General features: G+C 39.4%; 3 protein-coding genes across 11 annotated transcripts; all 3 read left to right on the top strand.

Annotated features, from left to right (window-relative positions):
• The first annotated feature begins 5,835 nt into the window (after nucleotides 1-5,835).
• Nucleotides 5,836-31,157, top strand: btbd16 (BTB (POZ) domain containing 16). The gene is made up of 16 exons (XM_042336860.1): nucleotides 5,836-5,919; nucleotides 6,122-6,278; nucleotides 7,754-7,904; nucleotides 8,465-8,544; nucleotides 9,053-9,208; nucleotides 9,517-9,714; nucleotides 9,997-10,111; nucleotides 10,540-10,609; nucleotides 11,757-11,887; nucleotides 12,482-12,601; nucleotides 16,961-17,052; nucleotides 26,056-26,138; nucleotides 26,966-27,043; nucleotides 27,488-27,589; nucleotides 30,323-30,511; nucleotides 31,022-31,157. The coding sequence occupies exons 1-16, from the start codon at nucleotides 5,836-5,838 to the stop codon at nucleotides 31,088-31,090; spliced, it is 1,875 nt and encodes a 624-aa protein (XP_042192794.1). The 3' UTR covers nucleotides 31,091-31,157.
• A 7,143-nt stretch (nucleotides 31,158-38,300) lies between these two features.
• plekha1b (pleckstrin homology domain containing, family A (phosphoinositide binding specific) member 1b) lies at nucleotides 38,301-70,702 on the top strand. Of its 9 annotated transcripts, none has more exons than XM_042336777.1 (13): nucleotides 38,301-38,468; nucleotides 49,672-49,832; nucleotides 50,668-50,724; nucleotides 51,666-51,711; nucleotides 52,845-52,942; nucleotides 56,570-56,704; nucleotides 57,706-57,843; nucleotides 58,653-58,721; nucleotides 61,805-61,869; nucleotides 63,218-63,281; nucleotides 64,570-64,659; nucleotides 65,852-65,892; nucleotides 69,238-69,527. In XM_042336777.1, exons 2-13 carry the CDS (start codon nucleotides 49,692-49,694, stop codon nucleotides 69,461-69,463), a joined length of 1,170 nt encoding a protein of 389 aa, XP_042192711.1. In that variant the 5' UTR covers nucleotides 38,301-38,468; nucleotides 49,672-49,691; the 3' UTR covers nucleotides 69,464-69,527. The 9 variants fall into 9 exon arrangements, with proteins under 9 accessions (XP_042192711.1, XP_042192710.1, XP_042192716.1 ...); XM_042336776.1 differs by having other exon boundaries at nucleotides 65,852-65,922; XM_042336782.1 differs by having other exon boundaries at nucleotides 69,163-69,301.
• A 10,799-nt stretch (nucleotides 70,703-81,501) lies between these two features.
• Nucleotides 81,502-103,569, top strand: htra1b (HtrA serine peptidase 1b). The gene is made up of 9 exons (XM_042336881.1): nucleotides 81,502-82,106; nucleotides 87,672-87,771; nucleotides 89,226-89,430; nucleotides 97,992-98,186; nucleotides 98,297-98,329; nucleotides 98,823-98,937; nucleotides 100,427-100,484; nucleotides 101,435-101,530; nucleotides 102,807-103,569. The coding sequence occupies exons 1-9, from the start codon at nucleotides 81,557-81,559 to the stop codon at nucleotides 102,973-102,975; spliced, it is 1,521 nt and encodes a 506-aa protein (XP_042192815.1). The 5' UTR covers nucleotides 81,502-81,556; the 3' UTR covers nucleotides 102,976-103,569.
• The last annotated feature ends 23,880 nt before the right edge of the window (nucleotides 103,570-127,449 follow it).

Below are 127,449 nucleotides of genomic sequence, written 5' to 3'. Positions count from 1 at the left end.
CCATCAACATGTTGAAGATGCTCCTAAGTTTGCTACTTTTTTGCTCATTGTTAATGAACGGTAAGTGTTTTTTTTTCTATTTAATTTTTCTATTAAATTGAAAGCAACACATTTTGAAAGTCACAAATTTGTGGAAGGCTGTTTATTCGGGGAAAAATAAATTGCAAATGCTACTCACTAAAATAAATGTCTCATGCGAGTTATTTATTTGTGCCTCTTGTATTAAAATTATTGCCAAATGTTATGATTATAATAGGGATAAGAACCATTAAACATTGGTGAAGATTGTTGATTTACATGAATTGGAGTGTAAACGGGGAGAGGAGAGTTCAGTTGAGATTTGTAGATTAAAATGCTTGAGGACCTTGTGTTATCTCATACCCTGGATATGTTACTGTCATGTAATCTTCTTACAGCATATACATATAGTGTCTTATTTCTGTGCCTTTTTTGTCACAGAAATAAGCCATAATATTTACGAACAATTTTAGATGTACATTTTTTTCCGAAACTGTACATCTACAAATTAAAAGAATTCAAGCAATTGAGCAATTTAAAAGCAACAGAGGTAAATGCGGTGTTATATATTCTACAGAAAGTTTTTTTGCCAACAGGTAGAAAGCTGTAAATTAGAAGGGAAGAACGAGTATCTCAATTGGACTGTTAATTTTTATGTTGAGATTTTGTTAATCCTGTGCGGGAATTAAATTGCGTGTTGCAACACATCTAGCCGCAAAATCATGGTTAAAAAGTGAGATGTTTGTCCTGGGAATTATTGCTGTGCTCTTCTTAATAGGTGATGCTCTACGCTGTTACACTTGTGTTGGTTCTGGTGATGAAGATTGCAACAAACAAGGAGTTCACAAATGTCCGAATTATTCGGATGCTTGTGCCATCATGAAAGGACAGTCAAGTAAGCCATCAATGGAAGCAATACGCGCACATAAAACGGTTCTGAGTTGGAATTCTTTTGACACTGACACTTTTTCTGTTACCCTTACAAAAATACAGTCACTACACTTAACAGCATATCTTGATGTCCTTGATATGAAAGGTGCTAAATCAAATACAAGGATTAATATTACTATGAAAAATCATTGTAATGTCAGTAGTATGGTTGTCCCAACTGACATTAATTGGACTTAATAATTTTCATGTATACTTTGCTAATCAACCCCTGGGGATGTAAATCTTATTCAAAAGCTGTTGAAATATGCCCAGCAACAGCGCCAACCACAGAGTTAGGAGGATAGCATGTTGGTTTTCAGAAAATAATAATAATCCTTGCATTTGATGTAGCACCTTATCACGTCTTCGATACGTCTCAAAGCGCTTCACAATATACTGTAAAGTGAATTGACTGTATATTTTGGGGGCGAAATGCAGCAGCCAATTGCACACAGCAGTGTCCCACAAACAGTCGTGGATTGAAGTGACCAAATTTTTTTTGAAGGAATTATTACCCTCGGAAAAGCGATCCACCAATCGACTAACAACCGGATTGCTACTTACTGCTAGGTAAACCGAGGTGTGTAGAGTAAGGAAACTTGGCCAATATTTTGCCCTGCCTGGGAATCGAACCCAGGTCACTCGCTTGCGAGGCGAGTGCTCTAACCACTGAGCTACAGGACTCCTGTAAAGTAAAAGGCAGTGTCTTTAATAGCCAATGGATACATAAAATGTAATTAATCAGAGTTTAGGAAAGATTTATGGTTACTCTTATTAGATAAATTATATTGAAATATTAATCCACACCTTAAATGTATATATTAAATACTTACCCTCCTGATCCCTTCTAAAACAACCATAGCTTGAGCTTCGAGATCTTATCCTATGGAAAGGGCACTATATAAAATAAATGTAAGTTGTTGTTGTGTGGTTCAGTACAGTTGTATGTAGATTTACGTATATTTCAGTAAATGCTGAACAGCAGCTGTCATTTTGAAACATACTGAGCAAATTTATATCCAATTATGAAAACTATGAGATTTTTTTTCTCATGCATATGGGATTTCTCTCTTTTGCACCTGTAAAAAAAAAGTGCTTTTATAATTTGCATTTGAAACTCCAATGGGTTAAAAAGAAATGCTCGGGCGAGGAACTAAACTGTTTTAAGGCACTTGCTTGTGGTTGAACTCAGTACCAGTATCATTATTCCCTCCTTCACTAGTTTTCTGTGTATATTCTGTAACTTACCAAGTTGCACAATTGCTGATTTTAAAGATGATATATTATGGCTGAGTGTTTGGTAGTGGTGGGGTGGGTGGGGAGTGGGAGAGTTGTAGGAACACTGGTAAGATCGTTGTCAGTTCTGCGTTACTCTCCATCTTTAGGTGGTGTTATAAAATCATGCTCGTACAAGTCGTTCTGTGACAGAGCACACAAGGATAGGTCGAAGGCCCCTGGGGTGAGCGTCCGCTGCTGTTTCTCCAACGAGTGCAATGAGAAGAGCGGGGGGTCGAGGAACATGATGGTGCCCCACCATCTCCTGGTGCTGGGGACAGTCCTGTTGGGCCGCCTGCTGCTCTTTCCTGCCATCTGAGATCCTACAGCAACACAGTCGGAAATCCCGGTTGGAGCTGCACCCAACTCCACTGTGTAGTCATATCTCTCTCTTTTTTGGAACACACACTTGCTGGATTGTGTTAGCCTGGGTGAGGTCCCGAACCTGGATGAAGACCATCTTGTCTTGTTATGCAAACTGTATCATTAGTGTTTACAGTTGGAATCTCAAAACCCACAAATATACGGTCAATTCACTTTGAGGTCTATTCTGTGAAGCGCTTTGAGATGTCGAGAAGACGTGAAAAGCGCAATATCAAATGCAAGGATTATTAATAATATTATAGTTGTGTTTCAGTCTTCTTAACACGTTATTGCAAAGGATGTTATTTACATTAATATTCCACCGTGTTTCCTTTGCGAGCGAATGCCGCCTTGCAACATTACTTATTTCACACTCACACACACACACATATATATATATATGCATAATGCAGTGTAATGCTATTAATTTAATACCCTTGCTGCTGTTTAATTGAATGTCTGGTGTAAAGACGTTGATGTCACTCATGTTTTTGAACACAAGATGCAAGGGTATAGGAGGCTTGAAATTCCAGACACAAGCTGAGACTGGGTGGAATTTCAAGCCTCAGGGTGTAAAGCGCCATATCAAATGCAAAGATTATTATTATTATTATTATTTAAGGAATAAAATCACGAGTCCCAGAATGGGGAGGCGGTGGTGGAGGTGGAGGTGGGGTGGGGGCCGGGGTATGGGGTGGGGGGTGGGGGGGAAGGGTAAAGAAACCGAAAGGCATTTTGTAACCGCGATGGGAGTTTTCTAAGTTGTTCACACTGACTTCTCTGCAGTGTGTAGCAGTAAGCGCCAGGAAATAACGTACGCAGAGTGTGGAGGACTTGGGTTTCGCTGAGATTGGCTGCAAAAACATCCAGTGCCAGTGTCCACAAAGCTGATTAAAAAAACAAGAAGCACGTTCTGTTTTAATTTTTTGGGGGGATGGGGGGGGGGGGTGGGATGTGGGGTGGGGGTGGGATTTTGGGGGTTGGGGGGGGGGTTGGGTGGGGGTGTGGGTGTGTGGAGGTGGGTGGGATGTGGGGTGGGGGTGGGGTGGGATTTTGGGGGGTGGGGGGTGGGGTGTGGGGGGTGTGGGTGTGTGGAGGTGGGTGGGGTGTGGGGTTTGGGGGGTGGGGTGTGGGGGGGGTGGAGTGTGGGGGGGTGGGGGGGTGGGGGTGGGGGGGGTGGAGGGGGTGTGGAGGGGGTGGAGGGGTGTGGAGGGGGTGGAGGGGTGTGGAGGGGGTGGGGGTGGAGGGGTGTGGAGGGGGTGTGGGGGTGGAGTGGGGGGGTGGGGTCGGGGTCAGGGTCGGGGGTCAGGGACAGGGACAGGGTCGGGGGTCAGGGTCGGGGGTCAGGGACAGGGGTCAGGGGTCAGGGGTCAGGGGTCGGGGCCGGTGCTCTCCCTCAGGTGTGAACGTGGCGCCCTTGGGTTGCCCTGGAGACCGCGTCCCTCGTCTCCATGGTGACGGCTGTGACCCGCAGCAGCTCCAGGAGTGTTGGATCAGCTGCTGACAGGGAGGGAGGGGGAGGGGGAGGGGAGAGCGGTGCTGGTGGGGGGGGGTGGGGGTGGGGGTTGGGGGGGAGTTGGCTGACTCCCTGCGCTCAGAGGAGAGAGAGATTTCCTTTCCCCCCCACACACACACACACACCCACACACACACCCACACACACACCCACACACACACCCACAAAAAAAAAAGCCCGAGAGCATAACATTTCTCTGGGACACCAGGAGGTAAAGAGGGAGAGAGAGAGAGGGAAAGAGAAGGAGAGAGAGAGAGAGAGAGAAAGAGAGGGAGAGAGAGAGAGAGAGAGAGAAAGAGAGGAGAGAGAGAGGGAGAGAGAGAGAGAGAGAGAAGAGAGGGAGAGAGAGAGAGGGAGAGAGAGAGAGGAGAGAGGGAGAGAAAGAGAGAGAGAGGGAGAGAGAGAGAAAGGCAGTGACATGGCCCGGATTGTGGACAGCGCCTTCCCCGATGCTTGTGCGAGACTTGAGGAGCCTCCAGAGGCGGAGTTGGGTTACCGTCCAAACCCCATTCCTGCCAATCGCAAGACGACCAACAAACGGGCAAAGTAGGTCAATCCGCTGCCTTACACCGTGGAGTCTTTGCGGCGAAAGGGGGTCGGTCTAGTTAATAATAATAATAATAATATCATAACTGTGATACATCATAATAGTAATTTGTCGCTAACAACCTTTGCGAGAGACGTAGATCGTTATTTGGGGAGGACGCATTTTCGGGGCTATGGGGAGAGAGCGCGGGGGGGAGTGGGATTGATTTGGGTAGCTCTTTTCAAAGAGTCTTCTCTGCTGTATAATCCTATGATTCTGTGATAATAATGAGCTACAGCCGACATAACAAATGCAGGATGAAACGATGTGTTGGTATTTATACTCCCCATGAACCCCCACCCCTCCTCATCCCCTCTTCCGTATCGTTCTGTTCCCTCAATTATGCATCAAGTTTTCCTTTGACGTATGTTCACCTCTCCGACCTACTATCCCCCTACCCACCTACCCGTACCCTCCGTTCCTCTGACGCCGGTCTGCTCCACATCCCCCGAACCAACCGCCCTACCATCGGTGGTCGGGCCTTCAGCCTCTCAGCCCCGAGGCTCTGGAACTCTATCCCCAGTGCCTTCGCCGCTTCCTCCCTTTCCTCCTTCAAGGCCGGTCTCAAGACCTTTCTCTTCAGCCGTGCCTTCAGCTCCCCTCTCGACTCTCTACCCCTCCTCGCTCCCTCCCTTCCCTCCCCTCACCCTGACCATTTCCCCCCACTGCTCGGGTCCCGACCCAACTGTCCAGCACCTTGGGACGTCCTCCCGACGTGAAAAGCGCTCTATAAATGGAATCTTGTTGTTGTTGTTGTTGTTGTCGATGCTTTCAAGATGAAAAGACCTTGAAGAAATCAGACTTTGAACAAACATGTTTTAAAATTATAAGATACAAATTGCAGATGAATGTGTTTGCTGTTGCAGGACCTTGATGGCACCCAGTTATGTAGCCTTATCAGATATTCCACAAGGAAACCCGTTCCAATGTGAAGAGCAGGTATGTATTCATGTGACTTGTGAAGCATATTGGTTTATATTTAAATGTATGGAACAGGCTCCCTAGGGAGAGAGTGGAAGCAGAAAGTTTCGATTCTTTCCAGAACAAATTAGAATTGATTTCTGTTAGAAACAATATCTTGGGATTCAGTAAATAGTTTGGAACACGACAAGTTAAGCGACTGCCAGGATGGTAGAAGGCAAACTGGATGGACCTTGTTCTTCTTTCGACTAGCAAGTTCTTATCTGGTCAGTTTAAAATAGAAAGGCTTTGGGATCCCAGAAAAATAACAGTGAGGTTTGTTAGTATCATTTAGTGTAGTCATTTTCGCTTGAATAAACCTTTCGGCTTCCACCTTCCCCAAGCTCAGGTGTCCAGCCAGCAGAGGTTGTGGGACATCCTCCTTTTGTGAAAGCTGTTGTATAAATGCAAGGATTGTTATATGAATGTGAAAATGGTGAATTTTATTTATTGTACTTTTCCCTGTTGTCCAGAGTGTGAATGTTGATAGAAAATCAACACGCAATCAAGCAGGCATCACAAATCGCTGGCGCATACCAGCACCTCTGGGGTCTGATATGATGGGGCGAACCCAGGCTATTAAAGCTATCCAAGTTTGCTTCAATGAGTCATTGCAAAGAATATTGACAGGTAATAATGGGATGGGATCCTTTTAGTCTGAAACATTTTACTGTATTCAAGAAAAAGTTGTGAAATCATTGATAGATTCATTAAAGCTGATTAAAAGTGAATGTGGTGCTGAAACATTTAGTGGAGTCCTGTAGCTCAGTGGTTAGAGCACTCGCTTTGCAAGCGAGAGACCTGAGTTCAATTCCAGGCAGAGGGTGAAACCTTGGGCAAGTTTCCTTACTCCACACAGAGCCTAATAATAATCCTCCAAAACCAAAAACAATAATAAATTGGTCAGTTTCAATCCACGCTTGTTTGTGGGACGCTGCTGTGCGCAATTGACTGCCGCGTTCGCCCACAAATATACAGTCAATTCACTTTACAGTGTGTTTTGTGAAGCGCTTTGGGACGTCCTCTCGACGTGAAAAGCGCTATATCAAATGCAAGGATTATTATTATTATTATTTAATAATCTCACGTATTCTCTATATGGTTAAGTTTTTGTTTGTTTTTCTACTGTCATTTATGTGACACATAATATACATTTATAGGTCGATTAATCTCGGATGCACATTTATAGATGTCTCATTAGAGTACATCATTTCACTAGAAGTAATTTGCAGTCTTGTCATATTCTGCATTCAGATCATGATCTGCCACTTATTAAAGGAATATCATTAATTAAAAAGAGCCATGGTTCTGTCCTAAACCAACAATAGTTACAACGTATATTTATTTAGTGCATTTCATATTGAAAGATTAACAAGAGCAACATCAAGGAGTGCTTAGAACTAACAAACCACTTGATGTTTATGTCCAGAATCATGTTGTGGACTGCTGTGGCTTTATAATAATAATAATAATATTTGCATTTGATATAGTGCCTTATCACGTCTTCGAGACGTCTCAATGCGCTTCATAAGTGAATTAACTGTATATTTTGTGGGCGAAAAGCAGCAGCCAATTGCGCACAGCAGTGTCCCACAATCAGATGTGGATAAAAAGTGACCAATTTATTTATTATTATTTTTTTTGAAGGAATTATTACCCCCGAAAAGCTATCCGCCAATCGACTAACAACCAGGTTCCTATTTACTGCTGGGTAAACAGAGGGGGTGTGGAGTAAGAAAACTTGCCCAATATTTTGCCTTGCTGGGAATCGAACCCAGGTCTCTCGCTTGTGAGGCGAGTGCGCTAACCACTGAACTACAGGACGCCACAGTCTATAATACACTATATGCAAACAATAAGCCCTCTGCGATGTGTGAAGGGCGCTGTCGAAGTTCGTTGCTGTTGTTGCAAAGTGTAATGTCAAATAGAAGTACATTAACATGGAAAGTATCTGGAATACGTTGGGCATCAAACAATGTTATCCAGTCGCAGGAGAGAGTATGTCAGGCGGAGACATTCTCTGTCAAACGTGCAGAAGTTAATCGATTAATACGTGCTGTACAACATTGTGACCAATGCAATTAAGCATTTTTTTTTATTTGTAGCTGATGTCCCAATTTCCAGCTGGTACAAATACAGTGATAGGTGTGCTTCTCCATCTCATATTCCCACCTGTATGCCCTATCTTCCAAAGTGCTATCCTACGTCTAAATCTAAATCTGACAGTACTCTTGAACCAATCTTCTCTAGAAAGAGGTAAGAACACAGCAAGTTGGAGGTTTTTTTTTCTAATTCATAAAATTGTTCTCCTGCAAAGCAACATACAAAAGTGTAGAGGTCAAAAAGCAATGAACCAATAGTTAAGTACCTGCATTTTTTTGAAAAAAAGAGATTAAAGATATCAAAATCTGGCTTCACAAGCTTCAGCGACATTAGAACTGCATGTAATTTGATAAATTGTAATTTCACGAATGTATTCAGTTCATATATCTAAACAAAATATGAATATTCAGTCTTTAAAATGTGGTAATTATGTATATTGAGGGTATGTTGCATAAATGCTTTTGGTGATTGAAGAGAACTGATGTAGGTTATTTTGGAGGTATTTTTGTGGATAAGAGGAAGTGGAGAATTCTAGTGTTATACTTAAGTGTTGTCTAAAAGACTCATGATATTCAAAATTTTTCTCCATTTGAGTATGATGCATGGACTGCAAAAATAAGTTTTCTGTGTCAGGTTTCAGTGTGAATGTCTTTGTTGCAGGGCAATTAGTAAGAGCCTTCATCAACTTTGAATAACTTCTGTTTCTTTGTTAGTTTTAATGTGTCTGAATCCTTTATAAGAAAGGACCTCATATATTGCTATTCAAGTAAGGTGACAGAAGACAAGAATCCAGGTTAGTGTCTGTATGTTGTACTGCAAAGATAGACGTTGTCACCTATAATCATAATAAAAGTGTATTTAGGAATGACAACCATATATATATTCTCATTTGTGTAAAATAGTAGAAAATACTACTAAATTGGGATTGGATAATGTTCAGGGTTCTAATAGTATAGAAAACCAAGATTATGGCATTGGTCACTTAATTTAAACAAAAAGTGACACATTGTTAAGGAAAGGAAAAATTGCAGTTGTCCATGGAAACATTTGTTGTTCTGAGTCATTCGGGAAAGGCTGAATAATTTCAGGGTCAACTAGCATTCTACTTGGCCTTTTTAGTAATGATAAATAAATAACATCCACCTTTGGAAAAATCTAAATCCACCACTGATGTCCAGGAAATGAACTTCACATTATGTCATACCACTATTTATGTCACTTAAATCGAAATTGCAGGCAGTGAGTTCATTGCTGGCGTAATAAATGTTTCTTTCAGCATAATTCTGCGGTTCTTTCAACAGATGTCGTCTTACAATGTCTAGACTCCTTCTGGGAGCTACACAGTCAATATTTGTTAAAATCAAAACTGCTGCTAGAACTACTAACTACTGCCGATGAGTCGAAAAATAAAATTTGCAGGAACATTGCCAAAAATACAACAGACATTCATCAAAAAGGTAGGTCAATGAAGACAATCCTTTAATCATTCATTAGGTAGATCAGTCAGTATAAGAACATAAAAACATAACCAATGTTAGATGAAAAAAGACTAAGGTCCATCTAGTTCATACCCTCCACCTTCCTGGCGCATATGCCGCGAACTATCTATGTACTATATCCCATAATGTTATTTCCTAAAAGAAAACTATCTAATCTGTGTTTGAAGGAATCAACAGTGTGTTCACGTATCTTCTCAATATGATTACCTTTCATTTTTTATAGGTCTAATTTAGCTGCTGCTATACTTTTTTTTGTTTATGTACAGGGAGTTTATTTTATTGCAATTCAGAAGATAAAAGTTGTCCACTCCAAACCCGCAAGTCCCAAACTTCTGTTCACTGCAACCAAAGGACACAATCTGCCCAGTGGGTCCTCAAGCCACAGTCAAATATTTCATTGAAACAGCTGAAGAATATGGTGAACATAAAGCTTGATATTGAAGATCAGCATATTACTAAAGAAGGTAATCATTAAGCATTATGGTATTTTGCTGAGAGACATTACTCTCTCAGTTTAACTAATCTATTTGGAGCTGGTAGAGGCTTACTATTGTTATAATAATTATATTAATTCATATAATTAATCATTATTAATTATACTTGCCAAACCTTGTACAACGATCCATGCTGCACACAATGCACCTGTTGAGCGGAGACCATATTTCCCAAGAATGTGACTGAAATACTGTTATGTTTGTATACTGAACCTGTGTTATGTTCTAGCATTTTATATTTTGTTGGTATAGCATTTGCTGTTGCTTTGGGAAACTTGTACAATGCTGAACTAGAAGTGGATGTGAAATATGCTGTGAGTGTCCTGACTGCTGCTTCAATTCTGAAATTTCCAACTCTGTTTCAAAAGTAAGTACATATCAGTTGCACGGAAAACTTTGAACAATGTCTAATTTCCTGGCTCATCTTGCAAAATCTGTCACAGTCGAGGATTTCTCAAGGGAGCGAGAGCTTCTTAATTGATAAAGTCTGAGAAACGGACAGTGACATCAAATTGCAGTTTGAGAATCTCACAATGGAAGCTAATGAGCTGATATTCGCTCAACAGAAGCCACAACACCAAGCAATGCATTTAGTTTGTGGGTATTTAGTTTTGTGAATTCCCTCTCCCCACTGTGAAAAAAAACAAATTATTTCCCCATGGTTGTATCAAGGGAGCTACATTTCACAAGTGAATAGTAATGTAAAGTTTTTTTCTTTTAACAATTATCATGATATAGTTTGATACTATCGGATGGATCAACTTTTTATGAAAGAAATATGTTTTATTCTGGCAGGTGTGTCTCCGTCATGATGAATAACATAAATTCCACCACTGTATGCCATTTTCTTACAGCTGCCCTCAAGGTAAGGGACTGAAAGTACCTTTGAACCTCCTTGAAGTCTCCAGAAATATGTTATAACTTTGCTCTCCACATTGCTTCAATGTAGAATATTTATGCGATGCATCTTAAGTCTTAAGCCAAAAAACATTTTAAGGGCTTAGACTAGGGATATTTATGTTAAAACAAAAGAACTCAGATCTGATTAGAGAATTAAGGGCCTGTTTTCAGGATGATGTTGAGGTTCTTTCACACTACATATTTAATGCACAACATCGAATGTTACCAGAAGGAAGTTCCTGGAGTAATGTAATTTGCATCCGTGCATTATAAACATAGCAGGCAAATTTTGCCTTCAAATTGAAGGTCATGCAGAAATGTGGACAATTCTTCACTTCAGTCTTAATTTGAAAGCCTTTTTTATTAAAAACTGAAAAGTTTCGAAATTAGGACTGAGGTAAAGAACTTTTCACAATCCTGCCAATCTTAAATTTGAAGAACAAAATGTTCGTGTACAGGCTAAGAGTGAGTGGAATTTCGAGCCCTTGGGAACTTTGAACCAAAATTGATAGAAAGTGAATGAAGCGATGCTGATTTTTTGTTGAACTCAAACATTGTTTGGTAGATTGCACAATCACCATGATCAAAATCAAGTGATTTTTTTTTTTACCGGCTCGGCTGAAAGTGAGGTAGAGCCTGAAGTATGAAATATGAAGTCCACTGAATTATTGACAGCAAATTGCAGTGATTAACTTTGTGGAGTCCTGTAGCTCAGTGGTTAGAGCACTCGCTTTGCAAGTGAGAGACCTGAGTTCAATTCCAGGCAGAGGGCGAAACCTTGGGCAAGTTTCCTTATTCCACACAGAGCCTAATAATAATCCCTCCAAAACCAAAAACAATAATAAATTGGTCATTTTCAATCTACAACTGTTTGTGGGACATTGCTGTGCGCAATTGGCTGCCGCGTTCGCCCACAAATATACAGTCAATTCACTTTACAGTGTGTTCTGTGAAGCGCTTTGGGACGTCCTCCAGACGTGAAAAGCGCTATATCAAATGCAAGGATTATTATTATTATTAGTGAGTGCGCATTTCTGTCAGAGCACTGGGTGGAGCTCTTGCTTTATGAGTTCCCTTGAAGTCAGCTCTCATTTCTTCTCTCTCTGATTCAGTACAACCTGGACCTTCTAATGCACGACTGTGAGAGGTGGCTGGAGTTAAACCTTACTGTGCATCTCAGATATGAGGCCAATTTCCGTGACCTACAATTGGATTTCCTGCATAAAATATTGCTATCGCCCAGGTCAGCAATCCACTTGGCGTCATAAGAACAATTCAGTTACGTGAAATAATACCATAGCTCTAATAATATGTCCACAAATACTATCTATCTCCTCAGAATGCATAATCAACATTGTCTAACGGTATGATAGTAACCTATACTCTTCCGAAGCAGTCTAATGCTAAAGCTATGGATCGCTCATTCACATTGCCTCAGAAGGGCTGGTTGAGCATGTCTTGTGTGTTCTCAGATTGTCTCCGATCCTCAGTTATATTGAAGCATAAAACAAGGACAACTGACATCTGTGCAGCGCCTTTCACTTCTGGAGCCCAATCTGCTGGGTGGGTAGGGTGGTGGAGCGCCTTTCACGTCGGGAGGACGTCCCAAGGTGCTGGCGTGTACAGCATTTCAGACCCGAGCTGGGGTCAGGGGGGAGAAGGGTGACTGAAAGCATGATCAAAAATNAAAATATGAATTTTAAAGCACAGAGAGAGACAAAGAATGTCATAAGCTAGTTCCCTTTTGTAACATTTAGGATTAAGATAATTCCGATCTCCTTTATTTGGTTGGATTGTATTTGTTGGAATTTGACATTGGTTTGTTCTGCTGTTGTAGATTGTTCACTTTTAGTGAATACCATGTCCTACAAACTGTCCTCTGCTGGATTTTCCTTCAGATGAACCCCAAGGTACGGATAATGCCATCATACAACGGCATCTTAACGTATTTTATCAGGTGATTACTTTACTGCTTTACTTGTTATGCAATAACTACGGAGTGCTATTTTCTAACTGCGTCCAAACTATTTGTGGGTAGTTTACAAGGATTGAATTTGGGATATAGCAGCTGACCAGTCAGATAGGAAATGAGGACAGCATCATATGATTTGGGGGTTTATTTTTCCTACCAGTCTCGTGAAATCTTCTGAGATTCCCAGAGGAAATTGAAAATGATCTGGTGTTTTTGCAAATATTTACTGGAGGTCAAGGCAGGGAACAGAAACCGCAGACATCATACTGCTAAACAGTAAACATTTTTTTGGAAATAAAATGCTGTTCAGTTTATTCCTAAATTATACAGTGGAGTTAGACATTCTAGATTCAAGAAAATATTGCCAGGTTATCTACAAAAAATATACAGCATGGAAACAGGCCAATTGGCCCAACCAGTCATTGCCAGGGTTTATTCTCCACACAAGTCTTCACCCATTCCTTACTCCCTCCCATACCTTTCTATTCCCCTCTCCCTCATGTGAAGGTCCAGCTATAGTATTTGTGTTGTATGAAGTATAATAAGCAGCTCTTTCTCTACGATATCAGTCAATAATTCCTCCCTCGGCTTCAATAATATATCAGGCGTGGTATATTCATTATTGTAGTTCACAATGATAGTGACCTGAGACAACCTTGTAATTGTAGGAAGTTGAGGCAGAGCTGTTGAGAAACAGAAGTTTGTCCTTTCACATCATGGAAATAAGTATTGCTGAATTTTCATGACAGAGTGCATTAATGTTTTATTGGTAACTCCCAGGCTTGAGGCTTAATTAAAGTTGAGCAAGAAACAAAATACATCAAATGAAGCAACATGAGAGACTTCAAAATTAAAGTTACTATTTACGGGGGAGCGGGAACACTTAATGAAGGGAGAGATTACGTAAAAACGCTTGTTTGCATTTGTAAACATGTTCAATTCTATTCCACCCCATTCTCCTGAATCTCCATGAAAAGGTGGAATGTATTAAACTTTCAGTTTAGTTTGCTGATAAGTTTCTGTATGTCTCAGACACCCACCCGGCTGATCCAAATAAAACCTGGTGGTAGTGATTCTTCTCACTAGGTTCCTGTTAATCATGCAAGACTTGTGATTAATCATGCAAGGATTGCGATTAGTTTAGAATCTTTGTGCCAAATTATGCACAATTGATATACTGCACAGTTTTTAAACGAGATGTTTTGCAGCAGTTTTATCCTTCTTGGTATTTCCTTGATGCAGAGAAATAGTAATTAATACTCTCGGTTAATGAAAGAAAAATTAATGGTTTCACTGGACCTCAGAGATTTAAGAAATGGAAGCAAAAAATGTTATCTTACAAGTGAAACACTATCTGTTTTCCTTTGTATGGGAAAACTAACTTCAAAGAAATAGTTTAGTTCTTGATTTAGAGATTAATTTTGTATGAAATATGGAAAGTCCCCAAGCATTCTATGGACAAATGCTGTTGATTGCATCAATTCTTTTTTTAAAGAAACATTTAATGCAGATTATACCAGATTGTTGCTTATACAGCTGTAACCACTTGATTTAAAAATAGCCTTATGCTAACAGTACTGGAATATCTGAGGGAGGGGTGGGGTGGGGTGGGGTGCAGGAAGAGGGGATCATGTACCCTTTTTTCTTTCATCTGTAAACAAAAGCCTCATATGTTTGATTGCTGCTAAAAATGTTTGTGTACATGAAAAAATGACCAGGATAAATAATAGTCCTGGCATTTGATATTATTATATAGTGTCTTACCACGACATTGAGAAGTCTTAAATTGCTCCACAGGATGTACTGCAAGGTGGATTGACTGTGTATTTTGTGGGTGAAACACGGCAGCCAGTAGTTTCCCACAAACAGCCATGGAGCGAGTGACACATTTTATTTGGGGGTTTGTTGGCCAGGACGCTGAAGAACTCCCTTCTCTTTTCAAATAGTGCCATGGGATCATTAACGTTCGCCTGAACGGGCAGATGGGACCTCGGTTTAGTGTCTCATCTGAAGAACGGTACCTCTGACAACCAAACACACCCCCAGCATTGCATTGGAGTGTCATCTTGACTTAGACAATGTGATTTCAAGTCCCAATGTGGGATTTGAGCCGATAACTTTCTGACTCAGGGGTGAGAATGCTACCACTGAGCCAGGCTGAGTGGAGGAAGCTCTGAACCTCAAGTTTGAAGAGTGTTCATAAATAAATGGCGTGTTTTCTTCCTGTGAAGATTTCCTGAAAAGGACTTTATGGAAGCATAATGGGATTTAAGAGCAGAGCTCAGAAAACCCATAGTTGTACAACTTCTGGCGTTTTGTTCTTCCAGTTCCTTCTCTGCTCTGCTGACGTGTAAAATTTGTCACTGCATTATTCTTTTAGCCTTCACCAGAATAGTAAAGAATCATATGGTTAAGAATGGGGACTAGTTTGCGTTGATTGCAAACATTAAATTGTGAGATTTGCAAAGTGGTAAATCTTGAATCTTAAACCATGAAAGTTTGAGGCCAACTCCTTCCTGCTTCTGTCCTGCACTAAATCGCCACATAAATCAGTCGTTCATTTCATGGCTGTTTGAGGGATATATCGGGTACAATAACTGCTCTGTTTGTCTATAAAAGCAGTCACTGCATTTGACGGGAATTACTTGTGAAACGCTTTTTAAAATGTTTTGACCTGATAAGCTGCTCTAATCGTGCAAGTTCTTATTGACCTGGGTACATCTTGCCCACAAAATACACAGTCAATTCACTTTACTGTATATTCTGTGAAGCGGTTTGAGACGTTTTGCAGACGTGATGAGGCGCTATATGTACCAAATGTAAGGATTATTATTACATTTCAAATCTTGAAATAGTTTGAGAATGTGCGTAAGCTTTGAATTTCCATGTAACTGAAAGTATAACTTTGTATTTCCGAGTAACATAAATCTCAGTGACTTCATCATATCATTTGGACAATCTCAACGTCAAGTCAGAAGCCAAGAATTTTGTCTGCATCAGCTTTTAAGAAAAGTGTGTGCTTTGTTCCAGTAAACCATGTAACACCTCTGTAAAATTCCATGGTACTGCATATCCTGATAACAATTTACCCCAAATTGGTGTAAACTGCAATCTTTCTCCTGCTTGACTTGACGCACATTATTTTGACAAGGTCTGTCTATGTATTAAGGATGAATGTTTGGCTTCTTAACTTTGAATGATCGTAACCCAAACTTTTGGTGATCTAACCAATTAAGAGAATCTCATTTTGCCATTAAGCCAGCAGACTGTTTGTTCCTGTGGTGCACTTAATAAATACTTAATAAATACTGTATGTGTATATTTGCACTCACATATACAATATGCATCTGGTGGCAACAGGTCCACAGACTGCTTTAATGTGCAAAAACTGCAATGTGACCCGGGTCAAGCATTTCATTAGTGAGTTTAATTGTTTTGCCAACAACTTTGGCAATTAGTTTGTCATGTTGAAAATAGGAGTGGGAAATTGGTAACCCTGATAGCAGATCAATATGTTGCACCATGCAGCAGTGTTGTTATTCTTGTGGCAGAATTTGTGACATCCAGAAACTTGTACTGCAAGCATAAATGTTGAACCATTTTCTGATAAACAAAGGGTAGAAAATTCATACGGTGAGTATTAATTTCTCTGTAAATTGCACAGTGCTGCAATACTAAATAACGCCACGGGGTGGGGGGGGGATGAATTCCTTGTATTATTGCTAATTCACTGCAGCATTAATAGCAGCACAAAACCACCTTCTACGCACCCAAGATACTTATTTGAAGGGAGAAATTCCACCTGAAGCTAAATTTAATCTGCAGCATTTTAGAGTCCCCAGAATATTGGTAAATTGTTGAATTCAATCTGGGAAGCGCTCCCGTTAATTTTTTTTATAAAAAAAAGTTGTGCTCACACCTTGGACCAACCAATGTTTTCAGTAAAATCTTCCACATATATGGGCTCTCTTCAACAGCTGGGTTCATCAGTAAATTCACACAAGATGACTGTCTCAAAGTGGTTCACAGAGATCATCGGGAGCAGGGGAATTTGAATTTAAGGATCTGAACCAAAGTCATGGTTAAGAAGTTGGGTTTGAAAGAAAACATTCTTTTAATAAACAAAATGTACATGATCACATTTTGAGAAGGGTTTATGACTGGCTGGCTCAAATATCGTACATCCCTACCCTCAAATTGTGTATGAAACATTGAAAATCCTTTATGAACACCTCCCCCTCCATCTCCCCTGGTGTCAAATTAAAAGTCAAATTAAAATTCTCTTGTGTGGTGAAAGGAAAAGCTAACCGTACGTTTTTACGTGACTCTTTTCCTTCCCTACAGTTTGCCGAAGACAAGTGTCTTCTTGGAAAAGGAAATTGGAGAAAGGTTCCTAGCGCTGTTTAAAGCTCTCCGCCTGCACGGGATAACAGAGAGTAAGTACTGTATGTTCGTTGAGCTGCTGATCTTTAAATGTCAAACAGTGCTGTTACATTCATTACTGTGGAATGTGGCTTGTCATTTCAAACCTAGCCCAGACTTTAGAAGAGCTGATAGAATCGCATGGCGAGAATATCAAAAATATCTTGCTTATTCAAACATACTGATTTTTATTATCATATGTGATTGTTGCCTCTGCCATTTGGTTTTGGAGCCTTGACTCACCCACTCTTCTCTTCAACAAATGCTTAATTATATCTGTGAGGCCCAGTGAATAGAGGCATAGTAATTTACCGGTCTGGCCATACTATATACATTAATCTGCGTGCCAATGGAAACTTATGATTCAAAACTGCATGACACTGACTGCCCCTAAACCTAAAAATAATTTTGTTCAGAAATGATAGATACTCAGTAAAAGTTTTTGCGCAACAAAGGTAAACGTAATGAGATAAATAGGCAAACATTTCGCCCACAAAATACATACACTCAATTCACTTTACAGTATATTCTGTGAAGCGCTTTGAGACGTCTCAAAGGCACGATAAGGCGCTATATCAAATACGAGAATTATTGTTATATCGTTGCCTTGCTTTTTGGCAATGCTGTGAGGTCTATCTTGCAGTTTAAATTTGGAAATTTGCCACGTATTGATTAAGAATGAAACCACTGAAAAATTCAGTGCTGAAGCCAGAGGGATAGGAAAAGAAGTGACTGCACTGTGGCAGAGCCTAGAGGTTTCAGTACTCCATTTGCTGTTTCTGATGATGGAGTGCAGACATAAATAGGACGCAGGCTTAATTTAATTGGTGTCGTGTTAAGCAGCATTCAAGCACCTGCATTAACAACTCACTGCTTCAGGTTTGCCTGGGTTAGAATGTTAGTCAAGGTTGGGATTTTAATCTGGGTCTTCAATTTATACTGTACTTTTACCATCAATTGATGCGATTTTCACATTCAAACCAACCCCCAAATGTGGGTTATAAATTCATTATTAAGGGGGGGGGGGGTTCTGTCTTGAATCGATGCCATAAGCCGCAGTATGAATAATAATAATAATAATCCCTCAAGAAAAAATAATAAAATAATTTAGTCACTCAATCCACGACTGTTTGTGGGACACTGCTGTGCGCAATTGGTTGCTGTGTTTCGCCCACAAATACAACAACAACAACAACAACAACAAGATTCCATTTATAGAGCGCCTTTCACGTCAGGAGGACGTCCCAAGGCGCTGCACAGTTGGGTCATGACCCGAGCAGGGGGGAAATGGTCAGGGTGAGGGGAGGGAAGGGAGGGAGCGAGGAGGGGGAAATGGTCAGGGTGAGGGAAGGGAAGGGAGGGAGCGAGGAGGGGGAAGAGAGTCGAGAGGGGAGCTGAAGGCACGGTCAAAGAGAAAGGTTTTGAGACCGGCCTTGAAGGAGGAAAGGGAGGAAGCAAGGCGAAGGCACTGGGGGATGGAGTTCCAGAGCCTGGGGGCTGAGAGGCTGAAGGCCCGACCACCGATGGTAGGGCGGTTGGGGCGGGGGACGTGGAGCAGACCGGAGCCAGAGGAACGGAGGGTACGGGCAGGTAGGTAGGGGGATAGTAGGTTGGAGAGGTAGGAGGGAGCGAGGCCGTGAATGGCCTTGTAGGTGAGGATGAGGATCTTGAAATCAACCCTCTGGGGGATGGGGAGCCAGTGGAGGCGAGCGAGGGTGGGAGTGATGTGGTCCCGAAGTCTGGTGCGGGACAGTACACGAGCTGCAGAGTTCTGAATGACCTGCAGTGTGGAGGGAGGTGGCGGGAAGGCCGGCGAGGAGAGAGTTCCCATAGTCCAGCCTTGAGGTGACAAAGGCGTGGACCAGGGTTTCAGCAGCGTGAGGGGTGAGGTAGTGCCGTAGTCTGGCGATGTTCCGAAGGTGATAATAATAATAATAATAATAATAATCCTTGCATTTGATATAGCGCTTTTCACGTCAGGAGGACGTCCCAAAGCGCTTCACAGAACACACTGTAAAGTGAATTGACTGTATATTTGTGGGCAAACGCGGCAGCCAATTGCGCACAGCAATGTCCCACAAACAGTCGTAGATTGAAAATGACCAATTTATTATTGTTTTTGGTTTTGGAGGGATTATTATTAGGCTCCGTGTGGAGTAAGGAAACTTGCCCAAGGTTTCGCCCTCTGCCTGGGATTGAACTCAGGTCTCTCACTTGCAAAGCGAGTGCTCTAACCACTGAGCTACAGGACTCCCTGTGATGGAAGGCGGTGCCAGTTGTAGTGCGGATGTGAGGGAGAAAGGACAGCTCAGGGTCGAACAAAACGCCGAGGTTCCTGACTGGCTTTGAGAGGTGGAGAGTGCGGCCTTGGATGCTGATGCTGTCAGCGCCTGAGGTGCGGAGGCGCTGACGTGAGCCAATCAGGAGGGCCTCGGTTTTTCGCACGTTGAGCTGAAGAAAGTTGTCTCTCGTCCAGGACTCGATGTCGGACAGGCAGCTGTCAGGACATCGGTGGTCGTGGAGTTGAGAGTAGAGGAGGAAAGGTAGAGTTGGGTGTCATCCGCATACATGTGGAAGTTAACTCCATGTCTGCGGATGATGTCACCGAGGGGAGCATATAGAGGGTGAAGAGGAGGGGACCAAGGACAGAGCCCTGAGGGACACCACATGAGACAGTACGGGGGGTGGAGGAGAAGCCATTCGTTGAGACAAAGTGAAGACGGTGAGAAAGGTACGACCTAAACCATTCAAGGACAGTGCCTTGAAGGTTTAGGTGGGAGGATACACAGTCAATTCACTTTACAGTATATGTTGTGAAGCGCTCTGAGATGTCTCGAAGACGCGATAAGACGCTATATCAAATGCAATGATTATTATTTTTATTGTAAATCCGGTCACGTGTAAATGGTCTTGCTTGGGGCTTGTGCTTCATTCACAGTGCAAGTCTAAGTCAACACGCCTGTTTTTTTCAAGGTTACATAAGCCTCTGAGCATTTTAAGCTGCATTTGAATGTGCAATGTAAATCGAGTGAGTCAGCATGAATCTTGTTGGAGCCAAATTCTGAGACCACCGTGAAGAGGTGGTTTGATAAATACAGCAGTGGATCTATACTGGTTCCATTGCTCCAAAGCTTCCACAACAGTTCATTCACCCTCAATGGACCAAGTTTTGATCTTATTAATCGAATAATACCAAAAGGCGATGTAGGATGGGGTGCGACGAATAAATCACTAGCTTCCCACTCTCAACTGGTGGAAACTAAGTTGCTTTGCTTCCAGCAACATCAATTAGCATTTATATAGCGCCCTTCACACCGGACAGCGTCTCGGAACACAGCACTGTTAATGAACCATCGATGACCTGGATCGTGCCCCTCTTTCATCTTCTTTTCCATTTCAGCACCTGTCATGCCATTCATCAGCCATTAATTACCGGAAAATTAATATTTAATCCGAACGTAAATGAAATGATATGATCAGTGTTTAGAAAAGCATTTTACAGGATTTCCGGATATTGTTGGCTGTTGCTATTGGCCTTTGCGTAGATGTCAGAACACAGCGACAGCATGACCTGCAACAAGTTTGGTTAAATAATCTGCACAAATCCTCCGGAGAAGCAAAACAAATTAAAAATTCATTGGAACTCCTTCAATCTGGAGAAAATCATTGCATTGTACTCCCATAAGGGAGCAGGTCACTGTTGAATAGAATCCACTAATTCCTCTGTCAGTGTAAGGCTAAATTAATTCTTTCTCAATAACTATAATAATTCCTATAGACCTTTTTAGGGTGTTGCCTTGTCTCCACTTGAGCATTTTCATTAGATTTTTAGATTATTTCCTGCCTTTCCTGCTTCTTCAACTCCACTGATAGTCAGTCATTCACCCAGACAAGTGTGTAATGACTGAGTCACTTCCATAGTGATTCACTGTTTTTCATGTGCTTCTCATTTAGATTTTCACATTTATTTTTCAAAAATACGTACAGTATCAGCATTTTCCACCAGATGTTTGGATCTGTATCAAATAAATACTTAGTGTATAAAAAATAGTATTCAGAACTTTTTAGCCATTGTATTCTGTCTTTTTTTACATCAGAGAAGTAACATCACACAGTCCAGGCTGACACTGCAATGTGGTGCAAGGGGTTGGAGATGTCACTGTTGGAGGGGCCATCCATTCTGTATCCCTATTTAGATGGATGTGAAAGATCCTATGGCACTTCTCAAAAAGAGAAGGGAATTTCTCCTGGGATTCTGGCCAATAATCCCCTAAATAAAATTGGTCGTTTGCTTCATGGCTGTTTGCGGGACATTGCTGTGAGCAAAAATTGGCTACTGCGTTCACCTACAGAATGCATCGATATTTCCCTCATATTGATTCTCCTTAAATTACTGAGAGAATATAACATACAACTACAACTTGCACTTGTCTAGCACCCTTCACTGGTAACATCTCAGAACAATTGTAATATAATTGAAAAGCAACTTAGAATTCAAACTTTCCGTTTGCAAGAATGACGATTTTCTTTACTGTTGTCTCTTGAAGTCCTGCACTATTTCCTGTTATTAATCCTGTTAATCCAGGAATCCTGTTATTCCTGTCAGTGCTATGGGACGTTCTCCTGACGTGAAAGGCGCTATACAATTGTAATTTTGTTGTTGTTGTTAAACCCCCTAATTTTGTGAAACTCGAACTGGCCGGTGACGCCAGGTTGTTGAACACACAAAACCAGATTGGAAAAACAGATATTGTTTTTCATCCAGTGTTCAATTATTTACACATGTTCAGTGTAAAAGCGTAATTTTGTAAATTTTTGCTGGCGGTGGAATAAAAACAGGGATTATGGTTTGAATATTTGGAGTTTGAGGCAGCACTAGATGCGGAACTTGGTAAATATAGTGTCAGCACCACACATGCTAACAATCCATCACCATGTGATAGATGAAGGAAGGCAGTGGAGTTGTGCAAAACCACAAATGAATCATTATTGGTAAAAAGAAGAATCACATCCTCTTTTCAAAGTAAACAACTACAATTATGCCCAAGTTTATAGGAGAACGGTAATGTGAATATTGACATGTTGTCGAAACTAGTACTAAGGTGTTCTAAGATATCAAGAAGGTAAAGCTCACTGAAATCCATTGATGACTTTATCGGGGAAAATCTGCTGCATTCTGTACGATAGCGCTCTGGAAAGCTACCCTTGTGAAGAACACTATATAAATGCAAGTTGTGATTGTTGTGATGGGAGAAAAGGCTGTTGCTGAAAAACGAAACTGCAATTGAATTTTGTTCCCTTTTGAAGCTGTAGTGGGTTAAACATACTTTCAGTGGATGAAATATGAGGCATACTTAGTGACCCAGATGATGCATGACCCTGGCCTTTTAAATAATAATAATACATTTTAAGTGCCCAAATCATTCATCGCACAACATCAAGAGGAATATCATGTTTGTAAACAAATATGTGTGTTAAGTGCTGCCCACAGCACGCAAACTGCTCTGGTCAAGGTCACTAATGACATCCTGACCATGTGTGACCAGAGCTCCCTCTGCCTCCTCGTCCTCCTCGATCTCTCCGCCGCTTTTGTCACCGTGGACCATGCAATCCTCCTCCACCGCCTCTCGTCCCACCTCAACCTCCAAGGATCTGTCCTTGACTGATTCAGGTCCTACCTTTCACACCGCCTCCACTTCGTCTCAGCAAACGGTTTCCCCTCCAGCCCCCGCACCGTCTCAGGCGGTGTTCTTCAGGGCTCTGTCCTCGGTCTCCTCCTCTTCACCCTCTACATGCGCCCCCTTGGTGACATCATCCACAGACATGGGGTAAATTTCCACATATATGCGGATGACACCCAACTCTACCTCTCTCCCTCCACCCTGAACTCCAGGACTACTGGCGTCCTGACCAAATGCCTGTCCGACATCAAGTTCTGGACAAGGGACAACTTTTTTCCAGCTGAACGTCAGCAAGACCGAGGCCCTCCTGATTGACTTGCGTTAGCGTCTCCTCACCTCGGGCATTGGCAGCATCAGCATCCATGGCTGCACGCTCAACCTCACTAAGCCAGTCAGGAACCTGGGTATCTTGTTTGACTCTGAACTGTCCTTTCTCCCCCACATCCGCGCCATGACCACCTACTCCGCAACATTGCCAGACTGCCTCATCCCTCAGCCTGCCGAAACCCTCACCCACGCATTCGTCACATCAAGGCTTGACTATAGAAACGCCCTCCTCATCGGCCTTCCCAACTCTTCCCTTCACAAGCTGCAGATCATCCAAAACTCACGCACCAGACTCCGTGACCCCATCACTCCCACCCTCGGCCGACTCCATTGGCGCCCCATCCCTCAGAGAATCGAATTCAAGCTCCTTGTCCTCACTTTCAAGGCCATCCATGGCCTTGCCCCCTCCTACCTCTCTGACCTGCTGACTCCCTACCAACCTGCCCGCTCCCTCCGTTCAGCGGGCTCCAGTCTGTTCCATGTCTCCTGCCCGACCCGCCCTACCATCAGTGGCCGGGCTTTCAGCCTCTCTGCCCCCACACTCTGGAACTCCATCCCACAGTCCCTTCGCCTCACTACCTCCTTGCCTCCTTCAAGGCCGGTCTCATGACCCTCCTCTTCGATCGTGCCTTCGGTCGCCCTCCCACCTCTCTGCCTTCCCTCACCCCTACCACACCCCTCCCCCATGCTCGGGTCCTCACCCCTGACTGTCCAGCACCTTTGGACGTCCTCCAGACGTGAAAGGCGCTCTATAAGTGTAATTGTATGGTTGTTGTAAATTAGGGGTTAAACCATTAAATTACAGCCGTTATATTTGACCTAAATTTTCTTCTGTGGTTTCATGATCAAACTGCCTCTTACTGATGGTTGTTGAGCAGGCTGTGCGTACGGATCTATTCACAATGAGAGTCAGTTGCAGAGTGACTGATATTGGGAAAACAATCATATCTCGTCTGCAAGGTGGTATAAGCATAGAAGTTGGGTCTCATCTTCACTTTCACTTCATGGTCGCAAAACTGTGCCGAGCCGAGAGTTCATTAGTCTTCAGTGCTTTGGGATGTCCTCCCAATGTGAAAGACGCTATATAAATGTAATTTGGAAGGTCAAATGGGTAGCCTAGATGGACCAATGGTCTTACTTGTGTCTGAAACTGATCACTGTTATGTTGGTAGCTAGTTTCAAGTTGGAATTTGCCTCCTCAACAACATCTTCAACAACTTGCACATATACAGTGCTCTCCACACAGGGTAGCGTCTTAGAGCGCTTGAAGAGGAAACAATTCAAGCCTTACTGCCTTACTGTAACAGTAGAAACAAGCACAGTGAAACATGAACATTTATCACTGCCGTTGTAACAAATGTCAGTCAGCAATCACCAAGTGATTTGTGCTATGTATTTGCACAGTTCTCAGCTAAGCCATTAGGAGAAGCAGCATTCTTTGTCCCATCTTTATTTCCGGTGTTTTTATTGTCCAGCTTTTATAAGAATATTCACAATAAAACATAGTTGATCGTTAGCTGAACTATGTTCTGTCTGAATCATTGTGTTTGCTGCTTATATTCTCTCAGTAATCTGTGATTATTTTTCTTTGTAAGTAGATCCTCTAATTTTTCCCTTTCACGTGGGAAAACTCTTCATCTCTGTTTGCCTTTTCCATTCCGAGATCTGCCTGAATTTGGGAACTTTCCATCCACCGTCAAGACAACAATTTGTTTCAGTCTCACACTGAAAAATAAACAAATTAAGAATTGTGAGATTAGAAATATAGTATAATCAAATAAAAAAAACATCTGTTTATTGGTCGTATAAAGTATACATAGACTTAGATATTTTGAACTAAAGCATCCTCTTTAAACAATCCTGCATCGCTTAATCTGTTTATAACCTTCTGCATCTGCTTCCTCATAGAATTCCTTAGCTTTCTTTTAAAGTGCCCAGGAATAATTTCTTCAATTTTTTTGCATACTTCTTTGGCTGAACTTTTTAAAGATACACCTGTGTAATAGATTTACTCTATTTACATCACATTTCAGAGGGTCAAAAACTCTTAACTACAAGTTTAATTTCACAGCTGGATTCCTGTATGTTCTTTTGTGAACTGCAGAAAATTGACTTCAAAATTAAAGCTGCATTTGAAGAATATGCCTGGTTTGGACATTCTTAAAATGTTACTTAAACAAATTCTTCCAATAAATCTAGACCCAAGTGGAATTTCTTTCCCCAGATGTTTAATTTTGCAAATGCGTAATATATATTGGTTCAAGTCTGAAAACTGGTTTGTCTACACAAAGGCATTCTCTTTCCTCACATAATGATAGAATATTATTGTGCTGCAGTGTTTTGTGATTGAGGAGATGGAACAGGATTTTGTTGGCTGTCTCCAACAATCGGATTGAAGTCCAGTTGTGGTTCATTATCCCCTTCCAGGAGAATGTTAAATTAGTATGTGTGTGGAATAAAAATACGTTGAAGGGGCAGAAACAGGCTTGTGTCAATAGATTGTTCTTCAGATAAAAGCACTTGCTTCGTAGCTGCATTTGGGATGTTGCTGTATTGGTATTGTTGCCATGTTTGCCTACACGTACCAAGTCATTACACTTGACTGCAATTACCTTTGAAGTGTTTTCAGATGTGTTGATGTGTAATGCAGCCTAGCAAATAGAAAGATGATTAGTTTAATTATTATTTATTTAAAAAGTCCTTCATATCTCACTACAGTCAGCACCATTTGTGAGTTTTGTTAAGTGCAAACACATCAGCATTTTTAAGTGCAACGTCTGATAATTCCATATTATCTAGCTCTTTCACACATACTAAGGCAACTTTCATATGGCATGCAAAATATTATGAGCTGGCACTAACGTACAAAGGGCATTGAGTGTAAGCAGCATGGAAATTTTTAAATGAGGAAATGATTCAGATTCAGCATCGCTCTTGTGTCTCAGCATTCTGTTGGAACTTGATTGTTGGCATATGCGTGAATACAGACTACTCTTTTCGTTTTCACAGCTAAGCATCTTGAAGAGCTGCAGCAAATCAATTTGTTCCCACAGGCTTGGCTGCTGCAGATACTTACCCACAACTACCATGCAGTGAGTCAATCTCACAGTTTTCAAACTAGACCTGTAATCACTGTCAGGAGTAATTACAGCTTAAGTACGGTCAAGTGACTCTTTTGCACATCGCCATTTTCATGTAACGTATTTGTTTCAGAAATCCTAAGGCTTTATGCTGAAAGAATCAATTTGATTTTGAAGAAGCTATGAAAAAAAATTGCTTTTTAAAAAGAAATCTAAATATTATTTATGTGAATACCTGAAAAAAAGGGGAGATTTGTAATTCCAGTGAGCTGCACAATGTAGATAGAAATCCCAATAAGAGTTTTTTTTTAAATCCCCAAATCCTTTGTGGTAACATGGAAAAACTTTGGAAACATCTTTAAGAACATGAGAAATGCTGGATAAAAATGACCAAGGTCCATCTAGTTTGCCTTCCACCTTCCTGGTGGTCGCATGCACACATGTGTCATGAACTACCTATGCACTATATCCCATAATGTTATTTCCTAAAAGAAAACTATTTAATCTGTGATTGAAGTAATCAACACTTCCTGCTTCAACCGTCTCCCCAGGGAGCCTGTCCCACAGGTTTACTATTCGCTCACTGAAATAGTATTTGCGTAGATTTGTTCTAAATTTACCCGCCTTCAATTGCAGGCCATGTCCTCAGGCTTTACTATTCTGGACAAGTTGAAACAGCCTGTCATGATCTACATTGTCTAGTCCCTTTACCATCTTAAAGACAGTGATCATATCTTTATTGGTTATACGTTCCAGTGCAGAGGCTATAGAATCATTTAAAAATATTGTGAAAGGCCTGGAAGACTGTAAGATTTCAATGCTATTTATCAATGTTACAGCTACAGCATGGGGGGGACATGCCATTCCTGAAAGACTTTTCCACTCAAGCTATCCGATTTGGATTCATCATTACAGAGGTAAAAGCAATAGATATGATAAATAAAGTTAACCAAAACAATGTTTATTCAGAAGAGGCCATCAGTAAACACCTATAATGCTCTCAAGTGGATCACAGGTATAAAGAGAAACATCAGTCACCACCCCAGTGCATTATATGAATTTATTTTTAGATCGAAAATACGGATCATTTTCAAATCGAATAGTTTTGCTTCTGCTGGACTAACTAAAATAGTCTGCTTAATTATGGCACATCAAAGCAAAACATTTTTAAAAATTTATTCTTACTTTAATGCCGGCAAATAACACTTGAAGCACAACTTCTTCTCGGTTTTGAAGGCGAAGCCATAGATATATTGAGGTGCTTCTTGTGTCACAATTCTGATTGTGTCTGTGATGGTATTTGATATAATTTGGATGCCTTTTCATTTCGTATCATCTTATTTTCATGTGTGTGTGAACAGGAGCCACAGTACTACTCAGAAATGATTGCACACTGTGGATTTTATTTTGAACTAAAAGCTGTTCAGGAAAGAAAGAAATCTATCTACAGCTTTTACATACAGGTAAGATAACAGCCACCTTAATTTGAAAAAGATGGGCATTAGGTGATGGGCAGCACTTTTATATAAAATATTTTGAGCAAGATTGTGTTTTATCTTTTTTGCGTTCAATAGCAAGACAGAAACTGTCGGATCAGGCAGATGGCTCTAATTAAAATCAAAACTATTCTTTCCATCAACTACTTAGGCACTAATATAATGATAGAGAAAATATTTGTTTGGATTTATTTGGATAGATATTTGTTAAATCAATTTGAATTATTACTGTCTCTACCTCCATCTCCAGATGTGAGCTGTGGAGTGGGGTAGGGAAAAATTGGAAGTTTTATTTTTGCAATGAAATATGTCTGCATCATGAAATCTGAGGCAAATGCATGTTGCTGTACAGCACATTCCTGTGATGGACCTATTAGTGTCAGAAACAAAATCAATAAGTCAAGTCTTAAACACTTGCAAACCAGCCTGAAGCATAACCTCTGAGGAATTCTGGTGGTAATTCCAATGCTAGTGCTGGTTTAGAGATAATCAGTACAGCTGTAGTTTAATGTATCAAAAGCGAGGGTTCCTGGCTGTATTTCCTTCTTTATTTTCCCTGCATAACTTTATTGGTCTAAAATATTCTTACAAGACAGGGATAATGTAGGTACTAACAGCCTATTTAAGTTGGTCAGTGAGCACAGAGCTGGAGGACATGAATACAAACTTAATACGCTTCAAATGGAACAAGAGGTTTGAAGAAAAGTATCACTTACAATGCGAAGGAACTGTTAGCGTCTGAAAATGAATCGCAGTCAATGGCACTAAAGTGAGACAAAACAGGTCTTGTGTGATAAGGGTGCTAAGAGTAAGGGGAAAAGTATAGGAAAAGGACTATTGAAACAAGATGGTGTACAAAGGACAAAATGACAACTTTAAATACCCATTCAAGGCCAGTGGAAACCGTCAAAATTCCAAATATTGTAATTTCTGTCTAGGAGACGATTCACGTGTTTCTCAAATTGAACCTGGAGCAGATTGCCTCTGTCCATTTTGATGTGTTGAATCGCTTGCATTCATTTTGCTTACTCCGACGGCTTCTCCTCTCACCCTTGCATATGGTATTTCAGTGCTCTAACCTCAGGCCTACGCCTTTCCTCATCTACATGCTGCCTTATGGCAAGAGCATCTGCTGACACGAGGCTAGTTTCCACATGTATCGTTTTGCAAAGCTTAGTGCTGTATCGCCAATTACACATTGTCTCATCCTCCACTATCCTCTCTCTGTCTTACCTTTGCAACTCGTCACAGAAATAAAGCTTTGCCATTTTTTCCCAGCCTGTGCACTCAGCTGGAACACACAGCGAGCACTTAGGAACTGGTTCAATTCATTCTCCTTAATGCATATAATTTCCACTTGAAAGTGGAGGGGGAAATCGTTGCCGTGTATCAAGTGGATGGTAATGTCCCTAATTAATCATTCATGAGTACAAAAGTGGCTGTGTGCAATCATTTTGCTAAAGTGGAAATGCAGATGGGCGACACTGCACAATGCAAGCTAATGCATAAGACAATATCTGCATATACAGGAACCTACGCACAAACAGCACTCCCTATTGCACAACAGGGTAAGAGAAAGCCTGAATATATTCAGTTTTAGCATTTAAGTCTTTACGCATTTTTAACTGTCTTGTGATGCGGGTGTCTGCTTTTGCAACAGCCTGTTGTGGTACAGTTACAGAATTTTGAGATATGTTCTTGATTATCTCTCTAGCAGTGACTCATATCTCTGTCGTGCCCACCCCCATTTCTTTTTGTGGCTAATGATTTATCTCTCTAACTTTAAGCCATGAAATGTTGACAAAGACATTCTTTTGAGAGGCCTCTGTGTTCTCTGGAGTGCTGCCTAATTTAGCTTTCCTGTAATATTTGCTTATTGTTTCCGTGGTTTCATGACTGATGACATGCGAAACGAATGCAAGGTAGTGTGCCTTGAGTTAACATGAGAATGTAAACATTTCATTGCATTTCTCCCATCCTAGAAGAAGAGTTCAATATATTTCCAGTAGTTATGAATTTATAAGGAATGGGCTGTACCCATTGCAGCTTCGCTTGCAACCAAAGGATCCAATATGAAATGTAGATTGACACACAGACAGACACACAGACAATCATTTCATCTTTATTTCATTTCATCTTTATCTGGGGACTCGTGTGGGAGGACTCATTTTGGCCATGCTGTTCTTTGAGTGGGCACCTCATTTTGGTGCGCTGTTGCAGTCCTTTCAGCATTGAAGTGCAGACGCGCTGTTCTTTGTTCTCCAGCTTCATTTAATTGGCCTTCTCTCTTTTGTCTAGCATTTTTGCTTATCCTTGAAAGGTTTGATTTTCGCATCTTTATAATGATGTATATAAATATATAAATATATAATTTATAATCACTGGGATGTCCTCCCGACGTGAAAGGTGCTTTAAAAATGTAATTTTCTTGCCGTAATTTTATATAGCATTTATTGTACAAATTAGTGAATGCTTTAAATGTGTTCTATCTAAATCTGCAATTGCTTTATTCAGTGGAGCGTTTCAAACATCAGCTGGAAATGTTTACGTGTCTATTAACAATTTAAACTAGTTCAAGCATAGGCCAGAAACTAATACACTGCTGCTGAAACAAACATTAACAGCACTAAACCTTCATTAATATAATTTAACAAATTCATTCTGGGTTCACTTATTAAATCAATCCATTGTTGTTTCCAGAGACTAAAACACACAGACTCGAGTTTGCCCTTCAGAATTTGTGAACGCTATGCGTTTAGTTTACGCCAGGAACGTGAAATTCAGTATGCAATTCAAGTACAGTCATTGGTTGATGAACGATGGCAAGTCTTTAATTCTGGGAAACAGACCCAGAAATTTGGCGTTACTAAAAAGACATGCCACAGTCAGGTAAGGTTTAGCAACAACAACAAATTATATTTGTAAAGCGTCTTTCATGTCAGGAGGACGTCCCAAGGCGCTGGACAGTCAGGGATCCGTACCCAGCTGGTGATTGGGATCAGGCGGGGTGGAGGGCGGGGAGGGTTGGGGTAAGAGGGTGACTGAGGGCACGGTCAAAGAGGAAGGTCTTGAGATGGGTCTTCAAGGGAGGGGTTCGAGGAGTAGGGACTGTGGGTTAGAGTTTCAGAGGGTGGGGATTAATTAATTAACACATGAATACACTTTACCCGGCATACAATCGTGGAAATTTAGCCCAAATTAAAAATGATCTGCAGTCCTTCTGTTGGGGAGTGATTGCACTATTAATTGGCCACCAGAGGCCACTATAACTAATGATTTGAGAAGCTATCTATGGGAACAGTAACACAAGTGGTCAAGGCCAAAGTATGAACCGCCTTTGTTTACTGAGGTCAGACATGGAATGCTAATAAGTTAATGATTCTTTTTTTATTCTTTCAGGTCCTGATGATTGCTGGACTCACCATGCCTATTTTTGTGACTTTTGCTCTTCTTTTTCCCGCATCGTGACACAGAGCCAAAGGGAAGGGAACCTTCGAACTGTCTAAAATTTCTGAATTAAAAAAAAAATAACACATCGGGGTAAAAGTGACAATTGTTTGGCTTGAAAATGTCACGTTGCAGCCTTTGAGGGTTTCGTGTCAGTAAAAGTTTACAAAGCAAAACTGCTGTGAACTCTTTTGTCAACATGCCACATGTGCCTGCCTGAGGACTTTATTTGTGGAAGAGAGGAATGTGCAGTTGTTGGTAGAAATCGAGAGAAGTATATTAACGTTTTGAGAAAGGTATTCATACTGGAGAAGAAAGGCTGATTTTCCACCTTTTAGTAATGGTACTAGCAAGATATCATCTGGTCTCTAATTTTCATTATTTAATGCTAGTTCCAAGGAGTTACCAGACGCTTCTTGAGACGGAATTACAGTAATGTAACAGCACCACTGATTCTCAATCTGATTTCGTTATTATGTGTGCTGGCAGCTGATCACAAAAAAAAGGGATTGAAGTCTGTTTAATGATCTTTTTGAAGTCTCTCTAAAAATATTGCAGGAACAACAGGCATTCCTAAATGCTGAGCGTAAGAAATGGCATTCTGTTAACGTTAGCAACAATTTGTTGTGATGGCACCTAGGAATGAAACTTAATAAACTAATTTAGAGCTCTTTAAAAAGAACTTCTGTGAAATTAGCTGTGGGTGAGGAATTGTTGAACAACAAAGGCCAATCGAGACGTCTCAGAGCACTTAGGGTTAGCTTGCTGCATCAGTTCAGACAGGTTTTGGTGGAGGGACTTTGCTAAACTCTCCTCAATATTCAGATGAGGTGCGAAGCATAGTCAGAGATAACAAACCGAGCGAGGGTTGTCTGAGAAATTGAAAGATCTATATGTATTAAAAAAATCAGTAGGCAACAACGAAATTACATTTGTATATATGTCAGGAGGACGTCCCAATAATAGAGACATGCACAAGCACAACATATATCAAATGCAAGGATAAAATAATATTAATATTGATGTATAACAAGACTGACTAGACTGATATGCACATTGGGGAAAAAGTTTAAATTGTAAATGCGGTATGTGCAAAAAGTTCTATGTGCCAAGCAATAACAACAGCGGTGTTAAGCAAATTACAATGAATGTCGTATTTCATGGGAAAATTGGTATTTCGGTCACTTCTTGCTCCCATGTTCAAAGGCAAAGTTGATGCAACTGCTCCGAGACTCCTTCCAGCGTGAAGGGCACTATATAAATGCAAGTTGTTGTCGTTGTTACATGACCAGAGAAGTGCAGAGAATGATGGGTGGTGGATGGTTATGTGTTCTTTGTACTAATAATTCTGTGTGCTGTTCTGCTCTGTTTCCAGAACAAGGAGAACTCAGTGGTGAATCTGTTAAGGAAGCACAGGATATGAGCCACTTAGCGTTGTTAAGGCAGGGGTAGCAATGGCAGGAGTGATAGCTGGCAGCTGATATCGGGTACAAGTTGAATAGATTGAGTCCTGTAACTGAGCTGCAAACACAAGAGAACACAACAATAAACCTATACAACACTAGCATTGCACTATTCAATAGCAGACTTTTGTTTTAATGTACAGTCATTTTTTTTGTGCCATTTCTTAACTGTGCTAAAAAATAAAGGGTCAGATGTGGAAAAGCCAATCAAACAATACTCATTAGGGAGAGAACACAATAGAAAGATGTCAAATAACATGCCTAGAAGTATGTCGGGGCATGTTTGAATATATTTGAATATATTTCTTAATTGCAGAACTCACTGGGCATATGTTTGTCTCCCTTCCTGCTGAGGTCTATCTGTGCTCCAATTGTCTAATTTCAGAATTAAACAAATACAGAATACTACATAGTTTTGCAATGTTATCATTAAGCAAGATAAAATAATAGTACAAAATACAATGGGACCAGGCAATTTGACAGTTAATGTAGGGTGGCGTAATATTAGGTACTCCTAATTCTGCATTCAGTCTTATAAAAAAAACTAGCCCGAGAGATCAGATTTTATAGAATATAGATTTTTGATAGTGTGTTAATAGAATCAGTGTTTGTGTGCATTGAAGTGAAATAATCTTGTGAATATTAATAATCTACCTGTTTGCACATCGAGGTTACTGTGCAGAAATAGCATGCAAATATTTTGTCTTGTATCATTTAATCTTGATAAAGTATCTTGCAAAATAGCAAGCAAAGAAACAGGCTGTAGTGAAACAAGAAGGAGCCTGGATATTCGAGATCAAAACCTAGGTTTGCCTTTGGGTGCAATTCAGATTGATCCTCTATGTCAAATGTCACGAAAAACATTAAGTATTTGTTTTTGGCTGTCTGAAGTCAGTTTCAATTATCTCAGGCCTATTTGACCTTTTGTTGAGGTACTTTTCTTATTTTGACTCGGGGCTGAAGAAGGGCTAAATTTATAAATATCTTTTGCATGAATAAAACAAGAGAACAATAAGGTCTTTTAGAATCGCGCTTAATGAAAGCAATCAGAAATATTTCGATTACAGAGTATTATGGTATTCCCAGAAACAAGAACTTGAGTTGTCAAAAAAGCAAAATGACCCATTGCTACAATAGAGTCCTTATCTTAGTTCATAAGTTTGCAAATACAATGATTCTTGCAGATAGATTGAGGGAAGTGGGGGAGAGGAACAGAGGAACTAGAATTCTCAACTTCTTGTAGCTTCAGTGAAAAAAAGAGCTGATCAAAACTAAAGTATTCATGTGCATGACTTGTCAGAATTTTTTAGAAAAATTACAATGATAGAAGAGAATAATTACCAAGTTTGTTAAAAACCAAAAGCCCATCTAAACCTCAAGCCCAATATTATTTACCTATCGGTAACATTTATTGAAGAGAATTTCCAAGCCTCAAGGAGAATGAGAGGACGATAGAAACGTGAATGGTATGTTCTTCAGTTTCTAACCTGTGTTTTTAACTTTGTCCAATACAAACTGCTGTAATGCTCTCTCTGCTTGAACCAGTGGCTTTGTTTGCTTTGTATAAATGTCTTTCCATAAACAGTCACACCTTTTTGATCTCGTATAATCTTGAAGAATGGGGAAAACCATTCTCTTTCATACACCTACAATGTTCCTTGTGGACACACCTAAAATTCCTCTAAAAGGTTGGTTGGAGTTCCACCCCAATTCTCTGATGAAATCTGGGTGCAATCATTTTACCTGACCTCCATGAAGCAAAATGTAGGATTAAATAGAATTCCCAGGTCGCATAGAGAATCCATTCGGTGGTGAATATTGTAGTTTGTCATACCTCTGGCCAGTTCATAACAAGAAAATTAAGCAACAGATTTTTTTCAACAGATGTTAGAATGAAACAGTTAAAATATTAATGAAGTGAGTTCCCATATTTTGTTGTGATGACACAATTTTAATTGAAAAATTACTGTACATTCTAAGTCACTTTAAACCTTTCAAAATGCGTTATTACAGGGCGATACCATTATAACACCCACAGGTTATAACCTTGCCTTTGTTTATAATCTTAGCATCCTGTGGACTGCAAGTAACTCATGGTAATGAGAAGTGAGGTCCACCCAACTCCAACTTCCCGCACTAATGAGCCGGCCTCCAGAGTGTTGGTGCACAGGGAGTAACATAAGTGCAACCTGACAATCTGGAAGGTGATCATTTTTTCCTTATTTCACTTTATAACTCTGCATTTGAGACTCTGGACCCAGATGACAGCACAATAATGAGTTTACCCTTTAATACCGCCTCCCCTCCATCAAGCTCTACATTTGGATTATCTTCATTATATGATCACAAGAAAATTGACATATTAAATACAAGATTGCTTATTTCAAGGCTTTGATAAATCAGAAATTTCTTTGGTAACTACTGTACTTGCAACTTAAGAAACAAGTATTACAGAACCAAAATAGCTGCAATGCGTTCCTGTCATAAACATGACTCACTGTTTGCCTATTCGCTTTTGCTCTTGTTATTGGGTTAATTATTCTTCACTTCTCTAGCCATTTATTAATAACAAATCTTAATTTATTTCCTGGGACCCTTAGGGAACTACTGTAAAATTATTTTTGCGTTGAAAATTAAAATGACTGAACAGAATTCCATGGCTATTGCAGCTTTAGTGTGGTCTTATTTTCCCGACTGTTAACTTGTGAGTACAAAATTGCATTCAACAATATCTACACAATAACAATGAACATTCAACATTAATGCAGGAATTGAAAAGATCCTGCAAGGCATTTTTAGAGATTGAAAGTTTGGAACCACATGTTGAAGCTTCGAAGAGATATCAAGCTGTTGTGTGATCGCTTTAATTTGCCATTGGTTTAGTTAACTAGAAAGCACTGCATGCATATAATGCTTTGTGCAATAGGAATAATTATATTTTCTGACTTGCATTTTTATAGACTTATTTTGATAGCACGAGCAGTGAACCTAACATGAATGCACATCTAATACATCTAAGACTAAAATAAACAAAAAGTCATTGTTCCACCTGGTGTTCAAAAGAAAATCGGTCTTAATTCCTGAAAGGCTTAAGAAGGCAATTTTCAATTGTCCACTATACATATCAATTAATGAATAGATAAGAGAGATACAGGCAGGATGTTGGAAACCTAAATTAGAATTGAATCTCGAAGTTTAGTCTGACGTCTTCATTTATATAAATGATGATCTGAATTCTGGAATTCTGAAAGTACAATTTATAAGTTTATAGATGATGCAAAAAAAGCTAACACAGAAGTAGTTAGATTGCAAGTAACAATATAGACAGACGAGTAGATTGGGCAGAAAGATGGCAGATGAAATTGAATAGAGAAAAATGTGAGGTTTTACATTATGATAGGAAGAATACAGCAAGCAAGTATAAGTTAAATGGTAACCAGAAAGCATCAATTTAAAATAATTAGCAAAGGAACACAGGGGCAATATTCCCACTTCAGAATTCCATTCGTTTTTGGCCGAGTTGCTCTGTCTGAAAGCTGAGGAGGAGTCTGGTACCAGTACACTGTGTGATGCTTGTATCCCATGAGTTGCTAGAATATTAATGAACCTTATTACTGAAGAATAAAGAGCAGAATACTTTTTATGTCAGCAACATTTTTATAGTCTTTTTATGGTGGATGCTGAGATTTTGTTTTTCCTCTTCAGATTGCGTTTTCTAAATATTTAAATTGGTAATGACGCAAATTACTCTGAGAATGAAAATTGCATGTTCTAGATATGAGAATGCATCCACAAAGTGTAAATCACTCCTTGATATGGAACCAGTCCATAAGGGAATCAATGGTGTTTTTTCCAAAGTGTTCCAGTTCCATTCAGGCGAAAGCAGACTTTTGCAACTTGGCTATTGAGCGATTGAGATGCCCTTTTTAGTCAATGTTCTGTCAAGGCCACTACAAATGGAAGTAAGTCAAGTTGTATCATAGACTACATTCCTTTAGTGAGGTCCAGTGCAAGTTGTGCAAACTGAACATGTATGGAGGGAAATGCCTCGGCTCTCAAAATAGGTCATGTCTTGCTTGCCTGGCATGTGGTAAGGCTTTATCTGGGATGAATATACACAATGAATATACGTAGAAAAATTATGTGGTATTTCCTGCACACATTCTCCAAATATCGAGGCAGGTCCCATTGGAAAAGGCATTCGGAAGCAGCAACAGGTGTTTGCAGTTTTTTTCAGCATTGGTTAACATCCAGGGTCATCTTCAACTCCTTTCAACTGAGTTTTAAATCTGTTTATTAACTATATTTTTCCTTTAGTACTATGCTGAATGCTATACAGTTTAATGAATATGCTACGCGGGTCAAAACAGCTGTTTTCCAGAAAAACCCAACTGCAGTATGTAGGGTTTAAGTTGGGTTACTTGGAATTAAAAATGCTATCATAAGCGAAATGACTCTGAATGCTTTGAAGTGAAGCAAATGGACTTACGACATTAACATAATTGGGAAAATTGCTTCTATATTTCTAACACATTGCGCGTAATAGCATAATAAAGGGAGAAGTTCCAACTGGTTGTGGTTGTTCTTTTCAATATCCCACTAAAATTGAGGTCACACATGAAATGTTCCCGTAGCTTTCAAAAGTAAATGTCATGAGGTAGATTTGATAGAGGAGTACATTTCCTTAACCATCCTCCTAGAAAAAATGCCCCAAAAAACACGCTTAAAAATGGATTAAGTGCTTTTTGTTTTCCTTTTGGTAAGCTCGGTGTCTGTTACATGCGGAAACCCATCCCCGTGCGTAAAGAGTATCCAAGCCAGACTGAGAATTCCACAAATGCATATGCCGCCTACACACGGAAATTCCTGTGTCCGGAGTGGAATGCCCGCGCTCTCCCTGGAGCGACACGCCCCGTTTACCTAACGCTGGAGAGGATTAGGGTGCGGGTTGGCGAGAACCAAGGCTCGACAGCGACGTTGGGTTGGGCGGAGGGTGGGGGTGGCGGTGTCCGCTGGAGTATAACCAGTTAATAACCCTTTCGCAAAACGAATAATAAATAATAAAACGCAGTCACTGCAATCCATCACTGTACGCGGGACGCCGCGGTGCGCGTTTCTCCCACAAGGGTACACAGTCCATTCACTCGACGGTGTATCCCGCCCGTGACGCGCTGGGAGGACGTCTCGAAGGCGCGATAAGGCGCTGGGACGAAATGGGAGGATTATTAAGAGTGACATTATTATCAACAACAACTTGGGTTTATACAACGCCCTCCATTCTGGACAGCGTCTCAGAGCGCTCCACAGTCGCGGATCCCGGGGCCGAGCCCGGGGGGAGGGTGGGGGGGGATTGGGGTTGGGGGGGGAAAGGTGACCAAAGACGCGGTCGAAAAGAAAGGTCTTCAGCAGAGACCTGAAAAATGGGAGGGGAGGAGTGGAGAGGCGGAGGGGGTGAGGAAGGGGAGTCCCAGAGCCTCGGGGCGCAGTGGCTGAGGGTACGGCCGCCCAGGGTGGAGCGGGGGACTCGGGGGGAACGAGGAGGAGGTCAGACCCAGGAGGGGAGGGGGGTAGGGGGTGTGTGTGTGTGTGTGTGTGTGTGGGTGGGGGGGGGGGGCTGCCCTCAGTGCATTGAGCTGAACCCCCACCTCCAACCACACAATGGGCTTGGATGGGGGTGGGGGGGGGGTGTGTGTGTGTGAAACTACAAGTCCCGGCGGCCTCTGCGGGGACCGCTTCCGGCCGGGCGGCGAGAACCGGAAGTTGCCGGGCCGCCCCGAGTCGGAGGTGGGCGGTTAGGGAAATGTCCTCCCGCCGCTGCCGCTGCCGGGGCTGCTGGTGGCTGGAGCTGCGCCGCCGCTGAGCCCGAGCCGGTGTGTGTGTGTGTGTGCGCGCGGGGCGGGGAGGAGGCGGTTTACTTTTCACGGCTGCCTGGTCGGGTAAGTTGTGTGCGTGTGTGTGGGGGGGGAGGTTTATCTCTCTCTCTCTCTTTCTCTCTCTCTCTCTCTCTCTATGTATATATATGTATATGTAAATATCTTTTATTGTTTTTTTTTGACGCAGTTGTTGTCAGGGCCCCGGGAGGGGAGAGGGGGTGTGTGGGGGGGGGTGTGGGGGGGGGGTGTGGGGTGTGGGTGGGGTTCCATTTTTCTTCTGAGGGAAGAATAAGGAGAGAGTTAAAGCCGAACTGACTGACTGACTGACTGACGAGGACTCGGGAGAAGCTCGAGCCTCGACCAGCGCCTGACTAACCCCCCCCCCCCACACACACCCCCTCCCCCACACCCCCCCCCCCCCTCCCCACACACACCCCCTCCCCCACACCCCCTCCCCCCTCAACCCCAAACCACCCCCTCCCCCTCAACCCCAAACCACCCCTCCCCCCTCAACCCCAAACCACCCCTCCCCCCTCAACCCCAAACCACCCCCTCCCCCCCCCCCCCCCCCCCCCCCCCCCTCCCCCAACACCCCTCCCCCCTCCCCCGCAACCCCAAACCACCCCCCCCCCCCTCAACCCCAAACCACCCCCCGCAAACCCAACTCCCCCCCCCCGCCCCCGGCCTTGTGGCCAAGGGAGCAATTCGCCATTGATGACCACCTTTACTTTACTCCCCCCTTCCTCACTCACACCCACACACTCCCTCCCTCTCTCTCTCTCTCTCCCTCCCTCCCCCACCTCTCCTCTCTCTCTCTCTCTCTCTCACTTTCAGGGAAATAATCCACATTAGAGCAATGCGGAAGGAAAGGAGTTCGAGAAGAAAGTCGTCAGAAAGTTTAGGATGAAACGTTTGCCTATTTTTTTTACACACACACACACGGTGTTTAGTGACTTATTAGATATGCCATCCCTTTTATGAAATTTGTTAGGTGCACACTTTTTACAGGATGTTCCGTGAAGCGCTTTAGACGTCTCAACAGCGCGATAAGGCGCTGTATCAAGTACAAGGCTTCTTATTATTTTCGTAATGTTCTCTGGGTTATAATTGTCGCTTCTGTCCTTAAGTGACGTGAGCGATCTCAAGGCAAGGCTTTTTTTTTACACTTCTAATAGTGTTCTGTTTTAGGAATGTTGTCAAATAACTCCCTCTCCCCGCATCCAGTTGAGAAAAGGGGGGGTAATAAAGGTTTCGGACAAACCTTGAAGCTTTAATCAAGGCTCCCAACACCAAACTGCCTTTGGAATTAGATGCACGTTGTTTGGAACTTTAGGGTTTTCGGCTTCGGCTCTTTCCATAGTTTGCAGCTAAAACAAAAATACAAAACCCAACATTTATTTGTACCTGTTTGGTGGCTGCACTATTGTTTTGTTATATTGTGTATTTGGGGGCTATGAACATCCTGATATTTTAACTTTATTGTGAAGAGAATTGATTTGAGAGAACGTCATTAACATAAGGTTAATGTTTGAAATGTCTTGATAGGACATAATTGATAATACTAGAGGGGAAAGGGGAAAAGTGTGCTCTTTCTCTCTAGATTAGTGATTTGCATTTTTGATTTATAGGACATCCTGTAATTGCCAGAATTAATTGCACAGATATCTGTCTCTCCTGAATCCATCTGCCTCACACATGACCAGTTTTATACATTCCAGATGGGACGTTTTGTGGTATACCTTTTGACAGAATATAGTAATTTCCGAATAGATGGCATGAAGAAGTGACCAAAGTAGTCTCATTCTACTGGCCTGTATCCCAAGGTGCTAGTCACGCATCTGACAGTCTTGTTAACAACACTGTTTGTTGTTGTACCAATGTTTGCTGGTCAAATAGCACATTTTGCTTGCTGCTGAAATTCCAGGTTGCTGAAAAGACACCGTAACCCTTGTCTGAGCATGCGCTAATAATTAAGTACAACTTGAGTCATCTGTGTAATTTGCAGAAGAATTTGTAACCAGTTTGCTTTCTTTCCCAGCTGGTATAGGATATTTTGGAGGAGGGAGGCTATGTGTAAATTAGGTAAATTGGGATTATACAGTTGGGAAGACAAAATGATTAAGGGAATGAATGTTTACGGATAGCAAATATGAAGGACGTTAACTTAAATGTGGTGGTAGCTATGGCTTACCAACATAAATCCAGTAAATGAGGTCGGAAGTATGGTAGTATTTTTATTGTGGTTATCATAATTCTGTTATGTTGTGGCTTTGGGTTTCGAGTGGCATCAAAGGAAGGACTTCACATTGAAAAATTGGGACTGAGATGCTTCACCCTGAAGAAAATATTGACACCCCATGGGCATTGAGTCGTTAAAATGGTTCTCTATGACAGAAAGGGCATGAGAATGTATGATTATTATAATAATAATAATCCTTGCATTTGATTTACACTGTTTTAATACTATAATACTTGCTGAAAGCAAAATATATCTCTTTTTCATTTAAATAGAAATGTTCCAAAGGAACTGAACAAAACTTTGGTGTTGTCCAGTGCTGCGTGTAACGGTTGTATAGCTATAGTCCACTTCCCTCGGAAGAGATAATGTACCTTCATGTAGGCCTTTAATTTTAGATAGCTGATAGCTGACAAATATCCCAATTTAAGGCAAAATATTGTTACATTACAAATTAAAACAAACTGTACATTTTATGCACAAGTTTGGCAAGAGAATGCTCTATACATTTGATATAGTTTTGCAATGATGTCTTGCATGGCATTCTCAAGTAAATCGGAACACTTGCATGTCCAACTAACATTGGTGTGTCTGTTAGTTAATACAGTCCAATGCTTTATGCTTGCTTCAATGTAAATAGTTGAGTTTAATGAACTTGATGGTCTTGAAAGTATAGTCAGTCATAACTTAAATCCATTTGTCATGCTTTCTGATTCAGTTATACAGATTAATGCAGAAATAAAACAGATGATTGCTAACATCTGCTTTTTTGTTTTGAGTGTTTGACGTCCAATGAGAGATTGAAAAGTCAAAGCCATACAAGCTGAGACTTGCCCAAACACCACATAGTTCACTGTTGTTTGGCAATGTAATACAGGACTAGCCCATATTCAGTTATTTAATCAGTGGCGTAATATTTGACAACAGAAATAATTGTTTGCGCTTTTGCAAACAAAGCGATACAATAGATTTTGTAATGCTGTTTTATAAACAATGTAATTGCATACATTAAACATTGCTAGAGGATAATCTATTTCAAATGTGTTTCCAATGAATGGTTGTCAAGCTGATGACATAGAATTTGCTATCCTTAAGAATTTCATGGTCATTGCTTCATGGAGCAAAGATAACTTTATCAGAAGTGAAATTTGCATATCAAGCATTCTATGTTTTTAAGGTGGGGATTGAGAAAATACACAATTAGATAAATGTGCAAATATGACTACTCCGTAAAAAGTTGCAATGTGTGAGATTCTTCTCACTTGCCACTAACAGTTACTGTCTTTGAAATAAAACATTGTGGACATGACTATCAAGAATATTCCTGGAATTAATATTTGTAATCCTTTATTTTTAATCCAGTTTGAATAATCAGAATTCTATTGTTCAGCAGTATATGCATGATTTAAATGCTTAAAATTCAGGACTGTACTTATTAGGCCTCATTAGGCACAAGCTTTCAATCTTCATTCACTGCCTTGCAAATTCACAGTTTCCTTGAGTATTCCTTGAGTATATTGAGTGGCTATTATTTATTTGCGAGCCTTGTTAGTGAGTGCTGGCAAACTATTTGATTGCTGGGACATCATAGCCGAGCCTGATTCTATTGGCATTTTTTTTGTGTCCACACATTTGCGCTTCCAGCCAGTAATTGTGAGCAGGAATCTTGGCTGACCTCATTTTGTTCTCTGACCTAGTGCTCTGTGGCCAATCGTTATGCCCTACTTACTCATGTCCTAACTGAGATCAACACAAATTAAGATTGAATTTAGCACCATCCTTGCCTCCATAGTTCAACTGCACTCAAATAAACTTGATAAACCTTTTGGTATTACATATAACTATTTTTATATGTATCTAGTTTTTGAGACAGTAACTTTTGCCTTCCATTTTGGAAGATGAGCAACTTTGTTTTACACTGAAAACAAACTTGGCAAGTCATTGCTATGAACCTGAAAGTTTATTTGGGTCGCTTCATAGAACCACTAGGGATAAATTGCTCGTTCACAAGGTTCTGCATTCCAAGTGCTCTGGCACCTTTGGACCCAATAAATGTTGCTCATTCAGTTTCCAGACTGATTAAATATTCTATTTTCCAATGTGAGGAAACCAAACTTATTTCTCCGAAAAGCTAACCCTGGGGAGGGATGAGAAAAGTCATATAGAATATTATAATTAAATTGTGAAGCAAAGATTCAGTGGTGCCATTAGTAATGATATGTTTTCTTGATGAGTCTCCATATGAGCGTGGACGAGTTGCGTGGAATGATCTGTTTCCATGCATATCATTCTATGTAAATCTTTCCTGGTTAGTACAAATAGACCTGTAGATTTTATTTATTTTGGTGTTGATACTCATTTACATTTTATACAAAGGTCAGCATAATAATTTGTCTACTGTAGAAGGATCAATGTTTTCATTGGGCAAAAACAGTGTGAATTTTAACTTTGTGTATCAAACTTGTGTCTGCCATTTTAGCTCGCTAATTGAAATTCAGGGCTGGGGTGAAATGCTTAGTAGTGAGCTCATGTGTGTTTCAGATACACACATTAAACTCGTGCCTATTGGAGCAAACATAGTTCATTAAACAAGATGAGCATGATGGGACGTGTTGAACTTGAGGAAGTATTGAAATCTACTTAAGTCATCAGCAAGAACTGGCTACTCATAAATGTTTAAGTGCATTTTGCAAATACCGAAACCAGAAGGCCAGAGTTTAGGTAAAAATCGTTTATTTATTTTGAGTATGTTTGAAAGGGCAGACTTAATTTGCTCCGAGCCGGGTTGTATGGTTTCTGTAATTTATAATGTATGAAGATAACCCAGGGAATTATTTCAAATGGTCAAACCGAGTAGGCTAATGATTTCAATCTGAACAAAAGTTTGTAGCTTATTCAATAAATAGTTGACTGATTGACAATCTGGGCTAAGTTAGCTGATTTCAATTGAGGATGTTTGAGGACAGGATCATGTAGGGCTATCTGCAGCTGTATAGCATACTGGCATTCTTCATCAAAGCACGTATATGAATTATCATCTTGACAAGGCGGCAAAGTTGACCTGTGTCCATGGAACCGGTCAGTAGACGTGTCTGAGCGGAATCAGGAAAGAATGGAAGTGGAGAAAATGTAGAGGACAAATTTGGAGAGGGGGGAAAAAAAGGGTGTGCTTTTAAGACTGTGAAATTCAGAAAATAAGCATATTGATTTCACGTCACTGGTAGCAGTAGCAGCGAACAAAGTGCTGTGCATGAATACATTTTTGTGAAACTTTTTTTGTGCATTTCCTACACATGAACTACTTTTCTGCCTCCAGTGGAAGTTTTTTAAAAAAAATCTAAGATGCTTCTTGGCACTTCCAGAGGCAATAGCCCAGCCTGATTCCCTTCACAGCACTCCTCGTATAGCTGCCAAAAGCATTGGAATTATAAATGTCATAAGATTTTGATATGGAGTCCATCTGTGCTCTGGAACTATTTTGCATCAAATTGTTATGACAGCCACTGTTTTTGAATTTAATGCAGTCTGTGAGGAGAATCAGGTTTTTAAAAGTATGTGCACGTTAGAAGTATTTTATTAAATCTCTGCACTTATCAGATTGTATGCTAGTTTGGATTTGGACCCAGATTCTCTGTTTATAATCGCTGCCCTACGACCGTTGTTGACCCACAAATTGGACTTGTGGATAGAAATAACATTTTGTTTTGACAAATGTTCTTCAAGAGGAATGCTTTGTAAATTATCCTCCTGAATTGATCTTGTTTCCATTTGCGAAGATCGCCGTATGTCCCACACACAGCCATGAAGTGAATGATCATTTTTTTGTGGGGAGGAGGGGGTTATTGGCCAGAACACTCGGGAGAAAACTCCCTTCTCCTTTGGAGTAATGTCACGGGAACTTTAAAATTCCACATGAACCGGCAGATCAGAGCTTGGTTTAATGTCTTATCATTAAGATGGCACCTCTAACAATGCAGTTTGTGAATTCAAAGTCTTGGCACGTGACTTGAACCCACAACCTTTTGATTTAGAGGCGAGAGTGCTTCTAATTGACACCTGTTGCCATAGTGATGGTTGATCACGTATCCTGTAAGAAAAAGCTTTTTTTTTGGTCTCATTCTATTCTGCGCTGAAAGAGAGAAGTCATTCACAACTTTGAACATAACTGTCTGTGTATGGTATTCAAAACGGATGTTTGTTCCAATGGCTTTAACTTAGTAACTAACCCAACTCCATCTCATGCAGTTATTCGAATAACTGGTATGCAAATGAGCTTAAACGCTCCGAAGCTGCTCCGTGATGAACGCTATATAAATGTAAGTTGTTGTTGTCTGCAAATTAGATGCATGTAGGACTAAGACATAAGATCTAAATTGCTTAGAACTTCAATACCTGTTTTGTTTTCAACCTCAGTATGGCATCTTTTTGCAAAACCGGTTTCCGAGCATTCACCCCTTCCTTTGCTGTTCGGTGGAACTATTAATTGAACAGTTTGGTTTTCAGGTGCCATTTTCAAAGAAATATTTAGCATTGAAAATGTAACGTAATTTGTTGAAAGAGCAATAGCCTGCCAAAGGATATTTTAATTCTGAATTATTCAAAACGTATTTGATCGTTATCGCGGTGTCGTTATCAAGCCACGGTGTGGAGGCAACTGACATGGGCAAATGGTTCAGTCCCCTTCACTCTGAGCATCACAGGGATTTTGAAATTGGCTTTAGCAACTTTTGAGTTGAGATTAAAATTCAGGCAGTGTTCTTTATGCTTTTAACAGCGCTGCAGTAATAACATATAATGGATACAGCCTGACATCTTTAGCTTGGACATATATATGTAGACTCTTAAAGACCAAATCAAGCAGCTCATTTTATTCCTAGTAAATTTGGATTAAAACTAAAATTAAACTGATTTGGTGGGTTAAGTCTAGGCATTTTTATAGTTATTAAAACGTGATGAATTTTTTAAATCTTCCATTGAGGGTGAAAATCTTGCACGTACGAGGGAGAAGGGAATAGATAGATATTGGGGGATTATCCTTCTATTCCCTCATGTGTTCAAGACTTTCACCCTCATTGCAAGATTTCACCGTGGAGATATTTTATACAACCTTCTACCAGAGCACATCCACGTACGTATGTGTCCGAATGCACAATGGTTTTGTTTCTTCCTTCTTCACTATAGAGCTGCAAGCAATGCAGTAAGGAAGAAAAGATTTCAAAAATTCATCACATTTTAATAACTAACGATGCCTAGACTTAGCCCACCAAGTTTAAAGGGGAGAGGTGGAAGTTATGAACACAGGACTAATTGAAAGAATGACCTGTTCCAATATTCTATGCAGTTCTATGTAATTTTCAACTACATTTGAATTTCCTGTTTGCATTTAAAGCTATGTAACTGTAAAATATGAACTAACCACAATGATGCAAAAGACTGATGAAGATTATTCTTCCTGATGTCAGGACGTACTGATTTTTTTTTACCTTCCTTAGACATTTTAAAAAAAGGCTGTTCCTTAAATGTTTAAAGGGAAAAGAATCCATTACACTTGCTTGTGAACTTAATTTTGTGATTTTTCATTCATACCTGAACTAATTTGTGCACCCCCTGTGATGGTGTGATTTACAAAGGTATTTATTTTGACAAGTGCAAAGGATGATTGTGTAGTTAAGAAAACTGATTAAAAATGAGTCCTTGACCCATGACCATTTCAGCCTTTTAATGTATTCAGAGCATTGTAAAGTATGTACTTTTTTTTCAAAAAAATCTTCAAACTCTCCAATAATTGTAAATAAACCCATTATTTAATACTGTATGTAATGGGCATATTGATATTCCAAGGTTGTATTGGGTGGTTTATTTAAACTGTCTAAAATTTTGATTAAGTTCTGTAGGAAAGGCTTTTAATTAAATTCAAAGCGGTAGGAATCCAGAATAGAACATAGGACCAATTTAAAAATAGGATACTGAGAATGCTCCTGAGAAGTGTTAATGATAGACTTGGGAGTGCAGAGAGGATGTGTTAACTGCAGTTGTACAAGGTCAGTGTATGAAACCTTATTGTTTCTAATATACATAATCAAACAAATTTGCTGAGGAAATACAGAGATGGGAGTAACAGAACCTGAAGATGGATCAAACTGATCGCAAAACTGATTTTGATTGTTTAAACAATTGAGCAATTGTGATGAATTAATATTTTAATGTAAAATATTACACATAAGTTGTTAGTTGATTGAAGGAATGCTTTTTCAGGGGTAATAATCGTTTCAAAAAAATATATTAAAATAAAAATTTGGTCACTCAATCCACGACTGTTTGTGGGACACTGCTGCTGTACAATTGGCTGCCGAGTTACGCACACCAAATACAGTCAATTAATTTTACAATATATTCTGTAAAGGGCTTTGAGATGTCCTGAAGATGTGATAAGGCACTATATCAAACGCTATTATTATTATAACAAGACTGGTATCCAAGGATAGATCTGCAATAGAGCAAGTAGATCTAGAAAACAATCTGGGAATAAAAGTAGCCATTATTGCTTTCGATTCCTGACAATGTGAGAAAGCAATTTCACGAGTACGAGAGAATGTTGATAACGGGTCAGGGGATTAGAATTGAAGTATAGCAACATCTATCATGAAAGAAACTTTGGGAAACATCTTAATCACAGTGATGCAGCTACATATCAGAGTACACCGATTGTGCTCTGGTTCCCTCTGAGAGAACAGCACTCAGCAGTTTTAAGCAGGAAGAAAATATCCTGCTCACAACTGTTGTCGTGATTCAAGTTCAACAGTTTCCATTGGGAAATATGTACACCTGTGCCTAAGAAAGGACATGAGGCATTGTTATTTCAAGCTCCCTTAACTCATGACTTCCCCTTCCCCTGCTATACTTAGCCCTGATATTTCTTCAATGCTTTATTCCAGTGGAGGTGACCTATTTAGATATTGTCTGAATAATCCATTTGTAGATTTAGAAACCAGATGCTGATGTTGAATGTTGATATGTGGTAGGTGGTGTATCTACGACTGTTTGTGGGACATTGCTGTGCGCAATTGGCTGCCGCGTTCGCCCACAAATATACAGTCAATTCACTTTACAGTGTGTTCTGTGAAGCGCTTTGGGACGTCCTCCCGACGTGAAAAGCGCTATATCAAATGCAAGGATTATTATTATTATTATTATTATTCAAAGAATGACAACTGAACTTTGGATTATCCTCTACTTTTCTTATTAATTTCTATATATTTTGTTCGTACTCCCAAAGATTATTTGGAAATTGTTAACATTGCTGCAGGCTCAAAGGTAGCCTTTGAAAGCCCACCATTTTAGTTTTCTGTTCACATTTATTTGAGTCCTTTTGTGCCAGCAGTGTAAAAGGAGAGCTCAGATTAGCATCACTGTGGCACTAAAATTTACATCAAGGGGAGTTGCCAAGCCTTTGTGCTAAGTTTCAACACTGAAATACAATGAAGACCGAGATGCGTCCTCCAGTATGCCTACTGCTTCTTTCAACTGGAACTCAGACTATTATAGTGGATGGCAATAGATGTCTTCTAAATCTGGAGCTTCATGTCACATTCAATGGCCATAATTTGAGGTTTGTTTGACGACCTGAATTAGACTCCATTTGGGGAGCTAAGCCTTAAGCGGTTCTCTTCCTCACCCTCCCACATAAAATTCGGTCTGAGGTCCATTAAGTAGTACAGAAAGAAAAGTGGACTACGTGGGCAGTCAAAGTCTGGACAAGGACTTTAGGATGGTCAAGTGGAGTGTACTCCTCCTTTAGTCTTGGAGAGACCATAATTATCATCTCATGAATATATGTTTTAAATACTTTACCTCTTAAATAGACTGCTGATCTTAAACTTGATAATTTGGGTCTCATCCGGAAACAAAATTCCTCTGTTTTGAAAGATAATTAGTTGTCAGTCTAGTAGGCTCATCTAGTGTGAAAAATGGAATGCAGCAGTCTTTTCGATATTTAATTTTAAATATGCCTTTGTGATAGGCCTCAGATTTAATTTGCTCTTATCTTGTCACGAGACATGAAACCGGCGTTTTATTCTGAGATCTCACATTTAGTATGCAGTGAAACCGTTAAATGATTTTGTGTAATTTAGAAACTGGATTGCAAGGCAAATCCACTCATTTGGATTTTTCTTTTATGCCTATAATTTAGGTAACAAAGCCAAAATTTGTTCCAGTCTCTCTTCCATTGCACCAGGCATGTAATTGCACTTTTTTTAAAACCCTATTTGCATGTCATTCATCAAGTGACCATGATACAAAGCCTACTGATGAGTGACAAGGTAATTTATAATTTCCTTTCTGTACATATGGAGTACTCCCACACAAAGTAGGCTTAGGAATCTACTCATTATTACCAGAAACTATTTGACTCAAATGTATTTGGTATTTCTACAGTGGGATGAAGTAAATGTGGTTTTGATTTAACCCTTATAGTTTAACTGCAGCCTTGCAGACCATGATCTCGCCTTTCTCAATCTAGGAAGAGTTTTCTAGCCCCATTCGTCCTGAACCCTCCACTCTCCCACTGCTAGTTGATTGCTCGCCTCCATTGCTTTGGTCTCGACATTGGTGCCTCTTCTGAAACCTCCAAAATCTCTTAAGATTGCTCTCTCCATGTTTTTAAAACCTCTCTATGACCTTACCTTTGGTCAGCATGTTTAACTCTCCGTTTCCTTGCTTGGGGCTCTACATTTTATGTCATGCATTTTCAAGAGTAAATTGCTATGCTAGCTCTATATTTAATATGTATATGATGTACATATTTATTCTTATTGGTCCATCTTAACAAACATTGTCCATTTAAATGTTAAGTGGTTTGGGCAACATCTACAAAATTAGACACTTCACTCCGCAGACCTAATAATTTGTATTAAGAGGTCATAATATTTACCAAGGCGGGAAACAGTGCTGCTTTGCAGTTTGAAATCCACTTTAAATGACTGTTTTATTTAAGGCCTTCGTTAAAGATCAAATCTCTTTCAATTGCAGTGTAATGTGGAGGATCAGAAATGCCTTATGTGGATCGACAGAATCGTATTTGTGGATTCCTAGACATTGAAGAAATAGAGAACAGTGGAAAATTTCTGCGCCGTTACTTTATTCTGGACACTCGGGCAGATAGTTTGCTGTGGTACATGGACAATCCACAGGTTGGTATATTTATTTCATTATGGTAGTACCATTACGGATAACTATTACAGTTTGATGTTTCGATTATTTTTATGATTGTGATGATTATGCAGTCTATTATGAAAATATTTTAAATTTTAATACTTAAATATTGTTATGTATTTAAATACAGGTAATGTTTTTCTTTAATGCCACAGTGGTTATGCATGATTGCTTATCGGCTCAGGGCAAATTCTTCAATTACTTGAAGATATGTCAAGTGTCTGGCTTGAGATTACCATATTGTGTTGTAGCAGAACCTATTTATATAAACAGAAGTCATCCCTTGTATGTGCACATTGTTGAACTCTAGTTTATTTGTAACCAGGAAGGACATGTTAACCTTACAAATTTGTTCATGCAAAACAAATTTTGGAAAGGCTTGAAGAAATAATTATAAAATATTTGCTGAGTAGTTAAAATGAAGTATTTCCAGATGCAATATGATTACCTTTTTTTAAAAACACTGAAAAAGGCCGTTCTTTCATTTCATCCCCTGAGCATTGCTGCACAAACCCATTATCTGCTGGTTCAGTGTACGTAATTTAATTCTGAAAGCTCTATCATCTCATTCTAAAGTGTCTTGGTCTCCAATTCATACTCATTTGTACATTGCAAACTGCTGATTTAGTAGCTCATTGGTTCTGTGCCAACTGATTGAGGAAAGTGCTTTATACGAGAGTTTAATTCAGTAGTTTGGCACTTGAGATGCAGAAAACCTCATTTTAATGCAAGATGACTGCATTCTCTGACTTGTTCAGTAAGTGGCTGTTTTTACTTAATGTTTACCTTAATGCATCTTTCTCTATCCTCCAGAATCTGCCTTCAGGAGCATCAAATGTTGGGGCTCTTAAACTCACTTACATTTCAAAGGTAATGATCTTTTATAAAATAAGATTTTATTGATATTTGATGGAAATCTTTCCACCCCAAAAAGAATTGCGTATTCGATCAAAGTTGTTCTTTGTGTTATTCCATTTGTCTGTTTCCCAGAAAAAATAAAATATATGAAAAGTTGGTACGTTGTCCAATATCGCACATGTGGTCTACATATATAATAATCCTTGCATTTTAGTATATGTTGATAATATCAACAGCAATAACAAATTGCATTTGTATAGCGCCCTTCACGCAGGGTAGCATTCCAGAGTGCTTATCATCCACAAATAACACCACTACAAGAAGAAATTATCTCCTATAGTTTAACAATAATAATAATCCTTGCATTTAGTATTATTATTCACGTCTCAAAACGCTTCACAGAATATACTGTAAAGTGAATTGCCTGTATATTTGTGGGCGAAACGTACACAGCAGTGTCCCATAAACAATTTTGGATTACGTGACCCAATTTTTTTTTGAGAGTTTATCAATCCACCGAACAGCGATCCACCAATCGACTAACAACCAGGTACCTACTTACTGCTAGGTAAACAGAGGCACATGGAGTAAGGAAACTTGCCCAACGTTTTGCACTACCAGGGATAGAACCCAGGTCTCTCGCTCGCGAGGCGAGTGCTCTAACCACAGAGCTATAGGAATCCAGTTTGGTATAAACTTGCAGAATTTTTATTTGGGTTTATGTGTAGTCCTGGCTCAGTGTCGCTCTGAAATTGAGCAGCTTCTTTAACCATGGTAATTATGCATCAACTTGCTGAAAACGTGATGGCAATATGTTAACCGATTTTTTTTGTAAATTGATTCAAGGTTGTTCTAATGTTAATTGTACCTTACATTATTGTCTTTATCTGTCAAAACATGTCATATAACATGTAAATATTTTTGCTCAAGTGAATTCTATTTGAAATTGTTAGGTCAGTGATGCCACAAAGCAACGACCAAAGGCAGAGTACTGTTTTGGTAAGTGCCTTCTGAAACTGTGTGTCGGGGAAGTATTAGTATCTCAAACTCATTGTGGAAATGTTCCGTTTCCTGTGTCTTTTGCTATATCTGTGGTACGCTGATTATTCCATTTTTTATAGTGATACAAATATGAAACTAGTTTCTCACTACTCTATTGCAACACTGAAGTTGGGTGAAGGCATTGAATTGCACTTTTGAACTTAAATGTTGTTCATTGGCCTTTGACTACCTCAACCTTTAGTGATTTTAAAAGAGTCAACAATAGCGAATAGTTCTATGGGATCTTGAACGTCCAGCTCAACAGGCTGTTGGAACTTCGATTGAATGTCATCCAAAGGATGGCATCTCTGACTATGCTTTGCTGCCCTAGTACTGCACTGAAGTATCATCCTTAACTATGAGCTCAAGTCCTCATGCGAGGCTTGAATCCACAGCTTTTTGAGCCAGAGGGTGAGAATAACAATTGAGCCGAGTATATTATATTGTGACATTCCACTCCAGTGATATCATAGGGAGTGTTAATTCATTCAGTAGATGCTTGCTGTAAATAGCACTCGCTGTGTATCATTGTAACAGAGCAAAAGCAAAGGACAAGAATATTCCATGTTTTGTCCTACTGCTAAATTGAATCCAATAATTGTGAATTGTATTGATGATCTGGAGTAGTGTTTTATTATTTTTGGCCTATTCATGACGTTTAGGGACAACTCAAATTCTCTGCAAATGAAACGGTAGAAGTTACTCATTGAAGGACATAATTCCTCTGAAGAATGAGCACTTAATATTGGGCTGATATTGTAATTAAGTGGTGGACATATTTACATGGGTGTGAGAGAAATAGGTACACTGTGACTATGTGACCAGCTTGATCGATGTCTGCATTGCTCAACTGGGTTTAACAACAACAACAGCAGCAACTTGCATTTAAATGGCGTTCTTCAAGCAGGATAGTGTCTCGTACTTATCAAATACTGTATCATATAAACAAGTGACTGCAAGAGTTTGTCAGGCATTACACTCTTGTGGAACCCACTCATCTTAGACCTTTTAGTTTGTAAAAAAATGTTTTAGATGCAATCCTTTAATAATGAGCCTTGAACAAAGATTTTATTGACTTCTTGCCTCAACAGTTATTAATGCAGGAATGAGAAAACACTTTTTGCAAGCCAATGATCAGCAGGACTTGGTTGAGTGGGTGAATATACTGAACAAAGCTACAAAGATCACAGTAAGTAAAGTTTATTAAAGTCTCATTGTAAATGCAGGCACTAAATCTGGGTCAGATGTAAATAAACATCTGGTCACCAGTAAGACTTTTCACATCAGTAAATTTAATTATGCCCCCATTACTTTTTTCTTTGTTGTGCTGCAACTTTGTAGTTTTTGCTTCTTTTTCTGATTACATTTTGGTTTTTTTTTAAAAAGGAAATCCTTTTTTTCCTTTTAATGGCTTTGTTCACTTGAGTCAGTTTCCTTCATCTAAATTATAAGTTTGGTTTGTGCTTTTACTAAGTCTTTGAAAGCCACATGCATAATAAAAAAACCTGCTACATGTGGGAGACATTCAAGTTGGGTGTTCATATGGATAAACTGAATTTAAACATTACATGCAACTCATGATTCCTATACATAAGGCATATATAATGAACCTTACATTTGAAAATACATCAACAACAAGATTACATTTGTATAGCGCCTTTCACATCGGGAGGACGTCCCAAGGTGCTATGAAATTTGGCTGTTTGCAAAATTACTTTTCAACTAACATTCTCAAAGTCAAATGTTATGTTTCCCTTCGGTTCATGGATCAGTTTTCTAAAAAAAACCTGCAAAAGTTGTCATTTTGTACGGTCTGTTAAAATATAGTATTCTCAAACAAATGCATGGGTAAAGGTTTCCTTTAAATTGGATGCTTTTCACATGGAGGGAAATGTGTGAGTGGGTCGTTTCAGCTGAGACATCTGCTTTATTATTTGTTTTTTGACCTCATGTGTATTAGCCATGGACATGAAAGTTTTAATGTTACCAATGATGTATGTATAAAGACTTATTTTATCCTTTTCGAGTGAAAGAGGGTATCCATAATCCAGATAATATGACAACTAATGAATGGCTGTGTCTCATCCTAACGACATCTAGTCAAATTTAGGCTTATTATAATAATACTTGTCCAAATGTATTTTTTTCATACACTCATGAAATGATCAAGAGATCGCATTATCTTTCCAGTTCCTATTTTTAGGAAATCTGTCTTGTAAAGATGTTGCAAGATCTGGGTGCTGCAAAGAGCTGAAATACTCTTTTGGATTTAAATCTGACGTAAAACACAAAATTTATGGTGGTTACACTGATATTAGAACTATAAATCAAAATTGACACATCCTTTTGTCCTTAAAAATAATGGCTTTATTTTTTTTCGCATAGGGAGAATAGAGGCATACTGTTTCAGCCAAGAAGAAATCTCCTCTAGTACACTGAATTAAAATTCTGTTGAGCAGTATCTTTGTTCCCTTTGTGTGAGTCAAATGATTAGTTTTAAATCCACAGCACTCACACAGCATGATTAGATTTTCAGGCAGCCTCTGTTTTCTTTTAAATAAAATGTTGAAAGTTCATCACCTTAGGTGAAAGAAGATGATCAGCTTCTACAACAAGTTTCATCTTAGGATGGTATTGAGGAGGGTTCTTAAGCGTCCGATTTCTCAGTAAGTTCTGAAGCAGATATAATAGGCAAATCAAGTAAAGCCAAACTCTATAGAAAAAAAACCTACATGTGAAATGGATGGTTTCAGTTGGGTATGGTGTATGGTGCTTCTGTTAACTCGAGAATAATTTTGACCCAGATTCTCAGAAACTTGAAGTATTATAGACACATAATACACATCCCCCCCATCCCTAAGTATTATTTTTTGCTCAGACATCAAAGAGCTTAGTTCTTAATAGCATCTGATGCCCCCTTATTAAAATATAGTGCCTATCTCAGGATTAATAAAAGCAGACATTTTAGTAACGTTTCTAAAGCCTAAATCATTTACTCTTTTGGCATTTAAGTTAATAATGTGGTTTTATGCTGATTTTAGCAGCCCTTTTCTGTTTGTCCAGGGAAAATGCTGTGCTACTATGCCTTACTATCTTTCTGTTTCCTGAGCAGTTTTTTGGCTCCCGTAACAAATTGTTGGCTAAATTACAACAGGATAAAGAAAATGTTAGTTAAAAGCACCAGTCATTGACTTAAAAATCGAGTAGGCTTTGTATTCACTATTGTTTACAGATAGCATCATGCTGCTCATACTTGCCGTGAGCTTATTTTAAAATTAACTGTAGCTTCTAAAAATGTTCTCTTGCATTTCCCTTTCTGTGACACTTATATGTCACTTTTATATTGGTGTTGTCAAGATTGCATAAAACCGTAAATGTAAAACTATTTGCCTGGACAATACATTTAGACTACCTGAACACATTATCGCGATTAAAGATGACTTTCGCTTGAAATTTGCAAGTTTAAATTATGGGTCAGTGGTTTCATATGCCTATTGGGACCAAACATTGGCTCATGCTCAACTCTTTCATGCAGCTGGGTTTAATCATTTTGAGTCTGGACCATGACCTGTGCTGGGAAAAATGTGAGCTTCTCCGTGGAAACTATGCCTCCCATTGGTATTGCCACAGAGAAACAATGATAAAGGAATTTGATGTACAATAATTTAGTGCCTTCTTAACTCGGACAGTTGGGGAAAGAATGTGTGGACAAACATAACTTGACGAAAAGGTATATAAAAAAATGCTTCAAGGAGAAATCAATTAATTTTTTTAAAAAAAAGTGCAAGCTTATTTCCTGTTCTTTTGTGCGATTTTATATGCAAAATTTGGTGCATTAATGGAGTATGATTCACTGTGTGTGTCCTTATTGCTGCTAATGTCAAACATATTGGCCTGGAAATAGCATGGCAGAAGTTGCATTGTTATAAAATTGCTTTGTAAGAATACTTTCTTCTGTAAGAAAAAATTGAAACCAAAAATCTTAATTCAGGTGTATTTGGGAAACTAATGGACAGTGATAATTTTTTTAAGAGGACTGTATTCCCNTTTTTTTTCAACGGAAAAATCTTGCTGAATAGAATTTTCTTCCCAGCCGCAAAGAACATTGTAATTCGTTTAAATATTTTAACCGAGCAATAAGAATCCAGACTTTTCTTATTCTGTACATTAAGAATGTCTTGTCATTTGTAATTTGAAGAATGAAATGAAATATATTAGTGTTTGGTGTATAAAAACTACAAATGAACTGGAAAACTGTCTGATCAGAATTCACTGTAACGGATAATTTCCGGATAATGGGAATTGAGTTTGTTATATGGTACAGTAAATAATTTGGTGGGGGGAAGCTTTTGTTATTTTCTGTCATGAGCACGTGTTCGTGTTAGCAAATCACTTTAACATATAAGATTTTAGTCTAAATTTTGGTTTGCGATTAGTGTTTGTACTGAAGTACTAAATGAAGCTCATTTAAAAATATGATTGAATTAGTAGTTTTGTGTCAGCAGTCTTTTCAAAAACATCCATAAATAGAGCTCACCATTAGTTGCTGTGCTACCAGTTCATTGTTTGCTGCTTCCTGTTGAAGCTTGTGCAAAACTCTCAGTGCATGGGATTAGAGGTTGCATATCCATCCAGAATATTTGAAAATGCCCTGAGAGACACTTATTTATTAAGCAAGGCTTAGTTCTTTAAGGATCTGGATAGCCTTGGTACATAATTCCTAAAATATGCATACATAATATAAAAACTTAGTCATTAAAATGCTTATTACTTATGTAATATGATATACATACCTTAAATATTTGTTTTAAAACAGGTACCCAAACAATCAGACGTTCTGCTGAATACAGATAACCAAAGTTGCCATGCGGAGGGGCAGTGTGCAAGGAAGCCAGGACCATACAAAACTGAAATTATTGGAGGTGTTCCCATTATTACACAGACTTGTCAGGTGAATGTACAAATAATCTGCGGGGAAATGTAAGAGTTAAGTGCTGTGGCGGGTAATTTCCTCCTGTTGATGTGTAATGTTTTTTGAGTCAAAATCGCTTGTTCAAACATCTGGATTTCTGAAAGATGCGAATTTCATTTGAGTAGTCAATATGGCCCAAGGGTGGCAAACAGTAAAATAACCATTTTGAAAACTTCAGTGTGAAGCTCTTAATGGACTTCAGTTAAACAATTACTAAGATTATTATTTGGCACAATAAAGAAAATAACCCAGATGTGGGTTTAATGCTGTCCAGTAAGATTCACAAGTTTGGGTAAAAGTAGAATGGAGTTTTTGCATTGAATTTAAAAACATTTTAAAATTAATTTGACTTCCAATTTTATTACGATTCTTGTAAGTAAGCTTTTATAGGGTTTAAATTGTATGTTGTAATGAAATACATGTAAAAACTGTATGGAACACTTCATTCATTGTTACTGTAAATAATTCCAGTATTACTCAAAATGCTGCAAGTATAATTTTAAGTTCCTAGTAGATTGGTACTGAAACATCATGTAAGAACTTCTCAGAAATTGCCCTGATCATATTAGTAGTTTAATAACAGTGGAAATGTTGCCCATTATCACAGTTTCCATCATAGCTTTACTATGTCACATTATGGTTTCATATTGTGGTATTCAAGGAATATGTATTTTGAAATCAATATTTTGATTTATAAAGTTAATATTTGAAAATAACAAAAGTATTTCCTGATGAGGTGCTGACTAACCTCTGTACTTGTGTTAACATGTCTAGACTGCAATTTATTCAAGCCATTATAGTCCAGAGTGTTGTTGGATTCAGTCGACCAAATTTTGGTAAACTATTAAAGTATAGGTGTTGTGTCTAAACTGGTTGTTTCCAACCAACAATCAAAAGTCTGGAAAGTCTGATATATGTGCATGGCTATATTCGGTTTGATTATTGGGTGTCTGTAATACACGTTGTTTTTCTTTCAACAGGAGGGGCATGAAAATCTGGATGGAAATGAGAAAAGCAACTTGAAACGCTCCCAAAGCCAACTAGCTTATTTTATTGGCAAACCTGCATCTGACCTGGCAGTCATTAAAAGTGGCTACTGCGTTAAACAAGGAGCAGTGGTGAGTAACGGCAGAGTGGAAAATACTGACCCTGTTAAGAATGGCAATCTAATTAAAATCAATTTTACTACCTGCTTAGGAGAAGTACAGAGGGGCTGTCGCATTGGATCATTTTTTTCTCTTTAGGTTCTCGTTGCTCATTTGGCATTTATCTCTTCTTGAACTAATTTAAAGATTGGGGTTCTGACTTTTCCAATACATAGTTAAACTTTTAACTGTTTTTCTTGTTCTTAAGATGAGGGATGTGAATACCAGGATATGTATATTCACAATAATTTTGGGGTACCAAGTGCCAGAATCCAGCAAGCCTAGATCACGTATAGCACAGCCAGATACAAGCAAAGATTTCCATATTCTACATGAAATATGTGCAAGAAAGGACTTAGAAAAGTCCCAATTTATGCTCAGTTGTGATTAGTTTATTTATGAGCATGGATTCATTTCTTTCACTCTGTCTTCACTTTGAGTTGTATTTTAGTTTTACTTTTTGATGTGCTGAGTAATAAGTTGGAATGGCATCGTAAATGCTGCACTATTTTGATGCAGGAATGCATTGACTTTGAAAGACATGTCCATGGTGAACTGTTAACCAATTTGGACAAGTTAGGTTTACTGCAAGCCCAGGTCAGATGTAGATTCAAAGTAACTGAGTACACAATTCACTGATTGTCTTAAAAGAATTGCAAGTGATAATTCAATCTAGCAAGGCTATAACGTCAGACCAATTAATAATAAATTTATAAAATCTAAATGAAGATTTCTGTAATTTCATTCCTTCCACTTTTCAATGTCAACATTTATTTTTGCAGATGAAAAACTGGAAGAGAAGATATTTCATACTGGACGAAAATTCAATAGGTTACTACAAATCTGATCTGGTAAGCCGCTTTGACATTAACTAATTTATGAACTGGCAGGAAATTACTTAATTGTCAAATTTAGCTCCTAGCTAAGAAAATTATTGCATCAGAAAATGCTTGCGTGTTTCATGTAATTTATTGCAGCTTTTGCTTACATTGACCACCTTTGGGTTTCATAAGATAGCTTCTAAAACTATAGGTGTTATGGCAAACATTTCAGCAGTTTGTATAAAGAAAGATTTTCTGAATTCAGTTCTGTTTATAAGCAAAAGACAATTCAAATAATTTGCATACCAGGATTTAAAATATTTACATTTGTTGACCTCTGAAGACAGTTTACATTGTTCTAATATTTGCTCAAAATGTTAACCACAAGCCTTAGTGTTGTACACATTTAAAATGTTCTACCTCTGATGATATTTTAAACCGCTGGGAAGATGTGAATGAGTTTTTAACATTTCAGTCTAGAAAGAAGTCGACTGGGCTAAATTTTAACTCGAGTTTCAGAGACATTGAGACATCCAGTTTTTCCTCCTAAGCCTCTTCTCATACTTTTGTTGACCTTTTAGCTATCTCTTCTGTAAAGTTTACACTTTGTTAAATTATCATTGTCATCATAAATGCATCTTTTGCATTCTGTGTTCAAGGTTTCTCCTTTGAGGTCTGTGTTGCTTCATGCAGATCAACTTGTTCTTGTGAATCTGGCTCTTCCCGTTTGCATGATCTATGCACCTTGTCAAGATACCTTGTACTGCTGACGCATAATCCAGAATTGTACTTACTGTGCCAAGATCATCATGAGCGTGTAATTTGGTGGAAGAATTTTCTTCAAATATGTTCAGCTTTCTTTGATAACATAGATTACAAGCTTCAACAGGTCAAATAAGCAAAACTCCAGTTAGGTGAAGAATCAAGTACAAGTTCGGGCTGTTTTTAAAGGAATAGTCCAGCATATCTGTACTAATTGAATTGGGTGCTTTGAGTCAACAGCTTGAGGGGGAATTGTAGCAGCTTGTTCCCTTAATATGACTAGCATCTCTACTCTAGTTATTTGGGTGCTTACCTTGTTTCTTTAATTTGTGTCACTGAAATAGTGACAGTTGATAGTTAATACAAAAGTGCTGAATGAAAGAAGGCTTAATGAGAGCAGTGCTGGCACTTCCTGCTGCCGCTCAATTCAGAATGGCTTTGGTCATTGTATTGTTGGACTCTGAATTAGAGGTACTGAGCTAGATATTATCCCCGTAACAGAGTTGTTTGCATATCTAGTTTACTCAGAGAGTATGATTCAGGTAGTAAACTCATGCTGGGCCATTCCTTAACGGAGCCCCAACTTGTACTCCATTCTCTACCTGTCCTCAAACTCTGCTGCATTGACATGCTAGAACTTGAGACTTCTAAGGAATCCATTACATTGAATTTCCCAGAACTTAAGGTGGCGAAGTATACGAGGAGCCTTTTCCTCATAACAATCCTAAGTAAAAGAATTGATGTCCTCTTAAGACGTGGGTAATTCAGCATTGCACGTGACTGGACTTGCACAGAAAATGCCTCACCATCCTCACTGGAACCAAATCTGATCAATGCACTTTTCCTGATTCATTTGATCACAAGATTTTTGTAAGCTAAGACTTAAGGGTAATCCTTCTCAATAGTTCATTGATCTTTAGAAGCACAATTTACTTGAGGTGTAGCATACTCAAGTAATCATGGTTTAAACTCATGGCCACTATAATCTGCATATACCTCACACTTATTTACATTCCGTTCTATTGGAGGGAAAGTGATTTTGCAGGTTACTGGAATTTTACTTAGTGGTAATTTGGGACTTTTTTTATGCATTCTACTTAACAATGAGAACAGTGAAAAAGTAAAACGTGTTGCAAAAGCGGGAAAAATCATTTAGGTGACTCCATTCATTGTTTGAATTAATGGCAATTCCTGTTTAATTTATAAAATTTAACTTGGATGTATTTAAAATAGATAGGCAAATAACCAAGTTACCGCTGTGCACAGTCTGATACAATACTGTACAGACATGTTTATTATTAAGTATGAGCTATTTCTTTCCCACTTTGCACAGTGTTCATTGACCTGATGCTTTGAATTAGTTCAGCTTTGTTTGAACTTGTGAAATGTGTTATTGCAGTTGAATGATTCAGAAAAATTGCAAAATGTTCTGTGCACATTCACTCTGCTAAAAATATACAAATGACCAATCACGGCTACAACTTGAAATTTGACGGCTAAAAGATTTATGCATATTTCTGTCTTGATACATGTTCTGCCTTGGCAGCAATAATCTTGAATTTTTATTTTTGAATCTACTGGCACTCCAACTGAATTCTTACTGTTGCTACTCCTACAAATTGGCTACAAATGATTATTATTAATGATTATTTTTTTCAAGAGTTTGGGTTACGTTATCTCACAGGAATGAGCTACTAACTTGACTCCGAAGCTCACTCATTGATCTGTACTGTTTTAGGTTGTTCTGTTATCTTAGAAACTTTGTGAACATCGTAATGAAGTACCTACTTTCCAAAGCGATTTCCACATTGCTTGGAATTAAAATATTCAAACTTACTTCAATCGTATTTTAATTTAAAACGACTCTGAGAAATGCTTTGGAAAATGAAAATAGGCACTGCAACCTCGTGGTTTGCAGATTTTTCAAGACAACAGCAACCTGTGGTGGGGCTTGGAATCAGCAGCCTTGCTGTTTCCCTGATGAAGACACGGGCACTAACTCTTTTAAAAAAAGAGCTACTAATTGTATGATACAATTCGAGAAATCCATCTCACAAATCTTTCTTGCAAGATCATGTAATCTGCTTTGCACAATTTACTGAATCAAGATGCTATCTAACCGCTTCCTGCTTTAAACACTATGAGGTGCACCTATTTTTATGGAACCTCTATTGAGTTATTAAAATAATTGTAGATTTTGATTGAGATGCACAAGTACTTGCTTGACATTACACATATGTAAAAAGCGGTCTTCAGATTTAGTTCAACATTTCTCTGTATGCAGATAATTGCGTAGATGCCTTAGCTGAAAGGTTTTTCTTTTATAAAATATGGAATGTTTTTTTTTGCAGGATAAGGAACCACTTCGCACAATACCACTTAAAGAAGTTAATAAAGTTCAGGAGTGTAAACAAAGGTTAGATTTGATTCTTTGCTTTAGACTAGGAACAAAACCAGTTGTTAACTCCATACCTTCACATGACTTTATTCATCTAAATCGTTTAGTGCTCCATATTCTGCTTGGTAAATTTAGTATTTCTGTCCTTATTCTAGACATAAATAAGATTCATTGTAAGTTTCATTTGGAGTCCTGTAGCTCAGTGGTTAGAGCACTCATCTCTCAATCGAGAGACCCTTAGTTCGATTCCCGGCAGGACAAAATATTCAGCAAGTTTACTTACTGCACATACCTCTCTTTACCGAGCAGTAAATAGGAACCCGGTTGTTAGTCGATTGGCGGATCGCTTTTCCAGAGGTAAAGATTCTTTCAAAAAAATAATAATAAATTGGTCACTGCAGTCCATGATTGTTTGTGGGACACTGCTGTGCGCAATTGGCTGCCGCATTTCGCCCGCTAAATATACAGTCAATTCAGTTCACAGTATATTCTGTGAAGCGTTTTGAGACATCTCGAATACGTGAAATACAAACATTATTATTATAAGTCATTTTGGGGGTGGTGTACCCATATGGAAGCAAAATCTGAATCCTGTTAATCTTGCAGTGGTAAGCGATAACCACTTGTTTGCAGCAAATACTTTGAATTGATTTGTATTCACTGATTTGCTGTTGATGCTGCTGTGTCGCAAAGTTTGTTCATGTAGTTTAATGTCTTCTGTTTCTGAATTTCACCTGATCTGGTTAGGTAACAGGAATGTTGCTTCTCAGGAAAGAAGGGGAATTGATCAGAGATAGCACAAACATAACTCGGGTGTTAGCCTGGTTCAGTTGGTTGCACTCTTGCCTTTGAATCAGAAGATTATGGGTTCAAGCCCCACATCAGGACATTTAGTTCCAGGCTGACATTCCAGTGCAGTGCTGGGGATGTGCTATATTGTTGGAAGTGCCATCTTTTGGCACTATTCGAAAAGAGAAGGGAATTTCTCCTATAGTCCTGGCCAACAACAACAACAAGATTCCATTTATAGAGCGCCTTTCACGTCGGGAGGACGTCCCAAGGCACTGTGAATCAGTGATTCAGATAAAAATTGGCATTCACTGCATAGCTGTTTGTTGTGCAGAAATTGCCGGTTGCCTATAAAATAGTCACTACACCTGAGTCAAATCCGGTGAAGCACTTTGAGACGTTTTCATGACACAATGAGGCAGTATACCAAATGCTAGGATTATTATCTCTCAATAGGCAGTTAAAGTAGGATTTGTAGCTGCTGGGAGCAGGTAATTTTCACTACTTTTTCAGGGAAGAGACATTGTATAAAGGAATCAATCAGAACATTATTTGATCATAATACTTTGCGTTACAGAGATATTCTGCTGAGAGACAACCTGTTTGAAATTGTTACTAATTTTAGGACATTTTATGTGCAGGTAAGCATTTTTTTTTGCACTGGGTAGAATTAAGAGTATTTACGGTTGATTAATGTTTCAAAATCTATTTGAGCTGTTTTATTAAAGTTGGACAGTCATCATTTTGGGGTTTGAAATTACTAAACACATTTGAATTAGCAGACAAAATCCAATGATTTGTTTTGAAGCCCCTATCCTGGGGTTGCAGGTTATTGTGATAATGATTGTGTTGAAGACAACCCAAAGTGGCACATAGCCAAGAGATGCTTATTGCATTTTCATGGTGTTGGAGGAAAAGAGCTAGATACAACCCTACTTCAATCTCTATTTCAGAAAACTGAGCAAACTTCTCAAAACACTAAATTAAAATGCTAATCAGGCAAGTCACTCCATCAATCTGCTCGTCTTGTTGTTCATCACAAAAAGAACATGTCATTTGAATGAATAAACCACAGTTGAAGTGGCCATCTGTAAATTAAAATTTGAATTTCCAAGTTGTATTTGAGCATTTGGTACTTGACACCATAAGGTATCATACAAGTTCACCCTTTTTTTATAATAATAATCCCTTCTAAAATAATAATGATTTGGTTACTCAATCCATGACTATGTGGGACACTGTTGTGCACAATTGGCTGCCACATTTCACCCACAAAATATACAGTCAATTCACTTTACAGTATGTGAAACGTGATAAAGTGCTCGGATTATTGTATTATTTTAGAGGAAGTTATCTTTGTTGTTGTTTGTTTGAGTTTGTTGCTTCCTCGCTACTGGCCTGGAAAGCATTTCTAGCTTTTTTTCTCCCCCCCACTCCCGCCCCTCAACCCCTGCCTATCAAAGGAAAACGTATCCTTGATATTTAATACTTATAATACTTAGATAGGTCCACGATTGAATTGTGGCAGAAATTAAACTTTATTCAAACCAGTTTTCAGTTAACATATCTGTCAAAAGACCATTTTTGCGATATACAGAAACCTTACATGTCTTTCTTGGCCCGAGGTGGGTTGCATCAAGTCTATTCCTATCCCAAGAAGCGGTGGGCGGTGAACGTTTGTGCAGTCGTCAATGACACTTATGCTTGTTGTGTTTCGGTAGTCACCATTACAAAAATCCTTTCTTGCGTCATTGTGTGGGAAGTGCGCACAAAGATCCTACCCCGATTCTATTTAATTTGCTGTGTAAAGACATTTAAGTATTCAAAAAGGATAGCTATACATAATGATTGTGTACTTTTATTGAGTTCTCAGTATAATGTAGGTGTTTTTGATCCATAACGTATCTCTTGTGATTCTTTGTGTTTCAGGCTGATAGCCCTGAAGATATGCACAACTGGATCAAGGCAATATCTGGGGCAATAGTAGCACAGCGAGGCCCTGGCAGATCAGCAGCGTCTGTATGTTCATACATTACAATTTGTACAAAATATTCAAAATATCACTAGTATTAGCAAAGGTCTTCTGTTCGTTTGTTGAGCTGATTCTTTTTATTTCAAGGTGATTTCCCACTCTTTGCCCACTTCCAAAAGTATGGTGCTAGCCTTTTTTATATAGTTGATTAGTTTGTCTTTCATTCTGTTTTCAGAAAGAGTGCATTAGAGCTCAGCAAGGCAAAAGTCAGCAAATCCCCTTTGTTTGATTTGTGCATAATTTATTTTATCTTTGAAATTTTTGGGGAGGGCAAGTTTGCAGGGCTATGGGGAGAGCGCGGGGGAGTGGGATTGATTTGGATAGCCCTTTTCGAAGAACTGGCACAGACATGATAGGGCCAAATGACGACCTCCTGTGCTGTATAATTCTATGATTCTACAAAATCTTAATATTTGTTAGTTTTATTTTAATTTGAAAAAAACAAATTAAAAAGGTCTTGGCTAAGATACTTCAAGCAGAATTTAAATCCAAAACATGTGTAAAATGGCAAATGTTAAGATTTAGATAACTGAATAGAATAAGCCTTCAGATAGTTTATTTTGCATGGGTATATGTAGAAATACTGTATAAAAATTATACAGTACTACAATATTAATTCTCTCCTTGCTGCTACAAAGTACAGTATGTTAAACATGCTTTTCATAAGAATTATACAGTACTACAACATTATAATAATTTATCGGTTCGTTATTATTTCAGTATGCATTCCAAATAATTCATTTGTTTATGTTATTAACTTTTTAATTAAAATGGTTGTAGTTGCTAAAGATTTTTTTTGTGAGTTAGTTTCTTTTGCAGGTTTGTTTTCTGCAGATAAACTCTGCTGTATGTGGATCGCAGTATTTCTTCCTATTAATCCTTCTTTATTCAGGGTAGCTTTCTTGGTTATACTCTCCTCACCAGATCACACAGTCATGTTTCTGGGATTACTAATCAATTTGCAGATTCCAAAACCAATCACATTCAGATATCCCAAGTTTAGAGGATCAAAATTTAGTTACAGAAATGGTGAATTTCAGCATGATGGAACCAGGAATTACAGTATGTTGGTTTAATTGAAAACGTCTTCACAAATCAAACATTTGACTGTGTTTTCTATTCTCTGCTCTCTTATAAATGTAGGATACTCTAATCTGAGCTTTGCACTGTGTTCTTCAGATGCGGCAGGCCAGAAGGCTGTCGAATCCTTGTATACAGAGGTATACATCAAGAACTGGTGAATGCAGCACGTATGTGAGCTCTCATGTAAAGCAAGCTTTATTAAGGAGGATTAGAATCTAGCAGTTGATTGTGCTAGAGNTTTTTTAATACTAAAGCTAGTGTACAATAATGGATTAATCCATTGGTTGAACTGCTGATTTATGATCACCAATTTAAACTAATACATTATTCCTGCTGAATAAAGCAGCATAATATTAACTCTCCTTGCTGCTACAAAGTACAGTGATTAAAACACTTTTCCTATTGATTTGAAATCCATGTAATTCATTTGTACCATAACGTTCTTTCCTAATGTGTGTCACAAGTAGAACAAGGAATAAGCTGCAAATTTGATCATTGAAATTTGATTTTGTGATTCTGTGGCCTAGTAACTGTTGGCTTGTTATAGTGAGGCTGCCTTCATTTTCTCAAGACAGTATTCATCTTCAGGAGGTCTACAGTGATGATGGGGAGATGAAGGCAAATGGAGGGAGATGATTTACTTTACATCCTAAACAAATAGGAAAATTTGCAGTAGATTGAGAGTTGACTATGTGTCAGTATCTTGCATCCTGAACACTAATGGATAGTGTAGGTAAAAAACAAAGTTGGTGATGTATACAAAGGCAAAGTTAAATATTGTTTTACTTTTTAGGGACGCGTAGTTCATGGCACAACGAAGAAAATGATTCATTCCTTAACTTATCATCCTCCATGGTGTTTTTACCATTTTGATTATTTGCATGAGAGTTCATATTTCCTCATTTTTATTTATGGCACAAGCTGACCTTTTAAATTTGTTCAAGCAATGACCGTGTTAATGCTTTGCTAACACTTACAAAAGATTGATTACCGGTTGATATAACCACAATCTCTTCATTTTTCTGCATGTAAGCTCTTTCCTGGAGTGTATGAATGTTTGAAGCATGTCGACATTTAACGTTAAAAATAGCAGTTGCATTGCATGTGCAAACTTGTGTGTGAGTAGACTTGTGTGTGTATGAGTGTGTGTAGGCATTCTATCTTCATGCAAATCTGAACGAGCATAAACTTGGTAACCATTTTTAATTTACTAAAGGTTTGTATTTTATTTACAGGTGTTTAGAAAGCCCACAATAATTTTATAGAGAAGAATGTAATGTTTTGAATGACCTATCAGTAATGTTGTGATTTCAGGTAGCATGATTTAAAATCATCATGTTTTTATACAAGTTGTTTTATATGATCTGATGACTTTTAAGGTACCAAATATTTAAGGTTTGCTTTTGTTTCCATTGCTCATTGATGTCTTGGATATTGTGCTATCTGGATGACTGACTTATTCATATGTTTACTGCAAAACTGTGCCATATACTGTGATCGCTAACATTTAATACCAACTAAACCCATATGTTTTTTTTACGACACAAGTGCTAATGTGAAAGATGTTTATTTACGATACGATCGCCACAATGTAGCAGTCAAATTGTTTTACGCAGTCTTAATGCCCATTATTTTGGTAACTTAAATCTGTCTTGTTGAACTTGCAAGCACATTGTTGCTTTTGTGGTTCAACAAAGTTCACAAAAAAATGGCATATTGCTTTATTTATAAGAAAACATTTTAAGTGTACTTTCCAGTTATGAAATAACCACTTTCAATACTTGCTCTTGCATTTAATGTTAATGCTTGCATATGTTTCAGAACTTTATGGGCGATGGTCCCCCTTTTTTAAAAAAAATGAAATTAAAAATATTTGTAACATGCTATTTGAAATGCATTATAAATACATAATTTTCTGATTTTTGTAAGCCTAGTTTGTGTTACTTGTGTAACGTAGTTTGGTTGTATTGTCCAACTGCAAATACAAAATTATGTTGAGTTTTCTGCACACCAGTTTGGAAATCTGTTACCAAAACAAACTCAGTTCATTACAAAATGCTGCTATCTAAAGATTCTAAGTTTGGTACGCAAAGGTATCCTTGCTATTTTTCTTTGCTTCGTTTTGTAGTAAATAAATAATCAGCGAGTGAGCATAGGGAATAAACCAGCAGTACTGTATATCATTCATGATTTTCCAGTAGCGTGCGACCATTACATTCTCTTTTGGCTTTTATGTTGTGCTGTGTTGCTTTCTGTGCCTTTAGAATTGTCTGCTGACCTCACAAACTATAGCAATTTGTGGTAAAGTAAATTTGAAGTTTTACTGCAAGTCAGTTTTTATATATATTTTTAATGCTTTAACAGCTCTCATTGCTTATAAGGTTGCTTTCCAATAATTTTCTACTTTTTGTTAGTGCTCGTGCTTGTTCATGCCTATGAATTTATAAAATACATGATGCATTGCTGTCGTCCCTGGCAAATAACTTGTACAACGCTTCCCACAAAACAAAGAGGAATGTGTATTATTATTATGTTCTGATAGCTTAGAAATGCCGCCATGAACAATAATTGAGAGGTTTGTTAGAAGTGGAAAACCAAATATTGAATGATTCATCTATGCGTGTCTGTAAGGTGATGTGATGGGGTCATTAAAAAAGAAAAGTTTTTGTATGAAACGGATTTGTTTCTTATACATCTTGTAAATCCTTACTGTGAAACATTAGTGTAAAATGTATGTTTATTCAAGTGGTCAGAATATTTGGTTGAATGGTCTATATTTAAAACTTGATGGATTTCAGCAAGCAATTCTGAAAAATTCTCAAAAGCATAAAGGGTGAGTCTAGAGGGGAAACAACTATATAAAAGTTTATTAAGTGGTGAAACATAACTTCAACCATTGGAGCTGATTTAATTACAAAATTTAAAAGGGAATTAGATAAACATTTGAACAATTAAGATATAAAACAAAATGGAAAAGAGCAGGGATGTCTAAAATGACTCCAGTTGGGGAAGGTAACTTGTCACACGCATAATGGGCTTAATGGCAGCCTTTTGCAATGAACTTTCAGTCTAATTTGAAAGGTTACAGCTGCCAGCTAATTACACAACTTGGGATTAATTTGCAGTTATTGAATTAATTACAGGGCAACTCATTTTTGTGCCCTGGCTGCCTTTGCAATTTTATAAATCGCCTTGATTTTGCTTTTCTTTATAACAATTGGGTTCTCATCAGGCAGATCTACAACCATCCAGCATGTCTCCTGATGTTCAGTATTTCAGGATCAAGTGCCCTCCTTTGCTGCATAATGCTCCCTAAAATGCTTTGCTTCTCGTGCAACAATGTACGCTTATTAATGTCATTGCTGGTGCTTTGCTTTATGTGTTTCTTTCCTGCTTTTGTTTTGCAGAGAGTAAAATCTGATTCTGAAATAGTGACATGCCACTAATGACCTTGTGTGTCTGACCAACACTCCTCTTTACAGGAGCCTTCTGACCCATCCACAGCAGAATGCAGTACTATCTCATCTTCCTCAGCGACAGCAGCCAGCTATAATCCCCTCTTTGCAGCAGCCAGCTTCACTCCAGGCCCAGTCCTCAAACCCCCACGTGACGAGGAGAAGCGAGGACTTCAGGAGCCTTCTACCGTGGCTCAGCCAGGGCAGCACAAGGTCGAGGCTCTCTCTACCAGAAAACCAGCTTCCAAAATGATGCAGGAAGCTACTCCAGTCTCCCAAAGTAAAAATGGCCTGAAGGAGACTTATCCTGCTCCTGTGGATCTAGATGATGCCAGTCTTCCTGTCAGTGACATTTGAGTAAAACTCCCAACTGTCTAATAGTGACGCACATTGCTAGGAAATGATAGGAAGGGGATAGTTCTGTTCTCAGAAACTAAACTTGACTTAAAGATTCACCTCATTTGTCTCCATAGTGATGTGCATCTGCTGAGATCTCTCGGTGGCAGATTCCATGTTATTAGCACTCATGGAGAAATACGGATTGGTTGGTGTTATTTGTATGGCTTTGTTAGGTTTTTAAAAAAAAGAAAAGTTGTGCCTAAAGAACAGTATGTGTACCTTCCTGGTCCAAAGATGCTGCACCTTGTCATTAAATGTATGGATTATTCTTTTGTATATTTAGGTTAATAAATTAGGATTTCCATTGTGAGAATCTTACACCGTGTTTTTCCCAGCCTTGACAGTTCCGGGGTTGTACTGTGTATAATCTTTGACATTTGGCCTGTGTGTTTTATGCACAAAATTACCATAGAGCTTTAAGTGCCTGTCTGTACACTCTGTAAAACAAGTTATTGTGGTTTGTATAGATATTTGATCACATATATTGCAAAACATTACACATTTTATACCTACGTTCGTAAGCTTTTGAGGTGAACCAATGGAGAAAGAAATTGTACTAACTTGTTTAATTCGATAAAATTCAAGTTCAGATTGATAAGGATGTATCTGTTTAATACTTTTGAATAGTTTCCTGTGCAATACTTATTTCAATAATTGCAAATGATGAAAGATATCGAACATTTTTGATACTGTCATTGGGTATTGTATCTTTAGTTTTTTTTAAAGTATGTACATGTATGTATGTGTGGGTATATATATATACTACATGTACAAAGATGTACATACACACTTCCTGATAGGATAAAAGATATGAGTGTTTATTTTACCGGTTGTGCACCTACCAAATATATTTCACTCTAGACTTTGACAATTACCGCTATAGAGCCATTTAACTCAATTGATTTAGGATTCAGAGTCACTGGAATAACTGGAATGCTTTGAAGGGAATCCTAGTTTAAATACAATTGTGAGATTGAGACATTTTTCACTTGCGGTAGAAACATGGTGGTCATTTGTGGAAATGAGTATTGTAATGCACCTATCAATGGTATTTAATCTGCAATTATGGGAATTAAAGGGCATTGACACCTAATTGAATACCTGCATTTTTATCTCTGGTTAAATTCAATTCTGCATAGTTTTTAGCCTGCAGGAAGTACTTATGACTGACTTCCCTCTGAATTTCTGGATCTGAAATTTAATGATAGTATATAATAGTTGGCATTAATTTTAATTATTAACATAAACCTAGTTTTTGTATGGAATTTGGTAACTTTTCTACTTTTATAACTATCTCCCACCAATATTCTTGTTTGTACCAAGTATGGATTATATATCTGGATAGCAACTTATTGGGCCCAGTGGCTTTTGATAATTGACTACCATTTATTTACTCTAGTTTTTAACAAAGTACACAAGTAATTTTTTTTTGTCCAACAGTAGTCTCTGGCTACTTACATGGAAATGCTCAGAATTTTAATGTTTGCAGCTATCTTCGGAAGTTCAGCTGAGCATCATTGAACTAACAGAGTGAAATTTGTTTGAGGGATGCTCTACATATAAGGAAAATGTTTACTGATGTGAGTATGTTCTTACATAACAACTTAATATTTAAGTGTTCGGGGTGGGGGGGGGGGGGGGGGGGGGGGGAGAGAATCTCTTAATCCTCACATACTTTGGTTTCGATGTTGATACCTGGGGTTATCAATGTTACATCTGAACTCATTCCTGTCGAAGAATATAAGTAAAGAACTTTAATATCAACCTTTGACTTATCAATCATTCTCTGCAATTTGTAAATTTTAGAAACGTTTTGTTGTTGGCTATCTTTAGTTTGAGTTGCAGAGTGAATAGTTGAACTATTTTATCTTATTAGTGCTGTTTTATCTTAAATGGAGTTGTCAAAATGTGTGGCCCAATACAGATTTCACAGATGACCACCAATTTGCTGAGAATGAGAACTCTCAAAAAAAATCATTTTCTGAACACACTAAAGTATTTTTCCATTTCTTTTACTGTGAACCTTAATATTCATTTGTGGTTACTTTTCAAGCCACCTGTGATTTACATGTTTTTCACCAAAAGGAACAAACTTTGTAAGATAACTGGATATGTTGTATGCTTTTTTTAAAAAAAAATGTTATCTGGCCCCACTCTTCCAATTATAGGTGGAATTGGATCTTGTATGAATTGCAACGATTATTTCAGAAACCTGTGGGCGATGTCATGAGTAGAACCTATTAATATCGACATTTAGTTTAATATTTTTATTTTTGTAATTGTAAATTTGCTGAGCTTATTGGCACACTTGCTGGTACTGCTTCTGACATTGCATGTGCTACTGCTATCTATCTGTGTACTTGAATGTTCTTTGCAATTGAATGGATTGGGTGAAATTACTGATTGCATTTACACTATTTTAGGGACTATTTTCAACTACTGCTGAATTGAAGGTATCCAATATGTTGAGGTGGCAAAATATGTAGTTCTGATGATGGTTTGGTTTGCTAACAAAGCTTTTATTTATCTTTGCCGAACTTTTTATAATTCTATAAAAATGTTTAAATTATTTTTCAAGGTTACATAATGAATATTCTGAAAGATGGTTGGTCATCTGACAATAAAGGATTATGATGATGACTTAAACACCTTGTGGCTCTTCTGAATCATTTCATATAAGTGAATCGATGAACATAAGCATCTTGTTACCCTGACGTTCACATGAATATGGAAATGTTGCACCTGACTTTAAAGGCTAAAAAGTTTCAATCAAAGTGTCACACTGAAATGAGAAAGACATAGAGTTGCTTATTCTGGATGAAAGATCGAAATGGGACAAAAGGCCTCCACCCTCCTAAGTCATTCCCACACTATTTCTGTCTCGTTCTGTTTCAATTTTAAAACGTTCCCAATCTGTCCGCTCCCTCTGCTCGGCAGGCATGATCCTGTACCTTGTCCCCCACCCTACCCACTCCAGCACCGGGGGTCGGGCTTTCAAACCTTTCTGCCCCACCCTCTGGATCTCCATCCCAGAGCCTCTCTGCCTCACCTTAAAGGCCCATCTCAAGACCTTCCTCTATGACTGTGCCTTCAGTCATCCTCCCACCTCCGCTACCTTTGCCTTCCACCCTCTTGACTCCAACCCCCAACTTGGGGGCAAGGACTTCACTATCCAGCGCCTTGGAACCTTCTCTCAAAGAAAAAAGCGCTATCTAAATGCAATTTATTATTCCTCTTGATTCCCCCCCGCCCCCACACACACTAAATGTGCATTGGGACATCACTAGCTTCTTTTTCAGTAATGGATTTGTAAAGAAGGTCAAGGCTACTGTTGATACGTGATAAATGGCACTTGAGACGTTAAAGTGTTGAAATACATCACTGGTTTTGTATCTGTTGCATTCAGAAAGCAGCACTGACCTCTTGTGTTTGAGCAAGGAATGATTTGCAAAAGTAAGATCACATTCTTGAAGTGCCTTAAACTCACATGTAATATAGTTTTAACAGATTTGAGATTCAGGATTCATCACTATTTTGTTAATCCAATTGATACTTGTGATTTACCACTTTAATTGTATTTTCTTACAACCTTTGACACGGAGAGAAAAGGGAATTGAGGGACGTGGAAGAAGTTTTTCAGGAAGGGCGGAGGCTCATGTGGTGTACAAAACCCCAGAACAGATGAGTTGGGCTGAATTGTGTGTTTCCGTGCTGTAAAGCTTTATATAAAAAGCAGCTGCACATTGTCAGTCCTGCCACATTTTTCACCATTTGTTGCGGTTACCCATGAAAGTGCAGTCAAGTACAGAGTGCAGGTAGGGTTACCACAGTGCTGGGGGGTGGGTGTTGCGTTGTCGGAGGTGCCGTCCTTTGGATGAGATGCTAAACCGAGTTCCCCTCTGCCTGTTCAGATGGATGTTAAAGATCCCAAGGCACTACTCGAAAAGAGAAGGTTATTTCTCCCGGTGTCCTGGCCAACGATACCCCAAATAAAATTGGGTCACTCGCTCCATAGCTGTGCAAATTCTGGCTGCCGTGTTTTGCCCACGAAATACACGGTCTAATCCACCTTACATTCTGTCCTGTGAAATACTTTGAGACGTCTCAACGACGTGATAAGGTGCTGTAATCAAATGCAAGCATTTCTTTTTTATTTCTTTTACGTAGGCTCCAGAAACTAATGTGCGTGACCACTCATTGCACGCATTCACAGTGACACGCAGTGGCACTTACTGTGTATTGCAAAGCGGATGTCATCCTTTCATGGTTGGTAGTCATTTGAAAGTCGTGAGCAAACTATAGGTAACTGCAATCGCAGCAACTACTATTAGATGCAGTGAACTGAGGTGGGTTATTGAGGCATTGTAATTTGCTCTTCAAGGTATTGTTGATGGCAAGTATGCGAGTTAAGCCACATGCACCAATTCTGTGTGGTAATCTCTAAATGATGCTACAGATCAGATACTGCTGCAGAGTTTTGATTTAACTGTTGAAAACCAGGTGCAGAAATTGTTTTTCCAATTATTTAATAATAATCGGTAATGAATGTAATGGATTAAATGAACACGCTAGCTATTTGAGTGCTTGAACTTTGGTATACTTCAACGGAATTTATTTATTTTGCACCTGTTGCCACTTCTTTTGTAGTTTTTCAGTAGTGTTCACGCAAGTGGTGTGATTTACCTCCCATGGTGCCACCGGCACTTTTTTTTATATACAGTCTAACTTTATTAGGATTCCACACATTTGGCATTTATAATAGTGAAACCTCATTCGATGCATATTCCCTGTTGTTTCTGCATTAGCTGGTCTCTCGCCAGACAGGACAAAACTCAACAGCGACATGCGTTTATATAGCGCCATTCACATCGGGAGGATAACTCAAAGCAATTCATGTAGTTGACATGAGCTGGGGGGGGGGGGGGTGAGTATAATAATAATACTTGCATTTGATATAGCACCTTATCATGTCTTCGAGATATCTCAAAGAGCTCCACAGAATAAGGGTTTTAAAGTGAGGAGGAAGTAATGAACCTCATTGGGATACATATTGGAGTATGTATATGTATTAGTTGAACTTTGCACCAGACAGGACATGACTCAAACTGTAATTATGATAAAAAAATATTTATTAATGTGCCTGTGACAACAGTGAGTTAGTCAATCTGCTGAGCTTCTCCCACGCTGATGCCATGATCATCCCACAAAGTTAACCTTGTCAAAATCTCGTCTCGCAGTCTGGAGTTTAGTAACCCTCATTGTTGTTCAGAGAAAAACAATCTTTTCCTGTATTATTACGCAGGATTCAATAACATTTTAATTTCAAAATGAGGGCATTGAGTTTCGTTCAGCAGGTAATAGGGCTGTAGCATTAGAAATTATACAGCTGTGAACATAACTTTCAGGCAGGCGATTAAACCTACAATTACAATATAACAATAACAAAATTACATTTGTATAATGCCTTTCATGTTGGGAGGACATCCTAAGGCACTGGACAATTACAATACTAGAGACAAACCAAATCTTGAAAAATTATGCATAAAGCAATTGCTCTAAATTATGAAACTATCAGTTCTTGCTGCTAATGAATTTGTTTTAACATATGCTTTGAACAAACTGGATATTTGTAAAAAGTATACCTCAATCTAAAGATCAGGATAGTATAGCTGTACAGGAGTTTATTCAACTATAATGGGACTGAAGGCTGTCCACAGGTGAAAGTGTCAATGTTTTTCATGTCTTTCTCTGGAATAGAGCAATCAGCTTTCAAACAACTTGTGAAGAATGACTGAGTGCTTCATTTGCTTCAGGATTAAATCCCAAGATGCCCGTACGAAGCAGTTGAATGAAATTGGGAAACCTGGACATCTTAAGACAAACCGAGAAAAAGTATTTTTAGAGAAGGGACTGTATAAGATGCCATCACCTGGGTAGAAACAAACAAATTGAGTAAAAGAGATTGGTGCCTGTCCTGTGTAACCAGGGCGTGATAAGAACATTATAATAATAATCCTTGTATTTGATATAGAGCTTTTCACATCTTCTAGATGTCTCAAAGTGCTTTGTTGAATATATTGTAAAGTGAATTGACTGTATATTTTGTAAGCGAAACTCAGCAGCCAATTGCACACAGCAGCGTCCCACAAACAGTCATGGATTCAGTGACCAAATTATTATTTTTTGGGGGGGGATTATTATCAGGTGAGTGGAGTAAGGAAACTTGGCCAATGTTTCGCCCTGCTGGGAATCGAGACCTCTTGCTTGCAAGGCGAGTGCTCTAACCACTGAGCTACAGGACCCCTCATAGATGAATTATCACCTCTAATGGTTGCTATATAAAGCAATCTTATTGGACCTATATCACAAGGTTAAATGAGTGGTATTTTATGGTTAACATTTGAATCTTCCGTCATATCGTTAGCTGTAAAGAGAATGTGTGAGGCTGATGGCTTATTACATTGTGTGTAGTTCACATCAAGTTGTCACATATATATTTAAAACTTTTCTCGTCTCATTCTGAGCATGTGTATATCATCAAGATGTATTTGTTTACATTCTATGCTTAATTCTTCAACCTTGCACACAACTGCAGGAGTATGACAAGCAGATTAATCTTTATCAATCTTTCATACCTTTGATCAGCGGTATGTAATTTGCCTTATCTTTGGATAGTATTCCAAACATCCGTCTGAAAGTGTAGTTCGTGTTCCTAGAATTGAGATTACTGTGTTGTATTTAAACACAACATTTTATCTGTATTCCAAAAAGCAGTTATGGAATAATAGTAGAGTGGGTGGATTGATTGAGGAATTATGACTTCATTCCAGAAAGTTAAATAATGCAGCATCGATTACATTTATACCNTTTTTTTGATCTCATCAAGATATTGATATTGAGTAATTGAAATTATTCCAGCATCAGCATTAAAATGTCCAACTAGTAATCATTTCTAGAACAAAACTCCTATACATTGTTCTGTTGTGGCTTAGGCTCAAGTTCAGCAATGTATTATTCATAGAATCTTTGTTTAATGTCAGTTGCTTTTCAACAGCAGAGGAACAAAGACAGGAAGGACTTGTGGAGGATGAGGTGGTTTGGCCATTGTAATGGTACATATTTCGCTCCAGAATTTAATAAGAACAATCTGATTGCCTTTCTGTTGAATAAGTCATAGGCTAGGCTGGAATTGCATTGCATTGCAGGCCTTATTACTGCATTGGCAGAGTTAACGTCCTTTGGATGAGACATTAAACTGAGATCCCAACTGGACCTGTTCAGGTGGGCGTTAAATGCCACTATTTGAAAAGACTATTTGAAACGTTTCTCCCAGAGTCCTGACCGACAATCCCCTGGATAAAACTGATCATTCATTTCAAGGTTTGTGGGACACTGCTGTGTGCAAACTGGCTGCCGCGTTTGTCTACAGATACACTTAAGTAAAATCCTTTGAGTTGTATCTGAAGCCTGACAGACATTTTTCCTTGACACTTATCAGCCAACCAGCCCGATGCCACAGTGCAAGGACAACTATCGCATTTGTTGAAGGCGCTCATTGCTGTACACGAGGATACATTTCGAGGTTCTGTGTTATTTTCTTGGAATCAAATAAAAGCTGCGATGAAATAAAAATTGTTGGTGATTAGCGAAATGTAGGGGATCCCACTGCCATAGAATTGTGTTAAGATTGTTTCACAGTCGCTGACTACTATTTTTCTCTCCATCTCTAGAAGTAGGAGCGTTTGAAGTTGAAGACAACCCCTGGCGTGCCTGACTGGGGTTTGATTTTATGCACAAATGGAGTGACTTCTGCCTGCTGCTAAAGGCATCGATGTGATTTTCCTAAGTCTGCCCACTGTTACGCGTCTCCAACCAAACTCTCAGATTGTGACTCGTCTACAATCGAATCTTTGTTGTCGCGGGTTGCCAATGATTCCACCCAGTGCTGTAAACAGCCGGAATCTACAGCATCAGCAGCTTGGAGAGTGGGATGAGAAACAATTCCTCCAAAGGGCTGAGATAAGAAAAAAAAAGTGGAAACTCGTCAGCAAAGTTCCTAAAACTTGTTTTCAAACATTATCTTGTTGAATTTCTTATGCATAAAGCTGGGTTGTTGTGGAAAGGTCTTTATTTCCATTGAAAAGTCTGCTGCTACTTGAGTTTACTGCAGAGTGAACTATTATGGTTTAAAAGAGATGTAGTGTGTCAGCCTGGCTCAGTTGGTAGCAACCTCAACTCTGAGTCAGAATATTGTTCGTTTAAACTTCAAGTCAGGACTTGGAACCCATATAGTCTTTGCTGACACTCCAATGCAGTGCTGGAGGTGTGCTGCATTGTCGGAGATGCTGTGTTTCAGATGAGAAGTTAAATCAACTGCTATATCAAATGCAAGGATTAGTATTAAAAGAATGCTTATTATAAGAATACGTATAAGTATTATAAGAATAATTATAAGAATACTATCCACAGAGAATGTTGATGCAATTTCTTCCAATGTATCATAAAATTAGTAACCAAATCATTAATAAATCCAAAAACTATATGAGTTTAATATAGTCCTGCGTCATTCCATTAGAATGTTAGAATATATTATTTTCTGGACAGTTGTGATAAACTTTACACATCATGATCTGTCTGAGCCACAGACCAAATTACACAAAATCCTAAACTTGTTATCATATTTTTGCACTTTTGGCAAAGTATTAAAACTTGAGTGGCATTAGAAGAATTTTCATAATAAAATGATATTATCAGAATACTGGAAAAACATTTTGGAAATCAATCACTCGTGGGAGAGAAATGCTCTCTTTCAACATCAACAACTTGCATTTATATAACTCCTTTCACAGTGGGTCGTGTCTGAGACGTTTAAAAGCGACTGGCATCAGGGATTCTACCCACTTGGCTCCTGTTGACCCTGTAAGCTAAAACTCTAACTGGTAGGATTCTTGGCAGACACTGCTCCTGATTGCAAGTTGTGCGGTTCTCGCTGGTTAAACGTCATCGGTACCCTACTACACACCTGCCTGGGGTCCCCAAAATAACAACCTTCGCATTTGATAAAGCGCTTTATCACACCTTGGAGGCGCTTCACAAAATAGACTGTAAAGTGAATTGACTGTATATTTGTGGGCGAAACGCGGCAGCCAATTGTGCACAGCAGCGTCCCACAAACAGTCGTGGGTTGAGTGAACGCATAATTTTTTTTGATGGGAACATTACGGAAACGCGATCCGACAACCGACTTAACAACTGGTTTCCTACACTTACTGCTTGGTAAACAGAGGTGTGTGGAATATGGAAACTTGCCTTAGGTTTTGCGCTGCCCGGGAATCAAACCCAGGTCCTCTCTCTTGCGAGCGCTCGAACGACTGAACTGCAAGCCTTGGCTCTGCCAACCTCCACCTAATATCCGACGGAATTAGGTAAGCGAGGTCTATATCCCTCCAGGGAGACAGTGCGCATTCCGTTCCAGACACATAGACATTTCCACACATAGGTAGCGTATATACGTGAAACTCAAAGTCTGGTTTGGATACTCCGAAACATGATGAAAAGTTTCTGCATGTGTCAGATACCCAGCTGACCAACAAATATGTTTTCCTGGCACTCACAATCTCTTCAATTCAGGCACTGAGTGCTCCTGACATTGTCTGGAAAGGTTACAGCAGAAATAACATTTTACAGAAATTTCCGTTACTGTGTAGTGGAGCATTTCAGAGGCTGATTTTTTTTTTAAAATCCATGATCTGCTTAAAAAAAATACAGAATGTATAATTTTCCAATGTGTGGTTTAGTCGATCATAATAACCATTTAATAACTAGAATTCGCGTTGGTAGATAACGAAATTACAAGAGGGAAATAATAATAATAATAATCCTTGCATTTGATACAGTGCCTTATCACGTCTTCGAGAATGTACTGTAAAGTAGATTGAGTGTATATTTTACAGGGCGAAACTGGAATAAAATAAACTCGAATCGGCAGCATGACAGCCCTGGAATTTGACCACCACCAACAACAGCAAATAGCATTTGTATAGCGCCTTTCATGTCGGGAGGACGTCCCGAGGCGCTGGACAGTCAGTCGGGGATCTGGACCGGGGAGTTATTTCTCACCCTTTCTCCCACGCGAATAAATCGTTACGACGATCGACTTAACTGACACGTAGGAAAATTACTGCATATGTGTACAGATATATATATATTTTTTTTAAAAAAAAAGCAGAACATCTGTGAAAGGGCAGGGAGAAGGCGGGGGATGCTGAGAGCCAGTCAAACACAGTAAGCCAATGGGTTCTGGCTCAGTGTTGTGTCTGACGGTCTCAGCCCTTTTCCAGCGAAGCCGCAGTGGCTGTTATGAAATGTGAGCCGCGTGTAAATCACATCACTCGTCAAACCGAAGGGACCATCGCCGGAGCTCAGAGGCGTCCGGATCCACGCGACTTTTTCTCCTGCAAAAAAAAAAAAAAAAATCGTCAATTTTTTTTCTCGTGCGGTTCACCGCTATCGTACCAACTTTTTTTTTAAACCCCCCCCTCCTCCCGCCCCCGGAAAAAGGGGGAAATAGTAGCATTATTTCAAAAGAAATTACCGATTTTGTTTTTCGGGTGAAAATAACTCACTTTTTTTTAAGAGAAACAAGAACGCGGAGAAAGACAGAACTTTAGATTTCGTAAAGTTATTGGAAATCCCTGTTTTTTTTAAAAAAAAGTATACAATTTTGCAAGTGGTTTTTTTTTTGCGGGGAGAGGAGGAGGGAAGAAGGAAGGAAGGAAGGAAGGAAGGAAAAGGTGGTGGGGAGAGAGAGAGAGAGAGAAAAAAACTGAAATTGTGCAAAAAAAGTTTTATTTTCTTTAAAAAAAGGTAAGTTTTGAACCCCCCTCCCCCCCTCCATCCCCAAAAAAAACCCTTTAAATTGTGCAAAAAATCTTTTTCCTTTAAAAAAAAACCACCCAATTGGAGGGGAAAAAAATCAATAAATAAAGAGAAAAAAAAGAATCAATTGGAGAGAGAGGAAAAAAAAACTCCATTCGCAGAATTGGGCCAAATCTTCTTTTTGTTTAAATTTGATTGAATTGAATTAAAACCTAAAATAAGAGGAGAGGAGGGTGAGGGGTGAGGGGTGAGGGGGAGGGGGTGAGGGTGAAGGGGTGAGGGTGAGGAGTGAGGGGGGGGGGGGGTGAGGGGGGGGGGGGGGTGAGGGGGAGGGTGAGGGGTGAGGGGGGGGACTGGATTGGTAAATTGAGCCAAATCTTTTTTTAGAAAAAACAACAAATAATTGAATTAATTTTGCCAAAGGGCAGCGGGGGGTGTGGGGGTGTGTGTGTGGGGGTGTGTGTGTGGGGGTGTGTGTGAGGGGGTGTGGGGGTGTGTGTGGGGGTGTGTGAGGGGGTGTAGAGGGGGGGAGGTGCTGAGTGTTGGTTGAGTTGGAGTTGAGTCGTGGTTGAGTGTTAGTGTCAGTGTCAGTGTCAGGGTAGTGTCAGGGGTAGTGTCAGGGTCAGTGTCAGGGGTAGTGTCAGTGTCAGGGTCAGTGTCAGTGTTAGGGGTAGGGTCAGTGTTAGGGGTAGTGTCAGTGTCAGGGTCAGTGGGTCAGTGTTAGGGGTAGTGTCAGGGTCAGTGTCAGGGGTAGTGTCAGTGTCAGGGTCAGTGTCAGTGTCAGGGGTATTGTCAGGGGTAGTGTCAGGGTCAGTGTCAGGGGTAGTGTCAGTGTCAGGGGTAGTGTCAGTGTCAGGGGTATTGTCAGGGGTAGTGTCAGGGTCAGTGTCAGTGTTAGGGGTAGTGTCAGGGTCAGTGGGTCAGTGTCAGGGTCAGTGTCAGTGTCAGGGGTAGTGTCAGGGTCAGTGTCAGTGTCAGGGTCAGTGTTAGTGTCAGTGTCAGGGGTATTGTCAGGGGTAGTGTCAGGGTCAGTGTCAGTGTCAGTGTCAGGGTCAGTGTCAGGGCAGCGATGCTCCCGGTGGCGGTGCGGGTGGCGGTGGCAGTGGCTGTGGCTGTGTCCGTGGCTGTGTCCGGGGCTCTGGCGGTCCCGGTCCCGGGGCTGTTGTCGGGGGACGATCGGCTGTTCAGGCGGTCCCCGAGTTGTCCGCTGCCGTGCGAGGCCTCGCGCTGCCCGGCGGCGCCCCGGGGCTGCCCGGCGGGGCCGGTGCTGGACGCCTGCGGCTGCTGCCGGGTGTGCGGGGCGGCCGAGGGGGAGCCGTGCGGCGGGGGCCGGGCCTGGGCCGCCGTGTGCGGGGAGGACCTGCGCTGCCACTCGGCCCGGGACAGCGACCCCGACCCCGAGCCCAGCCCGGGCCCCGGTGGCCCCGGTACCGGCCCCGGCACCGGCCCCGCCCGGCGGCGGCTGAAGGGCGTGTGCGTGTGTCAGAGCAGTGACCCGGTGTGCGGCAGTGACGGCAGCTCCTACCGCAACGTGTGCGAACTGCGGGCGGTGAACCGCAGGGCTCAGACTCTCAACCAACCGCCCGTCCTCTTCATCCAGAGGGGCGCCTGCGGCCTGGGTAAGCTTCATCATCATCACCATCATCATCATCACCCTCACCATCACCTTCACCATCATCATCATCATCCTCATCTTCATCATCATCATCATCCTCACCATCCTCACCATCATCATCCTCATCTTCACCCTCACCATCATCATCATCATCATCATCATCATCCTCACCGTCATCATCATCCTCATCATCCTCACCCTCACCCTCATCATCATCATCATCATCCTTACCCTCACCATCATCATCATCATCACCCTCATCATCATCCTCACCCTCATCATCATCATCATCCTCACCCTCATCATCCTCATCATCCTCACCCTCACCCTCATCATCATCATCATCATCCTTACCCTCACCATCATCATCATCATCATCACCCTCATCATCATCCTCACCCTCATCATCATCATCATCCTCACCCTCACCATCACCATCATCATCATCATCATCCTCATCTTCACCCTCATCATCATCCTCACCCTCACCATCCTCACCCTCATCATCATCACCCTCCTCACCATCCTCATCCTCACCCTCATCATCATCACCATCCTCATCCTCACCCTCACCATCATCACCATCCTCATCCTCACCCTCATCATCATCACCATCCTCATCCTCACCCTCATCATCACTATCATCACCATCCTCATCCTCACCCTCATCATCATCATCATCATCATCCTCACCCTCATCATCATCATCATCACCATCATCCTCCTCATCCTCACCATCATCACCATCCTCATCCTCACCCTCCTCATCCTCACCCTCATCATCATCACCCTCCTTATCCTCACCATCATCATCATCACCCTCATCATCATCATCCTTACCATCATCCTCACCATCATCACCATCATCATCCTCACCATCATCATCCTCACCCTCATCATCCTCACCCTCATCATCCTCACCATCATCATCACCATCATCGTCCTCATCATCCTCACCCTCATCATCATCATCCGCACCCTCACCATCATCCTCAGACTGTCCTGTTGTTGTTGTTGTTCTGCCTTATTCTTCTTGACACACACACAAAATAATCATCATCCTTTCTTTCAGACATACTTTGGTCTTACACCCTGTTGTTGTTGTGGTGGTTGTTGTTGTTGTGGTGGTGGTGGTTGTGGTTGTTATGGTTGTTGTGGTGGTTGTTGTTGTTGTGGTGGTGGTGGTTGTTGTGGTGGTTGTTGTTGTTGTGGTGGTTGTTGTTGTTGTGGTGGTGGTGGTTGTTGTGGTGGTTGTTGTTGTTGTGGTGGTTGTTGTTGTTGTGGTGGTGGTGGTTGTTTTTGTTGTGGTTGTTGTGGTCGTGGCTGTTGTTGTGGTTGTTGTGGTGGTGGTGGTGGTGGTTGTTGTTGTTGTTGTGGTTGTTGTTGTTCTGGTTGTTGTTGTTGTGGTTGTTGTTGTGGTGGTTGTTGTTCTTGTTATTGATGGTGATGGATAACCGTGATGCTGCTGCTGCTGATGATGATGATGATGATGGTGATGGTGATCTTGGCATTTGATGTGGTTGAGACGTCTCAAAGCGCTTCTCAGGACAACAACAAAGATTCCATTTATTGAGCGCCTTTCACGTCGGGAGGATGTCCCAAGGCGCTGGACAGTTGGGTCAGGACCCGAGCATTGGGGGGAAATGGTCAGGGTGAGGGGAGGGGAGGGAGGGAGCGAGGAGGGGGTAGAGAGTCGAGAGGGGAGGTGAAGGCTGAAGGTCAAAGAGAAAGGTCTTGAGACACTGTCAAGCGGATCGCTTGACTGGCTGTGTGGTTTGTGGGGGGGAAGCCTGACAGCCGGATAGTGGCGCTCAGCGACGTCCCACGCACGGCCGTGGGGCAAATGGACCAATTTTATTTGTGGGATTTGTTGGCCAGGAAACCGGGAGAAAGAAACTCCCTTCTCTTTTCGAGCAGTGTCACGGGATGTTTAACATCCACCTGAACACGCAGACGGGGACCTCAGTTTAACCTCTCACCCGAAGGACAAATCGCATGATGTGCAAATAGATCAGCGGATACCGACATAACACACAACAACATTTGTACTTATTTATCACCAGTTCTTTCCAAATATGACAAAGGGATGTGTATTGTTTACAGCTGTGCCATGTGCAAATCTGAGTGCATCGAAGCCGGGGCGTGCGAGTGTCTCGTAACGTTGAATAGGTTGTGTGTGCGAGAGGGCGCGAAGTTTCCGTGTAGAGGAGGATATTTCTGGGAAAATAAGTGGTGACCGATTAATGGCACAAAGCTAAGGTGTCACCCAGTTTGTTAGGCATTTCCGAATGTTAGATCGTGTTTCGATGCAGCGCTTGTTTTTTTTTTTTGGTTTGCAGTGAATGTGTAGTTCAATGTGAATCCAAGCACACTGGCCTTTTCTTTACGCCGGTCCCGCTGATCAATAATAATAATAATAATAATAATTATAATCGTTGCATTTGATATAGCGCCTTATCACGTCATCGAGATGTCTCAAAGCAATTCGCAGAATATACTGTAAAGTGAATTGACTGTGTACTTTGTGGGTGAAACGCGGCAGCCAATTGAGCACAGCAGCGTCCCACAAACAGTCGTGGATTGAGTGACTAAATTTTTTGAAGGCATTAATACCCCCCGGAAAGTGATCTGCAAATTGACTAACAACCGGGTTCCTGCTCACTGTTGGGTAAACAGTAATACGATCATTTTAAAATGACTGTTATCAGAGAAGAGGTTATTAAAAAGCTTACTTCACAAAAACAGCTTGGTATTCACTGGGTGGAGTTATTATCACTTGGTAAGCTGTTTTAGGAGGGACGTCACCCATTTTCCTTGTTATGTTGGTTTTGTCAGATCTGACCCTGTCGTATAAAATCCAAGCTCGTTTCATTGCCGGAGCTCCGTTCAAACATTTTTGAGATAATTTTGCAAGTGATGCCCAATTTAAATGGTCACAACTATCGTTGTCGCTGCTGTTGTCACATCTGGATAAGAGTAGGATGTGAAACTTCTCCCCCTTTTTTGAATTCAGTGTTTTCACATCATCTTGAAAATAACATTGGCACGGAACGTCTGGACTGGAGTCACAAGATGCTGACTAATAGAGTATGTGCAGCACTTTGAGTACTCCGCGTGGAGAGGCCTCCCAGGTTATAGCGGTGTTGTGAGTGCTTCGCCCCCTGTGAATGGGCGAGATGGATTGTACAATCTTTCTAAAGTCATGATGAGTTCAGCAGTTTGGGGAGGGGTTGATGATTTAGAGCAGACTCAAGTTCTCACTGTAATACCGATGCCATGCTTTATCCTTCCCTTGTTTATATCGGGAAGGTGCACCAGTTATTGCCAGGGGCTATTGCGTGGGCACGGCAATGGGAGTGATCCGTGGTGCTTTCTAGACTGGGCTTTTTTGTGTGGCCACAGTACGTAAAGGGGGACATTTTTTGAAAAAGTTTCCACTGAGGTTCATTACATGGCAGAATTGCACAAGAAAGCTTCAAATGATAAAGGTCTTTTAGGGCCAACAAGATTTCTCCTTACTCAGGATGCATGGAAACATCCCCTATTGTGAACTTCATTCACCCACTCTTACCTCCAGATAAGGCCTCACCCTCACAGATGAAACGCGGCAGCAAAAAAAACAAAACCTAGACTTTTCTTTGCACATCCCACATTGCTGCTATTCAACCTTGACCTGCTCCCTTTCCAAAAATAATTTCTTTCCTGCTTCTCAAAAGTAAATAACCCTTGCATTTGATACAGATCCATTTCATGTCTGGAGGCCGTCCCAAAGCAAAGCACTTTGCATGATTTACTGTAAAGTGTAGGTGAATGTCTGTGACTTTTGTTGATTCTTGGAACACAGTATCTTTTGGATCCCGTGAAGTATTTTTGCTCAGGTTTCTCTGTACGCTTTCTCATTCTGTTTCCAGCCAGATATGTCATTTTTTTTTAAAAAACAGAATAGATTAACGGCTGGTTTTGCTATTGGGAGACTCTTACTGATATCCAGCACTGTGTGAGAAGCTACAACATTCAAATATTGTTTTAAATAGTTTGTATCTGCTGCCTTTACAGGAATTGCTTAGGCAACTTCCCTTTGAAGGTAAGGTGGGTTTCATTACATTGCAAGCATTACACATGAATGTAATCCTGTTCGAACAACTCAAAACTAGGACCGTTTCCAGTTATTGGTGTGGCCGGTTTGCTAATATAATTGGAATTTCAGACAGACGTTGGCTTTCAGGCTGTCTTTCTCACCGCATTGCCCTCTTATAAGTAGGTGTGCATTTTCAGATTTCAATAGCCCTAAACCACTTACGAGCTGAACCCACGCAGAAAATGTCATGAAGCATGAACTAATAAAATGTACCTAGCCTGGGGTCATGCAAAAGAGAGAAAACTCCAGCTGTTTGGCAGTATTTTCTTTTGAAGTACTTGATTATATCAGAGGGGGAGTTACTGAGAAACACTTCCTAAAGCTATAGCTTTTTGCAGGAACAGTACACATGCCTCCACCTAAACTTGCAGAAAAGATGTAAATCAGGCAAGAACTGAATCCGTTTTTTAATAACTTCTTTGACTGAGAAGCTTCAAAATGGATCATTCCTCTTTCCAGATTTTGTGTGATTCATGGTTTTACACGTGTGTGTGTGTGTGTGCGCGTGTGTGTGTGAGATGGGGTTGGAGGAGATGGGTAGGCAGCTGAGAACCATGATTTTTTGGTGTTATTTTGTAATATATTTAAATAGATTAGACCCTCAGCTGTAGAAACCTAACTGCATGCTGTGAGGCATTAGGTAACTGACTTAGTTGGATTATAAGAGGTTGGCAACAAGTGGAGATTTGTCAGTCTTTCTTGGCAGTAAGAATGGACGCCGCATGAGAAATGTGGCCCAAGGCACACAGCTAGACAGAGCGTTAGACAGAGATTTTACATTGGTTCTACATTGGTGAGGAATTGACTTGCTTCTGAATTCAGTTTCCAGCAATTGCCCATCATATAACACCACACCCAATGTCAGTATAAAAGTGAACAAGGTCATGTTTTGAACAGCGAATAATGAGCAAATTAGCTGAGTTGATATATTTAGTGAAATGTACAATGGAAAACAATTTTTACAGCTAATTAGAAGAGGAAAGTGAAGAGCCGTTTTAAATTGGGATCTAGTTTTCGATTTATGTTAACCTTGGAGAATGAAAGAAAAAGCTCCAGCTGTTTGTTTTAATTATTATTATTATTATAGGTGTCCTCAATGATATAATTACTACTTGTTCTTGAAATGCCTTCAAAACTAATAATAAATTGATCACTCAATCCACGACTGTTTGTGGGACACTACTGTGCGCAATTGGCTGCCACGTTTCACCCACAAAATATACAATCAATTGACTTTGCAGTATATTCTGTGAAGCTCTTTGAGACGTCTCGAAGATGTGATAAGGCGCGACATCAAATGCAAGGATTATTATTATAGCGCAAAGAATTTCTGAGTATCTGTACTAATGATTTCTGTGGAATGAATATCCTATTTCTACCTTGAAGAATGACTGTGTTATTACTTGCAAGTGACTTTTGATTTTCTTGCAGGTCAGAAAGACCCTAACAGCCTACGACTTAAATACAACTTTATTGCAGATGTGGTGGATAAGATCGCTCCTGCTGTGGTTCACATTGAGCTCTTTCGGAGGTATGAAAGATCCTTAATGAACAACTCTGTACACACAATCTTCCTGCAGCTTGTTTCATTGTTATCATTCTGGAGATATCGGAATCGTTATTTATATAGAGAGGTTTTCTTTGCACAGAAAGTTGAAAAATTGTCTCTTCCATATCTTTTTCAGCTGCTGTTACCTTTCTAGAGTAAAGTTGGTGGTGGGGTATTTTGAGCTCCACAGTCAGAACTTTCCCATTCTTCCAGATAATTGGTTTTTTTTTAGTCAGCCAGGTGTCTGACACATGTAGAAACCCACCACCACACTGAAGAGTATCCGAACCAGACTGAGAGTTTCAAATGTGATTGCCACTTATGTGTGGAAATGTTCCTGTGTCTGGAATGTAATGCACACTCTCTGCCTGGTGGGACACACCCTGCTTCCATAATCCTGGAGAGTATTAGTTGAAGGGTTGGGGAACACAGAGTGTGCAATGGGGTACTGCTGAAGTTTCAACCTACAGCAGCAAAAAATAATAAATTGCATTTATATAGTGCCTTTCATGTCAGCAGGACATCCCAAGCAAAAGCCTTGCTGTTGAGAGCACCCTTCCAGATAAAGAAAGTTGGATGGAGTGGTGAAGACTTTGTGGAACAATAGTAATTGTATATATTTGTATGCATTTAAGTTGAAGGAATTAGCAAAACAAACCTGCTAACAACTTCCTAAATTCCCCAAGGTGATTTAACTTTCAGAACCATAGAAATGAACCATGCAGAAAGGGGATTTTCACCCCTGTGCTGAACCTCTGAAAGAGATATTGTTTTAGTCCCATTCTGCCTTTTTTCCACATCCTTTATATTTATCCTTTTGAACTGTTGATGTGATTCATTCTTCCAGCGAAATTAATAACATCTCTTCCATATCTCTATCCATTCTTGGAATCAGTACTTTATGGATAAGGATTGCGATTACGATCTTAAAGTTACAAAGGAGAAAATGAAGTGGAAAGCTGGCTTAATTTTAACATCAGAATTAAATCTTGCAGACAAACTGCCCATTACAGGAGAAATTGCAGAAATTAATTATGGTACATTACATCATTTGTGTGTAAATGAATGGATAGGGAGCAATGACTGCGTTACTCCATTACTCAGTTCTTTGTGTTATATGTAAACATTTGCTGAAAATAAACATACAAATGTTGCTGAGTTGTTCAACCAGACAGATTTATGGTATGAATTTATTAACTAAATAATAATAATTTCGTCATTCAATCCACGACTGTTTGTGGGACACTGCTGTGCGCTATTGGCTGCCTTGTTTTGCCCACAAAATATACAGTCAATTCACTTTACAGTATATTCTGTGAAGCGCTTTGAGGCGCCTCAATGACGTGATAAGGCGCTATATCAAATGCAAGGATTATTGTATTATATTATAAACCCTTTAAAATTTAATAGGTTATTTACCCTCTTATTTATTCCAGGTCACCCTTTTCCAACCGCGAAATGTCTGTTGCGAGCGGCTCCGGGTTCATCGTCTCCGAGGATGGTTTGATAGTGACCAACGCACACGTGGTTACTAACAAACATAGGGTGAAAGTGGAGCTTAGGAATGGAGCCACATACAATGCCAAGATAAAGGACATCGATGAAAAAGCCGATATTGCCTTAATTAAAATAGACACTCCAGTAAGTATTCAGTTACTGCAGACTTTTATATTCAGAATTATTGCATCCATCTTTTAAAGATTGCATTATAGTATAATCATAGACAGTTGATGTGTGAACAGCTAGATACCAGTATATTGAAACTTGTCAATGTTATAAAGACAGTTATCAGGTTGTTGAAGTTTGAGTTCAAGTGCATTGTTTTAGGTGACATTGGTTGCGTGCACTAGCAACTGCAATTGTATTTAACAAAATGTTTTATTTCATTACCTATTTTTTCTCGATTAATCTGATTAACCTAATCGGAATAAATGGTTAAGTTTTATTTATTCATGTTGTGTAAATTGGAAATGTAACCCTTCTAGCACATTCCATTTCAGGAACAGTTGTTGTGAGTGCCATTTTTGCCTGGATTATTTGAAGCTTGTTGTGTTCATTCTTTCATTCAAGTGTTACTTGGTATTTGTGGAATGTTGCTTCAGGGTTCTCAGACCTACATTCATTAAACAGATGTGTTACTTTTGGTAGCAGACAAAATACTTTGATCACATAGATGACATTTTTTCAGAATCAGATCATGTTCCCTCAGATGTGTGCTTGGCCATCTAGGACATGCACGAAGTTCCCACTGATCAGTTTTGCCCACAAAATACACAGTCAATCCACTTTACAATACATCCTGTCAAATGCTTTGAGATGTCTGAAAGACATGATAAGGCGCTAGAACAAATGCAAGGATTACGATTATTACTACTGGTCTGGCACTACAGTGTATGATATTATTAGTGGAGATCTTCCATTGGATTGTTGGGTAAATACATTGCAAGGTGTAGTATTAGGAACATAGGAACATGGGAATTAGGAGCAGGAGTAGGCCATTCGGCCCCGCCATTCAATAAGATCATGGCTGATCTTCTAACCTAACTCCATCTGCCCGCCTTATCCCCATATCTCTTAATCCCTCATTCCTTTAGAGATCTATCAATCTTAGACTTGAATATGTTCAAGGACTGAGCACCTACAGCCCTCTGGGGTAGAGTATTCCATAAATTCACTACCCTTTGAGTGAAGAAGTGCTTTCTCAACTCTGTTCAAAAAGACTGACTAGTGAATCTACGCTGCACCTCCTCTAAGGCGGGTATGTCCTTTCTTAAATAAGGAGACCAAAACTGCACACAATACTCTAGGTGCGGTCTCTCCAAGGCCCTATACAGTTGCAGCAAGACTTCCCTACCCTTGTACTCTAACCTTTTTGCAATAGACGCCAATATGCCATTAAGCCTTCCTAGTTGCTTGCTGTAGCTGCATACTAATGTTTTGTGACTGGTGTACAAGGACATCCAAATCCCTCTGAACACTAACACTAGTCTCTCCCCCTCTCGTATTGAGTCTCATAAAATCCCAAGAACGAGTTGATCTCAGCCAATAGACAGCGAAGGTAGAAATTTTATCTTCTCAAATAGGAAAGAAAAGCAGCAACAGGGTTCCTGATCCTGACTGATGTTTTGGGGGATTTCTGTTGGAACACACGTTTTTATAATTAAAAAAAGGTTTTGAACAATTGGGAAGGGAGGGGGGGTAATTGCTGTGACATGTATAAACATGATGTTCAAGTGATTGATTGTAGCTTGTTTGGCATAAGGTTTATTTTAATGGCTTGCCCCATTGATTAATGAATCCAAACATCAGTTGTTGTGTTACATGACTTATATTCTGGGTTAAGGACATCTGTATGTCTCACGCAATGGTCTGGTATTTTCAATTCACGCTCAAGCATGAAATAAGTTCCTCACTGATCAGTTTCTCAGTAGAAAATGTTCTCTCTACATTTTGGCAGAGAGCTGAAAAAACCACACCAACAGTGCATAAATATATTGCTTCAGATGTAAATGAGCAGCAGAAAGCTTGCCTCGAGCAGTCGGAAACAATCCTAACATGCTCCCAGATGCCAATGTCTAATGGTACTTAAACACCTGCAGAAATAAATTATGGAGTTGGCTGTGAAACTGACTGTTCAATTGTTGCTGCTTGTCAGTGTTGAGCAAACAGGGAATCGTGCTGAAAACAAAGTGTTTATGTATGATAATATCCATCAGATATAATTCCAGATTGATTGAGCATTGCTTTGAGAGAAGGCATTATTCTTTTGAAGTAGTCTCATTGTAAATTTCCCAGGAATATTGGAAGTGATATGGCTGCAAGGAACTCAAATAGCAATTATTATTTGGGACTTCATTTAGTGTTGATAAATGCTTATTACCACAATAAAAATGTTCTCAACTCTGTACAGTGCATTGAAAAATATTCCACTTAGCTTTTTTTTCTTTTAAGCCAACTGTGATTAGTTTATGACAACGCAAGTGCACAAGCTGGAAGACACATAGCAAATATATTGGATCTACTTGCGTTCCTTTCACTGAATAACTGTTTGCCATTTAATTGCATTGTCTTGCCTAGAATATTTTCTTAGCATGAAATGATTCTGCAGCTTCAAGCAGGTTGGATCCTGTGTGTCTTTCGGGGAATTGTTCAGCACTGAATCACCAAACCACAGTCTTAATCTTCCGATTCACCAGACTCCATTCATGTCCCAGGATGGGTGTGATCAAATTCTAATTATTAAGCAGCTGAATAATAATAACTATAATGATAATGTGGTTCTGATGTGTTTTCAGTCATCTCTGAAGGAGAAAAAATGCTGGACTCTGAATTTCCAAATGTTGATACCCCAAACTTAGTGCAATATACACAGAGCCTTGATTGTCCTGAATAAAGCAGATATGGCAGTGGTAAGAAACTAAAATGCTGGAAGGAACAAAGCACATTCTTGTTTTGACTGTAAAATGAATTAATCAGACAAAGTAATCCTTGCAATTTATGCAGCATTGAATTATGTTGTCAAGACACCTCAAAGCGCTTTGCAGAATATACTGTGAAGATGGAGTAACTGTGTATTTTGGAGGTGAATGAAATCAGATGCTCGAAAGTTTGATGTTTTTCCTACGATTGCTCTCATTTTCCACTAGTAATTGATCGGTAAATGATGAACAAAATTGCTTATCGTGAATCATAGCAATTCTTGAAATCTCAAGAGAGGGTATGATGAACCAGGCTATAATGCTGGATTTTGCTGATGGATAAACTAGGTCTAAAATGGCCTTATTCTGCTTTTGATCTCTGATTCTTGTATGGTACAATCAAACACAAACCAGCTTTATGGTTTGTAAGACTCATTAGTCAGATCAGTTTCAGTAATTACATTTTAATCAGGTTCCAGCAAGTTATTTAAGACATCTCTTGTGCTCGTTCGAATCGAGAGGTGTTCAGTTTTCTCCAAGAAACCTTGTATTGCAGTGAGACAAGGGAATCCCCCATTGTTACTGTGCTTTGGCTGTTTCATTTGTGTAGATTTACAGTATTTATGTTGATTAAATAAAGTCATTGGTGGGCTTGTGGTACAAAGCTTCACTAATTGCTTANTTTTTATCTGAAGTTCAAAATTCCTGAACCAAGACTGATCCTGATCCAAGCATAACATCGCTTTTACCATGGTTTTAAAGGAATTGAGGATAAGTTCCACCAGAGTTTTATCCTTCAGTATTCCTTCTACAAAATAAATCCCTAGCAACCAGTGATATATTAAAAGAAAAAACCCTCCAAGGAAGGACGTACTTGCCTGGGAGGGGGTGCAGCGTAGATTTACTAGGTTAGTGCCAGGGATGAAGAGGATGAGTTACGAGGATAGGCTAAACAATTTGGGCCTATATTCTCTAGAATATAGAAGAATTAGAGGGGATCTTATAGAAACCTATTAGATCATCAAGGGGCACTGATAGAGTAGATAGTGGGAGATTGTTTCCCCTGGTTGGAGAAACACAAACCAGGGGTCACAACCTTAAATTCAGAGGCCAACCCTTTCGCACTGAGTTGAGGAAGAACTTCTTCACTCAAAAGGTGGTGAATGTATGGAACTCACTACCCCAAAGGACTGTTGACGCTCAGTCCTTGAACATATTCAAGATTGAGATAGATAGATTTCTTATTGCAAAAGGGATTAAGGGATATGGGGATAAGGCAGGGTCAGGTTATCAGCTGAAGTAGAAGATCAGCCATGATTGAATGGCGGGGCAGGCTCAAAGGGCTGAATGGTCTACTCCTGCTCCTACATGTTATGTTATATTGTACTACATATTATTTAATGCCTCGGGTGGTGGAATTGTGGAGACTGAGTTTCAAATGGCACTTTGTTATAGAGGGAATTTCCATTTGTCTCAACCGTTTAAACAGCAGGAACACATGGAAATACAATTCTCTTTGGGAGGGCGTCCATCTGTAAGTGTATCCTTTAAACCATTTTTCATTGATTTTCCATGTCAATCTTGCTGAGAGATCCGCTTGTCCTGAGGTTTTTATTAGAAATGTTCTAGGATCGAAAATTGTTATGAAATCGAATCATAAATTTCTCCTACCACTAATAGGCGTTTTATTTAAGCCTAAAATAGATGCTTATCCAGTGAGTGAAATACTACGGTCTTTGACTAACCTTGAAATGGTTGGTATATTGAGTGAGGTGAATGTTGGAGCATGTAAACAGTAACATTTAAATACCATACGAAAAAAATAATAATAATAATAATAATTTGGTCACTCAATCCTGACTGTTTGTGGGACGCTGCTGTGCAATTGGCCGCTGCGTTTGGCCAATATACAGTCAATTCACTTTACAGTGCATTCTGTGAAGCACTTTGAGACGTCTCGAAGACATGATAAGGTGCTATATCAAATGCAAGGATTATTATTATTATTATTATTAGACGCAAGCCATTTCAACAATGACAGTGTTTTCAGACTGGTTGGATTTCTCTGCGAAGCAGATATTTTTTAGCTGAATTTATTTCTATTTACACGGCCAAACTTCCCATAGCTACAGACTAGGCACATTCCAAGGTCTGGTTTTCATAGACACTTTCTAACATTTCAAAGGTTTGGGGTTTTTCGTCTTTGCCAACATTTTGCTTTTCATTTGGAGTTGTGACAAATGCATTTGAAAGAACTACACCAACCCTATCCAGCCCTAGCCAATCTGATTCTGAATATTGGCAGCCTATGTTCCTAGTGAGGATTTTTTCCAATCCCCTGTTCCTTATTAAAGTACGTATTGCTTTTATTATAAAACGGTTTCAACTTTGACTTATAAGGTGTTTCCGAGGTGGCCAATAAAATTCCAAAAGGAAAATCGGTCACAAAATGTCGTTTAGAGCATTTGTCTTTTCCTTATTAACCTTCAACACTGGAAATATAAACATGTTGAAATGTGGACATAGACTAAACAGTCCAGTGGTGCAATTGCTGTGCCAAATATGTGCCATGTCTGCCACCCAATTGTCATTGGCCGTGCCTTCAGCTCCCCTCTCGACTCCCCTCTCGACCGTGCCTTCAGCTCCCCTCTCGACTCTCTTCCCCCTCCTCGCTCCCTCCTTTCCCTCCCCTCACCCTGACCATTTCCCCCCTCCTCGCTCCCTCCCTTCCCTCCCCTCACCCTGACCATTTCCCCCCTGCTCGCTCCCTCCCTTCCCTCCCCTCACCCTGACCATTTCCCCCCTGCTCGGGTCCTGACCCAACTGTGCAGCGCCTTGGGACGTCCTCCTGATGTGAAAGGCGCTTTATAAATGGAATCTTGTTGTTGTTGTTGTTGTTGTTGTCATGTTTCCCACACAGTGAGCCTTGAAACGGCATAATGACTGTCAATGTGAGTTACCTATCTGAGCTGCATTGTGAGGAGGTGTTGATCAGAGGCTTGTCCTACACTTATCCTGTAGAGTAATAGTTAGAGCACTCACCTTGCAAGCAAGAGGACCTGGGTTTGATTCCTGGGCAGGGAGAAATGTTGGGCAAGTTTGCTAACTCCAGGCGCCTCTGATTACCAAGCAGTAATTTACTCGAATGGCGGATCATTTTTCTGGGGATAATAATGCCTTAAAATAAATTGGGTCACTCAATCTGTTTGTGGGACAATGCTTTGTGCAATTGGCTGCTGGGTTTCGCCCACAAAATATACAGTCTGTGAAATAGCCAGTATATCCAATATCCAGTATATCCTGTGAAGCGCTTTGAGACATCTTGAAGATGTGACAAGGCGCTATACCAAAGGATTATTATTATATTATTAAGGATAAGGATAAGGAAGGAGGCAAAATCAGAGCAAGAACTAATCTGTGAGCAGAGTGGAGGAGAGGAGAGCCAAGCTTTCAGTCCATTTCTATGCAATGCTCTTTAGCTCAGTGAGATATGGAAAAGGGATTTTTCTTTTTTCTTAAAATAAAATGTAGAACCTAACGACTTGGAGTATATTTGTAGGCGATCGGCTATCAGACAGTTCCTGTTTTTAGGTTACGAAAAGATAAGACATCAATAGTTTCTAGTTCCGACTCCTCCATCTGCCTGACCTTATGAAGGGAAGTTCATTGTTGTGTCTGGCAAGGAACTGAAGCAACATCAGTAGCTTTCCATTCATTTGTGTGCACATACTTGATGATCATATTGCTAAATTAAGTAAGTGGTCAATCACTTCATGCTGTTTGTGGTACACCGCAGTGTGCAAAATTGGCTGCCCTGTTTGCCGACAAAACACACAGTCACTACATTTTACAGTATGTCCTGGGAAGCGCTTTGAGATGCCTTCCCAAAGCTTTATACCAAACATAAGGGTCATTATAACAAGTATTGCGAAGATATCAAGATCTTTGTGCAGGCTTGAACCACCGTAAGAAATGTTGCGAGCTCCGATAGCTAGATAACAGTACAATGTTGGGAGCAAAGTTCCCTGAATTTCAGTTGCAGCCTTTAGCCTCTGCTAGCTTCCCAGTTTCCGCTACTGTCACTGACGGTAACAAAGATCCCTAAATCTAACATTCAGTTCCCGCATAAAGTCTCGATTTGATCCTGATCCCAGGAAAGGCGGTGTGGAATTCCACTTTCTGTCGCTTCCTCCCGAAGTCCTGAGCTGTAAAAAAAAAAGTGGCAGAGATTCACAGTGCAACAAAATCTCCCGATGGCATGTGAAAGATTGGTTCAGTTTTTTTCCTGATCTAGATCATTAAAACATCGACCAGAGAATGTTTGCCGACCTCTTTCAGAATCTCGCTGCTTTGCTGCAGATGTTTGATTGCTTTGTGTGTTGATGACTTTAAATGTGGGTTGGCAAAATGAGCTCTGAGCAGGTCTCAGCTTGTCCACTCAGCACATATTTGTGCCTGTTTCTTTCCTAGATGTCAACGAGTGGGTGCGAATAGTTTGAGGCCAGTTTTAGGAACACAGGAATGTACGGGACTGGAATCGACTATTGTGGTTGATGAGAGATAGTCTATTCCTATGATATTCCTGTACATTCCTATGGAAGCAGTCATTCGTTTTCTGTCACCAATCTACATTCCAAGTTCTGTTACACTGAATTACAATACAATACAAAATGACACTTGTGTAACGCCTTTCACATCGGAAGGACTTCTTACGGCGCTGGACAGTCAGGAATTTGCCAAAGGAGGCTTCTGACACTCAGCAGGATATCACCCTCCCGAGTTCTGGGCATTCAACCTCCTACCCACCTGGGCGTCTGCAGGATTTGCTAATAACAAATCCATTCACGCAGCGTGATCTTGTAAATTGTTCCCATTTCCTTTGTGAGTAGCTAAAAAGTTTATTTCAGCAATTTAATCATCTGCAGATCCCAAGCATGGTGGCCAAATATGTGGAGAACTCTCATCTGTTGATAATTTTAATGGATTTTCTTCTTCGTTTCATTTTCCTGCACGAGCCAGGAAAATGGCCCAAGCATCTCCCCTTCTGTCTTTTCCAATTCATCATAAGGAAGCCTTTGGTCTGAAGCTCTCGCTGAACCTTTGGGCAGTTAAAAACCAACTTTTTGGCAAATTGTAACTATGAACCGAAAGTGGGTTATATTATAGCCCTGTAGACCTAATTTGTATGATCTACCTATTAACCAATATAATGTGAATAAAGAATGGGTCAAGGAGTTAAGGGACACTTCTGCGAAGACTGGCTCATAGCTTGTCTGTACAAAATAATAATATTCTTGTTGTGATAAAGAAATGAATATTATAAGTACATATGTTGATGTATTTGATTTGTGCAGACATGGCTACTCCAGTGCAAATGGTTTGTCCAAGCAAAAGATGTTCCAGCGCCTTGGGACGTCTTCCCAATGTGAAGGCGCTATACAAATGTAATTTTGTATTGTATTGACTGTAGTGTCTGCATACTGTAGTGTAGTGTTTGCAGCACGAAAACAGGATAACTGCCGGATTCCTCTAGTTAGTTTGTTATAAGAAATTGATGGGGTTAGATGTTCTCAGATAGATATTTGCTAGGTCAGGGTATCGAAGGAATATGGCGCAAGGTCAGGTTGAGGTACAGATCAGCCATGATCTTATAGAACGGCGGAACGGGCTCAAGGGACTGAATGTTTCTTACTGATTCTATGTAAGATAAAAGGGTGAATGTTAAGCTTTCATTCTTTTAAATTTCAATCTTTGTGTTAAAATGTACTCTAACTGCTTTGACAGGATAAGCTGCCAGTCCTGCTCCTGGGCCACTCCATAGACCTGAGGCCGGGAGAGTTTGTTGTAGCCATTGGGAGCCCATTTTCTCTACAAAACACAGTGACAACCGGAATAGTGAGCACAACCCAACGAGGAGGCAAGGAGCTGGGACTCCGAAACTCTGACATGGATTACATTCAGACCGATGCCATTATCAATGTATGTTCAACAGATCTTTTCTTTGTTCGTAAGCTGAGCCATTTTATGTTGATGAGCGCTTCTGTTACTCCATCTTTTGATCTGATGATTGTGTTTCTTTTGTAAAACAGTATGGAAACTCGGGCGGTCCATTGGTGAATTTGGTAAGTACTTCCATCTGGCTCATTCCCTCCCCTACTGTTTCCCGCTGACCCAAGGAAAGAGCTATAAAAAACGTTTAGTTTTCCCCTGAGATTCAGTGTTGGGCAGAAGTCAACTTTGTTTACAATTACTGAGCAGATTTGAAGGCTTATTGAAGTACTAATCCAGAAGAGTAACTTAAGAGTTTAATAAGAGTTGCCTCTTCGAAGATGCAATTTAGATACAGAGTTCACCGTGTCCCAGGTATAACTCAGCTCAGTGTTGATCCGCTTATAGTGCAGGTGTACTGTGGACCCATGGTATACCAGAATATACCTTTGGGAGATGGAGCTACAAATGGGTGGGTTTTACATGATCCACTGCAACAAATGGACTTTTTTGCATTCCATTTTGCCTGAGTGTCTGATGTAAGTTGACATTTGCCTTGAATTTTCCCTGTGGTGCTAAAATCATAATAGAGTATTACATTCTTTTGTACGTGATTGTTTCACACAGGATGGCGAGGTGGTTGGAATTAACACCCTGAAGGTGACTGCTGGAATATCATTTGCTATCCCATCGGACAAAATCCGCCAATTTCTGGCTGAATCTTACGATCGACAGTCGAAAGGTATGAGGATTATGTGACTGGTGAAAGCAGGTGTTTTAATCATTATGAACAGCCTGCAGGGATTCCCTCTTTCTTCTGCATGAAAGTACCTCACACAGTTTCTTTCAGTGTCCCTCTATACTTATTACTTAACATTAATACTAGAAATAAAGGAAAAGTATGAGCAATAATGGTATAGACACTAACCTTCCTACAACAACAACAACAACAACTTAAATTTATATAGATCCCCTCACGCAGGGCAGCATCTCGGAGTGCTCTCCTATGCCAGCTTCGACCACAAACTCATTTTACATTGGTACAAAATGTCATTCGCATCTTTCTGCCAAAATGCCAATGTGGTGCCCGAGGCTTTGCGGATATGTGGTTTAATATTCAAAGCAGAACCTGTAAAAGCCGGTGAAAGAACTTCAACAAAGGTAGTTTGGGGACAAAGTCAACAGGGAGTATGGACCATTAAATGAAAGTGGCTTCCTGAGACTACTGATGAATCCAGCCCTTTCATGGACTGTGAATGGAATTCTCTTTTACATGAGGCTTAGGAACTGGCTGCAGAACTTGTTCAACAAAGGGTAGCCTTCTTTTGAGTGTTTATTTTGATAACATGAGTAGGCTTGCCCGTTTCCAATTTTAATCAAGTTGGTATTTATCGGGTTTTCCAATTTTCTCCACATTGAGGAAAATTAGTTCCTATTGTTAAACATCCTTTATTTTTATCAATCGCTTTGAACTACCAAATGGACGCTTTGGATGAAATGCTTCTGTGCCATCCTTTAATGTCAAATATTTGCTAAGAATATTGCTAAGACTGCCGGGCAGAAATTTGTTGCCCGCTAAGATGTGTTTCTGTTGGCTTGATTGCAGTTTAATGTGGTCACTGATACAACAAGGATTTTTCCTGCAGATTCTTCATGGCGTTTTGGATTCATTTTTAACCAGATTGCAGCATAATCTTATTTACTATTAATGGGATATTGTCATAAATCATAAACTTTTAAGCTACCTTTAGTGACATTGTTGCACTCAAAATATCTTGATCTCATAGGAGTAGTCTGTCCAACATTTAGACATACTCCCACTTGAAATAGCTCTCAAACTGGCCAATCCACTCGTTTTCAGTGACTGAAATTGTTATCTGCAACAGGCTGGAAACAGCATTGTTCCTTTATTTCAAGCTCAGGCCTGTTTGACCAGCTGCTGAAATAAAATCTGACCCAGATGCTCCTGTTATTGAGGCTCGTACTTATGATACAGACTTTGAAGATCTCGAACATCTTCTTTTAAAATTAACCTCAAAGCTTGCCAAGTTCGGCCGAGGATGATTTGGCAAACATTTCCAAGGGCCTTTCATCAGCACACATTGTTAGGCACACGCTAGGTAATGGGTCTGGCAGGAAAGCACTCCGTATAAAAATGCATTCTTACTGACTTCCATCAAAGCTCTGTTCCTGCCTGTCTATTCTCTTATATCTGTCTTGCTTTTTTAAAGGAATAACTTCAGTCAAGAAGAGGTACCTGGGAGTCCGAATGATCACCCTCTCCTTTAGGTAAGTCGACTGGGGCATGCAACAATTCTATAGCAATTTTATGTAATCACTTTTAATTTCGTAAAATGAATGTCAAGGCATTTTCTTTCACTGCTGCTGCTTTACTGTCAACAAAGTACAAAGGACAATTGTGTTCTGGAATGTGCAGCTGCGAGCCTCTTCAAGTTCATAATGGTGCCTGCAACAAAGCATGAATACTTGCCATTGATGGGCAATTTCCTGTTGGCATTGTGGCAGGAATGAAATTGTCAGGTAGACTGTGTAGCCAAGCACGAGTGCTACATTATCAGGATGTGCCAGTGGTGACTGACAATGGAAGGACTGTATTGTGCTGTGGCCACTAATCCCATTCCCTACCAAAATAACAGCAACAGCAGGTCTGCAGTTTGCTCAAGAAAAAGTCTGAGACCCAGAATTTCTCGTGGTTTTAGCGCAACTTAAACCTGTAAGATCACGCTGAATTTTTTTTAAAAAAGACCCTCTTCATTCGGAAGCAGGTTTTTCCCCAGTTCTTTCTTATAGGGAAAGACAACTCCACCATTTCCGAGCTTGGTCAACAACCCGAAACTGAAGAGTTTTGTGAATGGTAGGAACATAGGAAAACAGAGCCCAGATACGTGTGAAACAACAGCAAGTCAGCAAGTGAAGTAGAAATGAGATGGACCCCAACTGGTCCCATCTGCTCTATGTGAAAGTAACATAGCTCTTTGAAAATCTGGAAATAGGATCTAAAATGATCGAAAATATTGTTGTGCCTAAGTGTGTTGTGTGTGTAAACATTTTGTAGGTAAAGTGGTTGGAATGTACTTCTATTTCATTGGAAACTAATTTGGTTCTACAGATTTTGCACATGAATCAAAGGGAACAAGTGATATGATTTGCTAAGAGCTCTGCTGTTCTTTAATATGGAGAATATTTGCTGACATTTTTACCCTTGTGCTCTTTTACAGCCTTGCAAAGGAACTGAGAGATCGTCACAAAGATTTCCCTGATATCAATGCCGGAGCTTACATCATTGAGGTCCTCCCTCGAACGCCAGCTGCCGCGTAAGTGGAGAACTTCAGTACTTCCGTTCTGAATCCTTCTAAAATGCTCCTCACTGAGATAGGATATGAGGCTGATACTACAATGACCAGTTGCTTAAGAAGGAAAAACTTAAGAAGGATATGGGGAAAGAGCGGGGAGTGGGACTGACTGGGTAGCCGAATGGCCTCCTTCTGTGCTGTAATATTCCATGAGTCTATACTTTCCGTCCACAGTGCGCATGTGCAGAAAGCTGGTCATCCGCGCCAGAAGTATATTGTACTTAACCACATAGCCACACCAGACCCACATTCTAAGTGAACTCACACTCTATCAATGCACTTATTAATAACAGGGTTGGCCTGTATTCATTTATCTCTCTATCACTTCTCCCCATACAGCTGTTTTAAAAATATATCAAACAGATTAACAACAACTTGCATTTGTATAGTAACTGCCACGCAAGGTAGTGTCTCACAGCACTTAAAAAACATATTAATATCATCACCTGGTAGCCAGATACTGAATTTCTTCTTCTAGTGTATTTCATTCCCCTGGGAACAAAAATAGAAGTTCCAAATATAAACGTGATTTCTCACGAATCCTGAGAACTATTTGTGTTTGCTCTAAGTTGGATGTAAAAATTATCCATTTCTTGCCTAATAGGAAATGAGCTCTTAAAATTCAATTGTTTTGATATAGAATCAAGTTTGTTGCAGGGTAAGGGCATAAGTATTTCCCTTCAAAGTTTTCAAAAACAAGTTGATATGGTTGGAATGTGTTAAGAATGTAATTTTTTGCAATTGATTCTATTTCCCACAGTTATGTCCAATGCCTCCCATATTTGTTTGATTAAGCAGACCCTGAGAAATGTTCTTTTAATTACAGAAGTCAGTTACGTGAAATGCAACACAAGCAGGATTTAAAACTAACAAAAAAATGGTTGAAGGCAAATAAGTAGAGGTTAACCTTCTAGAAGCACTGTAAAAACAAAACTGGAGTTCAACAAAAAATTTCTTAATGTACAGACTGAGTCACTTAACCAGTTCGATTGTGATTTGGGTTCTAGCCTTTTTGATGCACCCCTTTCATTTGAGATAATAATCATATAAGGGTATAATAATATAATAATAGACACTGCTGTGCGCAATTGGCTGCCACGTTGCCACGCACAAAATATACAGTAATTTCCCTTCACAGTATATTCTGTGAAGCGCTTTGAGATGTCTCAAAGACGTGATAAGGCGCTGTATCAAATGCAAGTATTATTATTATTGTTATTTTTTCTTCTGTTCCCAGCGGAGGCCTAAGGGACAATGACGTCATTATTAGCATCAATAATCAGCTGGTGACTTCTGCCAGTGACGTCAGCGAAGCTATTAAAAAGGATTCGTCCCTCTCAATACTTGTCCGTCGAAAAAATGAAGATTTGAGGATTAATGTTGTGACCGAAGAAATTGAACCTTAAAGAATAAAGTGAGCTGGTTCTCCTGATCCTGTAAATAATACCAAGAAGTTGACACTTACTGGATGGATATGATCCCCAAACACATCGGCATATAAACCTGTTGTGTTCACTGCAGAAAGCCATCTGGAAATACCTGCAGCTTGGGTGATGCTTAAGCGATCTGGGACGCTACCCAGCACGGGGGGGCGCGATATAAATGCAAGTTGTTGTTGTTGTCACAAGCTATCATATCCTGAAGCAATTTATCACTTAGAATTGATTTTCTTCATGCATCTTATTTCATGTTATTTTTACTCTGTGTACATTTCTATGTCATTTTAATCTGCCTTTTAAGTTTAGATGTGAATGGGTTCACAATGGGATAGATTCTCTTTACAGCTGTTTTTTTTGGTGGGAGGATATTGCAAATGGGACCAGTAACAAATCTCTCATGACCCTGCTATTAATTTCATCTCTTGCAATGCAAATACATGTAAGGACGGGCAGATTTTATATGTTGATGTGGTCTGTTTTGATGACCAATCTGGAATCAGGCGATCGATCTAACCATCCAACAAATAAAGGTTTCTCCTAAATGGGAACACGTGACTAATATCCAGTGTACTTGGTTTCTTTCACATTCCCTATTTTGTTGGGTCACACACATCCTGAGGCCAAAACAGTGGTGAACAAACCCTAGCCTACCAAATTGCCGTCTTGAACCAAAGCTGTTTCAGTAATGGCTTTTTCTATGATTGTTCATTGTTTTTCCACAGCTATGATTGGGGTCTCAATATCTTAAGGGTCAAGACTGCACCCCAAATCTTGTTAGACTCTGTATCACTTTACCGATCTACTTCTGCACCATTATGGTTTTACAATTGGTTTCAACGATATAGCGCCATTGCTGTGTTGTAGATTAGGGACACAACACCAGCCTGTCTCCTAGCCCAATCCCACCTCTTTTTGAGTCTGGGTTGGAGCTGTTTTATCAGAGCTGGAGAAAAGTCACCTCCCAGCCTTTGCCCATCTGTTGCCAAATGTTTCTGTCACTTCATGACTTTAAGGGTGTTAGAGTGATCAACTGAGTTTCATCAGAATTAACGTGTAAATATCCTGCTAAATGCTCATCTAATATTGCACTCACTGCCTTTCAGCTGGTCAAATATTCCCTGCAAACGATCAACATTTTTTCCATTTCAGTTTAATTGTGCAATGCACACAAATTACTACAACTAATGGATAGATTAATACCATGTTAATCTGTTCCTCGCTTAAAAATGAGTTAAACAAAAGTATTACTTGCTCTCTAGACTCAAGCCGGAATTCTGCCCCCACTGACTTAGATTTGGGCAAAACTCTGCCCAGAGTAACACGTCACAATAGGGTGTAAAGCAATATGAATTTAAATAGTTTGCACATTGAAACTAACTGAAAGATGAAATCACAGAACATAGATGACAGTAAAAATAATCAAGGTTGTCTATTTCAGAACTGTTTACATTAAATTGGGTGCTTTTGCTGGGAGGGTTGTAATGTAATATAGATTTATGTTAGGACTACATTCCGTAACATTAGCTTCTATCAAAACAGTTTTTACATGAGCAGAAGAAAATAATGTAGCTGTCCTCTGGTAGAGTTTTGCTTTAGGGCAGTTTTTTTGTTGCTCACTAAATCCAGACCAGGTTTTTGGATAAATATGTTGCATTGTCAGGATTTTCTGCTTTAAATGCCAGAAAATCTCACTGCAAAGAGCAGGCAATTCTAAATCTTAAAATGTAGGATTGCGGTCATACATGTCCATGGCATTTTGTTTGGTAGCATTTTTTTTTAACACACTTTTTTTTGGGACACATGTGAACCTTTGAAAATCATCCAAAAAGGCTCTGGATTTCGTACTTGGAAAGAATCAATGCTAAATGGCAAACACGTTCTGTCAGTATTCTATCCTCTACCTGTATCCCTTGACTACCTGCAGAAGTGGGAATTGAATCAAATCCCTTTGGAATGCTTCATATAAGTTTGTGGCTGCTGCATTAGATGGCAGTCTATTCCACGATGATCGAGCCCAAGATTAATGAAGTTATTCATTTATAACTTGATCTATGCCACAGATCAATTCCTGAAAAAGAACGAACACGGTTACCGAAAAGGTAGCAGCCACAGAAGATCATGAACCATCACACAACGCCAAAGCCTTTTACCAATTAAACCAAAACCTTACCCCTCAGCCACACACGTGCTTGCACACACCAACATCTTGACAATGAAAAAGCAAATGGGATTTGGTGAAGTTGTCAACTGACATCTCTCTTGTTTTCTTCCTTAAGTATTTGTTACAGGGATTTCACTCTTGGATTTTGGAGAACGTTCAGGTAGATTCTGTTTGGCTGCAGTTCTTTTAACCAAGTTAACATCCTATCAAAGTGGCACTCAAATTCAAAGGTTGTGTAGACCAGAGCAACTGTCAGATGCATTCAGAACCTAATGTAAGATATTTTCATTCTAATTCTTCAAAACCCATTTTGTGTTGATGATTAAAGAAATAAACCAAACTGCTTTAACATCCAAGATATATGTAAATGTGCTTTTTCTACGTGTACATTCTTAATGGGTCTTGTGATTCCTGATAGTTTCCTTAACTCTGGCAGCAATCCAGCAAGTGTTCTGTTACCACCCTGTTTGTTTACAGCCGATTCAATGGGAAAGTAATTATTGCATACATCTGTATAACCTTTTAAACAAAAATATTTTAACAGTAAAACCCAAGAGATACTTTGAGGTCATAGTCTCGCAGTCTATTTGTTACATTTGCTTATTTATGAAGAAAGATTAACATCACTCACTTCATCTCCTGTCCTTTTCCCTATACACTGCAGTTTTTCAGGGAACTGGCACAACAAACAGTGAGTGCAGTATAATTGACCCCCAGCTCGGGTCCAAATCATTGACTGTCCAGCGCCTTGGGACTTCCTCCTGACGTGAAAGGCACTTTGCAAATGTAATTTGTTGTTGTTGTCTGTCTGCTTTGTGCTTCAGTCAGTTTGCCTGCAGCTTCGTACAGAATGAGAGATTTCATAAAATGTAAATGTTATTCCCTTTGGAAATGTTTTGCGAAAGAATAGTTGCCCTTTTTGTGTGAGCAAACACATCTTTCGTGCCTGTTGGCGCATTAGGCTTGATGCATTATTTATTCGGTCGTATTATTGTTGCTACTGAAACGTTACATGGCAACACAGGCGCGTACAGGTTTTAAAGTTTGCATCACTCAAGGTCAGCGAAAAAGAGAGGGGCGGTAACTCCCAGAGCTATTCAGCTGCACTCCCCCTCCCTCCCATAATACTGTTTAGTTACTTCTGCTAGGATCTGGGGCAAGGAGCGGGTATAGCACTGAGAGCATGTTCTCATGATACTGGTGAAAACACATAAAGATATTTGTCAAAATATAATAAAAATAATAATCCTTGCATTTGATATAGTGCCTTATCATGTCTTCCAGCTCATTTGGGAAACTCTCACCTCTAAGTCAGAGTCTCCTAGTCTAAGCTGACCCTCCAATGCAGGACTGCATGGTCAGACGTGTTGTCTTTTGGCTTTCCTGCCTGTTTGGGTGGACGTTAAAAATGATGGCAGAGCATTCAAGGAGATGCCTTTGAAAGTTATTTATATGAATGTGTTTTTATCTTTACAAATGAATGGGGGAGGGACGATATTTAACAAACACTTTTGCCGTGATGGCATCTCCCTTTAAGGGGAGAGAGGAGTGAAGACCAGATGTTTCTTGAGGAAGAAGGGAGAGGTAATTGGAAGAGGAGTCAGCTTAGACTACATTCGAATACTTTCTGCAGATTGCCATGTCAGGCAGGAAATTATGTGGTGGGGGACTTGAAATCTGGAACATAGATGTCATGTTGTGTTTCCAATGTGCTACAATTCTCCATTCACTTGATATTCTTTGGACCATCCTTGCAACAGAAGTTTGTGAAACGTGGATCTGACATTGACCCAGCTGAAACAGTATTGCAGTGTGACAACATAATATTATTATATGATTTGTTTTGCAAGTGTAGCCAAAGCTCCCAATGAGTAAGGGTTTGGCACAAGAGTTAGTTCATGTGCTTTGCTTAGAAAGCCAGTGAACGGTTGAATCCAAACCAATGTCTTCGTGTTCATAACCACATCCTGATGAGTACAACTGCTTGTCGGACACTGCTGTTGGCAGCTGCTTTTCGCCCACCAAATATACAGTTGAATCACTTTACAGTATATTCTGTGAAGCGCTTTGAGACGTCTTGAAGATGTGATAAGGTGCTATAACTAATGCAAGGATTATTATTATATTATTACATAGGACTGGAAGTGAAATTACCTTTAGTCTGAATACACAACATAGGGTTAGTCAACTCCCATATACAGCAATTTATTAACCATCAGGAGAATTTTTTTGTTCACTAGGTGTCTGACACTTGCGAAAACCCGTCAACATTCTTATGATTATTCAAACCAGATCGAGAGTTTCACTTACGCACGTCACCTACACTTGGAAATTTGCTCATTCTGGTTGGTCTGTGATCAGCAGTGCCCTGGAGTACTGGAGACTTGCCTGGCTCATGAACCACACTATCGAGACTGGAGCCCCCTTAGCTCCAAGGAGACCCCACTTACCTCTCCCCTGGAGAATAGTAAAATAATCTGGTTTACGCTTGCTTTTCTATTTAATCTCCTCATGCCTCATGTAGGGATACAATTCTACAGATGCCAGCAGCCCTCGGGTACCTTGCCCATGTGAAATTGGACAATAAGCTTTGTCAGCACGCTATTTGACCACAGGAAGCCCCTGAACTTGCCAACATATGATGTCCACACAGATACTGGGTTGGGATGGAAACCAAGAGCAAGTATCCCTGTGTCACAAGCTTGTATTTTCAAGTGCTATTGAACAAGAAATGCTGTCCACGGGGGTCTATAAATCCCAGGGATCCCTCATTTTATATAATTATTTTTATGACTATTACTTGTAAGCAATAAAGTCTTCTACACTGCACAAAAAAGATTAATGTATTCAGCTTCCCTGATGGCTAAGTTGGTTACAGATGCAGTAAACTCAGCCACAGAATCTCAAAAGATCATAGATTCAATTTCCCTCAGTGATGAATTAGTTGAGCTCGGACAAGACAGCTGTTGGGCAGCTACAGTTACAACAACAACAACATTACATTTGTAGAGCGCCTTTCACGTCGGGAGGACGTCCCAAGGCGCTGGACAGACAGAATAACAGATCTGAGCTGGGGGTCGGGGTGGGAGAGGGCGGGGCAGGAGGGGGGGGAGGCAGGGGGGTCAAAAGCACGGTCGAAGAGGAGGGGCTTGAGGTGGGTCTTGAAGGTGGCGAGGGAGGGGGTGAGGGAGGGGGCGAGACAGAGGGACTGCGGGATGGAGTTCCAGAGGGTGGGTGCAGAGTGACGGAAAGCCTCCCGCCAATAGTTGGGGAGCGAGGCGGGGGACGTGAAGCAGGCCAGAGCCCGCTGAGCGGAGGGAGTGGAGTGTGCAACCATGGATGGTGATGCTGTCAGCGCCTGAGGTGAGGAGGCGCTAACCGGAGCCAATCAGGAGAGCCTCGGTCTTGTTGACGTACAGTTAGGGAGAGAATCGTTAAATAGGTTTACAGTTACTTATTGTTATCCAGTGACTTCTACTAGAAAGTATGCATATCTGGATATCTGACAAGGACACAATTGGGCTTGGTTCTGATTCTCCTCTCAGGCAATAGTCATTGCCTCAGCTCACACATTGTCAATCAGACACTTTTACAATGCACAAGGAGAGAGTCTGGCATCCATGTGCCCCAGAATGAGTCAACATTTTCAGGAGAGGAGATAAAGGGGGATAAAACAATGAAAAAAACCCAAAAACTTTCATTTATGTAGCGCCCTTCATGCAGGATAGCATCTCGGATCGCTACAAATTATGTATAAAATTGACTTAGTGTAATTTATGTTCTCCTATTGGAGATCACACTGTAATGAACATGGTTTGATTTCTGCAGCATTTATTTTAACATGAAATCTATCTAATTTGTATTTGGAGTCTACTGAAGCCTATTGCTGTTTAGAAGTAATTGGTAACTGTCTTGAGTGGGGTGCAGATCTATAAAATCGCTATATATTTTATTGAATGATGAAAGCTGAGAGTACTTTTGCAAGAAATGTAATTAGACTATCTGTTTTGAACAATAATTCTTATCAGCAACACAGATTTGTCATCAAACAAAACCTCTGAGGTTTTCAAGAACTGGTGATTTGTTGCTGATGTACCTTATTTGTTGCTGATGTACCTTACGCCAATCCAGGATGTTTGCACAGAAAAACTGTTTTGAAGCTTCACTGACACTTCTAAACACCTTCAGCAGGAAACTGTACAGTGGACATCACCAACTTTCCTGTGAATTACTTGGCATATGTGAGACATGTGGAAAGAAAACCTAGTGCTCTGTGTTTTTTGGTTGTGTAACAGAATTATCGTATGAGGTACAGAATCATTGTATGGGAGATTTGTGGTCTGTAACTTTTTCTCTTGTGCAACCTTTATGTCAGTCTCTTACCAGCAAACATCCTCTCCATGTTAAGCAGGAAAGACAGCCTCTTCCATGGACATCCTCAATCAGGAGCCATCAGGAGGTATGAGTCATGTTCAGCCCTAAATGCTGGTCAGGCTGAGATCAGCTAATTCAGTGACTTTCCAGTCTGAATAATGGTGAGTGTTTTTATTCAAGAGAATGAACCACAAGTTTCTGAAAGCAAACAATATCTCCATATGCTTCTTACTGTTCAAATTATGCTTTCTTTGATTTTCTGAGGGACACAACCTGAAACTGATACACTTCCATTGACAACATTAGTCATTGTGTTTAATGGGATTCACGATTATTTTTTCAACTTTGATTCACTGTTGTGTTTTTTAACAGATGGCACTGTGTCAGCCGTAGAAAAGCGTGCCAGGTTATTTCTGAAAGAGAACATTTGCTCTTGGATCCAAATGCTCTTGGATCTTTTCTTGTATAGCTTAAGGTTAGGCAATAAATCCACTTTTTACAAGTTATCAATGATCCTTGGATACATTTGTACAGTAAGAATTTGTCTCCTCTTATAAATACTTTCCATAGAAAGTTGTTGCTTGCTAATATTTTATTATAAGAAAAACTGCAAAACAAACATTTAATGATCATTATCACTTAGAAGAGATCCACCAAGGATATTAGTATAGAAAGCCCTGCAGGACTTATGTGAATAAAGAGTTAATTTGGAGTATAAATGTGGAAAACCTTGACATAAAGATGTTTTCTGGAAATCATTCTAGGCAGAGATTTCTGACCAGTGATGTCTGTACAGCAGCAAGGCTTAAAAAAACAGAGTGGCCACTGGTTGCGTTAGACAGGTGGTTGCTGAATATAGGTGATTTCTTTTGGAAAATGAGTTGAGACTGTTCCAGGGTGGTTGTTGACAGCAGGTGGTTGCTGGAATGAGTTGCTTGCTTTAACAGGTTTTGCTATATCTTTAGCAGTTCAGCTTAGTTGCAGTACGTCAGACATATGAGGAAGCATTTCTTTACCCAGAGGGTAATTAATGGCTGGAACAGGTTACCTTGAAAGGTTATTGAACTTTTGAGCATTATGGTTTGATAAACGAAGCCACCCAAATAAATGTTCATTTCCCAATTAATTTTAGCTCTATTCTGTCTACAGAAGCAATCAACCAAGTCAAACAGGGCCGATAGACTTGTTAGGATCTGTTTATAAATAGAATATTATCTGAAGTGTTTAGGTTTACATATCTGATTACCGTTAATATCTTGATGACTTCCAATGCTATTTTCCGTTGGAGTTTGAATGACAGAATAAATAATCATGAAGAAGGACGACTTCTTTCTTCCAGGTGTGTGGATATACTGCGGGCTTCTCCACGTCTCCCGCCCGGCCCACCCAACCATTGGCGGTCAGACCTTCAGCCTTCTCTGCCCCCACCCTTTGGAACTCCATCCCACATTCCCTTCACCTCGCTCCCTCCCTTGCCTCCTTCAAGGCATGTCTCAAGACCCTCCTCTTCGGCCACCCTCCTACCCTTACTCTCCCTGCCCTCCACCCTCCCTGATCCTGATCCCAACCCCCCCCCCCACCCCACCCCACTCGCACCCCGACCCCCGCTCGGGTCCAAATCCCTGAGAGTCCCAGTGCCTTTGGATGTCTTCTCGATGTGAAAAGCGCTGAACAAATGTAATTTTGTATTGTATACATTAAATAAAACCATATTAAAAAAACAACCGTGGTTGACTGCCTGTACAAGACATGACTCATTTTGTAGAAAATGGACCCAGTCCAATTTACTGAATAGTGGAAATATTTCCATTCCACTCTGTGAAAAATCTTTTCTGTGTCAAGGGAAAATGCAGCTCCCGATGAACCCAAGACTGGAGACAAATACGACTCAAACACTGATTGCCTGCTGCTGTGAGAGAAAAGATTGACTTCGATCTTAATTGCATTTTGGGCTCAGTTTCTAATATTTTGCTATCTTTGTCGAGGATTGAGATCTGCCCAGAACTAGCACAGTCCCACAGTTTGCGTGGGTTTAGGCTTCAACGACAGTAAATAAGGCTTTGACTGCAAACCATTGTACCTATCATACTCCATCTTAAATTGTACATTAAACATCCCAGGCTGAAATCATGAAATGAAATGAAGAGTACAAATAATTAGCACAACAATCAACTTCATATTCAGGACTTTGCCTATTGACATTTATGCCACCATAGCACTGATTCCTTCTACGTAAACAGTCTCTTTGTGTTAATCCCATAACCTGTGCAAAACGAAGAAGAGACAAAACCTTTTGGGAAGTATTGCCTTTTATGATGTAACGCTTTGAGTAAAATGTCAACACAGATTCTCCTACATAATAGACTTTGCAGAAATTCCTGTGAAGCACTTAGCACTTGAAGTGAAAGGCACATGCTAACATCAGGATTATTATGTATGCGAGGACTGATCATTATAGAAATGATCCTGCCTTTTAATAATTTGGTAGAATTGTTCTTTCCGTAACAAAATTGATTTTGCAAAGGAACTTTAAGCAGCCCAAGGCTTTGCTATCTTCCAGAATAAATGTTATTCAGATAACTTTCCTGGAAATTTTTCCGAACACTGAAAATAGCCATTTTTCATCTGCAGTATGAAACTGCGGTAACCTCTTCTTTCCCATCTGCGTTCGTTTCCCACAGCTTTTCAGTGTGCTCAGCTGGCCAACGTGTCTGCTGGAGGAAGTCCAGCCCATATTTCTTGTAACAACACTATAGGTCTTTTAATGACTTATTGAGCTGGACGCTCTCTTAACCTTCCAAAGCAAACTAAAGCGCTATTTGTAACAATTCTCCATTTGTATAGCGCTCTGGGATGGAAAATGCAACGTGTTCATAACATAATATCATGTTAAATCTTTTCTGAAATCTTGCATCATTCACCCCATATTATTTGATGAAATCATAATTGTTATGCAGGTATTCACCATACTGAATACTGTACGACATTTATAGGAAAAGACCATCAATGATGACATTGAAATGCTGATTTTCATTTTCTTTCTATCAAAAATATACAGCCAATTCACTTTAAGGTATATTCTGTGAAGCGATTTGAGACGTCTCAACGATGTGATAAGACTCTATATCGACTGTAAGATTATTGTTTATCATTATAACAGCTTTTGTGGACGGTTTTAAAGTGTAGCCTCAAAAAAAAACACTATTAACTTCTCAACGCATTGCATTTGCAATCACTTTTTCGTGTATTTTTAACATTGATAAATTAACATTGTGGTTTGGAGAGGGGTGGAGGAATTAAAGGCAAAAATATTTTGTATTGACTGCTGCAGATTTATTTTGCAAAACCTACAAAGAGAGCTTCCTCTGCAGCTGTCTGAGGACATCCAGTGGTTATTGTAGGAAGATCAGGTCAGAACATTAACAGTGTGTGTGTGAATTTGTCAGTGTTGCGTTAAGAATTCATATGATCAGTGACTGGCTGGACTTGAGAGTCTGCGCTTCAATGTTTTGCTCGTTGTTACACAAATGTGGATTACATTTTGTGGAAAGTTACTTCATTAAGTGCAGATTTCTCGGCATTTTTAACGTGCCAGTGTTGAATCATTTGTATGTAACAAAAATAGTGCATTATTTGTTTGTAACAAAAACAGGGTATTGCATAAATAATAATTACTGAATGCATGTTATATTTTATACATTTGATAGAGCACCTTAACGTAGAGAGTTTATTCTTTCAGAATGCTATTGGTGTAACTATTTGCAGCAATCCAAAACATATCTAATTAGTCTCTTCACTGCAGTATGGTGACAATAATATAATAATCCTTGCAATTGAAATAGCGCCTTCTCATATCTTCACGACCTCTCAAAGCGCTTCACAGAATAGACTGTAAAGTGAATTGACTGTGTATTTTGATGGCGAAATTTTGTGATGCTTCATTTGGACGCATGAAAAAGGCACATCTATTTGAAGCATTATATTCTCAAATATATAATTCCTTTTAAAAGTTAAACCATGCACTTTGGAAAATCAGTCTGCTGTCATGTCTACTGAAAATTCAACAAAAAAGTTTTGAAATCCAAATAGTGATATTTTGGCATCACACTTCCTAATGAGTTTTTTATCCCTGTTTAAACCATCTGATTTACCAACTTAGTATATTTCTAAAATGATTCTTCGTGAGTATCTGACGGCTACTCAGTTCTGAAAGGTGAAGGACTTCAAGACTGTTATAAAACTTCTTTATGAACAGAATATTCTTGGAATATATTGTTCTCAGGTGTAGGTGGCATATAAACTCAATCTGGTTTGAATACTCTTAAGCGTGGTGAAGGGTTTCTGGATGTGCGAGATACCATGCTGACCAAACACAAACATTCAGATGCAGCCACTTCCATTATCTATTCACGTACACGGCACACAACGAGATTTGCTTTTGGTAATGCAATCGTGGGCTTTGCAGGATTCACAATGAACCATTTCGATGATGTGATCTCAGTTGGATTGACATCGAAGACAACCCAAAAGCAAAGAAACACCTCAGCAATTCATATACAGGCAGGAATGTTAAATAACTTTGTGGGTGAAAGAATTAAAAGTCTCGTTAATCACAATCAGCATTGCAAGTCAACATGTTGATTGGACATTACTGCTGACTGCCATGATACTGTTTTTGTCAGCTTCTCCAGGACTTAGCTTTTCAAAGATATTTTGTATTGTTGAAGTTGATATTAAACAGAAGTTATTCAAGAAAACATAACTGCCAACAAGGGCAACATTTGGCTTTAAGAATAATCAGATACAATATCGCATTACATATTTAAATTGTATCATATGTAAAAGAATTATTTTTTGGGGGTGAGTCAGGTATGTTTATGAAGGCATGTTTCTATCTTGCGTAACAACACTGATGTTCTGAAAACATATTAGCGAACCAAGTGGTTAACTAAAGTATTCAAAACAAATTACAGAAAGGGGCCACGGTGAACAATTTTGTGCCAAAAATCAAGCTGTGTTTTTTTTTGTGAAAATCAAACTAAAAACTCAAACTAGCTGTGTGTCAGACTCCGCCACTGTCAAGCTCTCTGGGACGCTACCCTGTGTGAGGGGCGCTATGTAAATGCAAGTCGTCGTCGTCGTCGTTGTTGTTGTTGTATCCGTTGCTAGTTATTTAACTTCCCCAGTGCTGGTTGACCGAAAAAATGTTCAGTCTTATCAATACTAAGGAAGTTTCATTGGTGAATACATATTAAGCATTGTAAATTTGAGGGTGTGGCCCAGGATATCTAACAGCAGAGTCAAACACTGTTACGCGGGAGGGTATGTGAGAATGTAATCGAACCACGACATGTTTTATTTCACCATCCATTCTCCCATGTTGAAGGCAACGCTGGATAGAATATGTCTAAGCCTGCAGAACTCCGCAGTAAACTGGAAACCATCTTGTGTCACGTAAGCACGTGTGTAATTCAAGTGACATTTCAGCTCTGAGAATGACAAGCAATCCATAGCTGGAATTGAGGTATTTGTTTTAAATAGCGCACACAAGGAAAACTGTTTTACTTGAACTGATCCGTTATTGGTCCCGCAGCTGTGTCCGCTGCTGTTGTTGATTCAGCTCGCATTACTTACATACAATAAAAAGTAATGCTGTTTGAGTTCAGTCAAACTCTCCAATCTGAATTTTATTTTAGTCATCTGAAACATGCAGAAACTCACCACCCTGCTTCAGAGCATCCAAACCAAACTGAGAGTTACGTTGTATGCCAGATAGAAATGTTTCTGCATCTGCAATAGAATGCACACTCCCTCCCCAAAGGGATGAAATCTGCTTACCTAAAGCAAGAGAGTATTAGGCGCAGGTTGGCAAGAGCCAATGCCAAGAGCCAAGGAGACCCCAGAGTGTGGATTGTGGATTAATTTAACCAGATAAAACCGCATAGCTTTCAATTGAGAGCGCTGTCTGGCAAGCTGCCTGAACATTTCCTTTAAAGTAAATAGTAAATTCGGAATACATTTTAAGTATAGGACAGATGGCACAGATCAGTTCCTGTTATGATATTAACTTTATAAATTGAAGCATTCTGAAGAAAAGGAATGGGAAATTAGCCAAAGGATCAAAAAGCAATGATCTAATTTGACCCATGAAGCTTTTGACCTAATCATTTCTACGGTCTGATAAATAAATTATGTAAAGAATTGAAATACGAATGTCCATTTTTATGGAATTAAAGTGGTTTAATTTTACAATTTGGTCATTATAAAGTTAATATTGAATGTTTTATATTTTACCCTTTACATCATCAACCTTTTCAGCTCTTACTGGCTCTCAGAAAGTATACCTACAAATGAAAATGAATTCAGAATTGCCTACAAGAATCGACTTGAGTAAAGAACAGTTCAATGAAAATCCTTGTGTTTCTTCAACTATATTTCTTTATGAAATGAATAAATAATAATAATAATCCTTGCATTTGATATAGCGCTTTATCACGTCTTCGAGACGTCTCAAAGCGCTTCACAGAATATACTGTAAAGTGAATTCACTGTATAATTTGGGGGCAAAATGCAACAGTCGATCGGGCACAGTAGCGTCCCACAAACCGTCGTGGGTTGAGTGAGCACATTTTTTTTATATATAAAGCTCTCGCTCGCTATTCCTTGTGCGACATTGCCAAGTCTTTGTACTGAGAAAGTTTCCAATCCGTGTGTAACAAAAGAGAGTTAAGAGATTTTTTTTTTGCTGAACTGCATCCTTTGAAGTTGCTCCACGACAAACAAGTAAAAATAAAATACTGGCTTTTCTTGCTATTTAAGGGAACTGAGACAAAAGTGTTCAATGTGAAATCACTTCAAATCATCGCCATTGCATTTTATTTCTAATGTTGCACATTTCAGCTGTGTGTAATTGACAACAACAACAATCAGGCTTCTTTCTGATGCTGATAATTCAGTTGATATTTATTGAAATATTTGCAAAGCAGCCTTACCCTTTCATCTAACCATAGATTTCACCTACCCTCGTTTCCTTTTCCTTTCTCCCATAATCTCTCTTCGCCCTGATTTCTGAAGCAATTTGTTCAGAAAATAAAGTATGGAAAAAGTGGCATAAATATCAACCTAAATAGGAAAATAATTCTGTCTGGGCTGCCTCAGGCTCTTTGGTTAAGCAAACTATTACGTAATAAATAATAATAGCAATCTTTGTATTTAATACCGCACCTCATCATGTCATCAAGATGTCTTGAAGTGCTTCGCATAATATACTGTAAAGTGGTGTGACTGTGTATTTTGTGGGTGGAACTATTGCCTCCATAAAATCTATTTGATTATCTGGTAAATTCACAGAAAGGGCAATATGAGTGCATACAAACAGCTGTGAATAATACACGACAGCAGGTAAAATGAAACAAACCTATGATGAATTATCTTGGCAGATGGTTAAATTGGAGTATATCACTAACATGTATTTCATCCTGAATATAAAGAACAGCTGCATTTAAAGACAAAAGGTTGTAAACATTGCACAATGGAATGCAATAAACTCTGCAAACACAAATGGGTAAAAGTTATAGCATTAGGTAGGAGCTCTGTGTAAGAAAAATGACACGATATTGCTCTAGTACTGGGGCTTTGAACCTGATAATTGTATGTTTGCCAATGGCAGTAGAGACAATTAACAATAAAGACTTACAATCAAGGAAAATAAAATACATTTTTAAGCAGCCAAATGTGTAGAATTAAACTGCATTACTTTGGAATATCTCTGAATCCATTTCTATTCTATTCTTGTTTTGAAGGCAAAAGAAACCATTTCTGTAGAATATTTTGTCAGTGCCTCTAATCGGTAGTTGCCATTTCCATCTTCATGTGTCTGTAAAACAGTGATTGCCACATTTGCTCCATTTAATGTAGAAATTCAGCTGCAGTTTAGTGCAGATTTCACCAAGCTTTGAGAAGTGTTACCACACAACTTTACCGAGTACCAGATCTAGCAATAGAAATTAACTGTACAATTATAATAGGGAATTCAAACTGTAGGAACATAATACATTTCAGGCAGGGCAAGACCGTTGGTCCATCTACTTTAACCATCCAACTTCCCAGAGTATTCATTTTTCTTGTTACCGGGATAGGATTGTATCTGACTTTATTTCATAAGATCCCAGTAATGGTCTGGATGAAGAAGGCCCTTCAGCCCATCCAATCACATCCCTCATGAACACTCACCCTACCATCTCCCCATCACTATATCCGGCTGCATTTTAGATAGGTCCAGTGTCTTGCCCTCTACAACCTTACCTGGAAACCTATTCCAGTCATTGATTATCAACATGCTCCATGTTCTGCCACTGTCAAGTGCTTTGGGCCTCTACTCTGTGTGAGGGGCGCTATATAATAATAATAATATAATAATAATCCTTGCATTTGATATAGCGCTTTTCACATCTTCTCGACGTCTCAAAGCGCTTCACAGAATATTCTGTAAAGTGAATTGACCGTATGTTTGTGGGCGAATACAGGCAAGTTGTTGTTGTTGTCCTTGTTGTTACCATTGCGCAAAGCTAGAATCCGTGCATACAAATGCTGCTCCCATCAGCTTTGTAATTTTTGCATATCAAGAGGGATTGTGTCGAGCGTAGGAAAGGGTGGAGAGGTTCTGTCATATTCTAACAGCCATCAACAGAGAAATTGGTGGCTATTTTGGAGTAAAAGTACCAGCGTTATCGATAACGGCTTGAGTAAATCTAGAGTAAAACAGAAACATACAAAAAAAAAGAGAAACTTATTTGAATATCCATCCCATGAAAATAAACTTCAAAAGGAAGTCTATGTGAGCCATCTTTATTCCGTGCACTTATGGGGTTAAATGTCTTCTGTAACAAGTCATTCTGAAATATTTCTATTCACAGATAATAAAGCTAAGCAACAATCTTAGTCAATTTTCAATAGGAATTATATGATGCTAACACTTGTGATATTCCCATGGCTATCTTTTCTGATGTTAGCAATCATCACAACATATACTAACAATGACAACTTATACTAACAATATATCAAGTCCTATTGTGCAAATGGTACATATTTATTGCTGTGTGGATAAAAAAAATACCTATTACATTAATTAAATGACGCACCTAACCTAACAGTTTGGGTATAAATAAGTGTGGTTCACTCAGAACTTTACATTAAACGGGAAATGACAAAATGGTATCCATCGGAGGAATTCTTCTGAATGTCTTTCTCATAACCTTTACTTTCCATGGCGAGAAGCGCAATGCAGCACACGGTAAGAGAGAGATATTCATCTCTGTTAAACCATTAACGTTCTCAAATAAGCTGAGATTGATAAGTGATGCTATTTTATAGGATGACTTGAAAGAAATATAACTTTCGAAAACCTGATGTTACAACAACAACAAAATTACATTTATAGAACGCCTTTCACGTCAGGAGGACATGCCAAGGCGCTAATGTTATTAATGGCATCTTGGGCAGGTTTGTCTAACAATGTACAAGTTAGTGATCCAGGAGCTCCTCCCTTGCCTCCTTCAAGACCCATCTCAAGACCTTCCTCTTCAACTGTTACTTTGATTATCTTCCCCTTTCCCTCCACCCTCTCTGACCTCAACCCGCAGCTCAGGTGCAAACCTCTCATTGTCCAGCGCCTTGGGACATCCTCCCGAAGTGAAGGGCACCATATAAGTGTGATTTGTTGTTGTTGGAAACCCATTAAGCAGTTTACACTTAGAGTCCTATTCCACACTAAAGTCTTATAGTACGAATACTGGTGCCAAATTGTACAATTTCTGAAAACGTGTGTTTTGTGAGAAGTAGGTAAATAATCTTGAGTTTTTGTTTAGATCTTAATGAGACAAAAATAGAATCTGAGATCTGAACGACCAAGACAATTACAGTATTTTAACTTTTTTTTATTATTTACAGGATGGACTTATTGGACAACAGGTAATGGAACTATCCTTCATCTTAAACTCTCTACCCCAAAAGCCTGTGGATGCTGAATTCATTCACATCATCAAGACTGAGGGTGGAAAGATATTTGTTAGGTCAGGGTATTAAGGGATTCCTTATCTAAATTAGCATCAGAGTAATTGACAGTATTCATTTAACTGAGCAAAGAGCAGGCTGGCCCCAGTCTCTGGATCACACAGAACCTCTTCAGCTGTTGGCAAACTGGTGAGAAAAGCTTATAAGAGACCGAATGTTGGTCCAGTTTCCTGGAATGGTTTGTGGTAATATCAGTCGAACTCCAAATAAGTGACCTCAAATTTCACCAGATCTCAGCCTGTAAGGGTATTTTGGCATAAATTTTAAGATTGCACACAATTGTCGAAAATTCTTCAATTGATCTTCATGTGGAAGTCAGTTCAATTCACAATTGGTAGAATCTTGTCCTTAAAAGCAGATTATGGATCTGCATCAGTGTTGGCGCTTGTGTCTAAAGTGAAAATTTTGGATAAAAGCAGTTATAATATTTATTGTTTTGTACTGTTAGATTAATCTGTGCTGTCATAAGTCTTAAATTAACATTTCATTTACTTCATTGTGAATTACCAGACATTAAGAGACATTATTACTCTGGTAATTCTTATATTTTAAACGTTGCACTGTTTATTTTCATAATCTTTCTTTTTGTTTAATTAATTGTGTCATTTGTTATCATTCACAGAAACCTCAACTGAAACAGGTATTGAAAATATCTTTAATATCATTCATCTACAGTCAAAAGTAGTTTCCTAATGAAATATACATATGAATATGTAGTTACAGCTTTGTCCCTGTCTAACATCAAAGACGAGCCAAGAGCCCATTCTCTATTCAGAATATAAAACGTTCTTTCTATTTCATCAACTTTCTGAAGTTCTTATTTTTTTTACAAATGTTATGTTTTCTGCAGTTTAGAGCTTAGAATCCATTCAAGTTGTTGGCGCAATATCCTGTTTGCAATTGAACCAATTTATATATGTAACCTAGCCCAGCATGTAACGTATCTCTAACTTGGATTATTCAGGAGCAACTGGTTACGGCTCATGCAGACACAACTGTGGGTATGGTGTCTCGGGATGTTCCTGTGATTCCAGCTGTGGTTATTATGGCAACTGTTGCTCTGACTTCTGCGACTACTGTGGTTACGTAAATCCTGGTAAGACCATTTTCACATTAGGAAAAGAACTTTGATGAAGGTTATTGTTCATAATTATCAACGCGCTTTCCTTGATTGATGTATCCTGATGATGTGAGATTAATATCCTATTATTTGTGGGTGGTGGGATGTTTGTCCAGTCTGATCTGTCGTGTACAATCTTAAACACTAGTATCGGAACAAATTATCCTTTGAAGGTAATATACTGAATGTGTTCATTTACAGGATACTGTGGCACGACTGAGAATCCTTTTGGTCAGTGAAATTTAACTTCATTGGTTTGTTTTGTGTGATTAGTGACAATTAATTGCAACCTTTTGTAAAAGGCTCTCTGATGTCCTACTTTAAATAGATATTACCATTGGTATGGAAGAGAAGGTAACCTCCCTGCCTTTAGTTATTACACTTGTGCAAAGGCATTCAATTAAAAGATGCAGAGGTACATTTTGCAGCATTGCTGATCGGATTCCTTGGTGCTAAACAAAAACCATCAGTTTTAAGGAATCCTGCAAAATTATTCCTTATCTAAATTAGCATCAGAGTAATTGGCAGTGTCCATTTAACTGAGCAAAGAGCAGGCTGGCCCCAGTCTCTGGATCACACAGAACCTCTTCAGCTGTTGGCAAACTGGTTAGAAAAGCTCACAAGAGACCGAATGTTGATCCAGTTTCCTGGAATGGTTTGTGGTAATATCGGTCGAACTCCAAATAAGTGACCTCAAATTTCACCAGATCTCAGCCTGTAAGGGTATTTTGGCGTAAATTTTAAGATTGCACACAATTGTGGAAAATTATTCAATTGATCTTCATGTGGAAGTCAGTTCAATTCACAATTGGTAGAATCTTGTCCTAAGAAGCTGATTATGGATCTGCATCAATGTTGGCGCTTGTGTATAAAGTGAAAGTTTCTGATAAAGGCACAGATATATTTATTGTTTTGTATTGGTAGACGAATCTGTGCTGTCAGAAGATTTAAATTAACATTTCCTTTACTTCATTGTGAATTACCCGATATTAAGAGACATTATTTCTCTGTTAATTCTTATATTTTAAACGCTGAACTGTTTATTTTCACAATCTTTTTTTTTGTGTCATTAATTGTGTCATTTGTTATCATTCACAGAAACCTCGCCTGAAACAGGTATTGAACATATTTGCATCAACCCTAACCCTCTTGTAATTCTTATATTTTACCAGAGACCTTTCAAAGGCATGATAAGGCCCTATATCACATGTAAAGATTATTATTATTATCCACGTTCATCCCAAGAGCAGTGAAGCATTGGGTTATTCAGACAGAATCTGACTGTATCTGAAAAGAGCAATGTGCCACAGACACAGTCCACGATAGATACATTCCATGCCACAGATGCCAGATTATTTTTATTATTCGATGCAAAGAATTGCAAAGTGAAAATTATCGCTCCAGTTTGGAAAATTACTTGTGGCCACATGGCCATGAAATCTGTTCAATAAAACAATAAATGATTGACTGTAATAACAAATGGGTGTCATGGAACATTTTTAAATTTTTTAATTTGTTTTGCATCAATAGGATATCTGTCAATACGGCTTGTGAATGGACTGAATCGGTGTGGAGGAAGAGTTGAAATTTACTACCGTGGCTCATGGGGAACAGTATGCGATGATAGCTGGGATTCATCAGATGGGGATGTAGTGTGTAGACAGTTGGGGTGTGGAAGTGCTTACTCTACAATCTCAAGTGCTGCCTTCGGTCAAGGCAGAGGAGAGATTCTTTTGGATGAAATCCAGTGCAGTGGATATGAGCATTACTTGTGGGACTGTCGACACAATGGTTGGCTATCACACAACTGTGGCCATCAAGAAGATGCAAGTGTAATCTGTACAGGTAACACATTTGTCCAATAATTCTTCCTTCAAATGAAATAAGTTGCTCAAAATCTCTCTTCAAATAGAGGGGCTTGTGTCCAGGTCTAATACGCAGGTATCACATATACATTGACAATATAATTGTGGAGTCCCGTAGCTCAGAGGTTAGAGCACAATCCAGGCAAGCGAGAGACCTGGGCAAAATGTCGGGCAAGTTTCCTTACTCCACACGCCTGTTTACCTCGCAGCAAGCAGGACACCCGGTCGTTAGTTGGTTGACAGATCGCTTTTCCAGGGGTCATAATTCAATCCATGACTGTTTGTGCATACTGCTGTGTGTAATTGGCTGCTGTGTTTCATCCACAAATATACAGTGAATTCACTTTAAGGTATATTCTGAGAAGGGCTTTGAGACGTCTCGAAGATATGCTGAGGCGCTACATCTATTGCAAGGATTATTAGTATAATGTGTAGTAATATTTAGAATTTGATTAGAATAGTTGGTTGCTATTCCTTATATCCTGAGCTACTGAAGTCAAATGCTTTGGTAGATTGCTGTAGTGTTACAGCCCTTTCAAGAATGTGAACTGTCAGTCTTGACTGTTTGTGGGACATTGCTGTGCGCAATTGGCCGCCGCGTTCGCCCACAAATATACAGTCAATTCACTTTACAGTGTGTTCTGTGAAGCGCTTTGAGACGTCCTCCTGACATGAAAGGCGCTATATCAAATGCAAGGATTATTATTATTATTATTATTACTTCAAGCTGTGCTCTGCTCAGTAGTTGAACTGGCCTTACTCTGAGTCTGAAGTCTTGAGGGAACACTGTCAATTTCCTTCCAGAAAACAAGGGGAATAATAGAAACAGGACAGAGGAAGTACACCAGTAAGATTAAAAGCTGTAATAGGTATTGTATTTACCTAATAGAGTGGGCAAATGCATTTTTCTTATCCTGATGCAGTTCAACTATTTAAAATACTAATAATATGTCTATTTTCATTGACAGATTACGGTTCGTATGGAACAGAAGGTAACCTACATGCCTTTACTTATTAACTTTGTGCAGACAATAATTTGAAAGATGTAGAGGCACATTTTGCAGTATTGCTTATAGGATTCCTTGTGCAAAATAAAACAATCAACTTGAAGGAATTTGCCTTCAATTTTGGTGCTGGTGTCTAAGGTGAAGGTTTGAGATTAAAAGCAGAGATATAATATTTAATGTTTTGTACTATTTAGGGTAATCTGTGGTATCATAAGACTCAAATTAACATTTCATTTACTTCATTGTGAGTTACCCAATGTTAAGAGACATTATTTCTCTGGTAATTCTTATATTTTAAACGTTGCACTGTTTATTTCCATTCAGTTTCTTTTTGGCCATGAATTAATTGTGTCATTTGTTATCATTCACAGAACCCTCAACTGACACAGGTATTGAAATATCTTTAATATCATTAATCTTTAGTCAAAATTATTTTTATAATGAAATATATATATGAATATGTAGTTAACAGCTTTGTCCCTGTCTATCATCAAAGACGAGCCAAGAGCCCATTCTCTATTCAGAATATAAAACGTTCTGTACATTTCACCAACTTTGCTGAAGTTCTTATTTTCTACAACTGTGATGTTTGAAATCTCTTCACAATAATTTTACCAGTTTTCTGCAGTTTAGAGCTTAGAATCCATTCAAGTTGTTGGCGCAATATCCTGTTTGCAATTGAACCAATTTATATATGTAACCTAGCCCAGCATGTAACGTATTTCTAACTTGGATTATTCAGCGTCAACTGGTTACGGCTCATGCAGACACAACTGTGGGTATGGTGTCTCGGGATGTTCCTGTGATTCCAGCTGTGGTTATTATGGAAACTGTTGCTCTGACTTCTGCGACTACTGTGGTTATGTAAATCCTGGTAAGACCATTTTCACATTAGGAAAAGAACTTTGATGAAGATTATTGTTCATAATTATCAACGCGCTTTCCTTGATTGATGTATCCTGATGATGTGGGATTAATATCCTATTATGTGTGGGTGGTGGGATGTTTGTCCAGTCTGATCTGTCGTGTACAATCTCAAACACTAGTATCAGAACAAATTATCCTTTGAAGGTAATAAACTGAATGTGTTCATTTACAGGATACTGTGGCACGACTGAGAATCCTTTTGGTCAGTGAAATTTAACTTCATTGGTTTGTTTTGTGTGATTAGTGACAATTAATTGTAACCTTTTGTAAAAGGCTCTCTGATGTCCTACTTTAAACAGATATTACCATTGGTATGAAAGAGACGGTAACCTCCCTGCCTTTAGTTATTACACTTGTGCAAAGACATTCAATTAAAAGCTGCAGAGGCACATTTTGCAGCATTGCTGATAGGATTCCTTGGTGCTAAACAAAAACCATCAGTTTTAAGGAATCCTGCAAAATTATTCCTTATCTAAATTAGCATCAGAATAATTGACAGCATCCATTTAACTGAGCAAAGAGCAGGCTGGCCCCGTCTCTGGATCACACAGAACCTCTTCAGCTGTTGGCAAACTGATTGGTAATGCTCACAAGAGACCGATTGTTGATCCAGTTTCCTGGAATGGTTTGTGGTAATATCGGTCGAACTCCAAATAAGTGATCTCAAATATCACCAGATCTCAGCCTGTAAGGGTATTTTGGCATAAATTTTAAGATTGCACACAATTGTGGAAAATTCTTCAATTGATCTTCATGTGGAAGTCAGTTCAATTCACAATTGGTAGAATCTTGTCCTTAGAAGCAGATTATGGATCTGCATCAATGTTGGTACTTGTGTCGAAAGTGAAAATTTTGGATAAAAGCAGTTATAATATTTATTGTTTTGTACTGTTAGACTAATCTGTGCTGTCATAAGACTTAAAATAACATTTCATTTACTTCAACATGAGTTACCCAATATTAAGAGACATTATTTCTCTGTTAATTCTTATATTTTAAATGTTGCACTGTTTATTTTCATAATCTTTCTTTTTGTTTAATTAATTGTGTCATTTGTTATCATTCACAGAAACCTCGCCTGAAACAGGTATTGAAAATATCTTTAATATCATTCATCTACAGTCAAAAGTAGTTTCACAATGAAATATACATTTGAATATGTAGTTACAGCTTTGTCCGTGTCTGACATCAAAGACGAGCCAAGAGCCCATTCTCTATTCAGAATATAAAACGTTCTTTCTATTTCATCAACTTTCTGAAGTTCTTATTTTTGTTTACAAATGTTATGTTTTCTGCAATTTAGAGCTTAGAATCCATTCAAGTTGTTGGCGCAATATCCTGTTTGCAATTGAACCAATTTATATATGTAACCTAGCCCAGCATGTAATGTATCTCTAACTTGGATTATTCAGCGTCAACTGGTTACGGCTCATGCAGACACAACTGTGGGTATGGTGTCTCGGGATGTTCCTGTGATTCCAGCTGTGGTTATTATGGAAACTGTTGCTCTGACTTCTGCGACTACTGTGGTTACGTAAATCCTGGTAAGACCATTTTCACATTAGGAAAAGAACTTTGATGAAGGTTATTGTTCATAATTATCAACGCGCTTTCCTTGATTGATGTATCCTGATGATGTGGGATTAATATCCTATTATTTGTGGGTGGTGGGATGTTTGTCCAGTCTGATCTGTCGTGTACAATCTCAAACACTAGTATCAGAACAAATTATCCTTTGAAGGTAATAAACTGAATGTGTTCATTTACAGGATACTGTGGCACGACTGAGAATCCTTTTGGTCAGTGAAATTTAACTTCATTGGTTTGCTTTGTGTGATTTGTGACAATAATTGTAACCTTTTGTAAAAGGCTCTCTGATGTCCTACTTTAAATAGATATTACCATTGGTATGGAAGAGAAGGTAACCTCCCTGCCTTTAGTTATTACACTTGTGCAAAGACATTCAATTGAAAGATGCAGAGGCACATTTTGCAGCATTGCTGATCGGATTCCTTGTTGCTAAACAAACCTATTAGTTTTAAGGAATCAGGTTTAAGGAATTATTCCTTATCTAAATTAGCATCAGAATAATTGACAGTGTCCATTTAACTGAGCAAAGAGCAGGCTGGCCCCAGTCTCTGGATCACACAGAACCTCTTCAGCTGTTGGCAAACTGGTTAGAAAAGCTCACAAGAGATCGAATGTTGGTCCAGTTTCCTGGAATGGTTTGTGGTAATATCGGTCGAACTCCAAATAAGTGACCTCAAATTTCACCAGATCTCAGCCTGTAAGGGTATTTTGGCATAAATTTTAAGATTGCACAATTGTGAAGAATTTGTCAAATTGATCTTCATGTGGAAGTCACTTCAATTCACAATTGGTAGAATCTTGTCCTTAGAAGCAGATTATGGATCTGCATCAGTGTTGGCGCTTGTGTCTAAAGTGAAAGTTCTGGATAAAAGCAGTGATAATATATATTGTTTTGTACTGTTAGACTATCTGTGCTGTCATAAGACTTAAAATAACATTTCATTTACTTCAACCTGAGTTACCCAATATTAAGAGACATTATTTCTCTGGTAATCCTTATATTTTAAACGTTGCACTGTTTATTTTCATAATCTTTCTTTTTGTTTAATTAATTGTATCATTTGTTATCATTCACAGAACCCTCAACTGAAACAGGTATTGAAGATGTCTTTAATATCATTCATCTACAGTCAAAAGTAGTTTCATAATGAAATATACATATGAATATGTAGTTACAGCTTTGTCCGTGTCTATCATCAAAGACGAGCCAAGAGCCCATTCTCTATTCAGAATATAAAACGTTCTTTATATTTCATCAACTTTCTGAAGTTCTTATTTGTTTTACAAATGTTATGTTTTCTGCAGTTTAGAGCTTAGAATCCATTC

The sequence above is a fragment of the Callorhinchus milii genome, unplaced genomic scaffold, assembly GCF_018977255.1.
Source record: "Callorhinchus milii isolate IMCB2004 unplaced genomic scaffold, IMCB_Cmil_1.0 Scaffold7, whole genome shotgun sequence".
NCBI classification, from domain to species: Eukaryota; Metazoa; Chordata; class Chondrichthyes; order Chimaeriformes; family Callorhinchidae; genus Callorhinchus; species Callorhinchus milii.
Note: the sequence above shows the minus strand (reverse complement) of the source record. Positions and strands in the feature narration are given on the sequence as shown.

Coding starts and splice junctions, on each gene's coding strand:
- btbd16 (XM_042336860.1), top strand. CDS start 5,836: ATGGACCTTGTTCTTCTTTCGACTAGCAAGTTCTTATCTGGTCAGTTT. Junction 7,905..8,464: donor CCAATCTTCTCTAGAAAGAG/GTAAGAACACAG, acceptor TTTCTTTGTTAG/TTTTAATGTGTCTGAATCCT. Junction 10,112..10,539: donor TTTCCAACTCTGTTTCAAAA/GTAAGTACATAT, acceptor TTATTCTGGCAG/GTGTGTCTCCGTCATGATGA.
- plekha1b (XM_042336775.1), top strand. CDS start 49,692: ATGCCTTATGTGGATCGACAGAATCGTATTTGTGGATTCCTAGACATT. Junction 49,833..50,667: donor GGTACATGGACAATCCACAG/GTTGGTATATTT, acceptor TCTATCCTCCAG/AATCTGCCTTCAGGAGCATC. Junction 50,725..51,665: donor AACTCACTTACATTTCAAAG/GTAATGATCTTT, acceptor TGAAATTGTTAG/GTCAGTGATGCCACAAAGCA.
- htra1b (XM_042336881.1), top strand. CDS start 81,557: ATGCTCCCGGTGGCGGTGCGGGTGGCGGTGGCAGTGGCTGTGGCTGTG. Junction 98,938..100,426: donor TTACGATCGACAGTCGAAAG/GTATGAGGATTA, acceptor GCTTTTTTAAAG/GAATAACTTCAGTCAAGAAG. Junction 101,531..102,806: donor CCTCGAACGCCAGCTGCCGC/GTAAGTGGAGAA, acceptor TTCTGTTCCCAG/CGGAGGCCTAAGGGACAATG.